We start from the raw sequence: 144,179 nt of genomic DNA, 5'->3' as shown, positions 1-144,179 counted from the left end.
AGATTGCCTACCCATGATTTAAAAGGTCCAGGAAAAAGTGGAAGGCTACTTTCACTAGTCTGTACTGGCCTTTCTAGCCGTCTTTCGTTAGCTGCTTTAATTAAGTTGCAGTTACATGCCACCCCAGTCCCCCCGAGTGGTGTGGATTCCAGGGGTTGCTGGCATACTTAACAGGGTCTGTGTTCCCTTTTGGGACAATGACATGTGGCTTATTGACACATATATGCGACCAGCATCTGGATGAAGAGAGCACAAAGCATTCACATCCCAAGAGGGTCCTGTTCCTCCTGCTGCTGCAGCCTCCGATTTCAGGAGACCCCAAACACGTATGAGCTTCCCGCTCCCAATTCTGGGATTGTCTTTTGCTAATTACCCAGAGCTCAGGGCAGGGTCCCTCCCCCATATTTCTGAAAGAGTCTTCTGCCTTGTTGATGTCTTTCTTGAAGGGTTAATGACTTTGCCTTTGTTTCATAAATGGCCCATCTCCTGGCGATTCCCTGGTCAGGAGAACAAGTCCAGCCTGTATTTTGCTATAAAGGTAAAGGTAAAGGGACCCTTGACCATTAGGTCCAGTTTTGGACGACTCTAGGGTTGCAGCGCTCATCTTGCATTATTGGCCGAGGGAGCCGGCATACAGCTTCCGGGTCATGTGGCCAGCATGACTAAGCCGCTTCTGGCGAACCAGAGCAGCGCACGGAAACACTGTTTACCTTCCTGCCAGAGCGGCACCTATTTATCTACTTGCACTTTGACGTGCTTTCGAACTGCTAGGTTGGCAGGAGCTGGGACCGAGCAACGGGAGCTCACCCCGTCGTGGAGATTCGAACCGCCGACCTTTTGATCGGCAAGCCCTAGGCTCTGTGGTTTAACCCACAGCGCCACCCATGTCCTATGTATAGCCATTGATTAAATGCCACATTTACTAGAGCCAGGAATTATGGGTTTTGCCTAAATTCCAACCCCTTTACGGAACCCAAACATTGCAGGGGAGTCTCTCAACTTAAAACATTGCAAAAAGAGAGAGGCAGAATTGGCCCCTTCATTATTATTTATTAAATTTCTATACTGCCCTTCATCCGAGGATCACAGGGCAGTTTGCGATATAAAGAGGAAGGCAAGAGCCAGAAAACAACTCAATAAAAATAAGTCTTGCCTCTTTCCCATCCTTCCTGGGCACAGCTTGCAGTGGATTAATGCATCCCAGCTCCATTGCCTGTAATCACCAACGTTTATTGCTGGCTTGATTTACGCAAAACAGGAGCCGTGTTTATAAGAGCTACCAGCAGCTGGCAATTGCGAGACCTCTGAGTGACAGTTTTAGGGGCCAGGCAGTGGAGTTTTCGCCACCATTAATTGCATGTCCTGATGACTCTGGCAGTGCACAATTTTGCAGGCATTAATGGGTGCTCTTAGGAAGAACTTGTCTCCTTGCCAGCTCCAACAGAGCAGCTGGGCCCGTCTCCTCACTGAAAGGACGCCGCCGCTCGGTTTCAACTCTGTAGAGTTATGCTCGAAACTGGCAAGAGGGTCCCTGCGCCTTGAAAGATCCTTGTAATACCGTATTGGCCTGAATATAAGCCCCCCCCCCAATTCCGACCGTGAAAAGTTAAAGTGCGGCTTAAATTCGCGACCTTACCAAAAAATGGCTTTTACGATATCGCTGCTGAAACAGACATACGGTAAAACGGAACGGGTGCAAGTGCCTGCAGAATTTTAAGGAAGCGGTTTATATTCAGACATTGTCTTTTCCCCCTTCCTGCCCCCTTTGAATTTCAAAGGTGCGGCTTATATTTGTGGGAATGTTTTGGGATGCAGGAGAGCATATATTGTTTAAGATATCCTATTCTAACTTGTGTTTACAAGTCCCAGAAATTAGCAGAGTTCTCATTCCCCCTTTTAAACACACACACAGCGGAAAGCTTGCTCAGGTTTGTTAAAACCTCTGTAATAAATGCCCTGGTATTTTCCCCATTAATCCATCTCAAAATAAGACACCACACAGTCTTCTATAAAAGCATAAAACGTTTACTCACAAGAAATCATCTGTTCACAATTGGATCCCAGACGGCAGACTTAAACTTAGTAAAAGTAACATTTACTCAGGAGACAGAACAGTTCCTTTGGATCCCAGATGGCAGACTTAAACTTAGTAAAAGGAACATTTACTCAGGAGACAGAACAGTTCCTTTGGATCCCAGATGGCAGACTTAAACTTAGTAAAAGTAACATTTACTCAGGAGACGGAACAGTTCCTTTGCATCCCAGACAGCAGACTTAAACTTAGTAAAAGTAACATTTACTCAGGAGATGGAACAGTTCCTTTGTGGTCTCTTGGCTGGAAGCCAAGAGAGCATCTCAGTGGTGCTCCTTCCTTGAGAGCGTGGTCCAAAAGAGAAAGATGGAGTCTCGCCCCTGTGGTTTTGTGTTAACCTGCCCAGGTGAGACCACACCCATCTCCAGTTACACAGAGGAAGTCCATGCCTGCCCAGGGGAAACAGCGAGTTCCGACTGGCTGGCCTAGAGTTCCCTTTCTATGTCCACTCCAGCAATGTTGTGTTTGACTGCTCCTGCGTTTTACATCCCACAATATTCAGGTGTGGCTTATATTCAGTCCAATACGGTGGTTGTTATGGAGAGTTTACAGGAAGGCAGTTAGCACTGGGCAAGCCCCAAGATGCTCACCCTGAAAACCTTGACAGGAGCTACCTCCTTGCCTGCAAATGATGTTCAGAGCATCGTTTCTTGATGCTTGTTTCTGCGAAGAGACCAACGGAAGCCAGCAAAGAGCGGTGAAAAGAGAAGAAAGCAATCACACACACAATTAAGCAGAAGCCATTGAGTTCAGTGAGACTTGCTCCCAGGTAAGGGAGCACAGGGTCTTGGTCTTCTAGTGTCTATGACATTGAAATAGCTCTTATTAACTGCCTTCTCCCAGGGCGGCACAGGTTGTTTGACATGACTCTTGCTGCTTCCCGGAGCTTCAGAGGAGGCTGAGCGAAGGGGATTGTGTTCTGACGATGATCAGACAAGGAAAGCAGGAGAGAAGGAAGGAAAGCTTCCTTTCCTGTCGCTTTGAATTGTGTTGGGCTGTGATGCCTGGAATCCCAAGGTGAGCGGAGGGCTGAAGGGAGGCTGGTGGTGTGTGCAGAATAGCTTCTGGTGAATTATTCCGACACAGCAAAAACTAAAAGGAAATAAGACCCCAATATTCTGCTTCAGAAATGCGAGCTCCCTTTCGTTGTGAGCTCTCTGCTTCCTGCTTCCAAGAATTGCAAAAGCATCACCAAAGCTACTGTAGAGAGCCAGTGTGGTGTAGTGGTTAAGAGCGGTGGACTCGTAATCTGGTGAACCGGGTTCGCTTCCCCGCTCCTCCACATGCAGCTGCTGGGTGACCTTGGGCTAGTCACACTTCTCTGAAGTCACTCAGCCCCACTCACCTCACAGAGTGTTTGTTGTGGGGGAGGAAGGGAAAGGAGAATGTGAGCCGCTTTGAGACTCCTTCGGGTAGTGAAAAGCGGGATATCAAATCCAAACTCTTCTTCTTCTTCTTAGCAGGACCGCAGCATGCCGATGATGATGGCAAAAACAACTATTACCTGTTCTGTGGGTTTCAGGGCTTAAGCCTGCCAGCTGCTGCTTTGGCAAAGGTGGGTGATGATTAGGTGAATGATGATTGTTGTTGTTAAGCCATTTAGTCGTGTCTGACTGTTCGTGACCCCATGGACCAGAGCACGCCAGATACTCCTGTCTTCCACTGCCTCCCACAGTTTGGTCAGACTCATGTTGGTAGCTTCGAGAACACTGTCCAACCATCTCGTCCTCTGTCGTCCCCTTCTCCTTGCGCCCTCCATCTTTCCCAACATCAGGGTCTTTTCCAGGGAGTCTTCTCTTCTCACGAGGTGGCCAAAGTCTTGGAGCCTCAGCTTCAGAATCTGTCCTTTCAGTGAGCACTCAGGGCTGATTTCCTTCAGAATGGAGAGGTTTGATCTTCTTGCAGTCCATGGGACTCTCAAGAGTCTCCTCCAGCATCATAATTCAAAATCATCAATTCTTCGGATGATGATTAGGAATGAGATTTGAACCAGGGGATCTCAGGGTCTCACCTGCAGTGCCACACTTGCAGTCATTAGCTGTGCTGCACACAGGGATTCTGTTACGACCTGCTGGGAAGGGTTGGGATGCCCATTTTGCATACATCAAGCTGCTGTTGTACAGCCACTTTGCTCAGCAATGGGAAGATGAGTGGAGTGACATGGTAGAAATTTACAGAATTAGGCATGGGATGTAAAATAAGTGGACAGAGAAAAGGCTTTTCTCCCACTCACATAACACTAGAAATCATGGGCATCTAATGAAGTGGCATGTTGGAAGATTCAGGACAGATAAAAGGAAACAGTTCTTCACACTTGTGAAGACGGGCTCCGGCGGTCCGAACAGACGAGACCAACAATGGGTCCAATGGTCAAGAAGGCAGTTTCTCCAGGTGCTGTAGGGGGAAGTGAGGGGCAGATGGGGCTCATACACCTGGGAAGGTAGCCCATCTAGGAGAAGGAAAATTCTCATCCTAAACCTTGCAGGATGTAGGGATCAGACTCAAGAGGACGAGATGGAAGAGGAGGATTGGTGGGGGACATTGCAGGAGAGGAGGGAGACAGGCTCGATTTACAGAAGGGCTTTGAGGAGTTTGAGGAAGGTGACAGCGCAGAGATAGACGAACAAGGGAGTTGAGACGTGTAAGAAGAAAGTGGGGGGCAATTGCGAGGGGGCAGCCATCTGACACCTTGTCACTGGAGAGTATTTCTGATCCCCCTTCTCCCAGAACTTGGTGTTCTTTAAGGGTGCAGGAACAACGGAATCAGAGACTTTTGGCTACAAGCCGCCGCTGTAAGGGGGGCTGCTGTTGCTAGGGGATGTGGGAGGAGGAGCCCAGTTTGGAGCAATGCCATGTTAAGGCTTGTTGCGTACTTTTGTCTCTCGCTATTAGGATGGAATAAAACTAATTCAAGAGGACTCTCCTTGTTTTCTATGCTTTTGCTGCAACCGGGCAGGAATAGCTTTCCTGAAGCCTTGGCAGAGCCTTGACACGGGGCATCTTTGGGAGAATAAAAGGCTAGGGAATAAACTCCAGAGTGGAGTCCCTAAGACGGTTTGGTGGCACCTTGTACGCCTCCTTCCAGCAACTCCTGCAGCCAAGTGTTGGCATCCAGAGGGAGTCGGGAGGGCAGCTGGCTAGCCCCAGCTGGGTCAGGCTGACATGCTGGCCGATTCCCCCAATCTCTGATGCAACGTAGATAGCAGCTCAGACTTCAGGAGCCCGAGCTCACTGTTTCAGCAGATCGCACTGTGCAACAAAAGTGGCACTGAGAGATTTGTGTAAGCATATTTACAAGCAGCCCCTTCATGGATCACTGCCTTGTCGTGGCGAAGTGGCTTGAATTACTCAGGGAAGCTATGGACGGGTCAAGATGGACAGGTCATAGTGGAGAGTTTGGACCAAACGTGATCCACCTGGAGGAGGAACTGGCAACCCACTCCAGTATCCCTGCCAAGAAAACTCCATGGACAAAGACAACAGGCATATAAAAGTCATGACGCTGGAAGATGAGCCCCTCAGGTCGGAAGGCGTCCAACATGCTACTGGGCAAGAGCGGAGGACAAGGACAAGTAGATTCAGAGCTGATGAAGCGGCTGGGCCAAAGCCGAAAGGACGCAACAACAACAACAACAACAACAAGACAAAGAAAACATGTCTCCTCTCCTTCGTCTCTTCAGAGAGAGAGAATCAAAAGCAAAAGCTATACACAACGGAAGTTCCCAGCAATCTCTGTGCTGGCATGTAAACAGACATGTGACATTCAAAAGCTCCATGTCTGCAACTTAAGGTGGAATGGAATGTCAACACCAAGCTGGTGCCAGACGTCTTGCTTTCCTTTCCTTTGGACCCCATCAATGAGGCTGAGAGGGTGGGCAGCCCTGGACTTCCAGACACACTGCCCAGGCTTGTGCCCCGGGGAAGTTACCTTGGTTCTGCTAAAGTAGTGGTTGGACTTTGCCCGTGGTAGCCCACTCCATTATCTCTCAAGACAGATGGCTGCCAATAACACCTGAAGTGTGAATATTAGGAGAAATGCACTGGTGAATTTTCATGACAGCTTTTTTTTTAATGTAGAGAATTGAACTTAAGACTGAAAAAAATGAGAAACAGGGAGAAATTGAAATTGACAGATGTGGCCATCCCTAATGAGAAATATTTACATTTGTCAACCCAGTGGGCAACTCGTGACTGCATTCATTTCTCTAGGAAAGGAACAGGAGGAGAAGAAACCATATTCTCTCTCTCTCTCTCTCTCTCTCTCTCTCTCTCTCTCTCTCTCTCTCTCTCTCACACACACACACACACACACACACACACCATTTCTGCATCAAAAGGCGATAAATACGGCAGCCGAAAGCGTCAGAGTGGCCATGATCGGTTACCTTAATAGGCTCTGGCTGCATCTCAAGCTTGCGGCTGCCTCGGAGTAAATCATCCATTTTGAGGTGATGCCTGGCTCTTAACGGTTATTGTTGATTTAATATCACTGGATTTCCATCGAGGAGGTCATGGAACACAACCAGAATACCAAGTGTGAGGATGGTGTTTGCAAATCTGATTCTCAGAGGGGAGTTTATTGAGGTTTTTTAATGCTGATTGTGAGCAGAATATTCATGCTAATATAACAAAATGAAATATTGCCACCTCTGACACCAACGGTGTACAGTCTCGTAGGAGGTCGAGATGTAGTCTTTATTTATAAAGACTGCCTGTGCACCCCAGGCTGTGATTTATTTGCCTGTTTCCTTTGGATTTATAACAATATTTGGAATGTCAAAGATCTTTTGTCAAAGATTAGTTGGTTTATTTAAAAAAAAAGGCCTTCCTCAACAAGATGCTATAAGTTTTTCAGGGGACCTTTGAAGGGTGTTTTATGTCAAGGGATGTTGTCACACAGAGACAACATAATATTTTCCTTTCTTCTTCCTCCCCTTTGTTTTAGCTAAGATAAACCTGCTGAAAAAGAAAGAAAATTGGTCCACCTGCCAAGAAGAAAGATGCTTTTGACTGGATATTTCTTTCCTTAAACCAAAAAAAAAAAAAAAGCACCGCTTTGAACGGAACAAGATTTTATGGGAGGTGCGTGGCTGCTACAGAAAGCAGCATGGGCACATACAGGTATAAACAGGTCTGCCTCCCCCCCCCTTAGGCAAAGTGAGCAAGAAACATAGTTGAAGGCTGCAGCCCCTAAGCCCCCGCCCCCACATTCCCCTCTGTTGGAGGGCTGAGCTGACCCACCTCTAACCAAATGACTACCTCAGGCACAGCGGAGAACGTTAACCCATCATCAGTGCAGAGAAAAGTTAGATTCCTTCCAACTCTATAATTCTGTGATTCTATAATTCTATGATTCTATATGTGGAGGCAAATAGCTCGCAGTCCTCCAGAGAAGTGGGTCTGAGACCTACCCCCCCAGATTAAATCGAGAGAGAGAGAGAGAGAGAGAGAGAGAGAGAGAGAGACCTGCCATTCCAAAAACACCTTTACCCAATTTACAACTCTCATCCTTAGTTCTAAACTCCCTTCCTTCTCTCTGCCTTCCTTCCTTCCTTCTCTCTCTCTCTCTCTCTGTCTCTCTCTCTCTCCTTCCTTCCTTCCTTCCTTGATTCTCTATCTCACTCCCCCTCTCCTTCCTTCCTTCCTTCCTTCCTTCCTTCCTTCCTTCCTTCCTTCCTTCCTTCCTTGATTCTCTATCTCACCCCCCCTCTCCTTCCTTCCTTCCTTCCTTCCTTCCTTCCTTCCTTCCTTCCTTCCTTCCTTGATTCTCTATCTCACTCCCACTCTCCTTCCTTCCTTCCTTCCTTCCTTCCTTCCTTCCTTCCTTCCTTCCTTGATTCTCTATCTCACTCCCCCTCTCCTTCCTTCCTTCCTTCCTTCCTTCCTTCCTTCCTTCCTTCCTTCCTTGATTCTCTATCTCACCCCCCCTCTCCTTCCTTCCTTCCTTCCTTCCTTCCTTCCTTCCTTCCTTCCTTCCTTCCTTCCTTCCTTCCTTGATTCTCTATCTCACTCCCCCTCTCCTTCCTTCCTTCCTTCCTTCCTTCCTTCCTTCCTTCCTTCCTTCCTTCCTTCCTTCCTTCCTTCCTTGATTCTCTATCTCACTCCCCCTCTCCTTCCTTCCTTCCTTCCTTCCTTCCTTCCTTCCTTCCTTCCTTCCTTCCTTGATTCTCTATCTCACTCCCACTCTCCTTCCTTCCTTCCTTCCTTCCTTCCTTCCTTCCTTCCTTCCTTCCTTCCTTCCTTCCTTGATTCTCTATCTCACTCCCCCTCTCTGCCCATCTCTCTCCTTCCTTCCTTCCTTCCTTCCTTCCTTCCTTCCTTCCTTCCTTCCTTCCTTCCTTCCTTCCTTCCCTCCCCCTCCCTCCCCCCTTTCTCTCCCTCTCACCTCCCAGCCTCTTTCATTCTTTTTCACCCCCCCTCACTTTCAAACATTCACATCCCAGCCACCTCCCCCTTGCCTGCAGTTATACAACCCTTTGGCTCTTCCATTGACATGGCTGCAGGCAGAAGCACCCAGGTTATATTTCTGCTGCTGATTCACTGGGCCTATGACCCACTTAAGGGCACGTATTCCAAAAACCTCTCTCTATGCTTGTAAGTGGGAGATGCCCAGGGCTTTGAGCTGACTGCATCTCCCTCTATTAGCTGATTCCTGATGAAGAGGTTTCTACGGGTGAAGGGAGCTTGTCGTGCCGCCCGTGTTTATCTCACCTTGCCGCCGCCAAATCAGTTTGGCCTGCAATTAAATGCAGACTTTCCACCCCTCGCTTTAATTTGAGGAAGAAACCCTGGCAAGCTTGTCATAGCAAATGACAGCAACGTCTTCTAATTAAACTCCCCTGTCAGTTGTGGATTGATGAATGCAACATCACTGCACTGCGACGGAGAAAAGAAGCAAGGATAAAATATAGCCTTTAGCATTTATTTGGCCCATTAGTGGATCAAACCCATCACTTTAGGAATCCTTCAAAGACAGGATAGTGCTAGAATTGACCCTATGTTGCAGATGGTGGTGTAATGACATGCCAAATGCTCAGGCTCCCCGGTGTGGTCTATGAAGATATATTTTTTTTTTAAACAAATTTTATTAGCATTTTCGTAATATAACACAAACCCAACCCCACACCTACAAATACAAAAACAAATACAAATACACATAATGTCAGGATTCTTCTTCTTATTTGTATATCTTACAAAAAAAAATTTCTACTTCTGAATCTTGACGTTTGACTTCCCCCGCCTTTTCACCTTCGGTTTTAAATCAATATACTATTTCCTTAACAACTTTTCTCTATAAAATTTTTTTTTTAACTTTACTTAAAAATAACACAATTATCTTGACCTTTTTATTATAACCTAAATCTTAACCATATATTCTTAAACCTAAACTTATTTCTTCTATCCTTTATCATGCTGCTTTTGACTTAAGATTCAATATCTCCTTACTTATTTAAAATAAACTTATAATTAACAGACTTCACACTCCGATTTCGGATACCATGACAGACCATTTGGATTATACATTTAATACTTCAACCCACTCCCCCTCTGTCCATTGTCTTTCTCTGTCTTTCACCAGAACCGGATCTCCAATTCTCTTCTTCTAAATGTCCACAGATCCAGGCAGCATTCACAACAAACCTAGCATCGAGCTTCAGGGTGTTCATCACTTCCTTTCTGGGCTCCTCCGTACCTTTGTACCATACTTCTTCTTCTTGTAGAAATCTTAATTCCATGTCCCTTGCCCCCAAGCTGCCACCTTGGAGTCTGGATATTATAAATTTTCCCGTTCCAGGGCTGCCACCCCCAGAAATCGGTTCCTTTTCCCGGAGTTGCCCAGCCATTTCGAACCATCCTTCAAGCACCACTCCCAGCTCTTTGCCAAGGTTTGATTCCATTGTATAAAACTTTTGAAAAGCCTCCTCTGTGGAAAGTGAGTCCTTTTTATTTATAATTCCACTCAAAACTTGCAGTTTCCGATTAAGCAGTTCCAGCTTCAAGACAGTGAGCATTTCCTCATCCTTTAAACCAGAGTTCGATACCAGTGCGAACACAAATTCCAGCATTTTAGAAGGGAGGGTGAGTGTCAGATTTCAGTTCCTGTTTCTTCCTTCCTTTGTTTCAATTTTTTCCCACGACAGTCCAAGTCGTCGCCATTTCTCCGAAGCCGGAGTATAAAGACCAAAACTTCAAATGGAGATATTTTTTCCCCAGTTAACCCCCGAAGGGAAATCTCAGCAGTCTCAGTTTTCAAATTCCAAATACTTTCTATCGATTGTTGTAGCAGCAGTCACTTAAACGGTTAATTTCTTTCACCTCCCGAAGGGAGAGAGGCGGGCTGCCTTTCTTCTTTCCCCCAGATCGTTCCAAGAATACAAAGAGTCAATCAAATACTCACAGCCACTGGGTTCTTATCAGCTCGTTAAAGACAGGTAGAACTTAGACGCTCATCACAGGCTTTGTCGCCGCATTTACATCCTGGTTGGGGTATGTCCCCTATAGCCCGGCTCCGTCGTCCCTTCACCCCCACTCCCCCTTTACAGGGGGAGCGGGGGAAGGGTTCGGAGCCACAACGGGCACAGCCGGGGAGCCCAGGGTGCGGGACGCTCTTCCCGCACCCCAACCGGAGCCCCGCTTTGCGGTAGCAGGGCTCCTAACCCCCGGGATGGACTGGGTGCTTCGCAGCCGAAGCAGCCCATGACCACCCGCAATGGCGTCGCCGCCGGAAGTCGTGGTCTATGAAGATATTTGAACCACCTGCATCCTGGCTCAGTCGCCTGCTCTGCAATGCAGACTGCTCTGTTGAAATCAGAGTGGTGTCGTCTGAACCACTGCCTGCAATCCTATAAATACTCAGGAGATGGGGCCTTCCTGGTGGTGGCTCCCTGTTTGTGGAATCGCCCTCTTTCATTGCTAACTTTCAGGAGGAATTTAAGAACCTTCCTGTTCACCCAGGGCTCTGATGCCTGAAAGATAATGTCCAGCCTTGAAATGATTAGCTGGCTATGTGTACGTGCAACTATTTTGAAATGTTTTTAGGAATTCTTAAGGTGTACATTGGAAAGGAGGTGGAAAGCGGGCAGGGTTTTGGGAAAACTGATTTTGGCAATCGAATCCAATATGTTGGACTGCTTCTCCCCATATGAACCTACCAGGACCATGAGATCATCTTCTGAGTCCCTTCTTCGTGTGCCTCCTCCTCGAGAGGTCCGGAGGGTGGTGTACCATAAAAAATATATATCATTAAAAAAATCTACCGAAGTGGTTTACAGCAATAAAAACATGAAACCATACAGCAAAACTACAAAAAGGCTTGTAAAAAGGCATCAATGGCCTGTGGGGTGGCAACACAAGAACAGGTCTTTTCTGTGGTGGCTCCCCATTTGTGGAATGCTCTCCCCAGGGAGGTTTGCCTGATGTCTTCATTATACTCCTTTTGGCACCAGGCAAAATTGTTCCTCTTTAACCAGGCCTTTGGCAGATTGATATCCGATGCCCTTTTAAAATGTGTTGGGGAGGGGGCAGATTATTATGTTGTTCTTGTTTTTGTTTTCATTATGTATTTTGTGTTTTTATATTGTGATTTTCTGCTGTGAGCTGCCCTGAGACCTGCAGGTATAGGGCAGTATACAAATGTTAATAATAGTAATAATAATAATAATAATAATAATAATAATAATAATAATAATATGCCTGGAACATAACCTCTGCATAAGTTGTAGGCTTACTGAACAGTGGTACCTCAGGTTACATACACTTCAGGTTAGATACGTTTCGGCTTACATACTCTGCTAACCCAGAAATAACGCTTCAGGTTAAGAACTTTGCTTCAGGATAAGAACAGAAATCGTGCTCTGGCAGCGAAGCGGCAGCGGGAGGCCCCATTAGCTAAAGTGGTGCTTCAGTGGTGTAAAGAAAATGTTGGAACTTTCTACCACATGTGGTGGGAATGTAAAAAAGTTAAAAATTATTGGAATGAAATATACAACGAAATGAAAAGGATATTGGGATACAATTTTGTTAAAAAACCAGAATCTTTATTATTAGGCATTACAGGTACAGGAATTAAAAAAGATGATATAAAACTTTTTCAATACATGGTAACAGCAGCCAGAATCCTAATGGCACAAAAATGGAAACAGGAAATATTGCCAACAAAAGATGAATGGATTTTGAAAATGTTAGAATATGCGGAGTTAGATAAAATGACAGGGAGAGTTAGAGAACAGTGAGATCAGAAATTTATTGAAGATTGGAAATTTTTTGTAAATTATTTGAAGAAATATACACAATTGAATACGTTAGTAGGATTACAGGAAGCTTTGTAGTAAAAAATAAATATTATTGTATGATGAAATAAGCAATGATTATGTTAGTTATGAATATTAAAGCAATAATATATGGAATAAGTATAAAAACAAAGAAAAAATATTGTGGAAACCATATGGAAGGCTTGAGGGAAGTCTGGGCCTAGAGAGGCCAAAATACAGAATGTTCAACATGTAATGAATTGTAAATATATTATATGTTTGTAAAACTGAATAAAAAAGATTATGAAAAAATAAAATAAAGTGGTGCTTCAGGTTAAGAACAGTTTCAGGTTAAGAATGGACCTCCGGAACGAATTAAGTATGTAACCAGAGGTACCACTGTACTGTGTTTACGGTATTTCAAACTCACAAGAGAAAGATGTTTATAGATACACACAGCATCCCTCCATCCAAGGAACCGAGAAGCATAATCACAGCTCAATATACATTCCAACCAGCCAAGGGTGCGGAACGGGGACACAGGGAAGGTGTGTGTCTTGAGGAGAATCCAGAAGACAAGAGCGAGAGAGACACAGAGGTGGGCATCCAGGTTCCCACAATCCTATTCTGTTGAATCCGGCAGCTTCTCATAATGGCTTTTCATTTTAAAAAAAGTTGGGAGACTATTGCAAACAGCTACCACATAACCTGGGACGAGGGTGGCACTGTGGGTTAAACCACAGAGCCTAGGGCTTGCCGATCAGAAAGTGAGTGGTTCAAATCCCCATGACAGGGTGAGCTCCCATTGCTCAGTCCCAGCTCCTGCCCACCTAGCAGTTCGAAAGCACATCAAAGTGCAAGTAGATAAATAGGTACCATTGCAGCGGGAAGGTAAACGGCGTTTCCGTGCGCTGCTCTGGTTCGCCAGAAGCGGCTTAGCCATGCTGGCCACATGACCCGGAAGCTGTACACCGGCTCCCTCCGCCAGTAACGCGAGATGAGCGCCGCAACCCCAGAGTCATCCGCGACTAGACCTAATGGTCAGGGGTCCCTTCACCTTTACCACATAACCTACCACATCCAGCTTGGTTTGCATGCCGGAAACGAAGCAGGTTTTGTTGTTTTCGTTTTGGATTTTGGCTCAGAGAGAGGAACTGTGAGTTTGCATTGGGTTGGACTGAAAACAGAATGTAGCACAGCAGGGCTGCTGATATGGCTCTCGGGAAGGGCTGAGAGCGGATTATCAGTTTTGCTCTTTGCTTTTAGGAGCCTGGCTGCTTCCAATAAGCTCAAGCAGTCCGTCCTGCCTGTCCTTTCTCAGCCGGAAATCTCCTGAACCCTGCATTACCTGCACCTGGCAGAGTCATGCTGGGTGAGGTAATGCAGCTTTGCCTTGAGGTATAAAACAAGAAACAAATGTTCTTAATGTGCACTGTTTTTAAAAATTAATTTTCAGCATGTCTGTCCTGATCCATTAGAAATCTTTGCCAGCAAGCAATGGCTCAGTGAGAGAGAGGTCTTAGTACCACTATATTCTGCTCTGGTCAGACCTCACCTGGAATACTGTGTCCAGTTCTGGGCACCACAGTTCAAGAAGGATACCGACAAGCTGGAACGTGTCCAGAGGAGGGCAACCAAAATGGTCAAAGGCCTGGAAACGATGCCTCATGAGGAACAGCTTATGCCTTATGAGGAACGGGTATGTTTAGCCTGGAGAAGAGAAGGTTAAGGGGTGATATGATAGCCATGTTCAAATATATAAAAGGATGTCATCTAGAGGAGGGTGAAAGGTTGTTTTCTGCTGCTCCAGAGAAGCGGACACGGAGCAATGGATTCAAACTACAAGAAAGAAGATTCCACGTAAACATTAGGAAGAACTTCCTGACAGTGAGAGCTGTTCGGCAGTGGAATTTGCTACCAAGGAGTGTGGTGGAGTCTCCTTCTTTGGAGGTCTTTAAGCGGAGGCTTGACAGCCATCTGTCAGGAATGCTTTGATGGTGTTTCCTGCTTGGCAGGGGGTTGGACTGGATGGCCCTTGTGGTCTCTTCCAACTCTATGATTCTATGATTCTGGACTACAGTGGCACCTCGGGTTACATACGCTTCAGGTTACATACTCCGCTAACCCAGGAATAATGCTTCAGGTTAAGAACTTTGCTTCAGGATAAGAACAGAAATCGTGCTCTGGCTGCGCAGCGGCAGTGGGAGGCCCCATTAGTTAAAGTGCTGCTTCAGGTTAAGAACAGTTTCAGGTTAAGAACGGACCTCCGGAACGAATTAAGTACGTAACCAGAGATACCACTGTGTTGTTGTTCAGTCGTTCAGTCGTGTCCGACTCTTCGTGACCCCATGGACCAGAGCACGCCAGGCACGCCTATCCTTCACTGCCTCTCGCAGTTTGGCCAAACTCATGTTAGTAGCTTCGAGAACACTGTTCAACCATCTCATCCTCTGTCGTCCCCTTCTCCTTGTGCCCTCCATCTTTCCCAACATCAGGGTCTTTTCTAGGGAGTCTTCTCTTCTCATGAGGTGGCCAAAGTACTGGAGCCTCAACTTCAGGATCTGTCCTTCTAGTGAGCACTCAGGGCTGATTTCTTTGAGAATGGATAGGTTTGATCTTCTTGCAGTCCATGGGACTCTCAAGAGTCTCCTCCAGCACCATAATTCAAAAGCATCAATTCTTCGGCGATCAGCCTTCTTTATGGTCCAGCTCTCACTTCCGTACATTACTACTGGGAAGACCATAGCTTTAACTATACGGACCTTTGTCGGCAAGGTGATGTCTTTGCTTTTTAAGATGCTGTCTAGGTTTGTCGTTACCCGTAAACGCTGGGGTGAGTTCAGGACCCTGGACAGGGACAATGGTGCCCTGTCAGCATATAGGAGGTTCAGGACCATGGTCAGCAAACATGCAACTGAGAGCAAGTGGAAGAAGATGCTTCAGCACTGGTTTGTTGCCCTTCCCAGAGCCCTATAGTCTAGCCTAGAGGCTCAAGGTCGAAGCCTCGCCTTCTGAGTGCTGTAATATGCCACTAAAAGAGTAAGTGTTGGATGCAGCTGTTGGGAAGTCATGTGCTGTCAATGTACAGTGTCGATGTGACCTTATTTCCCTCAAAATTATGGGAACCATGGTTTACCCCTCACTGGGCTGCAGGTCACAGCACCCTGAACAAACTACAGTTCCCATGATTCTTTGGGGAAGGTCATGTGCTTTAAATATGACTTAACTGTGCTTTAAGCACAGGGTGTGGACGCTACAGGCTAGATCTCTGCAGTGATTTGCGGGTTAACAGGCTCTTCATTCGCCCTGCTCTCATTTTTCTTTCATATTTCCCCCTCCCCAAATGCTTTTGCCAAGCACTCTCTTCTTGTTAGATTATTTCCCTCAAGAGCCTCCTTGCTCCCCCCCCCGCACCAGCCCTTTCCCTTTTATCTTTTCAAAAGATGCAAGGAATGAATTGTTCAAAGCCTCTAAATGCCAAACCAAAGGCAAGTTCTGCAGTGCGAAAGACCACTTTCTCCCCCTCAGCGTGGAGGACTTTAAGAGCCCTGAGGGGAGAAAAGGGAACTACCAAAGAATGGTTATTATGTCTAATAAATAATGGCCTATATTCCGCAGTCCTTGCTGGAGCCCACAGATTTTAGCAGAGATGAGAAACTCAGGCAACATATTAACCAGCCTTGTGCCTTGAATGCAAGATTTCAGCTGCTAAACAAGACTTTGGTACAACCTCGATTCAAGAAAATGGAAGAGTGGAAATTATGATAAAAAGACTTCCTCAAAGCATTTGCAGAGTGCCTTCTTCCTAACCCTTGAGCAGATAGCCCCCATAAATGTGGGATTGTCCCTGGCCAATCGCTGAGATCTTCAGGGCAGTCTGTGGTAGTGATCCCCTATGGCTCAAATGCAGGGTATGCCTTCAGTGTCATAGAATTGTAGAGTTGGAAGGGACCTCTGAGGGTCATCTAATCCAACCCCCTGCAGTGCAGGAATCAGAGCTACAGAAACCCTGACAGATGGCCACCCAACCTCTGTTTAAAAACCTCCAGTGAAGGAGAGCCCACCTTCCGAGATAGTCCATTCCAATGTCGAACAGGTCTTCCTGACAGAAAGTTCTTCCCAATGTTAAGTTGGGCTTTCCTTTCTTGTAATTTGAATCCATTGGTTTGGGTCCTTCCCTCTACAGGAGCAGAAAACAAGCTTGCTCCATCTTCCCTGTGACAGCCCTTTAGATATTAGGAGTCGGCTATCATATCACCTCTCAGTAGCCTAGCTCATTCTTTTGAGATGCTGATGAGAACACTTGAAGTGGCCGGCTAAGGTTGTCATCTTACAAAAGAAACTTCTCTAACCAGTCCAGAAACCTCCTCCAGTAGATTCCAACCCTCACTGGGAGCAGGAACTGGAAGCGACTCATGGCATTGTCCAGATTGACCCCCACCCCAACCCCACAGTATGTATCTATCGCAAATAAACAGCCCTCCATAAAACTGGTCACAGAGGACATGGGAACATGTTACCAGTTCATGGGACCCCACATCCAGGTCTTAAGTGCCTCTTCCTTAAGAATAAAATGAAAGAAAGAAAGAAAGAAAGAAAGAAAGAAAGAAAGGAAGGAAGGAAGGAAGGAAGGAAGGAAGGAAGGAAGGAAGGAAGAAAGGAAGGAAAAACTTCGTGCTTACCCCAATATGCCACCCCAGGGAGACCCCACCCACCTCCAGCTCTCTGACTTTGATTGACAATGCCTTCTCTCAGCCTCCCGCTTCCTGCCCGTCAAAGTAACAGGCATTACGCTAGCAATTAGCAATCAGGGCAGCTGGCTCTTGGATCAAAGAAATTGGCTTCTGGACAAACTCGAGTGCTTTTGTCTTTTCAAAGACTGTTTTTTTTTTTTTAAAAAAAGAATAAAATAAAAAAATTGGTGCAAAGCAGTCTTTGAGAGTAAAACGACGGGTGTTGTTACTGACTTCAGAGAGAATCGATCACAGGAACGATCAGTCACTGAAGAATTGTACTTAAAGGGGACCCACGAAAGAAGCAGCGGTTTGAACTTGAAATCTGCTTTCTTGCAGGATGGTTGGCATGCATTGCTTTATTCCAAAGTTGTCTGCTTTTCTTAAAATCTGTACTTATTTATTATTATTATTATTACCCTTGCAAATCCAAGTCTTGGCATTCATGGGCACTTTTGCTATTAGAGTTGGAATTTGTCCATGCTATTAAGATAAAGAAAAGTCTGGATAGTGATGCTACAGCTTTGCAACTTAGCTACAGTGGCCCAGTTGGTAGAGCACGAGACTCCAATTCTCGGGGCCGTGGGTTTGAGCCCCCAAGTTGGGCAAAAGATTCCTGCATTGCAGGGGGCTGTTTTAGATATTAATCTTTTGCATCTTTATTTTGTATCTTATGGTTTATATGGAAATTATTTAATTTGGCTGTGTACCTTTTGATGTTTTCTTTATTGCTCATGAGTACTTTTGTTATGTTGTAGTTATGTATTTTCTCTCTCCAGGTTATAGGCCACCTTGAGCATGATTTGAACTATGGAAAGGCAGCATATGAATAAAATGATGTATGTATGGCGCTGTGGTCTAAACCACAGAGCCTAGGGCTTGCCATTCAGAAGGTCGGCAGTTCGAATCCCTGCGATGGGGTGAGCTTCCGTTGTTCGGTCCCAGCTCCTGCCAACCTAGCAGTTCGAAAGCACGTCAAAGTGCAAGTAGATAAATAGGTACCACTCCAACGGGGAGGTAAATGGTGTTTACATGCACTGCTGTGGTTCGCCAGAAGCGGCTTAGTCATGCTGGCCACATGGCCTGGAAGCAGTACGCCGGCTCCCTCAGCCAGTAAAGCGAGATGAGCGCCACAACCTCAGAGTCGTCCGCGACTGGACCTAACGGTCAGGGGTACCTTTACCTTTATGTTTGTGTATGTATGTATGTATGTATGTATGTATGTATGTGGAAGGACTTTTAGTGCATCAGCTTCACATGTAAAAGGTCTCAGGTTCAATCCCTGTACCTCCACATAGGGATAACCCTGCCAAAAACATTGGAGGATCTGCTGCCGGTGTATACAGTGTAAGAAAGTGTCAGGGGATGGTCTGAATCAGAGGAGTGGGAAGATCAGCTCCTCTCTGAAGAGGAGCAGGAGGGGGAAGATTCGTTTGTCCCCCCCCCCCAGATCCAGTGGTTTCAGGAGCAGAGAGAGACACAGACACTGAACAGCTCAGAAAGGAGTGACCTAGTTACGAGATAATGGAAAGAAAAACAGGAGGGAGGGAACAGCCAGCAGAGACATCATTAGAGAGTTTAGGGACCCTCCCTCCCCAAGAACTAGGAGGTCCATCCGTCCGTATTAGAGAACAAAGAATGCAGAAGAGAGGAGAAGGAACTTCCCGTTGGTGCTCAGGATGTTGCTGGAGATGGAATGGGGAGGAGATGTGGATTTTTGCTTGCTACCAGATGACTGAATAAAAAGGACCATAAAATATAAAACTGCTCGTTAATTCTTGTCTGTGAAGTTACCAAAGGGAGGGGAGGACTCTCCATAACCTGACAGAAAGCTTCATTTGTTGGTTTGTTTGTTTGTTTTATTATTTATTAAATTTGCATGCCACCCGCCATCCAAAGATCTCAGGGCAGTTCACAGCACAAAGATACAAGATAAAAACACAAAGAATTTAATAAAAACAAGAACAAAACAAATCAATAACATTTAAAAGGATATAGGATGTCATTTGGCCAAAGACCTGGTTAAAGAGGAATGTATTTGCCTGGCACCTAAAATTATAAAATGAAGGCACCAGGTGAGCTTCCCTGGGGAGAATATTCCACCAACGGGGAGCGAATGCAGAAAAGGCCGGTTCTTGCGTTGCCACCCCCTCGTGGAGGAGGCATATGGAAAAGGTCCTCCGATGGGTCAGTTCCTAAGTTCCTATTCTGCAACTCCTGCAGCTGATGATGAGATGTGATTCTACAATGGTGAGAACCCACAGCTCTCAGAGATCTAGAATGAACAGCACAAGGTCAACATGCCTGCCTTCTGGCCTCCGGTTTCTGTCTGCCTTCCGCTTGACATTTTAAAAGCTAAAACTTTTCAGGTTTGGAAAACATTAACAAAGCTCTTGGTTCTTTGGCCTCGGTGGGAGGAGGCCACATCCAGTCTTTTTCTAGTATATTTTTCAAAGGTTACTGGACATCTTTAGAAACAGTGGAGAATTCCAAACCCCACCCCGGCTGATTCACGAGTCGTCGTGAGCATTCTTTAAAGGTTTTTATGGCGAAAAGCCTGTAAATGGTCTCCCTAAAATGCCAAATCTGGACCCCGCAAAGCATGGCATTTGCCAGCTTTCCTCAGCAACCAGGTCCCAAATGGCCGAGAGATGTTGCCGTCAGCATGAAATTGACCCAGCAAAGGTGAATCTTCATGCCAATGCGTTTGAGACTCCTCAGTTCTTGGTGGGAAGGGAGAAGCGAAGAAAACCAGCTAGGCAAGGAAAGGTTGGGGTCAGGAGTTCACACAATCTGTGCAGCCTCTTTGAGTGACTCAGCCAGACGACGCGGAAAGGAAAATAAAAATAAATAAATAAAGGAGTGTCAGAAAATCCAAGGGCCATTTCTCTTGTGAATCATGAGGGAGTTCCAGCAGCAAAAGACGCCATCTTATCAACTTGTGATAGAAATGGATCAAAACTTAGGTTCCTTTAGTTAGGGTTATCTTTACAATGGGGAAGGAAAATCCCGCCCCCTCCCCACTGCTGAGGGCCACATTCCCTCAGGGAATTTTTACTCGGGGGCCACGTACCGGCCATGGGTGGAGCTGGAGCCCAAGGTGGATGGAGCCAACCCCCTTTCTCTCCTTCTGCCAGCCCCTGTCCAAATTTTTCCTTTCTTCCCCACATGAACATTAGACTGAGGGGTGCATGAAATTAGGTTGAGGATTACAGGTTGTCCACCCTTGTTCACCTGGGAAGTTACCCTTTTATTAAAAACAAGAAAAACACGCCTGAAGAATGAATTTAGATGAGCAGTGTGCAAATGAAGAAAACAGAACTCCTTCCCTCCCCACATTCAGAGACCACAATATAAATTTAAAGCACTATGATACCACATTAAATTCCCTCCAAAGGATTCTGGGAACTGTAGTTTGTTATGGTTGGTGAGAGTTTTTAGAAGGACCCTATTCCCCTCACAGACCTACAGTTTCCAGGGTGGATAAACAATCCATCCATCTTCACAGGGAACTTTCAACTATCCTTCAAATTGGAGAAACTTGTCACACTTGGCCTCTGCTTGTTTTTGAAATTAATTTTCTATGTGCAATTGTTGTATTTATTGCTTTTGTTGTATTTATTGTTTTTAAACTGTTTATATATATATGCCATTATTTTAACAGTTTTTATAGATGTGATTGTTTTATATATGCTGTTATTCTATTGTGATTTGCTTTAAAATTTCTCACAGGAAGTGATTCATAAATGATAATAATAGTAGCAGTAGTAGTAGTAATAATAATAATAATAATAATAATAATAATAATAATAATAATAATAATGTTCACTGCCTCTTGCCTTTAAACTACAGAAAAAAATTCCCTTTCTGTTGTTCTGCCCTTTGCATGAAGCTCGACTTGCAAAACTCCCAGCGGGTGCCAATTGGGTGTTTAAAATGCCCAATGATTGAACCTGGCTTCTAAGCTTGTCTCTAAAGCAACTTTGCAGATTTAAAGTGGCAAGGGGCAGCGAGACAGCTGGGCAGGAGACCCGTAGGAGCCAATGATTTTGGCAATCTCCTTCTATTAGAGGGTCACTCAGTGGTCAGAGACGGAGGCTTGGAGGAATACAAATTGACACAGCAGGCAAGCACTCAAGGTCGCGCATTCGCTACTGACCAACAGGTAAGAGACATTGCCATCAGCCAAGCTGGTGTTCTCGGGGCTCCTGTTTTGAGAGCTTCAGCACCCCAGGAGACCACTTAATTGTCACCCTTTGAAGCATGATTGAAATGGCACTCTGCGGGAATCTGGGATGCAGATGCTGGGAGCCAATGTAATGGCACTTCTCATTAGTGAGAAGCGTGTTTCCCTTAATCATATTTGCTCACGGGGAACTGTTTCTTTGATGGAGTTACCCAGTGCAGAGGAAGCTGGAATTGCCTTAACCTTCCATGCTGCCGACTAGGAAGCTGCCTTCTATGCAGTGTCTAATTCAACTATGGAACTCCACGAGGCAGTGAGGGCCACCAACCCAGATGGGCTTAAAAAGAAGAGCAGACTAATTTGTGGAGCTATAGGCTCTCAGTTTCCGTGCACTGCTCTGGTTTCGCCAAAAGCGGCTTAGTCATGCTGGCCACATGACCCAGAAAAACTGTCTGTGGAAGCGGACAAACGCTGGCTCCCTCAGCCTGTAAAGCGAGATAGAATCATAGAATCCTAGAGTTGGAAGAGACCCCAAGGGCCATCCAGTCCAACCCCCTGCCAAGCAAGAAACACCATCAAAGCATTCCTGACAGATGGCTGTCAAGCCTCTGCTTAAAGACCTCCAAAGAAGGAGACTCCACCACACGCCTTGGCAGCAAATTCAGTGGCTGAACAGCTCTTACTGTCAGGAAGTTCTTCCTAATGTTTAGGTGGAATCTTCTTTCTTGTAGTTTGAATCCATTGCCCCATGTCCGCTTCTCTGGAGCAGCAGAAAACAACCTTTCTCCCTCCTCTATATGACACCCTTTTATATATTTGAACATGGCTATCATATCACCCCTTAACCTTCTCTTCTCCAGGCTAAACATACTCAGCTCCCTAAGCCGTTCCTCATAAGGCATCGTTTCCAGGCCTTTGACCATTTTGGTTGCCCACCTCTGGACACGTTCCAGCTTGTCAGTATCCTTCTTGAACTGTGGTTCCCAGAACTGGACACAGTATTCCAGGTGAGGTCTGACCAGAGTGGAATACAGTGGTACTATTACTTCCTGACAGTAAGAGCTGTTGGACAGTGGAATTTGCTGCCAAGGAGTGTGGTGGAGTCTCCTTCTTTGGAGGTCTTTAAGCAGAGGCTTGACAGCCATCTGTCAGGTATGCTTTGATGGTGTTTCCTGCTTGGCAGGGGGTTGGACTGGATGGCCCTTGTGGTCTCTTCCAACTCTATGATTCTATGACCTGCTCTGCCTGTCAGTTCCGTGACACAGGATCAGAGTTTGCGGACCTATTCCCAGTTGGGCATCTGTTCACTCAGGGTACAAGGCAAGAGTCAGAGATGGGCATGGCCCGAGCTTGAGGTCTGCTGCTCCTGATTTAGGGTACCAGTGGCCCAAACCGGCACCTTGCTGCAAGGTTGTCATGAAAAAGCGACCCTCCTCCCCCGAGTTCTCCTCAAAAGTTTCAGCGAGGGAGCGGCCCAACTTTTGCCTCTTCCTTTAGCTCACGCGCAAGAGTGGAAGTCCGAATTGCTTTTCAGTGCAGCCTGCTGGAGACGTGCGACATTTCCTACTGCCAATAGTGATTTGCTTTGAAGCGCCTCGTTTCATGCTAAATAGGTCAGCCGACACACTGAGACGGGTAGCGCATTGGAAGCAGCGAGAAACCCTTCTAAATCACCAGGAGTCAATTTGAGCCGCTGGCATTGCATGTTGCGGATTTGAGGAATTTAAAACAGAAAGCAAATGGAGAAGCACATTCCGAACCCATTAAAGATGAGTAACCTTGAGGAATTTAGCAAATGCAAGCCAATTTTCAGCTGGCTGTTTTAACGCATTCTGGTTTAATTCCGGGATGGCTATAGTGGGAGGCATCGAGCAGGCTGTTTGCAGGACACCAGAGAGCACTCCCCCTAGGTTTACCTGTCAGAACCAGCCCCACTGCCAGCAGAGCCCCCTCTTGCTGCTGAGAGGAAGGTGGTCCAGGGCATGGCTTTGACCCTCAGCTTCCTTACCCCTGGGCAGAGAAGCCAAGCAGCAACACTTTGCAGAGAGCCCCAGGTCTTGCCGATTTCAGCGAGAGCCGGGGTGTTCCAGCTGTGGAAGTGGCAATGTGTGGGGTTGGGGTGCAGGGAGGGGAGGGAGGAGACAGCCATTCCCATTTTGCCTCAGGTGGCAAAACTAGACGAGCCCCCGCCGTTCCATACGGCAGGGATGGGAGATGAATTAGTTCACTTTGCATTTAAGGTGAACCTACCTAACATGCATGTGGGACGCAGGTGGCGCTGTGGTCTAAACCACTGAGCCTAGGGCTTGCTGATCAGAAGGTTGGCGGTTCAAATCCCCACGACGGTGTGAGCTCCTGTTGCTCGGTCCCTGCTCCTGCCAACCTAGCAGTTCGAAAGCACGTCAAAGTGCAAGTAGATAAATAGGTACCGCTCTGGCAGGAAGGTAAATGGCGTTTCTGTGTGCCGCTCTGGCTTGCCAGAAGTGGCTTAGTCATGCTGGCCACATGACCCGGAAGCTGTCTGCGGACAAATGCCAGCTCCCTTGGCCAGTAAAGCGAGATGAGCGCCGCAACCCCAGAGTCATTCGCGACTGGACCTAACAGTCAGGGGTCCCTTTACCTTTACCTAACATGCATGAATGAACTCTGAAAAATGGGCAGGAAAACTCAGGCGAATTTCCATGTGGAATTTTAAAATAAAGAATCACAAAGTGATGTGGGAGTTGGGTGAATTGAGCAGAAGGTTGGAACGACAGTAGCTGGTCTTTGGAACTCCCTGCCCATTGATTTTAGGCAGGCGCCTTCACTGAGCTGTTTTCGGCAGCTGCTAAATCTGTTTGCTTGTTTGGGCAAGCCTCCCCAGATACGTAAAGCTGACATATATTTGGGAGATGCAATTTCATTTTACGACGTCTATTTTTAACTGCTGAATGGATGGAGGTGGCAATGCCTCTGAGTACCAGTTGCTGGAAAACCCGATGGGAGGATGCTGCTCCTGGGCTCAAATCCTGCTCTCTTGCTTCCCACAGGCATCTGGTTGGCCCCTGTGAGAACAGGATGCTGGACTAGATGGGCCATTGACCTCATCCAGCAGGCTCTTCTTATTTGTGTGGGTTCTGTAGGAGAGGCCGTGCCCATCGCCCTCTGTTGTGATTTAGCCAAGGCCCTATGGGATCCAAAGAAAAGAGTTTTGCCACAGCCTTGCAGTAGACTATTTTCACAGCCAGCGATGAACTTTCCAGCTCCATTGGTTAGTAGCAAAAGGAGATTAACTAAAGCAGGCAGAGGCAGCTGCCACCTGTTCATCTGCAGAAGATGATCCTTGTTTCTTTTCTTGGATTTTATTGACTTTAGTGCCTTGGAAACTGGGCCTCTTGGTATAAATTCTTAATCAGGCAAAGGGTTATAGATGGGTTATTATTAATTTTTCTTTTGAAAACAACACAGCCCGGCCGCAGCCTCTCTAGGGACTGCGCCATTGAAATGGGATTTATTTCCGAGTCCCCTATAAACATCTCTCTTTCTTTTCTTAAATGATGAGTTGATTCCGCCCCCCCCCACAAGCAACTAGGGATGAGCCAGGGCTGGGGTGGGGAACCTCAGGGCTGGCGAGGGGCATAACGTGGCCCTCCAGTTCTCCTTATCAGGCCCATGGGACTCTTTCCAGTCCACATCCCCTATCCCCAGTCCATACCTCAAACTGGTCCAGTTCTTCCACCTCCCCCTGTGCTTTTGGCATGCCTGAATGTGTCCATTGACAGTGATAATCCTATCACTTGCTTGCCTGGATGGAGTAGGGGACAGAGTGATGAGTCTAGGTGTACATTGAAGCTCCTGCCTTTTACTGTACAAAGCTAGGAATCATGCCAGTTGTTCTATCTACTACTGCCTCTGGCCCCGCCCACCCTAGAAGGAAGCCCATGAAAAAAGATTGCCCCCCCCCCCGGCTGAAAAAAATTCATAGAATCATAGAGTTGGAAGAGACCACAAGGGCCATCCAGTCCAACCCCCTGCCAAGCAGGAAACACCATCAAAGCATTCCTGACAGATGGCTGTCAAGCCTCTGCTTAAAGACCTCCAAAGAAGGAGACTCCACCACATTCCTTGGCAGCAGATTCCACTGTCGAACAGCTCTTACTGTCAGGAAGTTCTTCCTAATGTTTAGGTGGAATCTTCTTTCTTGTAGTTTGAATCCATTGCCCCGTGTCCGCTTCTCTGGAGCAGCAGAAAACAACCTTTCTATATGACATCCTTTGATATATTTGAACATGGCTATCATATCACCCTTTAACCTTCTCTTCTCCAGGCTAAACATACCCAGCTCCCTAAGCCGTTCCTCATAAGGCATCGTTTCCAGGCCTTTGACCATTTTGGTTGCCCTCCTCTGGACACGTTCCAGCTTGTCAGTATCCTTCTTGAACTGTGGTGCCCAGAACTGGACACAGTATTCCAGGTGAGGTCTGACCAGAGCGGAATACAGTGGTACTATTACTTCCCTTGATCTAGATGCTATACTCCTATTGATTCCCCATTCCTGCTCTTGGTCTATTAACAGAAGGCTCTCCTCTCATTTCCCATAGATGGGGGAGTGAGTTGGGCGCCATTTTGAATCAAGATGGTGGAGCGAAACTTTCAAAGTCATATCGATTTTTTAGTTTCTTGGAATTCCGTCAGCAAGGCTGGGTATGAGGCTGTTAGGAGTACATAAATGCTTTTCAGTAGCCATACTGGGAAGAGTCTGGTTACCACTTTCCTATAAGTAGAGTTTAAGCACAGCATTTCCGCCCCCCTTACTGGTTTATTATTTCCTCAATGCAATGGCAACCACAAATGAAGAGAATCCTCCTCCCTCCCCAACCCCACCATTTTGAAATGGAAAAAAGAGACACCTTCAAGATGAACCATTGAAAGGCTAAGGATCCAAACTATTTACAGTTCCAAGTCTGGCAGAATAAATAACATGCGGTCAAATTTCGATAGGAACAAGGCAGGCTCCGTGTCTGCACTGGCCAAGAGGAGATGGTGTTTGGTGTTCACACTGAGAAATGGTCGTTGGTGAAAAGAGGGAGGGCTTCTGCGCGCACACAGTATGGCCCAGAAAGTTCCGGAATATTTACAAGAGGGCGGAATTAAGAACCTCAAGGGGAAGCAGCCAAGGGCAGGATGAACATCGAACAAGTTGGTCCTCTCCCTGCTCTCCACCTGAACCATGCGCATAACAGGCTCCCGAAATGAGAGCCCATGAGTTATCCAGAGCGCACAAGTCTCATCCCCCCTTGCACGCTTTCTGTCCTTTTCAGAATCCGTATCCTTACAGGGTTTGCAATATCGACAATGGAGGTAACATGAAAACAGAGGTCCTTCCACCAGCTTGTAGCATCTGGGTATGTGTCAACAGACCCTGGCAGTGGAGTCTCCCTGTCCAAGCTGCTCAGAAGACCCCATGGGGATGTCACAACCCAGTCTGGAAAGGGCAAGCCTAGTTAGGAAGGGCATATTATTGGCCCATTCCACATGCAGGTCAAAGAACCTGGTGAATCGTGTTTTCTCCAACCAGAATATGCTCCCAACACCAAGAAATGGAAGATCTCTCCTCTTTTTTTTTTTGATGGGAGGGATTGCTTGCTGATTGAAAGTGGGGAGAGAGTGCATGAGATGTAGCTGATTCAAAAGCAGCGTGCAAACTTCACTTCAGGAGGGGCGACGGCTTACTGGGAGCACATGTGCTCTGCATGCAGAAAATCAATCCCTGCTATCTCCAGTTAAAAATTGCCCCCCAAGCAGCAGAGCCCAGAGAGCCTCTTGCTGAGACCCTGAAGAGTTTCTGCCCATCCAAGTTGGCAATTATTGCACTTCCTGGACCAATGGTTTTCTCCCCCAAACAAAATAGAACTTTTTCCAGGAGTGCCTTTTGGGACCCAGTTAAAGCTTCACATATATAACCAACAGAGCGTTCAGGATGATCCCATGCTTTCTCTGGAGTTGAGATGGCCTTCTGACTTCTGAAGTTTATCCGGAGTGAGGGGGGGGGGGAGTAGCTTAGTCGGCTGCACCATGCCCAGGGAGCACCTCTCTGATCAAACGATTCCTTCTCTCCCACGAAAGATCTTGGCGGATGAGGTCACAACATCTGCTCCTTTCCCCCATTGGCTCATTTTGCATCCGCAAAGGCGGGCTCTCTCTTATCCACCGTGCACTGAGATTCCGCTGCATTCACAAGTGCTCCAACAACAGCCGTAACTAAAGACTTGAGAAGAAACAACCGGAGAATCCACCACCCAAACAGGCCTCTTCTCATCCTTCCGCTATTCCAGTGTTTTGTCCTGCTTTGGTTGACAGAAGAGTGTTCTGTCTTAAAAAAATATATATATGCACACACACAACTTCACACTTGTTGTCCTTAATCCAAAGTCCTGGCTGGTGCCGCCTTTCCTCTCCCATTGCTTTGCGTCCCACCCATTTGGTCCCTCGGTCATTCGCATCCGGGTCTCAAACCAGAGACAAGTCGGCTTGGAAGCTGGAGCAGCGCCTGCTCTTGGGACTGCACTTGGTGAGCATGGAGATCTGGGTGCTGAAGTTGGTCCCGTTGCTGCCCATGGAGGGGTGGTGGTATTTCATGTCGGAGCCCAGGAACCTCTCCATGTGCCACCTTCGCCACTTCCGCTTCAGCTCGGCTTGGACCTGAAGAAGGGAGAAAGGAAAGGGAGAGGGCAGATGAACTGGAGAAGGGAGAAAGAAGAGGGTCTTCTGGATTTGTGGATGTGCTTCGTGGAGCTCTTCTAGGCTGAGAGCCAGGGTGGTGTGGCGGGTCGAGGGCTGGACAAGGACTTGGAAGGCCGGGGTTCGAGTCCCCAATCACCCATGAAGCTCACTGGGGGACCTTGGGGGGGGGTCAGTCGCTGCCTCTCAGCTTAACCTACTTAACAAGGTTGTTGCTCCTTGAGCTCCTTGGAGAAAAAGGTGGGGTATAAATGCAATTGATAAAACACATGCAGTCGTACCTTGGTTTTTGAACAGCTTAGTTCTTGAACGTTTTGGTTCCCGAATGCCACAAACCCGGAAGTGACCGTTCCGGTTTGCGAACTATTTTTGGAAGCCGAACGTCCGACGGGGCTTCCAAATGACTGCAGGAGCTTCCTGCAGCCAATCAGAAGCTGCGCTTTGGTTTCAGAATGTTTCGGAAGTCGAACGGACTTCCGGAACGGATTCTGTTTGACTTCCAAGGTACGACTGTAATTGCATTCATCATGGGGGTGATGTGAATCCATGCTGAATTTTGCATTCATCATGGGGGGTGATGTGAATCCATGCTGAATTTTGCATTCATCATGGGGGTGATGTGAATCCATGCTGAATTTTGCAGCCATGCGAATCTTGCTTACCACAAATTGCATTTCACCACCCGAAATATCTGTCTTTCTCTAAATCTCCAGCCCTTCCTTCCTTCCTTCCTCTCTCCCCTCTCATTCCCTCTTTTTCCTTTATTACTTTTTCATTCTCCCCCACCCACTCTTTTCTTCTTTCTTTTTCTACATTACTTACTTTCCTTCTTTCCTCCTTTCTAAATATATCCTGCCCTTCGTCTGAAGGCTCCAGGGCAAGTCACAGCAATAGGAAAATAAAACCATCAATAATAAAAGAGAGATTTAAAACCAGCAAAATAATAGTGGGTTTTTTTTTGTTTTTTTTTTAAATACCTATTAGTTTTCTCCAGGCTTTTAAATGTAGACTGCAGAAAACTGATAGGTATTCTTTTAAAAATATATATATTATTTTGCTGGTTTTAAATCTCTCTTTTATTATTGATGGTTTTATTTACCTATTGCTGTAACGTGCCCTGGAGCCTTCAGGCAAAGGGCAGGATATAAGTAGAGGCCTCCTGAGCCACGAAGTAAAGGCAGGGTAACTTGCTCAATGATGGAGAGTATTCATTAAGAGAGAGGGTTTAAAACACCCAGAGGATTGTTTCAAGCAGAAGGGAAAATGGCACAGCAGTGCCCAACCTAACAGTCCAGTTGAGGGAGCAGCTGCCACTTGGCTCATCCCCTCTTCTGAACAGTTTCCATTCAAGATGTTAACTTTAAGCACAATAAACCCTATTGGGGTATTCACTCAAATAGTTAAGAATTGAAGTACTGTTTTGGGGGGACAGCCACCGATAGCCTTCTCCTGCATGCATTTTAAAAAGGCCAAGTTACTGGTCATCACTACATCAGCAAGTGCCGTGGATTAACTATGTGTTGTGTGAACAAATGCTTTCTTTGTTTGCTTGAGGTTGAATCCTGACAAAACAGAAGTACTGTTTTGGGGGGGCAGGGGGCAGGTGGGTATGGAGGACTCCCTGGTCCTGAATGGGGTAACTGTGCCCCTGAAGGACCAGGTGCGCAGCCTGGGAGTCATTTTGGACTCACAGCTGTCCATGGAGGTGCAGGTCAATTCTGTGTCCAGGGCAGCTGTCTACCAGCTCCATCTGGTATGCAGGCTGAGACCCTACCTGCCCGCAGATTGTCTCACCAGAGTGGTGCATGCTCTGGTTATCTCCCGCTTGGACTACTGCAATGCGCTCTACGTGGGGCTACCTTTGAAGGTGACTCAAAAACTGCAATTAATCCAGAATGCGGCAGCTAGACAGGTGACTGGGGGTGGCCGCCGAGACCATATAACACCGGTCCTGAAAGACCTAAATTGGCTCCCTGTATGTTTCTGAGTACAATTCAAAGTGTTGGTGCTGACCTTTAAAGCCCTAAACGGCCTCAGCCCAGTATATCTGAAGGAGCGTTTCAACCCCATTGCTCAGCCCGGACACTGAGGTCCAGTGCCAAGGGACTTCTGGCGGTTCCCTCACTGCGAGAAGTGAGGATACAGGGAACCAGGCAGAGGGCCTTCTTGGTAGTGGTGCCCACCCTGTGGAATGCCCTTCCATCAGATGCTAAGGAAATAAACAACTATCTGACTTTTAGAAGACATCTGAAGACAGCCCTGTTTAGGGAATTTTTTAATGACTGATGTTTTATCGTGTTTTTAATATTCTGTTGGGAGACGCTGAGAGTGGCTGGGGAAACCCTGCCAGATGGGCGGGGTAATAATAATAATAATAATAATAATAATAATAATAATAATAATAATAATTGCACAGGGGGTAAGCTGGGGCAGCATCTGACAGCCCTGCCCCACTGAACATCTCCATATCCATGCATTGGGAGGAACACCAGTCGAGGGGAAGCTGCTGCATGCAGGTAAGTCTCCTCTAAGGTATAGAACCCTGAATGAACAGCTGGCCTGAGTTCCAGTTCACATGGGGAGCTTCTGTGTGTGTTTAGCAGAAATATCTCTCCATTGAAGGCCTCCCCAATGTTTGGAGAGTGGAGGCCAGCAGGTGCAGCTCCTCCTCCTCCTCTTCCTCCATCATCATGCAATTCTTAATCTTGGGAGGGAACATGCAATAGGGCTCATGTGACTTTTAAGAATTGCTGCCTGGGCTTGCATATTTTCTTCTTCCCTCCTCCTCCCTTTTTCCTTCTGTGCTGTGCCTTTTGGATCATAAATCTACAGGCATGGGCTTGTTTTGTTTTTAAATCTGCTTCCAGTGCCCAGTAAATTCGAAACGACGGCAATGTTGCTCTCATTTGGTCTACGTTCCTTGTTCTGTGAATACTTATTTTTTCCTTGCTAAACGATGCGTCATAATTTGTTAAGCTCTGCATTATGCATTGCGTTGTAAGAATAAGGAGCAAATTCAATTAAATTTGATCGATGAATTAGTTGGCGGAGCAGCAAAAAGGCAGGTCATTAATGAACTAAACGTTATTTAATCACTTGGCAGCTCCACTAATGCTTGCTCCCTTTGCAAATATCATGGCTGGTCTTACCTCTCCATTGAGGAAGCAGTACAAGACAGCCACCACAAAGCCCTAGAAAAGGGGAAAGGGGGGATAGAAAAGAAGAGACAACATAGATTTTTATTTCATTGTCTTTGTTTTAAGGACATATTTAAATGTGTAGCCTCACCCCCACATCCCAAAGACTAGGGAAGAATTTGTAGCAACCCCAATGGAACATTCCGTTCAAACTCTTCCCAGACAAGAGAGAAAGAGCAAAAAAAGGCCAAAGTTTTATGTCAAGAACAGAGCAGACTCTCTTGCTTAATATAAGCACAACAGGAGTTTTCTAAGTGGATCTCTACTGGATCACCCCAACAATACCCACAAAGACATCTGATCTTGGGCTTTGTGGGAGATACAAAATGGCGGCCAGGAGGACAACTGTTGATGCTGCTGCATTAAAATAAAATGAAATCTTAGAATAAAGAAGAAGCCATTTTGTTGTTAATGGTGAGATCTCTTCCACAAGGGACATGGTGAAAAATTCCCCTCCATGAGACTAATGCAATAAATTCTCCCCTTCACACATCACCAATCCTGCTAACCATCTTCTTCCCCAATGCACAGTTGCAAGAGACTGGTCTAGGGGGCACCACCGGAAGTGGGGCGACAATAAGCCACTGTCCCACATGTCATGCTTATGGGTTTCCCATAATGGGCATTTGGTTGACCACTATGGTAAGCGAGACGCTAGACCAGACAGGTCTTTCTTAGACTGTGCCATGGAATCCCCGGCAATACATCATGGTTCTGCGGCAGACAGTAAGCTGAAAAGGACATTGGAAAGCCACTTTCCCACACTGAGGCCACACTGAGCAAGAGGCGGAGCAGGAAACAGCCAAAGGAGCTCTAGGAGCTCACTGATGTCCAGGTGGGGACAGATGTGGAGTATGAATGAAATTGTGATGGTTCTTGTGAGTTCCAGCCTTGGAGCAGGGGGAGGTGGCTTACCTGAAAGGACCCCAGCACAAGTTCGAAGACCAGCTTCATCTCCAGCAGCTTTGATTTGTCGGGGAAGAGGGCAAAGATGGTGTAGTGGATGCCGAAGAGTGGGATCAGCAGTAAGGTGGATTTCGCAAGTCTCCTGGCAGGAGGGAGAAAAACAGAAAGGGATGGGTGCACGGGGGTGGGGGGTGGGGGGAGGAAGACCTGAAGATCCAGAGCTGATCTGCATGCCCAGCGATAAAAAATCATGATGCACAGTCCAAGCATGTGGACTGCACATCAAACTGTACGTAAGATGACAGCATAAAGGTAAAGGTAAAGGACTCCTGACAGTTAAGTCCAGTCGTGGACGACTCTAGGGTTGCAGCACTCATCTCGCTTTACTGAAGAGCCAGTGTGGTGTAGTGGTTAAGAGCGGTAGTCCCGTAATCTGGTGAACCGGGTTCGCGTCCCCGCTCCTCCACATGCAGCTGCTGGGTGACCTTGGGCTAGTCACACTTCTCTGAAGTCTCTCAGCCCCACTCACCTCACAGAGTGTTTGTTGTGGGGGAAGAAGGGAAAAGGAGAACGTGAGCCGCTTTGAGACTCCTTCTTCTTCTACTGGCCGAGGGAGCCAGCGTTTGTCCGCAGACAGTTTTTCCGGGTCATATGGCCAGCATGACTAAGCCGCTTCTGGCGAACCAGAGCAGCGCACGGAAATGCCGTTTACCTTCCCGCAGGAGTGGTACCTATTTATCTACTTGCACTTTGACATGCTTTCGAACTGCTAGGTTGGCAGGAGCTCGGACCAAACAACAGGAGCTCACCCCATTGCAGGGATTCGAACCACTGACCTTCTGATCGGCAAGCCCAAGGCTCAGTGGTTTACACCACAGTGCCACCCACTTCCGTAAGATGGCAGCATATCTGAATGCAAAAAATTGTTCTAGCAAGTGAGCATGTCAAAGGGTGACTTTACTCTTGCTACTGACAGGAACCTGGGATCAGATTGAGGGATGTGACCTCACTGTAGCAGTCAAGTACAACATTTCCTGTTTGCCCAGAGTGGACACACAGGGGGATGTTACTCCAGTCAGGAAGACTTCCTGTCACACCTGGTCTGGAGCATCCTCCCCCTGCGTATGACCAGGTAGATGGGTGTGACCCTGGCAGACCCCATAAAATGGCTGGTCACACAGCCATCTTCTCTTCTCTTGATGCTGCTCTCTTGATGTTCTTTGGCTGTCTGCTGGCTCTCAGCCAGCAGCACATGGGCTCAATCCCCATATGGGATGAACCCACACTCTTTTCTGTAACTACAAGCTAAAGCCTGTGTGGCAGTTTGCTCAACCTCCACAGGTCCCCCAGACGTTTAACGGTCCGTTGATACCTGCGCTCACCACTTTGTTAATTAACCGCTGCCACCAACCAGTCTGTCTGGTATTTACTTCACTCAGTCCAGTCAAGGAGAATATTGGAACAAAACTATTGTATTTGAAGTTTAGTACATAAACATGTGGTTTTTGAATAAACAGTTCTTTCTTGGTTGTGTTCTTGTTAACAACAGTGCCCAACACTTTCTCCCGCCCTTGTTCCGGCTCCTTCCCTTGCCACCCTTCTACCAACCTCTCAATACCCACAACAAGCCCCCAGACAAAGACAAAGACCAAGACCCTGACCAAAAGACCAGCCCAAAAGCCCCCCTTCCTTCCCCGGGAGGGGTTTATATAGCCCACATAACTCTGCCCCTAAAGGTTCTTACTGGTTATTCCTTTTAACTCCTTCTATGCCATTCCTAAGTTTGGGTGATCGCCACAGCCTGCCTTCAGGATCATACTGTGAACGGAATGTAAGTAAACTTCTTATTATTTTTTAAAAGAAGACTATTGTGTCTTTATTCTTTTTAAGTGGGAACAAGGGGGATTTACCAGGAGCAAATCCAGTCTGGACAAGCCAGACTGGATTACTTAACTCAAGAGATTCTAATGAATCTACCAACTAGCGTGAGTGAGGAAGGATATTATTTAATTAATATATCCTCTCTTACTATCCACAACATTCCCACGCAGATTCCCCTCTGCAGGGGATGCGGCCAAAGAGTCCAGAGTGGAAGAGAGAGACCTGCCTTCAGGTCTGGCCCCAGAACACCTCACCAACTGGAAGCAATCCTAGACTGAACCTTAAGCACAACTGCAATTCCACCAGGGGGGTTGGCACCATCCTCAGTGAGAAGCCACACCCAAGAATCATAGAGATGGAAGGGGACCCTGTGAGTTATCTAGACCAACCCCCTGCAATGCAGTAATCTCAGCTAAAGTATCCATGACAGCCTCTGCTTCAAAACCTCCAAGGAAGGAGAGTCCACCACCTTCTGAAGGAGTCCGTTCTACTGCCAAACAGAACTTACTGTCAGAAAGCTCTTTTTGATGTTTAGTCAGCTAAAGGGGCAGAGCTTGCCTCAACAGCCACTGATTTGGATGAAGCTTCTGGGCTGGAGTCTTCTAAGTCAATGTGATCTGCTCAGGCCAGAGATAAATCTAGGAGAACGTGCTCCACTTTGCACTGGGGTCCCTTGAGCAGTGGGGACATCCGGGGCTGGCTCTGAAAGCAATACCTCCTCTCAGCCCATGGTCTCAGTCCCCCAAAGATTGAGAGCTAGATCATGAGGTCATGACAATCAGAAAACATTTGATGGGCAATGGTGCCAACTGTAAGCTCTTGGGGGCAGGGAGCTGATATATATAGTTTCAATGCTCTTATTAAACCCAGAGGTGCAATATCTATCAAAGGGTGCTGTAAAAACAACAGACTAACTGCAAGTTAATGCTAGATGTGGCTGGGTGTCAGAAAAATGGCAGCTACATATTCCGCTCCTCATCCATGAATGCACTTTGCGTTGTGACTTCACAATATTTTGTGTTTAGCTCAGTCGGTAGAGCCTAGGACGCCTTAATCTCAGGGTCATGGGTTCGAGCCCCACACTGGACAAAAGATTCCTGCATTGCAGGGGGTTGGACTGGATGTCCCTCGTGGTCCCATCCAGCTCTTCAATTCTATGATTGTATTCTTCCGCCATCTCTTGCTACTTGCAGTCAACAGACTCCAGCCCTCCTTCACAAAACACCTCTCTTCTTCTGGCAGATCCGGAGCTGAGAATGCGCCTCTGTTCTGTTTCCGGCTGAATTATTTGTAGTTCTGAAGATTAACTGAGGACAACTTTCCTTCCACCAGCACCACTTAATTTGTAAAGGTGCTTGGCTGATGAATATCTAATACTGGTCTAGTTAGACTTGCAGAGTTCCTGATGAGCTCTGCCAAGAGAGTGGCATTCGAATCCATTATGACGCTGCCCTGATTGGGGACATCTTTCCATATGCTGATTTAATCAGAGCTCCTTGGAGCGGGGACATCTTGAATTGGAAATGAGAGGGAGCCGCAAATGTTCAGCAGGGCGTAAGAGAAGACAGAGGGGCCAGAATAGTGCAGCACTGAGGCTGTCAGAAAAGGTTCCTGGGGATTAGGGCTCAGATGCAACCGTGATGTTCAAACCATGGCCAAGGGGCCAGATCCAGCCCTCTAGGTCTCTCTGTATGGCTCCTGGGAGTCTGCCCAGGCCAAGCCTCGTTGGACCTGCGCCATGCCTTCTTCAAAGACTCATGCCTGGCTGAAATGTGCCCTTGAATTGTGACAATTCGTTTTTGCTTGCCTGGATGGAGGAACATGTGGGTACAGTGGTACCTCTGGATGCGAACGGGATCCGTTCCGGAGCCCCATTCGCATCATGAGCAGTACGCACCCCGAGCGCCATGTCTGCGCATGTGCGCGATGCGATTCGGCACTTCTGTGCATGCGTGAACTGCTGAACCCGGATGTAACCCGTTCCAGTACTTCACGGGTTCATAACCCGTGTCAAACGCAACCTGCAGCGTTCGTAACACAAGGTATGACTGTACAAATCTCTGATGTCTGAATGCCTGGTATGGACCGCTGCTATACAAAAGAAGAGTCGCATACTTTGCCCCACCCACTTTTGCCACTGGCTCCGCCCACCAGTAGCATGTGACTCCCAGGAGGTTGCCCCCCAGAGGGGATCCGGCCCTCTGTCTGAAAAAAGGGCCCTACCTCTGCAGTGGAGGAAAGAGGAATGATAACTGAACGGCAGTCATGATGTACCTTGACGTTTTGTCTACGGCTTGCTTTTTGTGGTCCTTACTTAATTTTACTTGCGTACATTGCTTTGAGATATTCACTGCTGCCTGGTTAGGTTACTTAAAATGTGGAATTATTATTGGTGCTGTTGTTCAGTTTCGAATGCGGAATTTGCATTTGACAGCAGGGACAGCTCAGTCGGTAAAGCAAGAGACTCTTAATCTCAGGGTTGTGGGTTCGAGCCCCACGGCCGGCAAAAGGTCCCTGCATTGCAGGGGGTTGAAATAAATGACCCTCGTGTTCCCGTTCAACTCTATGCTTCCATCAGTTCTTTTTCTGTTGGGATATGTCAACTGCTTAGCAGCTAGCGTTGAAATAGGAAGTGATACAGAAGTTAACTAAGTAACTAAAGTAGAAATCCTAAGTAAAGGATGTCAGGGAAATTCAGGCCAGCTTACGTTCTGCCAGCTGAGATAGCCTAGCTCAACCAGGTTGAGGGGCTGACTCTGGCATATCCCTGGCTGAGCCAAGATTTATTGACTTTGTTTAGAGCAAGCAGCTTAAAGGTAAAGGTAAAGGGACCCCTGACCATTAGGAAGGAAATTGATTAGCTAAAATGATATAATCAGATTACACCCATGTGAATGAGTAGCTGCCATATTGTTTATCTGGCTTTGATATGCCCCCCCCCCCATAACGCTATTCTAGGCTGCATCAACAGGAGTATAGCAGGAAATAACAATACTGCTCTCTTCTGCTAGTATTTGGAGTACTGTGTCCAGTTCTGGCCACCACAGTTCAAGAAGGGATATTGACAAGCTGGAACGGTGTGCAGAGGAGGGCAACCAAGGTCTCGAAACCAAGCCTTATGTGGAATGGTTGAAGGAGTTGGGAAAGCTTAACCTGGAAAAGAGAAGACTGAGAGGGAGATAGGGTAAAGGTAAAGGGACCCCTGACCATTAGGTCCAGTCGTGGACGACTCTGGGGTTGTGGCGCTCATCTCGCGTTACTGGCCGAGGGAGCCAGCGTACAGCTTCCGGGTCATGTGGCCAGCATGACTAGGCCACTTCTGGTGAACCAGAGCAGCATACGGAAACACCGTTTATCTTGCTGCCGGAGTGGTAGCTATTTATCTACTTGCACTGTAATGTGCTTTCGAACTGCTAGGTTGGCAGGAGCAGGGAACAAGCAACAGCAGCTCACTCTGTCGCACGGATTCGAACCGCCGACCTTCTGATCAGCAAGCCCTAGGCTCTGTGTTTTAACCCTCAGCGCCACCCGCGTCCCTCCAGAGCAGCCTACGTACAATCAAAACAAGATAGTCCCTATTCATAGGCTTACAATCTAAAAAACATTACAGCACACAAGGAAAAAGGGACAGGAAAGGAAGGGGGGGAACCCCAGCCACCAGCTGTTCCTATAATGATCAGCTGGTGAAGTTTAGGAGCAGGAGGTCCCTCCTGGTGTAGCTGGGCCTCCAGCAAACCTGATGAAACGAACCCCCTGCTTCCTATCTCTCCCACTGATGGAATGGCTGCCCTCAGCTGACAGGTAAGGCGGAAGGAGACCCGATGAGGTTGGCCTGTCACAGCAGAGGTGATGGAGTGAGGGAATTATACCACTGCAGCCCTGGCTCAGCCAGGACAGACCAAGACCTGCCTGTTCCACAGTTGCTACTCCTGGCAGATCTAGGATTTGGGTTGCATTGTGACTGAATAAATAATTGTTGTGCTCTGCTATAGTAGTGTCAGTGGGATGGATAACAATGAAAGGCAGCTGGAGCCATCAAAGGGGAAATTCAAACCTATTCGCCATCATTTCCCCCCCACCCTGGCAGCTCATTAATTATCTCCTATATCTCTTGTGAATTCTAAGAAGGTGACGAAGGCAATTATTAAATGTCTACAAGTTACGTCTCCAGGGGTGTTGAGGAAGGGGTGTTTACCATAGCTGTCAAGTTTCAGATTTGAAAATAAAGGATCAGCAGTCTCACTTATCCCGGGGACAGTCACATGTCAGTGGTGGGCGGAGCCAGAAGCAAAAGTGGGCGGAGCAGCAATGTAAACTCCAAGCGGGCTCGGAGCGGAGCAAAGAGGAGGGCAGCCATGTGCTCCGTGCAATGGAGCCCCATCGCCTTCTTGTCTGATCCCATCAAAACAGGACAGGAAGCAGCAGCTGCTCAAAGGCAGCCAGGCTCCGCCCACCAGCTAACCCTATTGGCCGGCTGAGGGGCTCGGCGGCAACAGATAGGGGCTGATGCAGGGGGAGGAATACACCCCCCTGTAAGCACGGGAAACGGCTCCCACTTGCTTTGAGGGCTGAGGCTTTTCTCTCCAAGTAGGCAAGGTCTTCCCACCCAGTCCCTGGCCAGCAGGGGAGGAGCTGCTTCCATTAAAAACGGGAAATTTAAGGGAAATAAAAAATAAGGGAGAGCAGCGGGAAACTACTTGAAATAAGGGAGAATCCCGGGGGAAACGGGATACTTGACAGCACTGGTGTTTACAAGGATAAATAAATTCAGTCACACCTCGGGTTACGGCTGCTTCAGGTTGCATGATTTCGGGTTGCACACCGAGCCGGACCTGGAAGTACCGGAACGGGTTACTTCCGGGTTTTGGCACTCGCGCATGTGCAGAAGCACTAAATCGCGCTTTGCGCATGAGCAGAAGCGCCGAATCGCAACCTGAGCATGTCCAGACATGGCCCTGCGGGTTGCGAACGTGCCTCCCGCATGGATCACGTTCTCAACCCGAGCGTCCACTGTATATGAACTTTGCGGGAAATTGAGGTTTTGTTTTGTTTTGTTTTGTTTTTGAGGGGGTGGAATTTGGAGCAACAAAATAGCATACATCGAAGGGTGAAGCCCTCCGCTCTTCTTAGCTGCTTCTCTACCACAAATTCCCTCCTCCAATACAGTACATACCTCTTCTTTTTAATTGTTTAATAGAAATAAACATTTGTTCGAAAGTTACAAAACAGCTTTGTATTGGGGATGCTGTTCATGATGTAATAAAGTATTGAGCCTCTTAACTCGTCTCCGCGATAACTGGCAAAATGAAGCCTCTCTCTCTCTTTGCAATAGGAGCTGCCTTCAGATAGCCCACCTGCTAAGACTCTGGAGCAGAACAACACAAATGGCAGCCTGGCAAGGAAACACTCAATGAGCGCGGCAGTTCCCCAAAGCCCTCGTTTCAGGAACTGCCAATGGATTCCAGGAGATGCTTACTCTAATATCTGCAGGTGCGATGGCTTCAGATCAGACTCCGGCGCTTCCAACAAAGTGGCAGGACTCAGTTTCTGAACAGAAACGCCTTGGCTTCCGCTTCCTGGGAACTTGTTATCAAGTGAAGGTGTGAATTTAAGAAGATCCTTGGTGGACCAGGCCCAACGCCCATCTGGTGCAGCATCCTGTTCTCACAGGGGCCACCAAATGCCTGGGCAAAACCGGAAAGCAGGTTTCCAGCAACTAGCATACAGAAGCATTGTTGCCTTCAAACAGGGAGGCTGAGCTAGTAGCCACTCAGGGCCCCATTTAGGTTTGATGCGGCCCTAAGCTGCTGAAGGTGATGGGGCCCTTTATATGTCCAGGTGTCAACAACAAATTCTCACTGTTTTTTTGCATTGAATATATGCTATATGGTAATTTATAGACCTCATAGGTCTCTAAAGCCATTTGCCCATGTTGCCATGCAACCAGTCCATGCAGAATGTGTTGTTGTTGTTCAGTTGTTCAGTCGTGTCCGACTCTTCGTGAGCCCATGGACCAGAGCATGCCAGGCACGCCTGTCCTTCACTGCCTCTCGCAATTTGGCCAAACTCACGTTAGTAGCTTCGAGAACACTGTCCAACCATCTCACCCTCTGTCGTCCCCTTCTCCTTGTGCCCTCCATCTTTCCCAACATCAGGGTCTTTTCTAGGCAGTCTTCTCTTCTCATGAGGTGCCCAAAGTACTTGAGCCTCAACTTCAGGATCTGTCCTTCCAGTGAGCACTCAGGGATGATTTCTTTAAGAATGGATAGGTTTGATCTTCTTGCAGTCCATGGGACTCTCAAGAGTCTCCTCCAGCACCATAATTCAAAAGCATCAATTCTTCGGCGATCAGCCTTCTTTATGGTCCAGCTCTCACTTCCGTACATTACTACTGGGAAAACCATAGCTTGAACTATATGGACCTTTGTCGGCAAGGTGATGTCTTTGCTTTTTAAGATGCTGTCTAGGTTTGTCATTGCTTTTCTCCCAAGAAGCAGGCGTCTTCTAATTTTGTGACTGCTGTCACCATCTGCAGTGGTCATGGAACCCAAGAAAGTGAAATCTCTCACTGCCTCCATTTCTTCCCCTTCTATTTGCCAGGGGGTGATGGGAGGTGATGCAGAATGTAGGCACCCTATATATAGAAATGAGCAAACCAGTGATATTCTAGGGAGCAGGCTAGCAGGAGGGGCCCATGACTTACATCATAGGAGCCTACACAACACAAAACACTGTTGCTGTATGTAGGTTTTGATTTATTTGGTTTTTTTCTATCTTATATTTTGGAAATGTACATACAGTTGGGTTTCCTTTAATTTTTTTGGGGGGCCCCCATGAGAGTGGGGCCCTAAGCTATATCTTGTTTAGCTTATACATAAATCCGGCACTGTAGCCACTGGTATGTTGATGTGTGAGAAATGGAAAGCTTGGGTTTCCATTGCTTTCTGCAGCAGAATTCCTTTTACAGAAAAGCTTTCCTGAAAGTTTACTTCTTTACAGCACCGGCAGACGCAGCTATCTCTTAGTGAAATCCCCACTACAGGAACAAACACCATTTGGTTCCGTTTCTCAGAGTCTTTTTATTATTTACAAAACTTTACCCTGGCCCCAAATAAATAAATAAATAAACAAACAAACAAACAAACAAACAAACAAACAAACAAATAAAGCAACATAATATTTTCCTCTTTCAGCCCTCTGGCCAGAGAGGCCTAATGCTGACTCATTCACATGCTCATTTACACTGACCCAGACTTAGTTGATCACATGCCCTAATAAGGACACCTGTCGCTGGGGAAATTTTCCATCGCCTGGCAACTTGTTCAAGACTATTTTCAAGTTTCTTCTAGAATATTCCAACATGGCAGCCAGCCCTCTCCTCCATGGATTGGTCTAATTCTCTTTCGATAGCCATCGCTGCCTCCTGCAGCAGTGAGTTCCATAGTTTTGACTACGTGCCGTGAGGAGAAGTGCCCTCTTTTATCTGTCCTGACTCTTCCAACCTTCAGCTTCCTTGAATGCCCATGAGTTCTTGTATCTGAAGGTATCTGAAGAAGTGTGCGTGCACACGAAAGCTCATACCAAGAACAAACTTAGTTGGTCTCTAAGGTGCTACTGGAAGGATTTTTTTTTTTACTATGGCAGACCAACACAGCTGCCTACCTGTAACATGAGTTCTTGTGTTGTGTTATGTGTTGCATGTTGTGTGTGTGTGAGAGAGAGAGAGAGAGAGAGAAGCTTTCCCCCCTATCCACTTCCTCCGCAACATGCATGCTTTTGTAAACACCTATCGTATCTTCCGAAGTCTCACTGTCTCAAGGTCATGGGTTTGAGCCCCACATTGGGCAAAAGATTCCTGTATTGCAGGGGGTTGGATTAGATGACCCTCATGGTCCCTTCCAACTCTACAATTCTGTGATCTACCCCTTACTCGCCTTTTCCCTCTAACCAAAAGAAGCCCCAAACACTGCAACCTGTGTTGTTCCATCTCCTTGATCTTTTGGGTTAGTAGCTGTTACAGCCATGTTGCTCCTCCAAACCCAGAAGCAGAAATGCTTCCAAACACCACTTGCTGAAAACCACAGGACGGAAGAGTGCTGTTGAGCTCCTGCTTGTGAGCTTCCCAGAGGCACCTGGTTGGCCAATGTGAGAACAAGATCCTAGGTTAAATGGCCCTGATCCAGTAGGTTCCTCTCATGTTCTTATCACAGTGTCAGCCTACCTTACTTCAAAGGGTTGTCTTTGTGGGATATTTACAATGCGTTCAAACCAACAATGCATGTTTGCTAGATAGGCGCATGATAGACACGTGAAGTTCACAGAGTTTCTTCCTGTAATATTCCTAGAAAGGACTCTGAGAGACACTCCGACTGTGCCCTGTTAGGGGGAGGGTGTACGCGCTCCCTCTTCCTTTTTTGCTCTTTCACTTCCTTCCAGCAATGTGAGGACAATCTGCATTTCTGAGTGCCATTGCTCCATAGGTCAGACTCCATCTTAAACTGGACTAAAGTATGTCTTTGTAACGGGATTACCATTTTAAGCCTGCCTGAACAAAGTTGCTGCATCTGTTACATTTCAACAAGTATTCTGAGTGAATAAATATTAATTCTACTTTTTGCAAGTTTGTCTGTGTGATTATTGTTTTAAAGGGGAGAAAAGGGGGAAACGTCAGGAGAATCTGGTGTGCCTTAAAGCAACCTGGATTACTTAAACGAAAAGGCTACCAAAGCTTCCCTTTTTAAGCTGCAAAGGGATGCCCTCTGCTGAACTCACAAACCTGATGAAAGAAGGATAATATCTACTAAATATATCCTCTCTTCGCATCTATACACGTCCCTACAGTTGTGAGGATAAACAGGGAGGGAGGAGAACCATGAATGCCACATTGAGGCTCCTAGGAGGAGATGCAGGGTATAAATATTAACGATCAATCTATCTATCTGACCTCAGGAAATGCAAAAAATAAAATAAAAAATCCTTTCGTGAGCTGTAAAGTAAATTCAGACTTACGAATACTGGCTTGTATCATTTCGTCCGACGTCTGGAGAGTGAAGTTTCTGAACCAGGATCCGGATGATGCAAATAAAGAGGACGAAATTTATCTGTGGGGGAGAGAAATCGAGAAACAAAATTAGAAAAAGGGGACAGGTTAAGTTGACCAAACAGGGTCAACAAACATGACTAAACCGCCACAAGGTCATATGGGGTTAGCTTTTGTCCTCTTCGATACCTTGCCAAGTGGTGCGCAAGATTTTGCCGCACATTCGGTCCAGATGTGTGAGGAAATGTGTGGTAAAACGGTCGTGTGTACGAGCTTATCAAACGGCCCTGCTTCAGAAATATTATTTAGCCCACCACAACTTCATTTTTTTGGTATGCTCAGCATAATAGGAAGACAACAAAAGTCAGACACCGCTCAGAGAGGGACAAGGTAAAGCAAGACAGGACGGCAGCCATCTTGGGCCTGACATCAGCCTGCTTGGGACTTTTGTGTTATGACATCCCAAGTATGATGATGTCAAGCCCACAGAGCACAGCTATGCACATGTCGATGCCATGACAGGTCAAGAGCCTTTTCGGTTAGTCGGGAAGTCGGAGGAGACGGAGAGGTACCAGTGGGAGAGCCAGTGTGGTGTGGTGTAGTGGTTAAGAGCGGTAGACTCATAATCAGGTGAACCGGGTTCGTGTTTCCGCTCCTCCACATGCAGCTGCTGGGTGACCTTGGGCCAGTCACACTTCTCTGAAGTCTCTCAGCCCCACTCACCTCACAGAGTGTTTGTTGTGGGGGAGGAAGGGAAAGGAGAATCTTAGCCGCTTTGAGACTCCTTCGGGTAGTGATAAAGTGGGATATCAAATCCAAACTCTTCTTCTTCTGCCGTTCTACCGTTTACCACAACACACCTAAGGTTAGTGCCCTGGACCCAGAAATCTGCTTGACTGTGTGTTGCTTAATGGACCCTCAACAGGGACTAGCAGTACATGTCTTAAAATCTGAGCCTAGAACATGTACCTATGTGGCCTAGAACCCCCTCCCTCCCCTGGCTGAGACAACTGCCTGGAGCAGAGCATCAGCATGAACTGGACTTGTGAATCAGAAATGATATATTTGGGTTCTGTTCCTGCTAAGCAAAGCACATTCCTAGCAAAACTACTCTCTAGATTCCAGTAGCAAAACACCGGAGGCGATTTCTGCCTCCCCAGAAGCAACAGTGATGCATGAGAAGGCCAGCGAAGGAATGATTTTACAAGAGATGGGGAAATATATATATATATATCCATGGATACATTACCAATATGGAAACCAAAATGGGAGCCTTGATGATCCACCAAAAGGGAGATTCGATTAAGTCCCAACAACTGTAAAGGAATACGAATAGATCAAGAGCTACTTCTTGGGTACAGAGGAAGGCGGTTGAGGAAGTAAATGATATCCTTCAGTTCCAGACAATGTAGGAGGAGCATGCATGTATCTTGCACACGAAAGCTCATACCAAGAACAAACTCAGTTGGTCTCTAAGGTGCTACTGGAAAGAATTTTCTATTTTGTTTCGACTATGGCAGACCAACACAGCTACCCACCTGTAACTGTATCTTAAAGAGGCACATGTGCAGTTCATAGGATGGGACCACAGCTCAGGGATGGAAGCACATGCTGGTAACTCTGCAAAAGCATGTTAGGCCTTCAGCTGAGACCACAGGAAGCTGCTGTCAATTGGAATGGACTATTGTGGGTTAGATGGACCCAGTGGTTTGACTCTGCATGATCTGCTCATGTGCAGCACTGACGAGGCCCGTGGGGCCCCACAGGAACTGAACATGGGCCCCAGAACAAACCTAACACTTCACAATTGCTGCACAATGCAGGGAAGGAAAGAGAGGGATACCGGAAGCTGCCATGGGACCGTCTTGTTCAGTAATGTCTATATTGGGGCCAAGGTTGGGGAACCTCAGGCCCAGGAGCCAAATGTAGCTCTCCGGGTCTCTTCAAGTGGCCCTCAGACCTCTCTAGGCCACATCTCGTCCTTAGACATGCCCTCTCGCTTGAACGTGACAGTGCCTCTTGTTGGCCTGGATGTAGAGCTGTGGTGTGTATACTCAGTAAACTCAGGCTTCCACAGGGTTGGAATCTACCTACAGTCGTACCTTGGAAGTCGGATGGAATCCGTTCCGGAAGTCCATTCGACTTCCAAAACGTTCGGAAACAAAAGCACGGCTTCTGATTAGCCGCAGGAAGCTCCTGCAGCTAATCGGAAACCGCGGAAGCCGCGCTGGATGTTCGGCTTCTGAAAATTGTCCAGAAAACGGAACATCATTTCCGGTTTTTGATTGTTCGGGAGCCGAAACGTACGAGTTCCAGGAATAACACTTGACCCTAGTATATGCATTTTTGTACTTATTAGTTGGCTGGCTAGAGAACGTCATTTGAAAATTCGGAAGAGTGTGGATTTCAAAGGATGGCTGCGCCTCAGTTTGGGTATTGTTTCAGAAAGTGAAAATTAGGCAAGTTTTCTTTTAAATGCAAACTGAACTGGATGTATCTATCTTCCTGTGTGACATACTCAGCGCTGTTGTCTAAATACCACTGCCTGAGGTGGCTGCCTCACTCTGCATAATGCCAATTCTGGGCCCGAGAGGGGCCAAGGAAGGAGCGAGACTCGGAAATCAACAGATACTGAAGTTGCCAGCTCTTCTTGGAAAACAGGAACAGAGCATCTCTTCAACACAAACAAAAAGCTGGCAAATGAATGGAGGGAGTCAGTACTTCTGCAGCCCCTGCCTAGGCGTTAAAGCCCAATTTTACCATCTACAGAGCCCAGGTGCGTAGCAAGGGGGTGGGCCGCCCCGGGTTCCATAATGGAGGGGGTGACAAATAATCAAGAAACAAATTTTTTTTGGAAAAAAATGGAATTTTTTTTAAATTATTTTTTGGGGAAAATGCCTGCTCCAAAGGTCTTATCTTACTATACTAGGGATTATATAGCTATATATGAAATTTCATGCATATCGGTTAATATCTTGACCCTCCTCCACCAAAATAGCTGTTCACTTGGCTGTTTTCCTATGTCGTGAAGGCTGAAATTCCAGTTCAGTGGAGCACTTACTGTTCCCAACCCTAACCCTGTGGAAAGCCATCTAATTAGACTTTAATTTGATTTTGAGATGTTTCTAGGAGGTAATTTAATTATTGTTTGATTTTACACCAATGTTATGTATCTGATGTTAGCCACCCTGAGCCCGACTTCGGCCGGGGAGGGTGGGCTATAAATAAAAGTTTTATTATTATTACTTGTTATTATTCCTTTGTAAGAAAATATGAAATAACTTAAAACCATTTTTGCGGGGGGGGGGGGGAAATCAATGGGGGGGTTGACAAGAAATTTTCTGCACCGGGTATCACCTGACCTTCCTATGCCTCTGGGGGGGTGTGATAATTTTTTTTTGCCCCTGGGCACCAATTTACCTTGCTACGCCCCTGACGGAGCCCTCCTCATCAAACCAACATTTTCTCTGGACACCAGGAAGTGTTGTGGGTGAATTTTGCCGCTTACCTAACATCCTCAAAGTGGATCCGAGTGATAGTCCAGGCAGAGATAAACAAGCTGGGTGCACCTGCCAAGGGAAGATCAGATTCTGATTAGATTTCAAAAGTGTGCCTTGCAAAATATTGTGTGCTCAGTGTCTAGAAAGAAAACAACAACTTGACTGAGATTCGCAGCACAATTCCGTCAAGACACCATCAATGGGGGTTGCAACACTTCTTCATAAAGTTCTGCTTTCAATCTGAAATTTGCATTTGTATTTCATTATTCCCTTTCCTTCCTTCCTTCCTTCCTTCCTTCCTTCCTTCCTTCCTTCCTTCCTTCTCTTCACCCTAAACTCCCAGGGTGGTTTACAACATTTAAAACAACATTAAAAACAATTTAAAACCACTTGGAATATTACAATTTCAATTTCTTTCATTCCCCTCCCCCAAACTGTTGTTTGTTTTCAGCTCTGGATATTCTTTTGTTTCTTTTTGTTCCGGTGTGTTCTTAAATGGGATGATGGGAGTTGTACTACGACAACATTGCCGGGGGGGGGGGGGGGAGAGAGACCGGTACCACACGTCCCTCACCCTCTGCTACGGACTATTTCTGTTCTTGCAAAAACACAGCAACATTTTTCTATATCATAAAAAAGCCATGACGACCGAAGAGGTGGCATACCCCAGCCGATCAGGATGTACCACCAGAAATATTTTTTCTCTGAGAAGAAGGAGATGACCAGAAGCGTGTGAAGGTACAAGCCTTCAACTAGGAGCCAGAAGAAGTTGGCCATGATGCAGTACTGGAAGAAGACCATCGCAGCCTTGCAGCCAACCTGAAATGGAAAGATGAGAACGAGAAATTTAACGGGTTGACCATTTCTGCTTTGTAAGGACGTTGAAGCACATAATGAGTCTCTTTCAACATGGCCTAACATGCATGGGCTTTTTTCTGTAGCCCCCTGACATCATGTACCATGCACAAACCCCATTGTATTTCTGTTTCCCTTCACAGAATCAAAGAATTGTAGAGTTGGAAGGGACCCCAAGGGTCATCTAGTCCAACCCCCTGCAATGCAGGATTCTCAACTCTAGCATCCATGACAGATGACCATCCAACCTTTGCTTCAAAACCTCCAAGGAAGGAGAGTCCACCAGCTCCCGAGGGGGTCCGTTCCACTGTCAAACAGCTCTTACTGTCAGAAAAATCTTCCTGATGTTTAGTCGGAATCTCCTTTCTTGTAAAAGAATCAGACTCTTGGCCCATGTAGCTCAGTATTGTCTACCCTGACCGGCAGCAGCTCTGCAGGAGTTTAGGAAGGAGCCTTCCCCTGCTCTACCTGGAGACACCAGGGCATTTGCTTTATTACTGAGCTGTGATCCTTCCCCAAGGAAGGACGTAATAGGCTTCGGAGAAAGCTGGATCCTGAATCCTGGGCTGGATCTCTACTGACCTGTAAAAACACTATCAAAGGCTATTAAAAAGTTATGTAGCTCTCAATGCAATTTCCCATTGCCGACAGATCGCTGCTGGCGTCACATTTTCATAACGGATTTTTAACATTATATGCGACCAGTGTAGATTCTCCTACTGGATTTTCTTCGCTGCGGTGCCGAACAAGCAGAGCAGGTCTATATGGCAACACAGCAGCAGCCTTTGCACAAATTACCTGGGGGAAACCAGGGTGCAGTTTTTCTCGAGGGGGGTGGGAAACAATCTTGTGTCCAATCTGTTTTATTTTCCACCTGCTGATGTGAACCGGGCATGACGATACCATCTTCTGCCCAGCACTAGGGAAGTCAAGAGCATGAGATGTTGCTGAGCACATGGATGCTGCGGGCCAATGCTTACCAGCAAGGGATGCCTTTTCCTTGCCTGACCCTTCACCCCCCCTGCTATTCTTGACTTTCCTTCCCTTCCCTCCCATTTCTGTCTCTCTTCCCTGCTGTTAACATTTAGACCGCAAGCTTCTAAAAGCAGAGAGCTCTTTTTTTCCTATCTTTTCCTTGCCTGCTTTACCCTCTAAAGATCCATTGATGGTGCTGCATTCAGTGACGGCATCAGCAATAAATAACTCGGAGGTTACAAAAGTGCAGCCCCTTTGGGTGGCCCGGCGAAATCGAAAAGGCCAAAAAAAAGTATAGCTACATCTCCTCCTGCAGATAACGGTTTCTTGCAGGAGATTATAGCATAGCAAGTAAACTCAGAGAACACTGTCCGGGGCACAGAAGGGGGAGATATAGAATTTCATAGAATCCTAGAGTTGGAAGAGACCACAAGGGCCATCCAGTCCAACCCCCTGCCAAACACGAAACACCATCAAAGCATTCCTGACAGATGGCTGTCAAGCCTCCGCTTAAAGACCTCCAAAGAAGGAGACTCCACCACACTCCTTGGTAGCAAATTCCCCTGCCGAACAGCTCTCACTGTCAGGAAGTTCTTCCTAATGTTTAGGTGGAATCTTCTTTCTTGTAGTTTGAATCCATTGCCCCGTGTCCGCTTCTCTGGAGCAGCAGAAAACAACCTTTCTCCCTCCTCTATATGACATCTTTTGATATATTTGAACATGGCTATCATATCACCCCTTAACCTTCTCTTCTCCAGGCTAAACATACCCAGCTCCCTAAGCCGTTCCTCATAAGGCATCGTTGCATTGACTGCAAAACGGCCGGGTTTGCCTGAAATCAAACCGAGAAGCTCTCAGTCTGCGTTTGGCTCGAAGCTCTCGTTTGCCAAGTCAACCGGGTTTCCCGATGGCACCGAAGGCAAGATGTTGTGAGGACCTTTGAGGACAGTCATTGGCCATGAGGAAAAGGCTTCTGGGTTAGTGAGCTGGAGCTCGTGACATTAGCATCTCATCAGAACAGAGCAGGGCTGACGTAACCCCTTCTTTCCCAAGTCCTCCTGCCATCACTGTCGCCGCACGTTCTTGCATTGTTGGTTATAGAGCCGGCCAAAGTTTTAACTACAGAATTGCATCCAGAGGTACACATTCACTGGACATGGATGTTCCACTGAGGTATCATGTCTGTGCCAACACCTGCTGAAAGCTTTTCTATTCTGCCAAGATTATGCAGGCAATAAAAAAACACATCATTCCACAATGGTTAATTGTTTATGGTTCCAGTTACAGGTGGGTAGCTGTGTTGGTCTGCCATAGTCAAAACAAAATCAAAAATTCTTTCCAGTAGCACCTTAGAGACCAACTGAGTTTGTTCCTGGTATGAGCTTTCGTGTGCATGCACACGAAAGCTCATACCAGGAACAAACTCAGTTGGTCTCTAAGGTGCTACTGGAAAGAATTTTTGATTTTGTTTGAATTGTTTATGGTTTTTATAGTCTGGTTTAATGCTTTTATTTTTGCCGTGAACTGTTTTGATATATTCTTTATGACACAGCAGCACACAGATTTTTTAAATAAATAAATAGATAGATAAATAAATAAATAAAAACTAACAATTATTCACATATGTATCCTGCACAACATTTTTTTCTATTCCACTGTTAAAACCATTTGAGCTTTCAATATTGGCAGCGAAATCGGGCACTGGAAAATTTGGAATTTCGAACTCGGGACATCTTTTTCATCAAGAAAGTGTTCCTTATTTGTGACATCTTCAAGCCACTTCTAGCTGCCAAAAATTCACAGTGGCAGCTTACAAGCGTTAACTTAAGCCAATAAATAAATACGTGACTAACTTTTGTGTCTGTAGAGGGAAGCCTGAAAAGGCCCAGCTACCGGGAAGCAAAAAGAAACCGTGCATTGGATGGGTTTGTTGTACAGGACAGCAGGGTTATTTATTATATATAGAAAAAACCAGGAACAAATAACCAGTGACCAGCCAAACAGGACCCAGAACGAATTTAAGGTGGATTGGGTTGCCTGTGTGTGTGTGTGTGTGTGTGTGTGTGTTTTGCTTATATGGCAGACTCCTAATCCTATTCAGGGGTCTGGAAGGTTAGCTTTTTGTTTAAGGGATTCATCTTGGGTGTAATTGGAAGATTTATGTAGCCAATAGTTTCTCCACCCCCCCCCCCACTGCCTGCCCCCAAAGGGTTTCCAGCCCCATTCACCCACTCTTAGCCATTCGCTCATATCTGATTTCAATAATTTCTTCTGACGGTAAGGAAATGTCAAGACATTTAAAAATCCATCTCTCCGAACAGGCAGGCTACGTGAACCGCAGACGTGTGCCCGCCCCCAATATGTCAGTCTTTCAACAGCACTCGCCCCAAATCTGTGGAGGATGCTGAATGGATGTCACATGAAAAACAGCCACCTCCCCCCAAATATTCATTTTTCTTCAAAGAGTTTTATCTATTTTTGGGTTATTTATTCCCTCCCTCCCCCATTTGTTCTCTAAATATTTTGTTTCCAACACAAACATTTCAGGCACACCGCACGTTTAAAGCACGTTTAAGGCACGTGACTTCCCCCCCCAAAAGAAATCTTGTAGTTTGTTAAGAGCCCTGGAAATTGTAGCTCCAGGAGGGGGAAACTACAGTTCCCAGGATACTTTGGGGGAAGTCATGTGCTTTAGCTGAATGGCATGCACCTGCCATTTATTTCGTGAGCTACTCCCAGTGTGTGCCTCTTTTCAAAAACCAAAACCTCAGCCAAACTGTCTCAGCAAGATATTACCATAAATGTGTGGAACTCAGAAAGCCCCTATCTGGGTAAAAACAAACTATGACAAACTGGAGATACAAGCGCAAATATGTGGCTGGTTAAAGAAAAGCAAATTATGAAATTTAACCCAAATTGCCTTTCTGTGGCCCTTGCCATGATGCACTGCACCCAATCCCTCGTGTCAGTGCAGATGTTTTAAAAACGGGGGTCACATGTTTTCTTTTTCTTTTCTTTTTTGCATACTGGCCATCTGGTCGCCACATTCTGCACCAGCTGCAGCTTCCAAACCTTCTTCTTCTTTGGCGATCACTCGTAGCCGAGTAAGATTGTCTTCCATAAACACGGTTTTCACAATGAGTCCATAAGTGAGTGTGGAGGCCAATTCTGGATCCACACGTCCTTCCACAGTGTGGATATTGGTTTCCGGGTGGGAATTGATCATGGTGTGGATTTGACAAGTATGCCTTCCTCTTAGCATGTTTCTCCCTTGCGTCCTGAGATGGACTCCTGGATGGTTAATTCCAGTCAAAGACGACTATGAGGTTGCGGCACTCATCTCGCTTTCAGGCCAAGGGAGCCGACGTTTGTCCACAGACAGCTTGACGGGTCATGTGGCCAGCAACACTAAGCCGCTTCTGGCGCAACAGAACACTGTGATGGAAACCAGAGTGCACGGAAACGCCGTTTACCTTCCTGCCGCAGCGGTACCCAATTATCTGCTTGCACTGGTGTGCTTTCGAACTGCTAGGTTGGCAGAAGCTGGGACAGAGCGACGGGAGCTCACTCCATCATGGGGATTCGAACTGCCAACCTTCTGATCAGCAAGCCCAAGAGGCTCAGTGGTTTAGACCACAGTGCCACCCGCGTGGGAGAGGTGACCAGATGGGGTGGCACACTTGGTCGAAATTCCAAATCTGCCCATGGGCCTAAAAAGATCGGTGATCCCTGATCTACCGCAACGTCCTGTTTGCAAGACCTCTAGGGGTCTCTTTCAAAACCATCTGAACCAGTGATCCTCACCATTTGCTATGGGCAGTGATTTCCATAAGTGAATTAGATGCTTAAGAACAGAAAGCAGAACTGAGCAAATGACAAACACCCCCTTAGTCTTACGTCTTCTTCTGGTGGTTCTTTTAAAAATTAATTTCACATATTACCCCACCCTGTCTAAGGAGCTTAGAGGAGTTGACACAGGTTCCTCCCCAGGAAGTCTTCAATCAAAACTTCCTGCATGTTCTTTCTACTCGGCTCCTGCCCAGGTACTTATAATTCTGCCTTTGTAGCTCAATACACATTTTCTTAGACTGCAAAACAACACCGGTAGACACACAACTCCGCCTTTGATGTTGGTGATTTGGCCTAGTTCCACTTGGCAAACAGATAGCAGCCCCAGAAAAGGGCTAAAAACAACTGTGAGTGATTTGCAGGAATAACACCGTGAACAGGACAATAGCTTCCATTCAGGGCAGCTGATGGAAGGGGATTAATTCTATTTTTATCTGGTTTTCGAAACCTGATTTGACATGTGAGCCCAGCAGGTCAACCTTCGCTGGCATCAACAAACCAAGTTCACAGAGGGTAGAAAAAGCATGGGCCCAGCAAGTGTGATGAAGGGTGGAAAGGAGGGGTTGAACCGGGGCACAGGAGTGGGTCTTAAAATATGAACAATATAAGAACTCACTCTGAAATTAACCTACAAGTGGTATCTAACACCAAGAAAATTAGCGCTAATATGCCCAGGAACTTCACCAAAATGCTGGAGAGGGTGCACCTCCACAGGCACATACCTCCACATGTGGTGGGAGTGCGCCAAAATCCAACTATTCCGGACAACAACCATACGAGAAACAGGTAACATAACCAAGCAAGTGCTAGAAATCACCCCAGAATTGGTCTTACTAAACATCTTCCAAGACAATAATGCCCACTTACACCACAAAGAACTCATAATCCACCTACTCTCAGCAGCCAGAAACATCATAACCAGACACTGGAAAGACCTGTCAGGAGTAAGCATGGACCAATGGTACCAAGTAGTATGGGGTTCAACTCACATTTCTGAAAAATCTTAAGGAAAGGGAGCAGTTTCTACTGTTTGCAGACAGATAATCTAATCAGCCAGTCACATGTCCTGGGGAAACAAACAACCTCCCTCTGCAGCACATTCAACAAAGGAGGGCGGGGCTGAAAGGGAGCCGGGACTCTTATCTCTCTCCCGATCTCTTGCTGCTCAGCTGCTCAGCAGGGTCCTTTCAACACCCCCTTTTCTCTTTGTAAAATAAAAGGCACAATCTGCTTTTGGCCCCTGGGCAATTTAGCTCCAGGGACCACCATTCGCTCCATAAGACGCACAGATATTTCCCCTTACTTTTTAGGAGGAAAAAAGTGTGTCTTATGGAGCGAAAAATATGGTATGTTTCCAGCTTATTGCTGATTTTCATCATTTTTTGAAGGTTTTAAATAGCTGTGTTTTATACCAGTTCCCCCGGGTAACTTCATTGCCTTATCCTTTCTGTACAGCATTTTCTAAAAAAGATTAAAGTTGCATATAAATTTTAGGGGGGAAAAAAACAGGGCCAGGAAAAGTGTGGCAATGGAAAATGGATTTGTTTCACCTGGTACTGTTCCAAAAGTTAGGTGTGAGAGTGTATCCAGGTCTTACAATGATACTCAGGTGGTTTGGCCCTCAGCAAATAACACTTCCAAGGGTTTTCTGGGGGGAGGGGGCAGTGATAGCTGGTGCTCAGTGGGAATTGTGGACTGGAAAACTGGGAGGAGCCAACAGTAGGTGGCGCTAGAGCCAAGGACAAGGCAGAGCCAACTCCTACTTTCGTCTCCATCCTCTTCCCTGCTGAATTCTGCACTAAGGAAAAGGAAGCTGCCCCAAACCCTAGACTGGTTGCAAGTAGGAAAGTGGGCAGGTGAGGGCTGGCTGAGGGCAGACTGAGATTTGTGGGGCCTTCCACCTTCCATTGCTTGAGGGATCAACGGCTGTTTCCCCGTGAATGAAATCTTGTAGTACAGCGGTGCCTCGCCAGACGAAATTAATTCGTTCCGCGAGTGCTGTCGTATGGCGGAAATTTCGTCTTGCGAAGAACGGTCGGAGGAAGGGCGGTTTGACGGGGGGGGGGGAATCGCAAAACGTTTTCGTTTTGTGAGTCATGGCCATAGGAAACTTTGTCTTGCGAGTCACCCTTTCGTTAGCGAATGCCTTCCGTCTTGCGAGGTACCACTGCACTAAATCAGGCTTCCTCAACCTCGGCCCTCCAGATGTTTTTGGCCTACAACTCCCACGATCCCTAGCTAGCAGGACCAGTGGTCAGGGATGATGGGAATTGTAGTCTCAAAACATCTGGAGGGCCGAGGTTGAGGAAGCCTGCGCTAAATAGAGTTAATGATGGTCTACACTGCAGGGGTGGCCAACTCCCAAGAGACTTCAGTCTACTCACAGAGTTAAAAGCTGGGGTTCAGGTCAAAGTTGTTGAGTTTTTCCAGGGAGGAGGTAAAATGTTGAGCTTTTTTAAAGGGGAGCCAAGGACCCAGGTGGCGCTGTGGGTTAAACCACAGAGTCTAGGGCTTGCTGAATCAGAAGGTCGGCGGTTCGAATCCCTGCCACGGGGTGAGCTCTTGTTGCTCGGTCCCTGCTCCTGCCCACCTAGCAGTTCGAAGGCACATCAAAGTGCAAGTAGATAAATAGGTATCGCTCCGGCGGGAAGGTGAATGGCGTTTCTGTGCGCTGCTCTGGTTCGCCAGAAGTGGCTTTGTCATGCTGGCCACATGACCCGGAAGCTGTCTGTGGACAAACGCCGGCTCCCTTGGTCTATAGAGCGAGATGAGTGCCGCAAACCCAGAGTCGGACACGACTGGACCTGATGGTCAGGGGTCCCTTTACCTTTAATGATCTACCAGTGATCTACTGCAGACATCCAGTGATCTACTGGTAGATCACAATCTACCTGTTGGACATGCCTGGTCTAGAGGCAGTGTAGGTAGTGAGGAAGATACAGGGATTTATTTTTTTTGGGGGGGCTTCTTCTTCTAACTGTGTGTGTGTGTGTCTGTGTGTGTGAGAGAGACACCCCCCTCCTTACTTGCCGTCTTCTGTATATGATTTCTTCCAGCTCGCTGCCGTTGTGAAAGCAGAGGGGGCAGCAGGAGGAGGATGAGAAGCCCATAATATGAATCAGCACGGACTTTATTAATATAATCGGTCTTTTTCATAGCATTTATACGGATGACTTTTACAAGACCGCTTTCAAAACAGCCGCATTCTCCTAGGAGACCGTCAAGGCGGGGAAACAGTCCTCAGGAGTGCTACGTGACGCCGCAGCAAAACATGTTATTGGGGCGAAAGGGTTCCTTAGGGTGCCCAAACGCTTGCCCAGTCTTCGGTGCCGTGCTCTGCAACTCTACATTAGTCTGTGCTTTTGAAAAGTCACCAGCATTTTAAGAACGTAAGGATAGCCTTCAGGATCAAGCCAGCATCCTATTCTCACATTGGCTAACCAGATCCCCCAGAACAGAAACCTGCAAGCGGGGTCCCAGCACAAGAGCCCTCCCCCCCCGCAGTTTCCAGCAGCGTTACAGCCTTCCAACCGTGGATTGCAATGTGAATTTCTCCTCATATGCAACTTTGCCTTGTGCACACCTTTCCCCCTAATATAACAAATTTTGTACGTTCTTTTCAGTGACATATAGGTTTTCAAAATATGGCCCCAATTAAAACTGTCAACCAGCCAGAGGAATCCTTGCACCAGTTGTGCATTGCAGCGGATGAAAAGGAGCATTAATTTACAAGCAGGAAACCCAAGCATCATAGAAGCATAGAGTAGGAAGGGGACCCTGAGGATCATTTAGCCAGGGGTATAGCAAGGGGGGCGTAGGGGGCGGGCCACCCCATTTTCCATAATGGAAAGGGTGACAATTATCAAGGAACAATTACTGCTAGGGTGGTTCATAAAAAAACTTTTTTTAAAAAAATGCCTGCTCCAAAGGTCTTATCTTACTATACTAGGGATTATATAGCTATATATGAAATTTCATGCATATCGGTCCCTGTGTGGGAGAACCAGTCATGCTGCCTTAAATCTGCCTCTGCAGCCCTTTTCAGGCAAGCACACAGATAATAATAATAATAATAATAATAATAATAATAATAATAATAATAATTTGTTTATACCCCACCCATCTGGCTGGGTTTCCCCAGTCACTCTGGGCGGCTCCCAACAAAAGATTAACAACATGATAAACATCAAACCTTAAAAACTTCCCTAAACAGGGCTGCCTTCAGATGTCTTCTAAAAGTCAGAGAGTTGTTTATTTCCCTGACATCTGGTGGGAGGGCGTTCCACAGGGCGGGCATCACCACCGAGAAGGCCCTGTAACCTCACTTCTCGCAATGAGGGAACTGCCAGAAGGCCCTCGAAGCTGGACCTCAGTGTCTGGGCTGAAGGATGCGGGTGGAGACACTCCTTCAGGTATACTAGGATGAGGCCATTTAGGGCTTTAAAGGTCAGTACCAACACTTTGAATTGTGCTCGGAAACGTACTGGGAGCCAACTGGTAGGTCTTTCAGGACCAGTGTTATATGGTCTCGGTGGCCATTCCCAGTCAAGTTACGAGAGAGGAAAAATGGAGCATGCAAGACTAGCAGAGAGGGCACCCCCACCCATCCCTGAATGCTCCCGGCAGAAGGCACGACTGACCGAGCCAATGAAGCAGTGGTCGGACTCTCCGCTCTCAAAGAGGATGACGTCCTTGATGAAGACGGCGATAGCTCTCATGATGAAGGACATGAAGAGATGCATGTGGATGTAATTCCGAGTGCAGTGGAGTTTCCTGGATGAGAGAGAGAAAGAGAGAAATGAGTCTTTCGAAAGGGGCCCACCACGCAGAGAGAGACTGATTGAAACTGGTTTAAGAGCCAAGGGCAGGGGCCAGCAAACTTACCAGGCCTCGGGCTGGTTTCTCCAGCGCTGATTGTGTGGCGGGCCGGGGGGGGGAGCGTGCACCCATATGCATTTGCACATGCTATTTCCGGCGCACTTCTGGCTCGGCGGAGCACCAGAAATAGCTTGCGCGCATGCGCAAGGGCCTCCTCAGACCTGGAAGTGCGCCGGAAAAAGCGTGTGCGCATGAAGTGGGCAGCTGCGCTGCGCCGGTAAGAGTGGCTGGTGGCAGCAGGCGGTGGCGGCAGAAGGCAGCGGCCGCAGGGCGTATAATTGAGTCCCTCGGGCCGTATCCGGCCAGCGGGCCTTAGTTTGGGGACGTCTGGCCAAGGGGCACGTCGGCTCTCTTCCCCTCCCTCAAGTTTCCCGTGTGTGTCTCTTACCTGAAGAAACACAGAACCACCATGGCCGCCGTGAGAGCAACGAGGGACAAACTGTGCCCAATGGTGTACCCAGTCTTCACAGTGCCGTAGAATGTGTTCTGTCAACACAGAAAAGGGAAGCGAATAAGAGCGTGTTTGCCTATTCGTTCGTTCATTTTGTATCCCGCTTGTCTGCCAACAGGCCCTCAAAGACGCTTACAATGTTTTCGATCGCAGGGCTGCAGCTCAGGGGTAGAACACCTGCTTTTCACGCAGAACATTCCAGGTCTGAGCCCCAGGGTTGGGCCAATACATTTTGGCACTTGAGGCAAACTACCAGGGAAGAAGGAGTGAGCGAAGAGCTACGCCAGGAACAAGGGAGGAATAAACATTGGGATCTGTTGCTTCTGTGGATCCTGCCACCTGAGGCGGTCACTTCACCTGACAATCTCCACCATCTCCAGGTATGGTTGGAAACATCCCTGTAGGAAACCCAGGAGAACTGACGCTGGTCAGTGTAGACAACACTGAGGTAGATGGAGGCAGTTTTTGATGTTCAGTTAAAATTTCAACTGCTTCTTTCATCTTCCCTTATCTCCCAGCTTACTTCACCTTCTCCCCATCCCAGTACCTCAGCCTTCACTTCAGGACGTCAACTGCTGTTACCTATCGCTCGACAGATTGTACACCTATATCTCCCTCAGTATTTTGGGAGTCAGTTAAAGAAACTCCATGCTACTAGTCTCTAAGTCAGGGTGGATAACCTATTTCAGCCTGAGGGCCACAGTCCTTAGTGGAGAATATTCTGGGGGCTTCTTGTAGAAAGTACAAAAGCAGATGAGGCCGAGGTATCTGTGGGAAGAGCAAAGGATGTGACTGTTTTCTTTGTACAGTGGGTTGAGTTCCAGCCGCACAAAAGCCAGTGGTTTCTACACAAACACGGCCCTTTCTTCTGTCCTCCTTCAAGGCAATAAAGAAGCATAGTCACAGTTCTAGGACACATGCCAACAAGGCAAACACATCTGACAGAGGTGTGGAACTGAAGCCATTTCCCAACCCAGGCCACCGGCGTTGTCACTCTCACAGCGTCAAATGCGGTGTTGTGCCAAAAGCTTCCGGAAACTGAATGTTTGGCTTCTCTCGGCAACCCTACCGAACCTGACCTTGCTTCGAGTTTACTGACCTGTTCCACCACGTTTGTGGCGTTGGGATCATACCCACAGGCTGCGATGTATGGAGGGTACATTTCAGACCAGCCTTCGCTGGTACAGTTCCTGCTCACATTACCTAGAGGGGAAGAAAGAAAGAGGGTTGCAAGGCTTGATGGCTACAGAGTTGGGTAAGAATCTCTGGGAATTACATATGTCACTTGATCGTTTGCCTTTTTTGAAGGGTGTACATAAAATAAACCCCACAGAGTCTGAAAAAATAAAAAGTCGTCGTAAAAACAGAAAAGTATCTATCTATCTATCTATCTATCTATCTATCTATCTATCATCTATCTATCATTTCTATCCATGCTGGAACGAGACTGTTTCTGCCATGTGCCCCAAGTTCACAAAGTGGGTACCTATTTCGGGAGGGATTTCCAAAAGTTGGACCGTCAACACCAAATGCACGGCTTCTAGTAGTTATGAGCTGGATGTCTGAGCTAGAAATTACTTCACAGAGCTGCAATTCCCAGAGTTCCCTGTGCTGAGGAAAAGATTGCTCAGCCTCTTTGCAAATTGTAGCCTTGTGAGGGGAACAGGGGTCTTTTCACAACTCTTAGCACCATTAACAAGCGACAGTTCCCAGAATCCTTTGGGGGAAGCCATGATGGTTTAAAGTGGTATCAAAGTGCTTTAAGTGCAAGGTGTGAATGTGGCCTGAGTGTGCAACTTGGGGAGGGGGGAGGGGGAGAGAGAGCCTACCGCAGTGCCAGAGTTTTGTGAGGGGCGGGGGGAAGCAACAAGTTACCACTTCCCAGCTTCTCAGAGGCATTTCTCCATCTTTTAAAAAGGTATTTTATTGATTTGTTAACCAAAAAAAGTGCAAACATAACAAAAAGAAATAATAAAAAACGCAAACCACAGCCTGGAAGGACTAAAGTACAAAGACGCAGCACAGCTCCAAATAAAGTATTGACTTGTACAAAAAACCTCTACAAATAATAAAGATATACAAAAAAAAGCATTGTTTACTTGTGAGTTCCATCATTACTGAGAATAAAGGTTCTGTATAGTCTTAAATGTGCCAGGCATTTGCATTTACTGGTGGCAACGAACGACTATGTACCTCAGTGTTCTTATAAGAAATAAAATCACGCCATCCATCTCTCTATCTCTGTCAGAGTTTCCCAAACTTGGATCTCCAGCTGTTTTTGGACTACAACTCCCATCAGCCCTAGCTAGCAGGACCAGTGTTCAGGGAGGATGGGAACTGTAGTTCAAGAACAACTGGAGACCCAAGTCTGGGAAACCCCGGTCTATATGGTCATTCGAGCTCTGCCCTTTTGATATTTTTAGTTTATGAGATACCTTTTCAAGAAGGGCAATTTGCCAAAGCTTATTGCTCTATATCTCACTCATTATGGGATGCAGCAGGGGACACCAACCTCTCTGGGCCAGTTGCCCCTTTTGGGATGTGGAGAAAAGTCTGTGGGTGCCAGTCACAAAATAGCTACTGTATCCAAAGGAACTACGCAAAAGCATTTGACTGTGTCGACCACAGCAAACTATGGCAAGTTCTTAAAGAAATGGGAGTGCTGGATCACCTCATTTGTCTCCTGAGAAATCTCTATGTGGGACAAGAAGCTACAGTTAGAACTGAATATGGAACAACTGATTGGTTCAGAATTGGGAGAGGAGTATGACAAGGCTGTATATTGTCTCCCTGCTTATTTAACTTATATGCAGAATTCATCATGCGAAAGGCTGGACTGGATGAATCCCAAGCCGGAATTAAGATTGCCGGAAGAAATATCAACAACCTCAGATATGCTGATGACACAACCTTGATGGCAGAAAGTGAGGAGGAATTAAAGAACCTTTTAATGAGGGTGAAAGAGGAGAACGCAAAATATGGTCTGAAGCTCAACATCAAAAAAACTAAGATCATGGCCACTGGTCCCATCACTTCCTGGCAAATAGAAGGGGAAGAAATGAAGGCAGTGAGAGGTTTTACTTTCTTGGGATCCATGATCACTGCAGATGGTGACAGCAATCACGAAATTAGAAGACGCCTGCTTCTTGGGAGGAAAGAAATGACAAACCTAGACAGCATCTTAAAAAGCAGAGACATCACCTTGCCAACAAAGGTTTGTATAGTTAAAGGTATGGTTTTCCCAGTAGTGATGTATGGAAGTGAGAGCTGGACCATAAAGAAGACTGATCGCCGAAGAATTGATGCTTTTGAATTATGGTGCTGGAGGAGACTCTAGAGAGTCCCATGGACTGCAAGAATATCAAACCTATCCATTATGAAGGAAATCAGCTCTGAGTGCTCACTGGAAGGACAGATCCTGAAGCTGAGGCTCCAGTACTTTGGCCACCTCACGAGAAGAGAAGACTCCCTGGAAAAGACCCTGATGTTGGGAAAGATGGGGGGCACAAGGAGAAGGGGACGACAGAGGATGAGATGGTTGGACAGTGTTCTCGAAGCTACCAACATAAGTCTGACCAAACTGCGGGAGGCAGTGGAAGACAGGAGTGCCTCTTTGTGACCCCATGGACCAGAGCACGCCAGGTACTCCTGTCTTCCACTGCCTCTCGCAGTTTGGTCAGACTTATGTTGGTAGCTTCAAGAACACTGTCCAACCATCTCAGCGTTTTCTGCAACCCTGCAAATGTTGGCATCCATTTGTCTTGGGAGACAATGAAGGAGTGCACTTTGGAGGTGAAGTCAAACTGCTGGAAGGTTGCAGCGCCTGCGCTGGCTGCGGAGAGCGATACAGGAGAGACATGTTTTGTTGCAGCTAGGGCAGAGGAAGGCGTCTGGTTGTGCTGCTGCAAATGCACTATGGCATTTCTTCTCTCTTCCGCTCACTGTTGCAGATGCACAACCTGACTTTCTGCCTCCATGCACCGTGGCAGTCATTTGTATTATTTGTATAACTGTATTATCTGCAAAGCCATTTGTATTATTTATCTGTCCTTTTACGACCTAAATTTGCAACCTGCCTTTCTGTCCAAAGATGCCCCCAAATGCCAAAGTTTGCAAATGCGGCCAAACTTTCTGTGCAGCCCAGGCGCATTTCTTAATTCTTAATAACACCGAATCCCCAGAAACTCCTGCTGGGTTATATGAACTGCCCACATTTTGACAGCACCGTAACAAGTACTCAGCCGTGCTGTGCTTTGTTTCTCTAAGTGCTTGGCGTATTAGCTCTGCTGTGTGGGTTTGGCTATCAATAGGCAACTCGCCTAAATGCAATTTCTGCCTCTTCTTAAAGCTCATCCTCTCCGTGACGCCTTTGTTCTCCTGTTCCTTACACTTGACTGAAGTGCCCTCCCATTGACAAAAAGTTTCGCGCCCCTTCCGCTCACATTGATCGGAGATTTGAAACAGATTCTGCTCCCTTTCTGGATTCGTCTGCCTTTCTTATCTAGCGCTTTCTTTGAACCCCAGAATATTTCCGTGCCCCAAACTCTGGAACGCCATGGGAATGGTTGGAACATGCGCAGAGTAGAAATGGCTCGGCTGGTGGGGCAGAGCTGCAATGCTAGCTTCCCACCAGCAGGGGCAGTGGTGCTTATTGGGAGGAAGAGGGGAAAGGTGGCAGGGAGGTCAGCATCCTGTATCCAGCTGTGGAGGCAGAGCTTCTCTTCTCTCCCTGGCAATCACTCGTAGCCGAGTAAGATCATCTTCCATGAATATGGTCTTAACAGTGAGTCCTTAAGTGACTGTGGAGGCCAATTATGGATCCACACGTCCTTCCACAGTGGGGGCATAGGTTTCCGGGCGGGAGTTGATAACGGTGAGGGTTTGCCAAACATGCCTTTCTCTTAGCTCTTTTCTCCCTTTTGTCCTGAGTTCGCGCTTCCATGATGCCTTTGGTAGAGGCTTTTCTCCAACTGGAGCACTCACAGGCCAGTGCTCCCCAATTATCGACGCATATACTGCATTTTTAAAGATTTGCCCTGAGAGCATCTTTAAGTCTCTTTTGTTGACCACCGGTATTTTGCTTTCCATTCATAAGTTAGAAATAGAGTAGTTACTTTGGAAGACGATAACCAGGCATCCAAACAACACAACCAGTCCAACGAAGTTGATGTTGCAGAATCATTGCTTCGGCACTGGTGATCTTTGCTTCTTCCAGTACACTGGCATCAGTTTGCCTTTCTTCATATTAGGTAAAGGTAAAGGGACCCCTGACCGTTCGGTCCAGTTGCAGACGACTCTGGGGTTGCGGCGGCGCGGCGCTCATCTCGCTTTACTGGCCAAGGGAGCCGGCGTACAGCTTCTGGGTCATGTGGCCAGCATGACTAAGCCGCTTCTGGCGAACCAGAGCAGTGCACGGAGATGCCGTTTACCTTCCTGCCGGAGTGGTACCTATTTATCTACTTGCACTTTGATGTGCTTTCAAACTGCTAGGTTGGCAGAAGCAGGGACTGAGGAACAGGAGCTCACCCCGTTGCGGGGATTCAAACCACCAACCTTCTGATCAGCACGCCCTAGGCTCAGTGGTTTACACCACAGTGCCACCCACATCCCTATTTCTTCATATTAAGCTGGTGCTTAATAGATTTTTATATCTGTGTATAGTTTTACCTCTATCACTTGTTTCATTTAATAATAATAATAATAATAATAATAATAATAATAATAGTTCCCCCCTCCCCATGTTTTTAGTGGTTCTTATTTTTATCTGTAAGCTGCCTGGAGCCTCATCAGGGGAAAAGGCAGGTTATAAATCATAGAATCTTAGAGTTGGAAGGGACCCCAAGAGTCATCTAGTCCAACCCCCTGCAATGCAGGAATCTCAGCTAAAGCATCCATGACAGATGGCCATCAAACTTCTGTTTCAAAACCTTCAAGAAAGGTGAGTTCACCCCTCTTATGGGTGTCTGTTCCACTGCTGAACACCTCTGACTGTCAGAAAGATTTTCCAAATGTTAAGTCGGCATCTCCATTCTTGTAACTTGAAGCCATTGCCTTGAGTCCTACCCTCAAGAGCAGGAGAAAACAAGCATGTTCCATGTGTCAGCCCTTAAGATATTTGAAGATGGCTATCATATCTCCTCCCAGTCTCCTCTTTTCAGGCTAAACCTAACCAGCTCCTTAAAGGCTTAGTTTCCAGATCCTCGGTTGCCTTCCTCTGCACACATTCCAGCTTGTCAACATCCTTCTGGGCACCACAGTTCAAGAAGGATACTGACAAACTGGAACGTGTCCAGAGGAGGGCAACCAAAATGGTCAAAGGCCTGGAAACGATGCCTTATGAGGAACGGCTTAGGGAGCTGGGTATGTTTAGCCTGGAGAAGAGAAGGTTAAGGGGTGATATGATAGCCATGTTCAAATATATAAAAGGATGTCATATAGAGGAGGGTGAAAGGTTGTTTTCTGCTGCTCCAGAGAAGCGGACACGGGGCAATGGATTCAAATCACAAGAAAGAAGATTCCACCTAAACATTAAGAAGAACTTCCTGACAGTGAGAGCTGTTCGGCAGTGGAATTTGCTGCCAAGGAGTGTGGTGGAGTCTCCTTCTTTGGAGGTCTTGAAGCGGAGGCTTGACAGCCATCTGTCAGGAATGCTTTGATGGTGTTTCCTGCTTGGCAGGGGGTTGGACTGGATGGCCCTTGTGGTCTCTTCCAACTCTAGGATTCTATGATTCTTAAATTGTGGTGCCGAGAATTGGACACACTATTCCAAGTGTGGTCTGACTAAGGCAGAATAGAGTGGGACTATGACATCTGTTGATTCAGCCTAGAATAGCATTAGCTTTTTTTCCTGCTGCATCACACTGTGGACTCATGTTCAGCTTGTGGTCCACCAAGACCCTTAGATCCTTTTCACAGGTAATGTTCTTAAGCCAGGTGTCCCCCATCCTATATTTGTGCATCTGGTTCTTCCTGCCTAAGCGCAGAACCTTACAATTGCCCCCATTGAAATCCATTTTGTTAGCTTGTGCCCAGTTCTCCAATCCGTTAAGGTCATTTTGAATTCTGATTCTGTCATCTGCAGCATTAGCTACCCTTCCCAGTTTGGTGTCATCTGCAAATCTGACGACTAAGAGCCATTAATAGCTGCCTCCTTCACGAGCTTGTCCAATTCTCTTTTTGGTGGCTATCACTGTCTCTTGTGGCAGGGAGTTCCATAGTCTAACTATGGGTTGCATGCTTTCTTTTATCGGTCATGAATATTCCAACATATCCTCAACCTGGAAATTCAAGAAGCATTATCAGAGATCAAGGAGATATTCCAACACTTAAGGAAGCTATGAAGTTGGGCTGGTGAGGGGAGTGGCCTAGGGGGGAGAAGGGTGTGGCTCAGGAAGGTATGTGGCCTGGAGATATTCCCAAGGGCCAAATACAAGTGGCCTGGAGGGCCACATTTGACCACCAGAATTGAGCTTCACTAACCCTGTTGTGAAGGAATGACTCTGTACAGTTCATTTTGCCTGACACCGCAGCTGAATGGGATGAAAATGACTTTCATATCCCAACTGCTCTATTCTCCACGGAATTGTTGGCTTGCTTCACTTGGCGACACTCCGAGTTCCGTGTTTACCCAGCATTCCCCTGAAAAATGTAAGCAAGAGTCCAAAACGTATCACTTTTTCTCCACGGGAACGGCTTGACGATGATGGAGACGGCGGCGAAATTGTAAGGGACTGTTTATGTTTGCTGCCTCGTTTCTGGGAGGCGGCGTGATTGATTCTGCCGGGGCAAAAAGCAGAAAAGAGAACAAAATGATCCGGGATAGAGAAGGGGAAAAAAAAAACCCCTCCTGTACGTGGTCCAACATAGAAATGGAGCTAAAGAGACAGCAATCAATTTTGTAATAAGTGTTCCTGGCCAAGAAACGAGACCAAAACCCTGATTTGGTCGGAAAAATAAAAATAAGAAGTCCCTTCTTGGCATGTCACATTTTTTTTTTCCATGGAAAAGAATTAACGCTGGAGAGTGTTTTGGTAATACGAAGACAGGAATCCGTCTTATGCTGAGCCAAATGGTCAGATCACTGGTCCATCGGGATCAGGGATGTCCAAAGTCCGTCTCGGGGGCCTAATCTGTTTATCTCCTGGGGTAAAATCCTAAAAAAAAAAAGCTCAAAAACTTCAATCCTTAATCACTTAATCAAACCTGGCCCTCTTTGAAAAACGTTTGGGCACCCCTGATCTAGATTAGTCGTATCTGCTCTGGCTCTCCGGGGCCACACCAGATGTTTTCCACCACTTGTAATCTGATCCCATTTTAACTGGAGATGTCAGGGACTGAATCAGAGACCCTCTGCAAGTAGTCCTCTCTAACACTGAGCTCAGGGGTAGTTCTTGCGCTGCCCTCTGGACTCCCAACTCCCATCATCCCCAGCTGGAATGGCCAATGATCAGGGGAGATGGGACCCTCCAAATTAGACTACTGCAATGCATTGCACGTGGGGCTACCTTTGAAGACTGTTTGGAAACTACAGCTTGTGCGGAACATGACAGCTAGGAAAGGAAAGCATGAACAGATAATCTGGACCATATAAACTGACCTGAATGCATTGCCTGCCTAGCAGTTTCTGCACCCAATTCAAAATGCTGGCTTTGACCTTTAAAGCCAAATACTGCTCGGGACCTTAAAGGACTGCCTCTCTGCACAGAAAGATGCCATGACCCAGAGTTCATTGTCTGAGACCCACCTTCTCTGTGTTCTACCTCTAAGGGAAGTCCAGAGGATGGTGATGAGAGGACATGCCTTTTCCGTGGTGGCCCCATTTAGGGAATGCTCTTCTCAGGTGGCTCACCTGGTGCCAAGCTTGTCATCCGCAAAGACATTCCCCCTTTTTCTGGGCAACACCAATGACATGGCATCGTACAGTTAAAATTGTTTATAATTAGGCTTCTGTGATCATTTTGTTGTATTTTGGCTTGGTTGCAAACCACTTCCAAACTTTCTGAGTGGGAAGCGGTGCACAATTTTAATAAAGACCCGATGGAGAAGAGTTGCTCATTAGGCATGACACTCCTGTGTAGATTCTGCTTGGTGTGATTTACCCCTGGTGGCTACTGTCAATTGCATACTTTCCTCTAATTCCAAAATTCAGGCTATGCATGCCCTTACAGTCGTACCTCGGAGGTCAAACGCCTTGCGAGTCAAATGTATTGGCTGCCGAACGCTGCACACCCAGAAGTGAGTGATCTGGTTTGCGAACGTTCTTTTGGTACCCGAACGTCCGGCTAGAGTTCCATGGGTTACGATTGGCTGCAGGAGCTTCCTGCAGCCAACCAGAAGCCGCACCTTCGTTTCTGAATGTTTTGGAAGTCGAATAGACTTCCAGAACGGATTCCGTTAGACTTCCGAGGTACGAGTGTACTTACATAGTTAAAATGACACACACACACACACAGCCCAGAAGCAAGGCAGGACTGTGGGAATCCCAAGGTTTGCAGAAATAGAAAAATAATCTGTGGGAATAAAGCCTAAAAAGGGTGGGTGTTAGGGGAACCCCAAAATGTTTCAGTGAAGACTAGGTGTGGAAGAAGAAGGAGGAGGAGGAGGAGGAGGAGGAGGAGAGTTTGGATTTGATATCCGGCTTTATCACTACCCGAAGGAGTCTCAAAGCGACTAACAGTCTCCTTTCCCTTCCTCCCCCACAACAAACACTCTGTGAGGTGAGTGGGGATGAAAGACTTCAGAGAAGTGTGACTAGCCCAAGGTCACCCAGCAGCTGCATGTGGAGGAGCGGGGACGCGAACCCAGTTCACCAGATTATGAGTCTACCGCTCTTAACCACTACACCACACTGGCCCTCTGGAATGATAAGTGTTGGGAAGAAACAGTGGTATCCTGACTATAAGCATTTTGTTGTGGCTTTTGTTTCTGTAATTATTTGTAAGGGTCTCACCCCCATCACCTTATAAAAAGATTCGTGTTTTACAGAGACATAATACCACAAGCCTCTAGCTTGCCACAAGAGGAAGACCATGCCACAAGAGGAAGCTCAATAGAAGAACTTGATCTACAGAGGAAGCTGTGGGAGTAAACTTGCTGGTTCCTGTTAGCGCTACTTAGAGAGGGCTTCCAGGGTGAAAAGGCATCTCGTTCAATTTCTAGGTGTAGAAATATAGTCTGGAGATAATGCATGTTTTTTGGGAGGGGGGGCTGGAATGATGCCATCTGAAGCCAGCAGACTGCACAGTCTGCAGAAAGAGCATATAGCAAGTGCAAAATGATTTACTGGAATTTCATTTGGCAGCCAGCAATGGGGAAGATGGTAGGAATCCTGGTGCCTTGGAGAATGGAAAACAGAAAGGGGGAAAAAAAGCCTGGAAACTGAGCTGGTGATGTGGACAAGATGTCAGCTGCAGTGAGGGGGAAGACAAACAGCTCAGCACTTAAATGATTCAGCTAAGGCTGATCTTTCTCAATTCTGCCCTGGCCCCTGCATTTATCCTGGCTAGCTAAGGAGCATCACATGCTTGCAGTCAGGCTGTTTAAAGGTAAAGGTACCCCTGGCCGTTAGGTCCAGTCGCGGATGACTCTGGGGTTGCGGCGCTCATCTCGCTCTATAGGCCGAGGGAGCCGGTGTTTGTCCACCATGTGGCCAGCATGATTAAGTCTCTTCTGGAGAACCAGAGCAGCACACGGAAACGTCATTTACCTTCCTGCTGGAGTGGTACTTATTTATCTACTTGCACTTTGACGTGCTTTCGAACTGCTAGGTTGGCAGGAGCAGGGACCGAGCAACGGGAGCTCACCGCATCACAGGGATTTGAACCGCCGACCTTCCGATCAACAAGCCCTCGGCTCTGTAGTTTAGACCACAGCGCTACCCACGTCCCTACTTGTCTCCCTAATGGTAAAGGTACTCCTGGCCGTTAGGTCCAGTCGCGGATGACTCTGGGGTTGCGGCGCTCATCTCGCTCTATAGGCCGAGGGAGTCGGCGTTTGTCCACCATGTGGCCAGCATGACTAAGCCTCTTCTGGCGAACCCGAGCAGTGCACGGAAACGCCGCTTACCTTCCCGCCAGAGCCGTACCTATTTATCTACTTGCACTTTGACGTGCTTTCGAACTGCTAGGTGGGCAGGAGTTGGGACTGAGCAACAGGAGCTTACCCCGTTGCGGGGATTCAAACCACCGACCTTCTGATCGGCAAGTCCTAGGCTCAGTGGTTTAGACCACAGCGCCACCCACGTCCAGTCAGGCTGTTAGAGGGCACCAAACTCCTTCAAGCAAGGCTTTGGGAGAGTTTTCATCTAGTGCCATTGAATGCCATGCACAGTTTGGCCTAGAATGTTAAGCTTGCACCAGTTCCTTCTTTGGGCACAAAACGGAACGGGGTTGTGCAGTGTCTGTCTGTGTGATTGACAGGATGTTTGAAGCCTCTGGATTGGCCAGGCATGCTATAAATTCCGGGAGCTGCCCTTGTGTGGTCCATCAAAAAGCACCTGATTTCCTGTGTGCAGCACTTCAGTGACTCCAAATCCAGCAATACAGAGCCAGAGACATTGGCCTGAAAAACACCCTTTTAGCACCTACATTTGGAGATAGCTGCCCACACCCCAAGGCTTGCCCTGACAGCAACAACCGACTGGCAATGCAGGTGCCAGCAATAGCTCAGTTGGTTAGAGCATGGTGTTGATAATGCCAAGATGGCAGGTTTGATCCCCTTTTTGGGACAGCTGCATATTCCTGCATTGCAGGGGGTTGCACTAAATGATCCTTGAGGTCCCTTCCAACTCTATAATCCTAGAGTATACCTGAAGGAGCATCTCCACCCCATCGTTCAGCTCAAACACTGAGTTCTAGCTCTGAGGGCCTTCTGGCGGTTCCTTCCCTACGAGAAGTGAAGTTACAGGGAACCAGGCAGAGGGCCTTCTCGGTAGTGGCACCTGCCGTGTGGAATGCCCTCCCATCAGATGTCAAGGAGATAAACAGCTACCTGACTTTTGTTGTTGTTGTTGTTGAGTCGTTCAGTCGTGTCCGACTCTTCGTGACCCCATGGACCAGAGCACGCCAGGCATGCCTATCCTTCACTGCCTCTCGCAGTTTGGCCAAACTCATGTTAGTAGCTTCGAGAACACTGTCCAACCATCTCATCCTCTGTCGTCCCCTTCTCCTTGTGCCCTCCATCTTTCCCAACATCAGCGTCTTTTCCAGGGAGTCTTCCCTTCTCATGAGGTGGCCAAAGTACTGGAGCCTCAACTTCAGGATCTGTCCTTCTAGTGAGCACTCAGGGCTGATTTCTTTGAGAATGGATAGGTTTGATCTTCTTGCAGTCCATGGGACTCTCAAGAGTCTCCTCCAGCACCAGAATTCAATAGCATCAATTCTTCGGCAATCAGCCTTCTTTATGGTCCAGCTCTAAAGGCCTGACTTTTAGAAGACATCTGAAGGCAGCCTTGTTTAGGGAAGTTTTTAATGTCTGGTGTTTTATTGTGTTTTTAATATACTGTTGGAAGCCACCCAGAGTAATAAATGATGATGATGATGATGATGATGATACCATGATCTGACCACTGCCAACCCTACCAAATATCAGCAGAGGTAGAGTTAAAAAATGCCCACCGTTTTATGATGACATTTCAAAAGGCTGCAGAAGACAGATGTAATGACTGCAGCGAGTAAACTCTTGGGGAAAGTTGAACCGTTTAGTGAATCAGCTGTTCAGCGCGAGTGTTTCGCAATCAGCGGATCTATCTCTTCTGCCCTTGCCTCACTGCATTCACAGCGACTGCCAAAGAACAAGGGGCTGTCATGAAGTCTGAGATTTAGAAACGGACGGGCTCTTTACAACCAGCCCTGACAAAAGTTTGAGTGGACGCAACGGGGAACAGGGGATGAGCTTTCTGGAGCTCAGCCCATCTCCAGTGAAAGTGTTTTGACAGATCTGATCCTGCCTATCAAATTAGCTGTGCTTGCCAAAAAAGCTCTTAAGTCAGGGGACCCAAGAACAGAAATAAAAATTTCCAAAAAAATAAAAATCACCGTTTCATTTACATGGTTCCTGGCATGATGGAGGCACGACTGGGAGAGATGTGTTCAAAATAACTCTTGGCATGGTGTCAAGAAAATAAAAATAAAAGGGAAAGATAATGTCGAAGCTCTCCTGAGGAACATCTTGATTGGCCGGGCAGCACGAGCCAATCAATGAAGAAGAATCATAGAATCCTAGAGTTGGAAGAGACCACAAGGGCCATCCAGTCCAACCCCCTGTCAAGCAGGAAACACCATCAAAGCATTCCTGACAGATGGCTGTCAAGCCTCCGCTTAAAGACCTCCAAAGAAGGAGACTCCACCACACTCCTTGGTAGCAAATTCCACTGCCGAACAGAAGCAAACCCCACTGCAATCAGTAAGTACTAAATACCTCGGTTCTCGAACGTCTCTGTTGATGAATGTTTTGGAACCCGAATGCCAAAAACCCGAAAGTAAATGCTTCCGTTTTCTAACGCGCCACGGAAGTCAAACAGCTTCCTCTGCGTGTTTTTCAGTTTTCTCAATTGAATTTGCAGACACCCCTTTGCGCCTCGGTTTTTGAATGCTTCGGAACTCAAACGGTCTTCCGGAACGGGTTACATTCGAGAACCAAGGTACCTGGTGCATTTAAGATGGCAGACTCAAACATAACGCTAGAGTTTGGGGCCATTCAATGAAGCTGAGTGTTGGGAATGTAATGAAAAAGAAGGAACCTTTTACCACATGTGGTGGACTTGCCCCAAAGTAAAAGACTTCTGGGAAAAGATCTATAATGAACTGAAAAAGGTGTTTAAAAGCACATTTGTCAAAAAAAAGAAAGAAAAAAAAACAGAAGCCTTTCTACTTGAAATAGTAGGGGGAGAAATCCCTAAAAAGGTCACAACATTCTTTTTGTATGCCACAACAGCTGTCAGAATACTTCTTGCCAAGAACTGGAAGACACAAGAGATACCGACGATCAATGAATGGCAAATGAAGATGATGGACTTCATGCAATTTGCTGAATTGACGGGGAGACTGTGCGACCAGAAAGAAGATACGGTGGAAGAAGATTGGGAGAAATTTAAAGTTTATTTGAAAAAGTATTGCAATGTTTAGAATTATGGACTCTTAGAGGAGAGATAGGCTTCTAGCATTAAGTTAGATTTTAGTTTAAAATTTAGAGTCTAGATTTATAATATAGGTAAAATATCAGTTTAAATGGTAACTATTGTTAAAATGTTAGGTACTATAATAAACAAAACTGCTAAGGATGATTTAAAGTGAAACTCAGAAGGAAAGGATTGAGGGAAGTCAATTAACAATGTTAAAAAAAAAAAAAGATAGAGGCGTAACAAGAATTTTCCTTTGTTTATGGATTCTCAACAGGGCATCTTCTGAGCCTGGGAATGGAAAGGGCGAAAAACCTAATCAAGGAAAGAATTTTTGATATTGAACGCCAAAATGACCTCCCTCGACTCTCAACTATTCATAGGCACTTATATGACCATCGAAAGACACACCCAGCAAACTACCTAAAATCATTAGACAATCCCGAACATCGCTGGGCATTCTCTAGGGCCCGATTTAACGCCCTTCCCTCGGCGTTACTATCCGGCAGATACAATCAGACGCCGATAGATCAGAGGTTATGCCCTTGTGATAACAACGAGATTGAATCTATTGGGCATGTCCTCCTGCATTGCACATTGTACCGCGACACGAGGAAGGAGTTGATTGAACCGCTCCTAATGAAACTACCTGGTCGACCAACTGAAGCATATACCAGATACCTTTTGGCTGACTCAGATTCAAAGACTACTAGGATCGTAGCTAAATTTGGCTACATCGCGTCAAGAATAAGACGCCACGATGTCAACAAACTCCAATGATAAAGAGCCTTGATAATCCCTGTTGGGACACCACCAGAGCGGCGATATATCGCTGAGTCGTATCACAAAAAGTTTTATAAAATTTTAAAATGCTGCAATATTTATTTGTAATTTTAGTATACAGACATTATCTATGAATTGAATTGTTAACTGTCTTGCTGGTCTTTGGCCGTATTAAAGATTTATTACTACTTACTTGTTATGTTTTTGTTTTTAGCATTTTTGTTGTATTTTGTATGTTTGTTTGATTGTTTGGATGTATTTTTGTTTACTTGAAAAGAATAAATAATACTAATAATAAAAAATAAGCTGAGTGTTGGGAGATCGAGGATGGTGAAAGGCATAGTTTAACTAAGCACTGTCCACATAGTGCCTAACAAAATAGGAAATTCTTTCCAGTAGCACCTTAGAGACCAACTGAGTTTGTTCTTGGTATGAGCTTTCGTGTGCATGCACACTTCTTCAGGTATCTGAAGAAGTGTGCATGCACATGAAAGCTCATACCAAGAACAAACTCAGTTGGTCTCTAAGGTGCTACTGGAAAGAATTTCCTATTTTGTTTCGACTATGGCAGACCAACACGGCTACCCACCTGTAACTGACACATAGTGCCTAGTTAACTATGGAACTCAGTGAACAGTGGTGTGTGGTCTGTAAACTAGAGGGACTAGGGTAGTCCCCTAAAGGGTCCAAGAGCCCTTCTGCCACCTTCCCAAAGCCTGTTCGGCTTTGGGAAGGAGGCAGCAGGGCTCCAGCATCCTGTCAGAGGCCTGGTGCCTCCACCCCAAAGCTCGGGAAGCTTGTGGCCAGCTTAGGGAGGGAGGCACTATGCTCATGGGAACTTTGGGACATCGCAGTGTCATGTGCGCAATGTCAGCCCCACCCACCACAGTTGACCTCACCTCGCAAGCTGGCAGCTCTGGCCCTAACTGTTCAGCCTACACTGTCACTGAACATATTGTCATAGATCTAAGGTAGCAGAGTCTGTTCGTGAATGGTAGAAAGCAATAAACGGTAGTATTTAGCTAATGTCTGGGATATGAAGGGAAAATACAAGCTGCAGAATTGGGCCAGACAGGAAATTCATTGGTTTAGTGTATGCAAACCAACCTGGCTGTACTAGCTAAGTGCAGAGCCATTAAGAAACAATGGGGAACCAGGTTCTGGATCATTGAGGGCCACTGGCAATGCAAAAAGTTATCCTTCCCCTCTTCTTTGAGGAGTGGACAGAGACAGGAGATCTGGGAGGTTGACATGGTGATGGGGTGTGTGTGAAGTCACAGGAAAAGGTATCCTTTCTGAAATCTGAAGGTGTTCTGGGAACAAGTAGGAAGAAGTAGGAAGACTGCACCAAGAGACTGGGAGCCCTGACTGACTGCTGCTTTGGACCCAACCTTGCTGAAGCTATGAGAGGGGTGTCAGGAATGTGCTACACACAAGTAGGACCTTGGCAGAGACACATGCCCAACTGGTATGTTCCCTTCCTCCTGGGCGATGGTTCGGGAGCTTCAAAAGCATTCCTCGGCCTGAACATCACAGCAACTGATGCCAGAAGACATCAGCACACTTAGGGATCTGCAGAGGTTTGCGCAGTTGCGTAACAGAACTCAGCAACTCAGCATTTAGGGCAATCTACTTTATTTACATATAAACACACACAGAGCACTTCATCATGGCTCCATCTCTCTCTAACATCAGACAGCAAAGAGAATGAGCAAAGGACAATAGTCCCACTTCAGGGAACACAGTAAGACAAACATCCTGTTTTTGTCACATCCCATTCCTGTGGAATCAAAACACACACTGTCATGTGAAAGACAACAATCCCATGACTGCACATGGGGAATGAATCTCCAACAAGGGACAAGGAGAGATGCTCTCGGGATATAATGTTTTGCACCCCCTCCTTTGAAGACTTTAGGTGTAATCCCCAAGGACGTGCTCTATGGGGAGCTGGCTTCAGGCACCAGGCCCATTGGCGGGCCAACTCTGCGTTGCAAAAATGCCTGCAAACACAACACAAAGGCTGGCAACATCAACCTCTCTGTGCGGGAATCCCTTGCCATCCAGGCCGATGGCTGTCCTGTAGGAGGCAGTTCCATAGTTAACAATGCACTGTGTGAAGAATTATTTCCTTTTATTATAATAATTTATTATTTATACCCCACCCACCTGGCTGGGTTTCCCCAGCCACTCTGTCCTGAATCTTCCAACATTCTGTTCTACTGGATGTCCATGAGATCTGGTGCTAGGTGAGACGGAGTAAAACCTTTCTCTACTCGCTTTCTCCATAATGGGGGAAAAGAAATTGTGCGGGCACCTCGGGGTGACAAGATGCCTGCCATCAGACTTGGCGCCCGTTTATAAAGTGGTTAATCAAAGCTGTTCACCTTCAGTCAGAAGGACTCGCAGATATAAACCCACAGACAAAGCCATCTTCCCGTATACTCTGAATTGGGAGAGCCACTTACCTGCAGTCCTTGAAAAGAGGGTGAAATAGACGGGGCAGGGCAGGACTTTGACTTCGCCCAGACTTCCTGCAGGCCAGCAAGTAAGGTTGTCCCACATACTCCCGCAGCCTAAGAAGAAAAAGAAATGGAAACTTCAATGGAAGCAGCAAAACCGAGATAAGCTTTGCACGCTTCATGTGGGGCAGCACTGTATGGCAGGCCACATACATCTAGAGCAGGGGTCAGCAAACTTTTTCAGCAGGGGGCCGGTTCACTGTCCCTCAGTCCTTGTCGGGGGCTGGATTATATTTTTTTTGGGGGGGGGAAGAAAAAAACACACGAATTCCTATGCCCCACAAATAACCCAGAGATGCATTTTAAATAAAAGCACACATTCTACTCATGTGAAAACACCAGGCAGGCCCCACAAATAACCCAGAAATGCATTTTAAAGAAAAGGACGCATTCTACTCATGTAAAAACACGCTGATTCCTGGACCGTCCGTGTGCCGGATTTAGAAGGTGATTGGGTTGGATCCAGCCCCCGGGCCATAGTTTGCCTACCCATGATTTAGAGCAGGCATAGGCAACCTCGGCCCTCCAGATGTTTTGGGACTACAACTCCCATCATCCCTAGCTAACAGGACCAGTGGTCAGGGATGATGGGAGTTGTAGTCCCAGAACATCTGGAGGGCCAAGGTTGCCTATGCCTGATCTAGAGTCTTCAGTTGCCTGTTCCACATGGTGAAACAGTGGGGTGAGATTTGCACAGGTGGGGCAGCACATGGAAGGAGCAACGGGTGTCAAAATCAGTCCTCTCCCCTTTCCCAACAAGCTTTTTTTCTGGTCTGCAAAATATGCAGCCCTAGGTGTGATGCATCAGGCTAGAACAATGCATTATGGAGGTTGCAAACTGATGGGGAATTCCTGTTCCCTGCAAGCAATAAGAGCCTACCCTGCCTCGCAAGGTTGCTTCAGGGTTTAAATGTGAAGAACCTACAGTATTTCATTTCATGATTTCATTTATTTTAGTTATATCCCACCTTTTCTCCAGGGAGCTCAAGGTGGCGTAAATAGTTCCACCCCTCCACATTTCCCCCTCACAACCACCCTGTGAGGTAGATCAGGCAGAGAGTGAGTGACCAGCCCAAGATCACCTGGAGAACTTCATGGCAGAGTGGGGATTCGAACCCAGGTCCGAGTCTGACACTCTAACCACCGCGCCAGACTGGCTGCAGTGTATACCACCACCTTGAGCTCATTGGAGGAAAAAGGTGAGATAGCAATGCAAATGTTCCTTGCCCTCGACATTACATCAGCCATGAATGCAGACAATTCCAGGAAGCCATTTTCACTCCGCTCTATGAAAAAAAAACGATGCCTTGGTAGAATGGTATGACTTTACAACAATCCCACACAACATCTGAGCTAAAGAAATGTGAGCTTTTTGTTTGCCTTTTTTATTTATTGCTGATCTCCTCTCATTTTGCTCTCTAGAGGTGACATTAGAAAGTGTACTGATGCTATGAGAAAAGGGATGTGTCATATTTTCACCAGGCAAAGCTGCTTTAGGGAGGGACAAGTCCAGTTGGGCATTCCTTAAAAAACCCCAAGGGATGGAGTGAGTCAGGCTACCGAAAGGCAAAAGACAGAGAAGGGAATAACCGATTCTGATTGAGAGTTCAAACTTCATTTGTGCAGCAGGGTGTTCTGCTCATTTAACTGATGCAATGATACTAAGCAATCGCAAGCCTTTGGGAACATTTGGATTTTTGAGTGAAGAAGAAGAGGAGTTTGGATTTGATATCCCGCTTTATCACTACCCGAAGGAGTCTCAAAGCGGCTAACATTCTCCTTTCCCTTCCTCCCCCACAACAAACACTCTGTGAGGTGAGTGGGGCTGAGAGACTTCAGAGAAGTGTGACTAGCCCAAGGTCACCCAGCAGCTGCATGTGGAGGAGGGGAGACACGAACCCGGTTCCCCAGATTATGAGTCTGCCGCTCTTAACCACTACACCAAACTGGCTGTAGTAGTGAGTGTTGTAAGGCTCCGCACACCCTTTTTATCCCCCTCCCTGGATCACCACCGCCCACCCCAAAGCGGAAAGAGGGAGAACACACTTTTCCAAGGGATCTGGGTGAGTGATGGATCCAGAGGAATTGACAGGAACCTCGAAAAGCACATAGAGCTGAAAGAGGAAGTGGGAAAGAGGACCACACCCCCAACTTCCTCATTTGGCACCTTCCTCAAGGGAGGAAAAAGGCACCCATCCGTACCACCTCACAACCAAAGAGGGTAACAAGTGGAGGGCCTCTGAGGCTTTGCGTGTGCCAGAAGACCTCAAGCACAACTGTCGCATCCATGGGCGCCATGCTGCCGACTACAGAGACTAGAGGGACCAGCAAGGGGGGGGGCATGGAAGGGGCAAACTGTGTTGGGTATGCTAAGTTGATGACAGTCTATTCCAGGGATCGGCAAACCTTTTCAGCAGGGGGCGGGCCCACTGTCCCCCAGAACTTGTGGGGGGGCCGGACTATATTTTGAAAAAAATATATGAACAAATTCCTATGCCCCCCAAATAACCCAGAGATGGATTTTAAATAAAAGCACACATTTTACTCATGTAAAAACACCAGGCGGGCCCAACAAACGACCCAGAGATGCATTTTAAAGAAAAGGACACATTCTACTCATGTAAAAACACCCTGATTCCCAGACCGTCCGCATGCCGGATTTAGAAGGCAATTGGGCCACACCCGGCCCCCGGGCATTAGTTTGGGGACCCCTGGTCTATTCCTTGGTTAGGCTGAGCGCTGAATAGTAACTCAGGGTAACCAGTTGATGTTTTGCCAATAAGAGTCAATGATAGGAGAGAGAGTCTCCTGGTGACTTCGGATCTCTTCTGGTGAGTTTGGAATGAGATACCCCACAAGAGCTTGGGGAATTTGTTGCCCCTCTAACATAGGGTATCTGTAGCCATCCAGCTATTGATGAACTGCAACTCCTAGCGTGGCCAGGAGTTTGGGGTGATGGGAGTTGCAGTTTCCCTGCCACTCCCATACAAGCTAGGAGGCACCCACTGCCCGAGGATTTTTTAAGCATTCCTCTTCAACCAGGCATCAAGATGGCCAGTTCAAACCACCAAAGAACAAGCGTCCCAGCAAATCCTCAAAATTTATCGGCATCTGAAAGGCCACACTCCATTTTCTGTCTTTTCACAGAGCTGCACCGCAGAATGAAAATCACACCCAATTGCACCAAGGAACTCAAGAGTCCTTGGATCTCAAGCACAACTTATACATATGCAAGAGTTGAAGTAGCATGAATACTTGAGGGTTATCTTTGCTCCTCGGGCGAGAAAAGTAAACACAGAGTTGATGATGTGAGTCATTTTCAAAGGAGTATTGGGGTGGGTGGGAGAGGAAGAGACCCGCTTTCCCCACTGTGGGAGTATTTTAACTTGGTTCATCTGATAAGTGCAGAGGCGTCTTAAATTTCTCCCTGTGTTTCATCTGCCAACAGAAAAAAATAAACGAAGAGCTTACAATGCAACTGGAAAGCTGCAAGTCTCCGCAGAGAAACCCAGTGGCTTGGAACAGCCCCTGGAGATCAAAAGTGGTCATTAAGAGAATTTTGGGAGAGAAAGGTCAAAGAAGGAAGTGGCGTCCACAGCACTCAGCCGTCCATCAATATGGTTGGTGACCCTGCCACAATCCTTTGCATGACACATGGAGGAGAACCAGCACCCTATCTTCAAGGGTGCCCCATTCGAATGATTTTCCATGAATGGACGTATCCCTTCATGGACACCCATCAGGATCGAAAGCCAAGCTGATGCCCAGAAGTGCAATTCTAATTTAGTACAAGAGGAAATATGGAAACGGTCATATTTTCAGTTCCACCAACTCTCGTGTAAGGGCACTGTAGCAACCACTAAGCAGAACTCTCTCAGCTACTTAAGGTTTTTCTCTGCACAGTGGAATAATAGCTGGATGTATAAACTCTGCTGAGAAGACTAGAAATCCCTGCTTTCAAATGCCTGCTATTAACTAGAGAACTTGCGAAGTCTGCCCACAAATGCAATATAGCCAGTTTCTTGCTGAGAACACTCAGCCTTTAGTCTAGATTTTATCAGCATCTTAATCCCTCAACAGGGATGGATGGAGTGCAAAAAGAAAGGGTGCTGCAGAACTTTAATGGAAGTAGCCCTCTTTTAAAATAGGTAATGTTAGAAATGTGCCCCTTGATGATAGAGAACGATCCTCTTCATGGGACATTTAGGAGTGCCTTACACAGGGATGTGGGTGGCACTGTGGGTTAAACCACAGAGCCTAGGGCTTGCTGATCAGAAGGTCGGCGGTTCGAATCCCCGCGACAGGGTGAGCTCCCGTTGCTCGGTCCCAGCTCCTGCCCACCTAGCAGTTCGAAAGCACGTCAAAGTGCAAGTAGATAAATAGGTACCGCACCAGCGGGAAGGTAAACGGCATTTCTCTGCGCTGCTCTGGTTCGCCAGAAGCGGCTTTGTCATGCTGGCCACATGACCCGGAAGCTGTACGCCGGCTCCCTCAGCCAGTAACGTGAGATGAGCGCCACAACCCCAGAGTCGGACACGACTGGACTTAATGGTCAGGGGTCCCTTTACCTTTTATACGGGATATACCAAGAACAAACTTAGTTGGTCTCTAAGGTGCTACTGGAAAGAATTTTTTATTTTGTTTTGACTATGGCAGACCAACACGGCTACCCACCTGTAACTTTTATATAGGGTTAAACCATTGGTCCAGCTTGCTCAGGGTTGACCGATGGTACCTGATCAGGATTTCAGGCAGGGAACATTCCAAGTCCAACCTGGAGATACCAGGGACTGAACATTGAGAACATCAGAAGAGCTTGCTGGATCAGGGCAATGGCCCACCTAGACCAACATCCTGTTTTCACAGCAGCCAACCAGATCCCTGGGGGAAATCTGCAAGCAAGACCTCAGCACAAATGCAATCTTCCTTCCTGTGTTTTACAGCAACTGGTACCCAGAAGCATTACTGCCTCAACTGTGGAGGTAGCCCCTCCTGGCTAGTAGCCATTGATAGTCTTCTCCTGCTTGGATTTTCCCAATCCTCTTTAAACCCATTCAGGTCCATGACCACCATTGCCTCCTGGGGGAGTCAGCTCCATAATTTATGTGTTGTGTGAAGAAGTAGTTTTTTTATCTCTCCTGGATCTTCCAACATTCAGCTTCACGGGTTCTCATGTCATGATGGGAAGAAAAAGCATTCTCTACTGCCTCCATACCATGTATGTGTTGTTGTTTTTAAAACTTCTATCATGTAATCTCTTACAGTCAGCACAGGCATTTTGCTTCCTGGTCTTTCCAGGCTGACTCCTGTTACAGGTAGCTAGCCGTGTTGGTCTGCCATAGTCAAAACAATATAAAATATAAATTATAAAAAAATTCCTTCCAGTAGCACCTTAGAGACCAACTAAGTTTGTTCTTGGTATGAGCTTTCGTGTGCATGCACACTTCTTCAGATACACTGTGCACACGAAAGCTCATTCCAAGAACAAACTTAGTTGGTCTCTAAGGTGCTACTGGAAGGAATTTTTTAATATTTAATATTTTATTTTGTTCAGGCTGACTCCCGTTGCTCTGAAACTTATGGCAGTTCAGAAAAGTGAGAAGCGAAAGCAGTGTGAGTTCAAGCAAGAGAGCAACCCTGTGAAATCACAGAAGGCAGCATGGAACATGTTGCTTCCAGTAAACAGGCTAGGAGGAGAGCTGCTTTTCAAAAAGAACTGAGCGTGGAAGCAATCCAGCAATGGGAGAAAAAGCAAACTGGAACAGAACAAGCTTGATAAATGCAGTCTTTGCTGCTGACTGCAGACCAGTGTCTGGCTACAGCACGTTGAACCAATGGAAAGTTATGGACTCTCTTCAAGGGCAGCCTAGAGAGATGGATGGAGCCACCCACCTCTGCTCCGTATCAGTTTTGCATATATATTCAATCATGCACTTTTACGAGCCAGTTTGTTTTTCTTCCAATTGTGCTGTTGCTTGATCTCTTGTTTTTTTAACTGGACCATATAGAAGGCTGATCGCCAAAGAATTGATGCTTTTGAATTATGGTGCTGGAGGAGACTCTTGAGAGTCCCATGGACTGCAAGAAGATCAAACCTATCCATTCTGAAGGAAATCAGCCCTGAGTGCTCACTAGAAGGACAGATCCTGAAGTTGAGGCTCCAGTACTTTGGCCACCTCATGAGAAGAGAAGACTCCCTGGAAAAGACCCTGATGTTGGGAAAGATGGGGGGCACAAGGAGAAGGGGACGGCAGAGGATGAGATGGTTGGACAGTGTTCTCGAAGCTACTAACATGAGTTTGGCCAAACTGCGGGAGGCAGTGGAGGATAGGCGTGTCTGGCGTGCTCTGGTCCATGGGGTCACGAAGAGTCGGACACGACTGAACGACTGAACAACAAAAGTAGTAGTAGTAGTAGTAGTAGTAGTAGTAGTAATAATAATAATATATTATTTATGCCCCGCCCATCTGGCTGGGTTTCCCCAGCCACTCTGGGCGACTTCCAACAGAATATTAAAATAAAATGGTCTACTAAACATTAAAAGCTTCCCTAAACAGTAGCCACCACCAAAGCAATAGGGGGGAATCATGTGCTTCTTATGTATGTTGCTTAAATGCACATACTTCCCAAATATGTGTTTTTGCTACTCTCTCCAGCAGAGGCATACCTAGGCCCTCTTGTACCCTTAGCAAGGAGATGCATCAGCCCCACACCATCCTTGTGCTCCAAGCCAGAGTGGAGAGACATGATCTTTGCACATCCCTGGGTCTGCACCTGAAATATACTCAGAGTCCTGCAGTGATTTCACACTCTTTATTGCAGCTTGTAAAACAGTGACTGAATTTCCCCCCAAACCTCAGGCTTTTATATGCATTATTTACACAATGAGTCCCATCTGATTGGCTGATTCTGCTTTCCTCCTGGAGCCTGATTGGTCTTCTCCTGCAGGCCAATCAGCTGTTGTGTTCTACGATCCTACGAGCCTAATAGGCTGATTAACTGCCTCCTGGAGCCTGATTGGTCTTCTCCTGCAAGCCAATCAGTTGTTGCATTCTACGATCCTACCTGCCTATTGTTCTAGGATCCAAGCTTAGTACATAACAGCACTCTTGGTGGGGGCCAACCTGTCCAACCCCTAGGTCGTCATCATCGTCGTCCTCCTCTTCCTCCTCCTCTTCTTCTTCTTCAATCACTTGTAGCCGAGTAAGATTGTCTTCCATGAACACGGTCTTAATGGTGTGTCCGTGAGTGACTGTGGAGGCCAATTCTGGATCCACACGTCCTTCCACAGTGGGGACATAGGTTTCCGGGTGGGAGTTGATCACGGTGTGGATTTGCCAAGCGTGCCTTCCTCTTAGCGTGTTTCTCCCTTTCCTCCTGAGTTCGAGCATCTTCCAAGTCCATGACACCTTTGGTAAAGGCTGTTCTCCAATTGGAGCGCTCGCAGGCCGGCGTTTCCCAGTTGTCGGCATTTCTACTACATTTTTAAAGATTTGCTTTGAGAGAGTATTTAAACCTCTTTTGTCGACCACCAGCATTACGCTTTACATTTTTAAGTTCGGAATACAGTAGTTATACCCCTAAGGTATACCCCTGTTTTCCAGTCACACCATTCAAAGCTCCTTTGGTATCTAGCTAGCTCTGCCAGGAAACTCTCTCTCAATCTCTCTTTCCTGTTCAAGATCTGGTGGTTTGCCTTCTGACATCGAATTGCATTGTGCGCCCGGATGCATGCAAGATAAGGCACAAGCTCGAGAGCACTTTTTAACTCAATTTTTTATTAAGTTTTCCAAAAATGCAACACATACATTTCAATACACAGTAAAGCATTTCCCCCCCCCTTGTTATTTTTGGAAACTTCCCATCCCCTTTTCCATGATGTTTTGATTTTCCCTCCCTCTGCAGCACTCTGCCTTCTATTTCATATCTTAGCAACACTACCTTTAAGTTCTTCTGTTGCTCATAGTTCAAATCCTGCTCGCATATTCATTCTCTAATGACGTTTCTTTAAATGCAAGCTCGAGAGCTCTTGTTCGGTTTCGAAACCCTTTTCTTTCGGTGTTGTCAATCACGCTTATTTTTAAATGCCTGACTTCTTCCTATTTGCTAGTGGGAGTGGGGTTAGTGCTATATTCTTAAAATAACTCTGCTTGTGCACATTGCTGTGGCCGAACCTGTTTCGCACTCGCCCAAGTTCCTGTGCAAACAACAGGCTGTGCAGAGGGCTCAGTAAAGTAAAGTGATCTGTGCTTGCCTGGTCTTGATGGTTTCTGGGCAGAGGACTTGCTACCAGAGGCGTAGGAAGGTCAGGTGGTACCCGGTGCGGAAAATTTCTTGTACCCCCCCCCCATTGATTCTCCCCCTGCAAAAATGGTTTTACGTTATTTCCTATTTTCTTACAAAGGAATAATAACAAGTAATAATAATAATAAACTTTTATTTATATCCCGCCCTCCCCGGCCGAAGTCGGGCTCAGGGTGGCTAACATCAGATACATAACCTTGGTATAAAACCAAACAATAATTAAATTACCTCCTAAAAACATCTCAAAATCAAATTAAAGTCTAATGAGATGGCTTTCCACAGGGTTAGGGTTGGGAACAGTAAGTGCTCCACTGAACTGAAATTTCAGCCTTCACGACATAGGAAAACAGCCAAGTGAACAGGTATTTTGGTGGAGGAGGGTCAAGATATTAACCGATATGCATGGAATTTCATATATAGCTATATAATCCCTAGTATGGTAAGATAAGACCTTTGGAGCAGGCATTTTTTTTAAAAAAAGTTTATTATGAACCACCCTAGAAGAGCAGTAATTGTTCCTTGATAATTTGCCACCCCCTCCATTATGGAACATGGGGAGGCCCGCCCCCTACGCCCCCCCTTGCTACCACAAACCTCTCTTATAAGATGTCCTGGCAGAAGGGAACAGCTCATGCACTGGGCTTTCAATGCATCTGCCAGCTCAGCTGATCTCTCCCAGTTGGCCACTGTGAGAACAATGGGCCATTGTCCTGATCCAGCAGGACTCTTCTAATGCTTTTAAGGGTGGATGGCGAATAATGGATTGAAGATGAATCCTGACAAGTATTGTTTTGGGGGGACAGGATGCGAGTGGGTGTGGAGGACTCCCTGGTCCTGAATGGGGTAACTGTGCCCCTGAAGGACCAGGTGCACAGCCTGAGAGTCATTTTGGACTCACAGCTGTCCATGGAGGCGCAGGTCAATTCTGTGTCCAGGGCAGCTGTCTACCAGCTCCATCTGGTACGCAGGATGAGACCCTCCCTGCCTGCGGACTGTCTCGCCAGAGTGGTGCATGCTCTGGTTATCTCCCACTTGGACTACTGCAATGCGCTCTACGTGGGGCTACCTTTGAAGGTGACTTGGAAACTACAACTAATCCAGAATGTAGCAGCTAGACTGGTGACTGGGATTTTTTTTTAAAATCAAAATGTAAGTCCCAGTACCTAATTCTCTTTTACAAAAACAAAAACAGAAAGCACTGGCGAGTGGCCATTGACAGCCTCACACTCCATAAATTTATCCAATCCTTTAAAACCACCCAAGTTGGTGGCCATCTCTACATCTTGTGGCAATGAGTCCCGTAGTTTAAAGAAGTGCTGTGTAGGGGAGTCCTTTGTTTTGCCTGTTAAGCTTCACTGGATGACGTCACCAGTCTCCTGATCCACTTTCTTTGTCCATATGCTTGTACACGTCTATTGAACCCTCCTTTGCCCCACTTTTCTTTCGCCCAAACCACAACACCCCAAACATTGCCAACCTTTCCTCATAGCGAAGTTGTTCTGCCCCTCTGGTCATTTTCTGCATGCAAAGTGACAGCGGTCTCTGTTATTGATTGACTGGCAACATTTATATTGCGCCTTTTCCTCCAACGATCAATCAATTTATTTATTGCATTAGCCATATGGCCGGAGAGATTTCACTTTCTTGGGATCCATGATCACTGCAGATGGTGACAGCAGTCACGAAATTAGAAGACGCCTGCTTCTTGGGAGAAAAGCAATGACAAACCTAGACAGCATCTTAAAAAGCAAAGACATCACCTTGCCGACAAAGGTCCGTATAGTTAAAGCTATGGTTTTCCCCGTAGTAATGTACGGAAGTGAGAGCTGGACCATCAAGAAGGCTGATCGCCGAAGAATTGATGCTTTTGAATTATGGTGCTGGAGGAGACTCTTGAGAGTCCCATGGACTGCAAGAAGATCAAACCTATCCATTCTCAAAGAAATCAGCCCTGAGTGCTCACTAGAAGGACAGATCCTGAAGTTGAGGCTCCAGTACTTTGGCCACCTCATGAGAAGAGAAGACTCCCTAGAAAAGACCCTGATGTTGGGAAAGATGGAGGGCACAAGGAGAAGGGGACGACAGAGGATGAGATGGTTGGACAGTGTTCTCAAAGCTACTAACATGAGTTTGGCCAAACTGCGAGAGGCAGTGAAGGATAGGCGTGCCTGGCGTGCTCTGGTCCATGGGGTCACGAAGAGTCGGACACGACTGAACGACTGAACAACAACAACAACAACAACAACAGATACAGTTAAAACATTGGAGGTAAAATCGTGCTGGAAAATACAAGGTAATTCTCCTGGTATGGGCTCTTGCTACGATGGATGGCCCAATTCCATTCTCAGTTGGGCCGCCATTGTCCCATTAGGGAGGCCCAAGATCTTTCTTGCCAAAAGGTTTTCCAAGGACTTCCTCCAAGGAGCTCAAGATGCTACACTGTTCCCCCCCTCATTTTAATCCCCACATCAACCCTGCGAAGTAGGTCAGGCTGTGAGGCAGTGACTGGCTGAAGGTCACCCAGTGAGTTGAATGCCCCAAGTGGGCATTCAAACCTTGCGTCTCCCAGGTCCTAGTCCGACGCTCTAACCACTACACCACCGCTGCCTCCCATTACTAACTTGGCTATTCAGAACCAACAAGGCAGGAAAACATTGCTACCAACCTGAAGGCTTTGAGACAGCACAAATCTAGGCAACAGTTTCGCAAACCCTCACCCAAGTTTCCAATCAATATTTGAGCATGCAGTGATCCATCACAGGACACCAGTAATAACCCGACACATACAGGTTTGTTCCTTGTAATACATAATAAATAGCTCTCTTGCTTGGGACCAGCTCACCCGGCTATCGATTGCTTCCGAGATCAAGGAGGCGGCGGCTGGATGTGCTCATAGCTGGGGAAGTTTTGGCAAGCAGAACAGGAACAAGACTGTGGTCCAGATGATGCTCAGAAACTCAACTGCTTGCCGCTGTTCAAGCAAAGCGTGTGTGTGTGTGTAAGGCAACATCTCCAAGCCAAAATCGCAAGCTTTTGTTTCTCAAAAGTCAAATATTTTCGTTGGGCCGAGGACCAGCACATCCATCAGGTTGCATAACAAGGACGCAGGAATGTTTCCGTGAAGTGGCTGTTGCAACAACTGCTTCCCCTTCTGAAGAGACAAGTGTCAGGTTTGGATCCAAGGGGGAAAATGCAAAATGATGAAATACAAAACAGAGCAGGCTTTGCCAACTGGTGCCCTCCAAATATTGAGTGCCGCACTTCCCCTGCTGGCTCAGGCATTGGTCAAGGATGGTGGATGTTGGAGTCCAGTAACATCACCAGGTTGTTGAAGGAAGAAGAAGAAGAAGAAGAAGAAGAAGAGTTTGGATTTGATATCCCGCTTTTCACTACCCGAAGGAGTCTCAAAGCGGCTAACATTCTCCTTTCCCTTCCTCCCCCACAACAAACACTCTGTGAGGTGAGTAGGGCTGAGAGACTTCAGAGAAGTGTGACTAGCCCAAGGTCACCCAGCAGCTGCATGTGGAGGAGAGGAGATGCGAACCCGGTTCCCTAGATTACAAGTCTACCGCTCTTAACCACTACACCACACTGGATTATTATTATTATTATGAGATTCCTGCATCGCAGGGGGTTCGACTAAATGACCCTTGGGTCCCTTCCAACTCTAAGATTCTATGATGATGATGATGGGTTCATTAAATTTGTATACTTCCCTGTACTTGCAGATCTCAGAGCGGTTACAACATAAAAACACAATATAAAAACACAAAATACATAATAAAAAGAAGAACAAGAAAAGCCCAATAATCCTGCCCCAACACCTTTTCTAAGGGCATTGCATGTCAATCAGCCAGATGTCTGGGTAAAGAGGAATGTTTTTGCCAGGCGCCCAAGGGTTTATAATGAAGTCACCAGCCAAACCTACTTAGGGAGAGCATTCCACAAATGGGGAGCCACTGCAGAGAAGGCCTGCTCTCGTGTTGCCAGCCCCCAGACCACCGATGCCTTTTTAAATGCCTTTTTGTGGTTTTGCTGTATGGTTTCATGTTTTTATTGCTGTAAACCACTTTGGTAGATTTTTATTCCAAATGATATATATTTTTTATCAGAGACCTCACCTTGCCAACAACCAGTAGTGATGTATGGAAGTGAGAGCTGGACCATAAAAAAGGCTGATAGGCGAAGAATGGTTGCTTTTGAATTATGGTGCTGGAGGAGACTCTTGAGAGTCCCATGGACTGCAAGAAGATCAAACCTATCCATTCTGAAGGAAATCAGCCCTGAGTGCTCATTGGAAGGACAGATCCTGAAGCTGAGGCTCCAATACTTTGGCCAGCTCATGAGAAGAGGAGACTCCCTGGAAAAGACCCTGATGTTGGGAAAGATGGAGGGCACAAGGAGAAGGGGGCGACAGAGGATGAGATGGTTGGACAGTGTTCTCGAAGCTACCAACATGAGTCTGACCAAACTGCGGGAGGCAGTGGAAGACAGGAGTGCCTGGCGTGCTCTGGTCCATGGGGTCACGAAGAGTTGGACACGACCAAACGACTAAACAACAACAAATATTTTTTTATTGCATGCAAATATTTTTACAAATAAATAATAAATCTCCCCGGTTGCAGACAGGACATCTCTGCCAGGCCCACCGAGAGATGTGAGGGATTGAACCTGTGACCTTCTGCATCCAAGGCAGAAGCTCTTTCATCAAGCTGTGGGCCTCTATATGCCATTGTGCATGTTGCTAGCCGAACCCAAGTATTTATTACTAACACTCCAGCCAGCCTGCATTAAAGTCGCTGCTTCGTTGTAGCAACCAGGTTTCCCCAAGTGACAAATGAGGTGTGCACCTCCAAATATGGCCCCCAAGGCCTTCCTATCTGGCCCCCAGGACTCTAATAGAGCAACATCCCCTTATCCCTAAGCCATGTCCATCACTGGCCCTGATGTCCTTGCTTGCCTGGATGGAAGATGGAGACAGGTGTGTGTTTGCATCTATACAGCTCTAACCTTTGCCCATGAGGAAATATGGACCTCGTTCTGAAGAAAGTTTCCTCTATCTGAGCCAGGGTAAACACCCTACAAAAGAAATAAGACAAAGAGTGTGAGAAGGGGCCCAGGGATAGCAAGTGAAATGACTCCAACTCATCGCTGTTAATCACAGCAACAATTGCATCCTTGTGTTTATTGTGACAGTTGTTAGGAGAGCTAATCCTGAGCATATTTGCATACTATTTTCTAAAGATGTGGTGGGAGAGAGGAGAGGAAGCTGTTCCAAATAATTTAAAATGTCTCTTCCTTCACAGCACAAGGTGATTTGCTGCTAAAAGGCTGCTTAATCCCAGAAGATAGAGGACAGCTGTTTTCCTCTCCAGCTACAAGTCAAACAAACTCTTTGGCTTGCATGCCTCTGCCTTTGCGGCTGAGAGACAAAAAGTGTTCCCGCTGCAAACAAAATGTCATGTGTTTCTGGAACTAGGTTGCAAACCCGAAGCTAAACAAAGCAACTAGGTGGAAAACAGGGAAGGAAGTGAGATCTGTTTTGCTAAGTTTGCTCGTCAGGGAGAACTGGTAACAGCCAAACAAAATCACAGTCGGGGCCTGTCATGTATAGATCAGTGCTTAAAATCGTGTCAGACATTTTGCTATATATTATGCTCTCTGCTGATATTGTGGGAAATTTTGCATTCAAACCTAACAATGCACGTCTATGCTAAGTTAATAAAAGAAGGGGTTAAGGACCAGGCAGCTGTAAATTGCTGTGACTTGTTAGAGAAGGCTTGGTTAGGTCATGCACCCCTAACCTTTTGTGAGGAAGTAAGTAAGGGTTGTTTCCTGTCCCCCCATCTTCTCTTTGAACCATGTAACGGAGCAGACATCTCAGATTGTATGTTTGAGACCAACGTCCGTATTTTGTAACCAATAATAACTTGCCTGTGTTGTTTCTGCTGCACTGTTGAATAATACATGAGTGAGACCTCTGATTCCTGTAAGTAAAGCATTTAAATTTACTTAAGGTTATGGTCTATTTACTCCGAGAGGGGTAGAGCCGGGGAAGCACAATTGCGAGTACTTAATACCAGGACAGGAAAAGGTCTGACAACTTGTGTTTTACCGTGCTTTGCAAACACTGCACGTACTTCTGTATAAAACTCTTTTGGGGGCTCTTTTGGCTAGGGAGTGACCCAAACCCCATGTACTTTCTGAATTCAGGCAGTCTGCCGTTCTTTTCTTTTGCAGTTTCCCCACTCCAGGACTCAGGATTAACTGGTATCCCCCAGTTAATTTCCAACAGGTGTAACTACAGGTAACTCACATCTTTTGCTTATTATCCTTACGTGATCGCAGCTATGCACGTGTGTATGTGATGGGGGAGGGACGCGGGTGGCACTGTGGGTTAAACCACAGAGCCTAGGGCTTGCTGATCAGAAGGTCGCCGGTTCGAATCCCCGCAACGGGGTGAGCTCCCGTTGCTCGGTCCCAGCTCTTGCCCACCTAGCAGTTCGAAAGCACGTCAAAGTTCAAGTAGATAAATAGGTACTGCTCTGGCGGGAAGGTAAACGGCGTTTCCGTGCGCTGCTCTGGTTTGCCAGAAGCGGCTTAGTCCTGCTGGCCACATGACCTGGAAGCTGTACACCGGCTCCCTCGGCCTATAGAGCAAGATGAGCGCTGCAACCCCAGAGTCGGACACGACTGGACCTAATGGCCAGGGGTCCCTTTACCTTTACCTTTTATGTGATGGGGGATAAATAAATAAATGTGGAGCAGAGGGAACCCACCATTCACCACTTCCCATTTCTTTATCCCCTCCCCTGCACAGAGCTGTGATCACAGGCTTACTTGGCTCTGGGAAGGCTGTGTGAGGGCTTAGTGCAGGCATCCCCAAACTTGGCCCTCCAGATGTTTTGGGACTACATTTCCCATCACCCCTGACCACTGGTCCTGTTAGCTAGGGATGATGGGAGTTGTAGTCCCAAAACATCTGGAGAACCGAGTATGGGGATGCCTGGCTTAGTGCCTCACTTACTGGACTTTGTGAAGGTGGAAGAAGGGCTCTGGGATGCTGCCTTCCCAAAGCCAGGCAAGCAGACCTCCACCTTGTGTTGGGGAGTGATGGGGGGCGTTTCCTGCCCTCATGAATCAATCAATCAATCAATCAATTTATTGCATTAGCCATATGGCCATAGCACATAGTAAAAGACCAGGCAGTGGCCTGGCATGATTATACAAAGAATATAACAGAAAAAGTTAAAACATTGGAGATAAAATCGTACAGGATAATACAAATAAAATAAAGAGCAATAGCAGGGCATGACGACAGTGTCAGGAAGATACATAAGACTAAGGCTAAGGGAAGTTAGCCAAAAAGATGAGTTTCAGGGCCTGTAATATGTAGATGGCCACTCCACGTGAAATCAAGGGGTTGGCATCCGCCAGTAAGTATTTCATGCGGTCAACGTCCCTGGCAATAGTCGGCGGGATTAGAGGGAGAAGCCTAGGTCTTATTGAGGCATATAGTGGGCAGTAGAGGAAGAAGTGGATAAAGTCCTCTATCTTTCCTTTGTTGCCTGGGCAGAGTCGAAGATCCAGAGGAGTATTGGAAAATACACCCTGTAAGAATGCTGTGGGGATGGCATGAAATCGAGCCAGTGTAAAGGCCCTTCTTAGCGCGGGATTTATCAGATCACTCAAATAGTGGGCCAGAGATCTAACTGCCCTCACACGAGGGAACCACATGGAGAGTCTGGCCGCATTCGATAGTTCTTGATCGAGGGCAGCATCCCTAGCAAGAATCCAGTCGCGAATTTATGAATTTTTGCATTTTTGTGTGAACCCTGGAATCAAACCCTCCTATAAGATGAAAGTTACCTGCATAGTGAAGGCTCTGTATCCTCAACATCTGACTCCAAATACAGTGGTACCTCGGGTTACGGATGCTTCAGGTTACAGACTCCACTAACCCAGAAGTAGTACCTCGGGTTAAGAAGTTTGCTTCAGAATGAGAACAGAAATCGTGCGGTGGCAGCAGCAGGAGGCCCCATTAGCTAAAGTGGTACCTCAGGTTAAGAACAGTTTCAGGTTAAGAACAGACCTCCAGAACGAATTAAGTTCTTAACCCCCAAGGTACCACTGTATAGAAACTTTTATTTAATAGCTTCCTTCCTTCCTTCCTTTAAAAGTTCTAGGTCCTGGAAATGGCATTTCTGAACTTCAAATGCAACTTCCACAAAAGTTTCAAAGATTAATCTTTTGGTTCCCCAGCAGGCGGTTTTGTCGTCATCCAGACTGAAAGGGCGAGTATTTACCCTCTCAGAGGAAGCGAAAGGATGCATTAATTAATTTCTTATCTCGCTGCACTACAAGCTGAAGAATAGAACAGATGCCACATTTGAAAACTCATTAACCTTTCTTGACAGATTTTATTATTATTATTATTTTAACATTTTTCTGTGCTTCGCTAAATCTCCCCTCCTGAAAGGCACCACGTGGTGCGTTTTCAACAAAGACTGACAGAAAGGAAATCACAACAAAGCAATCTTTGCTGGGATCTCCAAGACAAGACTCTTTCAAGAATACATTTCTGCAAATCATTGTCTGAAGTAAATGATCAAATGTTTTGGATTTATACACATCCGTTGTGTGTTACAGCTTGGGGAGACAGAGCCTCTCTCATGAGCTACAGTGAATAAAGTTTGATGAAGATGTCATGCCAGAGTGTGACAGCTATAAACCTTGAAAGAGTTTTTTGAAATTTAATAACAAAAAAGATACAGATAGTAGAATAATATGGGACACCAGTAAAAATAAAATATTGGAAGAATTAAAAAGAAAAGAAAAGAAATTGAATAAGAATCCAAAAAACATTAATTTGAGAAAAGAAATTAATTTATTAAAATCGGAATATAAAATAAAAATTGAACAGGGAATTGATTGGAATTTGAGAATTTGGAAACAGAATAACTTTGAGTTTGCTAACAAACCTGGTAAATACCTGGCATGGCAGCTAAAGTAAAGAAAAAAAGAAAAATTGATAAATAGATTAAGAATAGGAGAAAGAATGGTAGATAATCCCAAGATAATAATGCAGAAATTTGTAAAATATTATGAAGAATTATATAAGAATAAAGAAGAAAACAAAGATGAAATAGAACAATTTTTTTAAAAAACACCAATTGGTAAGTAACACAATAGGAAAGATAAAAGAATTAGATATGCCAATAACATTATAAGAAATTAGAAATGCAATGGAAAAAACCAAACCAGGAAAAACACCTGGCCCTGATGGACTGCCAGTAGAAAATTATAAAAAAATTGGAAGAAGTACTGGCAATCCCATTGTAAGAAATAATGAATCAAATCCTCGAAAAAGGGAAAATCCTGGATTCTTGGATGGAAGCTTACGTCATGTTAATACCTAAAGCAGATGGAGATCTTGAGCTAATGCCTAACTATAGACCAATATCCTTATTAAATAGTGACTATAAACTGTTTGCTGGAATAATTGCAAACAGATTAAAAGAGGTGATTAAAGAAATAATACATCCCAACCAAGCAGGTTTTTTTTTTAACCAGAGAGACAAATATCGAGTAATACAAGGAATATTGTGGATATTTTGGAATATTTAGAATTTAAGACTGATAAAAAGGCAGCACTCCTGCTGCTGGATGCAGAAAAGGCATTCGATAATGTCTCCTGGCACTTTTTGAAAAAAAGAAAGAAATTGAAATAATGGGAATAAGAGGAAGAATGGGAAAAGCTATAGAAGCAATTTACCACCATCAAAAAGCAAGGTTAATAACAAACGGAAATTTGATGGAAAGTTTTCCAATTACAAAGGGGACATGGCAGGGTTGACCCTTATCACCCTTGCTATTTATATTACTTCTGGAAATCCTTTTGCAAAACCTCAGAAAGGAAGATATAAAAAGGAATTGTAACTGGAAAAAAATCTTATAAAGTTAGAGCATTTGCGGATGATTTAATAATAACAACACAAGACCCAAAAGAAAGCCTTCCAGTGGCATTAGAACTAATTAAGATATATGGAAAAGTGGCGGGCCTAAAGGTAAACTACCAAAAAACTAAGCTATTAACTAAAAATTTAAATACAGAGGAGAATAATGAACTCCACCAGCTGACGGGTTTAGAGATTAAGAACAAGGGATCTGGGTATCAACAAAGGGTATTAACTTTGTTGTTGTTGTTCAGTCGTTCAGTCGTGTCCGACTCTTCGTGACCCCATGGACCAGAGCACGCCAGGCACGCCTATCCTCCACTGCCTCCCGCAGTTTGGCCAAACTCATGCCAGTCGCTTCGAGAACACTGTCCAACCATCTCATCCTCTGTCGTCCCCTTCTCCTTGTGCCCTCCATCTTTCCCAACATCAGGGTCTTTTCCAGGGAGTCTTCTCTTCTCATGAGGTGGCCAAAGTACTGGAGCCTCAACTTCAGGATCTGTCCTTCTAGTGAGCATTCAGGGCTGATTTCTTTGAGAATGGATAGGTTTGATCTTCTTGCAGTCCATGGGACTCTCAAGAGTCTCCTCCAGCACCATAATTCAAAAGCATCAATTCTTCGGCGAACAGCCTTCTTTATGGTCCAGCTCTCTTGATGGTATTAACTTATATGAACACAATTATGTCAAAGCATGGAAGGAGGTTAAGGAAAATATGGAAACTTGGACTAAGCTACACCTCTCTCTATGGGGCAGAATCTCGGTGGTTAAGATGAACATACTCCCCAAAATGATTTTCCTATTTCAAACTATACTGATATTGGGGGGAGTGGGAATATGAAATGTTTCCAAGAGTGGAAGAAAGATATGGAGAAATTCATATGGAATGGAAAAAGACCGAGACTAAAACACCAACTGTTAATAGATTAAAAAGAGAGAGGAGGCTTTGCACTCCCCGACCTTGAGTTATATCATGCAGCTGCAGGAAGAAGAAGAAGAAGAGGAAGAAGAAGAAGAAGAGGAAGAAGAAGAAGAGGAAGAAGAGTTTGGATTTGATATTCCACTTTATACCCAAAGGAGTCTCAAAGCGGCTAACATTCTCCTTTCCCTTCCTCCCCCACAACAAACACCCTGTGAGGTGAGTGGGGCTGAGAGACTTCAGAGAAGTGTGACTAGCCCAAGGTCACCCAGCAGCTGCATGTGGAGGAGGGGAGACGCGAACGCGGTTCACCAGATTACGAGTCTACCACTCTTAACCACTACACCACACTGGCTCTAGGCAAGGGATTGAAAATGGAACTGTAATGTTATTCAGTCTTTCTGGTCTAAGGTTTCCATTGAAAAGGGTTCAATCTACAATGTGATGGCTAGCATTTCTCCTGCACTTGCATTATTGGTGATTTGGGATTATCCTAACCAAAAGATGACTGATAAAGATCTTTTAGCCTTCTTGCACTGTTAGAGATAGTCAGATGCCAGAAATCAGCAGAAGGTTTGAATACTGAATCATGGCATGCTCAAGGCTGGAGAGTAGCATTAGTTGGAAAGCTAACATGTCAGCTCAGAGCAGCCCAAGGAAAATCTAATCCTTTCTCTTTTTATAATAATTGGCAACTGTTTATCGAATACACGAGGTAACAAGACCAAGGAAGAAAACCACCGAGTACGCATCTTGGAATAAAGCAATGGCCATTTATTGATATTTGCAGGAGGATGGCTCAGTCATAGCTGTCAAGTTTCGGATTTGAAAATAAGGGATCAGCAGTCTCACCTATCCCGGGGACAGTCACATGTCAGTGGTGGGCGGAGCCAGAAGCAAAAGTGGGCGGAGCAGCAATGTAAACTCCAAGCGGGCTCGGGCTCGGAGCGGAGCAAAGAGGAGGGCAGCCATGTGCTCTGCACGATAGAGCCCCATCATCTTCTTGTCTGATCCCATCAAAACAGGACAGGAAGCAGCAGCTGCTCAAAGGCAGCCAGGCTCCGCCCGCCAACTAACCCTATTGGCCGTCTGAGGGGCTTGGCGGCAGCGGATAGGGGCTGATGCAGAGGGAGGAATACACCCCCCTGTAAGCACGGGAAACGGCTCCCACTTGCTTTGAGGGCTGAGGCTTTTCTCTCCAAGTAGGCAAGGTTTTCCCACCCAGTCCCTGGCCAGCAGGGGAGGAGCTGCTTCCATTAAAAACAGGAAATTTAAGGAAAATAAAAAATAAGGGAGAGCAGTGGGAAACTGCTTGAAATAAGGGAGAACCCCGGGGGAAACGGGATACTTGACAGGGGCCTGGGTTCAAGGTCCACATTGGGAAAAAGATCCCTGCATTGCAGGGGGTTGGACTAGAGGACCCTTGGGGATCCTTTCCAGCTCTACAGTTCTATGATTCTATGATTCAGTGGTGAGTGGGAATCTGTTGGATCCTTCCTGACGGCTCGTGCCCTTGAACACTGGCAATGTCCCTGCTTGACAACTCTATTCCGCAACACTGTCATAAAACATCCTTGGCAGCTCTCCATCCCCTTAATGTTTTAATGACAAAATCCCAAGCCTTCAGAACCAGCCATTTCTACCGCCTCACTACTGTAGGAGCAGTGCTGAGAAGCTACGGCAGTGGACCCCATTAGGAAAACGAAACTGTGCTCCCTTTGCGACTCACCCCACCTCACGCCCCCAATTCCTTTCACTTCTCCTGAGCTGCACTGATCGCCTTGATTGGTCTAATATTCACCCCTAGAGGTTTTTCTTCATCCAATTTGTTAAAGCAATCAGGGCCACTGAGGCTTTCAAAGAACCGGACCAGGTTGCCCGAGACCCCAGTCGCTATCTGATCCGCTCTCTCCTCCACTTTGCTTCTCTGTGCCATGCTGGGTGGTTTTGTGCTTGTGGAAAGATGCAGAGCTGGGGAACGCTTTGCCTGAGCAGCCAGCAGCCCAGCAAATGAGCCAGAACAGATTGAAAAAGCATGTTTCGATGTGTGTGTGTATTAACAGAATGAGTGATTAGGAAGGAAATTGATTAGCTAAAATGAGATAATCAGATTACACCCATGTGGATGAGTAGCTGCCATATTGTTTATCTGGCTATGATATGCGCCCCCCCCCAATAACGCTATTCTAGGCTGCATCAACAGGAGTATAGCAGGAAGTAACAATACTGCTCTCTTCTGCCAGTATTTGGAGTACTGTGTCCAGTTCTGGTCACCACAGTTCAAGAAGGGGTATTGACAAGCTGGAACGGTGTGCAGAGGAGGGCAACCAAGGTCTCGAAACCAAGCCTTTTGTGGAATGGTTGAAGGAGTTGGGAATGCTTAACCTGGAAAAGAGAAGACTGAGAGGGAGATAGGGTAAAGGTAAAGGTAAAGGGACCCCTGACCATCAGGTCCAGTCATGTCCGACTCTGGGGTTGCGGTGCTCATCTCGCTTTATTGGCCGAGGGCATCGGCGTACAGCTTCCGAGTCATGTGGCCAGCATGAATAAGCCGCTTCTGGTGAACCAGAGCAGCGCACGGAAACGCCGTTTACCTTTCCACCGGAGCGGTACCTATTTATCTACTTGCACTTTGACGTGCTTTCAAACTGCTAGGTGGGCAGGAGCTGGGACCGAGCAACAGGAGCTCACCCCGCCGTGGGGATTCGAACCGCTGACCTTCTGATCAGCAAGCCCTAGGCTCTGTGGTTTAACCCACAGTGCCACCCATAGCTGTCTTCAAATATCCGAAGGGCAGTCACATGGAAGATGGAGCAAGCTTGTTTTCTGCTGCCCCTGGCCTCCCAGTTCACAGTCCAACACTCTAACCATTACACTATTTACCACTGGACTACAACTCCCAACATGCATGACCTGCTAAATAGGGCTGATGGGAACCGTAGTTCTTATAATGCTTTGAAAATACCATGTTGGCCTTCTCCGCTGCAGTCAGTATCTGAGGACAGAGGATGCCCACACATGCCAACACTACCATATTCTTTCAGAAATGCTTTTTTTTTAAAAAAAAACAAACCGTTTTCTCTAATACAGCAAATTTTAAAACGGCAGCTGAAAAAGCGTGTTCTCCTTCATGGAGAGCACGTGTTGCGGTGGGGGCTAGCAAGTCACCCCTCTGCTGCTGGTCGGGTTTGTATGGATGGCCACTACTGTGATTGGGCTCTGGCTGTCGTTGGGGAGATTCCTATGTTGCAACTTGTTGATGGACAGTCCAGAGCCTATAAATGACCCTGCACTCAGCGTCGGAGCCCTCCTGGCTTCGTGCATCGGATCGCCCGCCCTCCCGCCCTGTTATTAGGCCTCTGCGTTGACCTTGCTATGCCTGTCATGGGGTCGTCTGCGTTGGAGCAGGGGCCTGGTAGGAATTTTTTCCATTTGGCTGATTGGCTGGTGCCATTTGGTTTTCGCCTACTGCGTAGCAATTAGTCACAACTTGTAAGGTTGGCGGTTAGGCATTGGTTATAAATTGGTTTAGGAGGGGCAGAGTTGGCTGTGGTTGCCCCTCTTATGCTGCGAATGGGCAGGTTGGCTGTGGTTGCCCCTTCAAGGCTGCTGCTGCAAGGGGAATTCCGTTAAAGGAATCCAGGGGCTCACCATGCTTGTCCGTTTCCCCCGGTCGGGGGACAGGGCCCACACAAGAGCCCCTGGGAGCATTTGGGGAGAACGGACGCACATTCTCTCCCCAAAGCGTTTTCCCCTATACTGACTCCACAGGCGGGTGGATGTCAGTTCTGTCCCCAGAGGGACAGATAGTCTGAACCAATGCCTAAGCAACCACTCACTTATTTTGTATTCAATAAAGTTGTGGCCAAATTAATGCCAAAAACCTTAAACTTATATCTGGTGTGAAGTGTGTTTTACTTGAGGGGTGGTTTGGGGACCTCGACACGCAACCCCAGGAGCCGGCTTCCTTTTCAGCATGGGGAGCAGACTCTGCAGCTTTCCACGTCCTGATGAACTACATTTCCAGATTTTTGGCTGTGCTGACGGGTCAATGAGAGTTGGAATCCGAGAACATTTGAAGGAGCACAGATTCTGCAACTAGCACTCACTGTGAGGCACAGGCAACGAGTTTTCTTGGAGGGCAGTGACAACACCACCAAACTGCCGTGCCTAAACATTTTCGTCTGTCTTCGCCCTTAGCAATAAACTGGTTTCTGCAAGCCATCCATCGCAGCCAACTCTTCCTGCTTCATAGAAGGAAACAGCTTGTATATTTAGCGTCCAGAGGTAAAGGAATGATGGATGAGGCATTGGGGAGGTCTGGCCTTGAGCAATGACTAGTCAGCCGCCTAATCAAACATGTCCAAACAGATTAATCACCTTTAATCAATGCAAGTGATAAAATGGCTTCCAAATCCAATGTTCTTTTCAGTTTGTACTGATTATGTTTGACTCTTTCCTTCTTCTTCTTCTTCTTTTTTTTTTTTTTTTTAAAAAAAGACACCCTTCATTTCATTAGCCAAAGGCAACGAATTGCTTTTTAAACAATAACCGATATTCCCACCTGACAACAGGATGCAAGCGGCTGCAGCAGTTAATACACATATCTGCCTATAAAGCTGTTCTATTAGATTTGGGACTGCAAGGATTTTGTGTGCTCGCTGCCAAGGGGCATTGTACCTGCAAAGGACAGGCATGTTGGAGCTGACCGGAGATGGCCTGGATAGCAGGCCACATGGGGCTCTGCAGAAGGCTGAGGGAGGGCAGGACTCAAGGCAACGGATTCGAGTTACAAGGAAGGAGATTCCGACTCAACATTGGGAAGATCTTTCTGACAGTCAGAGCTGTTCGGCGGTGGATGGGACTCCCTAGGGTGGTGGTGGACTCTCCTTCCTCGGACGCTTTTAGCAGAGATTGGCTGGGCATCTTGTCAGGGATTCTTTATCTGAGAATCCAGCATCACAGGGGGTTGGACTAGATCCCTACCAACTCTACGCTTCTATGACTCTGTGAGGGGACGGCAGAAGTACAAGAGGGTTGTGTGCAGGGCCGTCTCGTCATAGGGGCTGGGTGGCGCGGTGCACCAGGGTGCCAGGCCCCCTAGGGGCACCCCCGCGAGCCCGCCGGCATACCAGGCGCCCCCTCCCCAACCCGCCCCCGCCCCCATGGGCGGGCGGGCGGGCGGGCGCTCGCGCCGGTGGGTGAGCTGCAAGCTGGCTGCCCTCCGCAGCCCCAGCTGGAGCACTGGGAAGGGCGCGCAAAGCCCCGCACCACTCCAGCGCCACACCCTCATCCCCCACTCGCCCACCTCCCTCCCGCGCTGGCCACCCTTCGGGGGATGAGGGGCGTGGCGCTGGAGCGGTGCGGGGCTTTGCGCGCCCTTCCCAGCGCTCCAGCTGGGGCTCCGGAGGGCGGCCGGCTTGCAGCGCCACGCCCCTCATCTCCTGCTCGACCACCCCCCCTCCCGAGGGGCGGCCAGCGCAGGAGGGAGGTGGGTGGAGAGGCGGCCCACCGGGGGCGCCGAGGAATCGTCGCGCCATGGTGGCCGATCCCTTTAAGACGGCCCTGGTTGTGTGCGTGGTACATGATGTGTTCTGATGCTCTACCACTGACCTGTAGCTGCTCTTCTAAAAACAGCATAATATTCCAGCCCTCATGACTTCCAAGCAAAGGGGCTGTTTTAAATAGGAACAAAGGAAACTTCCTTATACGAAGTCAGACTGTTGTTCTACTAGGTAGGTACTGTCTACACAGAGCGGATTTTTAAAGACAACTGACCCAATTTGCGGTTCCAATTTGACTGACATATGCAGAAAAGATTGCACACACACCTCTCGTTTTTGCAATTATATATATATATAGAGAGAGAGAGAGAGAGAGAAATGCACATTTTCTTGGGGAACTGTGTAAGATGTATTTGTGCCTTTGTGTGTGTGTATGTGTGTTTAATCTGCAGAAATCACAGCAGCTGACATGAGATGGAAACAGACTAGTCCACCCACCCCCAAAGTTGAGCATTTGCTTTGAACGCTGAATGACCTCGTTTGGATCCCTTCGCATGAGATCTTGATGAACCACTATAAGTCAGAGGAGATAACACTAGGCCGCAACAGCGTTCCTCAACCCTTGGGTCTCCAGGTGTTGGACTACAACTCCCATCATCCTGGACCACTGGGCTAAGATGGCTGTGGGTGATGGGAGATGTAGTCCAACACCTGGGGATCCAAGGTTGGAGACGTCTGGGCTAGGTGGACCAACAGCCAGCTTCAAGGAGATTCCTGGGTATGAACTTTTTTATAGTTGGAGGGAGAATTGCTCGTTCCCAATTCCCCCTTCCCAACTCTCTCCAGACACGACACAAGGGAAGACCAGATCTGGAGAGTGTTTTGGAAAGATATATTCCTAAGGCTGGCCTTTCAGGCTGCTAAATCCAGAAAGGTTATCTGCTTTCCCCCTGCAAGTGAAAAGAATCTCTGCACTAAAAGAAAGGGCGAACGCTTCCTGTCTGCTGATGCCAACCCACAGAGATGTTTGTTTACGCCGTTCAAACCTGCCCCATTCCTTAAGCCTCCTTTAAACAGAAAGAACTCGTTCGGCGACTCGGAAGGGAAGCATGGGGGAAGGCAAGTTAAACACACCTGCCTCAACAATTGGACCTGAAAAGTCCCCTCTGTCTGCGGAGCTCACACCTGGGCCCACCCTCTCCTGAACCTCCATCCTGGATTTCAAAACCGACTGAATCCCATGACACTGGTGCTGGGGCCGCGGCAGCCATTTTTAGCCAGAGGGACATTAAAGCCCCTCAAGGGGCTAGTTCTCAGTGAGGTGGCAAAGCTGTATCTGGGATGGGCAGCTTCAGACTGCAGTGGTGGGTGGCTCACATGACCAAATGCCTTCATAAAAAAAAAATCCCCTGTATGCAGAGTAGACAAGCCTGGCAGAGAGAATACAATAATTTCTTTCTGACATGCTTGTTTTCTATATTGTGGAGGATTTGTGTGTGACATCAACTGACCACCTCAGTTGGAACTAGGTGTTTTTGCAGTTTTCCTGTTCTTGGTCTGGCTTTTTAGCCTAATACAGTGGTACCTCGGGCTACATACGCTTCAGGTTACATACGCTTCAGGTTACAGACTCCGCTAACCCAGAAATAACACTTCAGGTTAATAACTTTGCTTCAGGATAAAAACAGAAATTGTGCTCTGGCGGCGCAGTGGGAGACCCCATTAGCTAAAGTGGTGCTTCAGGTTAAGAACAGTTTCAGGTTAAGAACGGACCTCCGGAACGAATTAAGTACTTAACCTGAGGTACCACTGTAATGCTATTGCAGGTTTGGGCAGGAGAGAGTTAATAGACCAGAAGAATTGCTTAAAATTGGTCAAACTACTGCCTAGCCTTTGGTCAGATGCATCCTTTTGTTAGTGAAGCTATAGGTGATGAGTTTCCATGGAAACTAACTGCTAGACCTCCTCTTTAAGTCTTCTGAAAGCAGACAACAGATTGCTGTTTGAGTGAGACTAAGATGCTGTGGTCTAAACCACTGAGCCTAGGGCTTGTGGACCTTTCAGAAGGTCCGTGGTTGGAATCCCCACGACCGGGTGAGCTCCCATTGTTCGTTCCCAGCTCCTGCCCACCTAGCAGTTCAAAAGCACATCAAAGTGCAAGTAGATAAATAGGTACCGCTCCGGCGGGAAGGTAAACGGCGTTTCTGGGTGCTGCTCTGGTTCGCCAGAAGCGGCTTAGTCATGCTGGCCACATGACCCGGAAGCTGTCTGCGGACAAACACTGGCTCCCTCGGCCTATAGAGCGAGATGAGCGCCACAACTCCAGAGTCATCTGTGACTGGACCTAATGGTCAGGGGTACCTTTACCTTTAAGACTCAGAAAACCTGAGTTTTCGACTAGCAATTTTTCAGAGTTCTGCCTCTCTCTCTAAAGGTCTGACATGGGCTTTGGGTGTCTGCTTAAGCTGCGCTTCTGCCGGCGTATTTGCAAATAAACCCAAATGGTTACAAAACACCACACTAAGCCTCCAGCGACCTCCTTCCAAAAGGAACCACACAGGGCTGTCGGAGGGGAAAAAATGAGGAAGGTGGGTGGTGGTGGTGGTGGGGGAGATCTGTTTATGCCACTTACAAACTCCTTGGAGAAAAAGTTGGGATAAAAATGTAACATTAAATCAATAAATAAACAAACCAGATTAAATCAATAAATAAACAAACCAGACTGAGCCGGAGAGGAGGCACAGAAAGCAGAAGGGTTGTTTAAAATTCTAAAACCCCAATTCTTACCTAAAGTTTGGTTATCAAAGTCTGAGCGCTCAAAACATTTGTCCCGCTCGGATTCAATGAGCAGCATGATGGAACATTCGGAAGACATGCTGGACACCTGCAGGGAGGCCAAAGAGAAAAAGAGATTTTTTTTTTAACCCCAATCCACGGATTGAGTCTGTTTGTTTAAAATGAGCTGTCCTTCCATTAAAAAATTCTCAGGGCAGCTACCGTCAGAAAAATAAAACTGTCACAATAAAAGTCCTGTGTTAAAACAGAAGGATCATATAAAAAGGACACACCGTACTGGAGCTGACCTTAACTGACCCAGCAACTTGGCCTAGACACAGGAACTGCTATGTTCACATGTTCACACATCCAGTTAACTTTTGCCCCACTCTTTCCAGGCACAGGCCTGCACTTAAAAGCTCTGTGTCTTGGGGTTCCCCACACCATAGCTTTCCCCGCAACCCCCCACTTTTTAAGCACTCAATCGGAGCAAATGTGAATTTGGGTTTTCAGCGGACGTTTGCTCCGAATGAGCTTTAAAGAGCATGTTATGATATACAATGAACTCAAAAAGATCTTTAAATTCTCCTTCCAAAAAAACAACCCTGAAGCCTTTTTGTTGGGCATTTTTTTTTTTGCAAATATATTTTTATTTTCAACTAATAAACAAAGCTTAACACACATTTGTCAGATATAATCTTTACATTAATGTCTAAACTCCGCTGAGTTTTCCGACTTCCCTCCTTCTCTACTTTGGTTTTCTTAAATTCCATCATTCATCCGCTTTCCCTTAAATCCCACATTCTCTTTACCACATCACAATACCATTATCTATGATCATTCTTTCTAATAAGTTGCAAGTACTTCTTTACACCTGTTAGTGATTTACAGAATTACAGACTTCTAAATATCTCAAAAATTTACTCCAGTCAGCTTGAACCTGTTGGTCTCTCTGGTTTCTTATCCTAGCAGTCAACCTCGCTAATTCCGAATATTCCAATAATTTCATTCTCCAATCTTCTACTGTTGGTAAATCTTTCAATTTCCAATTCTGTGCCAACAGGATTCTAGCCGCAGTGGTGGCACATAAGAAAAATCTTTGATCTTTCCCTTTAATTTCCTCACCCACCTTTTTGTTAGGCATTATCTCCACTGAAATAATAAAAAAAAACCCTTTAGAACCATCTTTATGTATGCAAATACGGTGGCTAGAATTTTAGTAGCAAAAAACTGGAAATGTGGCTCAATTCCTACAAAGCTTGACTGGCAGGTGAAGATGATAGAATACTTGGAACTAGCAAAAATGACTGGGGGAATAAGAGGAAACTCAAACCAGAAAGTGTGTAAAGAATGGATAACATTTAAAGAAGATCTAAAACAATATTGTGAAAATGCAAATCTCCTGACAGGTCTCGATTGAATCTTGAATATTAAGGAAAACTATAAATGTAGAAAATTTTCTGGATATGTAACAGGTATAACAGGAGATGCGTAAAGGTTAAGAATATGTATTTCCTGTTCTATCTGTTACATATTCTAAACCACTGAGCCTAGGGCTTGCTGATCAGAGGGTCGGCGGTTCGAATCCCCACAACGGGGTGAGCTACCGTTATTTGGTCCCAGCTCCTGCCAACCTAGCAGTTTGAAAGCACGTCAAAGTGCAAGTAGATAAATAGGTACCGCTCCGGCGGGAAGGTAAACAGCATTTCCATGCGCTGCTCTGGTTTGCCAGAAGCGGCTTAGTCATGCTGGCCACATGACCCGGAAGCTGTACGCCAGCTCCTTCGGCCAATAAAACGAGATGAGCGTCGCAACTCTAGAGTCATTCGTGAGTGGACCTAATGGTCAGGGGTCACTTTACCTTTACCTAAGAATATGTAGAAAGCACAATGAGGTGAATCGGAAGTCCAAAGTGTGTGTGATGTTAGATGATGTGTTGTTAAGGTTTAGTTGTCATTGTGACAACTAAATGACAATGGGCACCACAGTTCAAGAAGGATACTGACAAGCTGGAACGTGTCCAGAGGAGGGCAACCAAAATGGTCAAAGGCCTGGAAATGATGCCTTATGAGGAACGGCTTAGGGAGCTGGGTATGTTTAGCCTGGAGAAGAGAAGGTTAAGGGGTGATATGATAGCCATGTTCAAATATATCAAAGGATGTCATATAGAGGAGGGAGAAAGGTTGTTTTCTGCTGCTCCAGAGAAGCGGACACAGAGCAATGGATTCAAACTACAAGAAAGAAGATTCCACCTAAACATTAGGAAGAACTTCCTGACAGTAAGAGCTGTTCGACAGTGGGATTTGCTGCCAAGGAGTGTGGTGGAGTCTCCTTCTTTGGAGGTCTTTAAGCGGAGGCTTGACAGCCATCTGTCAGGAATGCTTTGATGGTGTTTCCTGCTTGGCAGGGGGTTGGACTGGATGGCCCTTGTGGTCTCTTCCAACTCTAGGATTCTATGATATTGTCTTTGTTTGTCTGTGGTGTTATATGTACTGTAAATTGTTTTGCAATAAAGTTTTTTAAAGAAAGGAATTGAACCTGGCGGGGGGGGGGAGAGCATGTTATCGCGAGGAAAGCTCTGAAGCAAAGAAAGAAAGGGTGTTCAGACATGGAGCCGAAAAGTACAGACCTAGAATCACAGAATCATAGAGTTGGAAGGGAACCCAAGGGTCATCCAATCCAACCCTCTATAGGGCAGGAATCCTTTCCCTGGAAAGATCAGAGGAAACTTAAATGTGGATAAGCCCCATAAGCAGTGGTGTAGCATGCCGGGGGGGGCGCACGGGGGTGGTTGCCTAGGAGCAAAATTATTAGGGGTGCAAAATTTCTTCTAGATAAAGAGGGTCTATACTCACCCTACAGTTCTTACAGTAAGTGCCACACTTTTAACCAGTGCTTTTCTTAAAGAAAAAATAATGAGGTGTCCATGCTCTGTGTACGTTTAATAACCCCAGAAAGAAAGCACTGATGTTATTCTACAAAACACTATGTGCATCACTGATGCTGTAGCGTGTTTCAGGTCATATTATCCCCCCATCTCCTTTCACTTTCCTTCAGCTTTGATCTTATCATTTTAAGTATATCACTCTTCAAACTGCCTTGAGAGCTCAAAAGGCAGTAAATACATTTTAATGAATGAAAGATCGAGAAGCTCCCTCATATGGAAGGTTAGGACTTCCCACATCAAACAGAATCTCAAAGATTTTAACAGACTGGCACTGCTATTTTTTTACATCATGTCTTCAGGGAAGAAGTGTTTAAGCCGATGCAGGCATTTGATTTGCTTTCGGAATGATTTACATAAATGAAATACCTGTGCAATGCTCAATCACAATGGAAAAACCAAACCGGATTTGCTGAAATGATTGAGAAGCAAGCGTCGCTGAGCGTTATTCCTGTGCTCAAGTGACATTTCTTGGAGGAGACTGCTAGCAATATTCTTGGTGCTAGGAGAAAAGGGAAAAATAGACTCTTGATCTGATACAAGAGACCTGTTGCTCCAAACCAGATAAGGAGATCCACGCGGGTCAGCAAGGTTTTTGTGAGTGTCCGCACTGGCGAGATCAGGAATTCCAGACACAGATTGGTTTTTGCACCTTGGAAAATGCATCTAACTCTGAATGCCGTTGAAAACAATGCAGGGCACATTGAAACACACATTGCTACCTACATTCTGGCACAACTTAAAATAAAAAAAATACTTTTGGAAATGTGTCTAGAGCTGGATTGGGGTATATAAAGGAGACACACTATCACATACAAAGGTTGGGTTTGCCCTGCTCCCCCTGGCCTTCTGCTGTGAAGGTCATTGCAAGCCTGTGTGCCTACCGCTCACAGTGGCTGTTTAGACCTCTTCTTAATCAGTGGACATGCATGTAGAAGAAGAAGAGTATGGATTTGATATCCCGCTTTATCACTACCCGAAGGAGTCTCAAAGCGGCTAACATTCTCCTTTCCCTTCCTCCCCCACAACAAAAACTCTGTGAGGTGAGTGAGGCTGAGAGACTTCAGAGAAGTGTGACTAGCGCCCAAGGTCACCCAGCAGCTGCATGTGGAGGAGCGGAGACGCGAACACGGTCCCCCAGATTATGAGTCTACCGCTCTTAACCACTACACCACACTGGCCCTCTGGAATGATAAGTGTTGGGAAGAAACAGTGGTATCCTGACTATAAGCATTTTGCTGTGGCTTTTGTTTCTGTAATTATTTGTAAGGGTCTCACCCCCATCACCTTATAAAAAGATTCGTGTTTTACAGAGACATAATATCACAAGACTCTAGCTTGCCAGAAGAGGAAGACCATGCCACAAGAGGAAGCTCAATAGGAGATCTTGATCTGCAGAGGAAGCTGTGGGAGTAAACTTGCTGGTTCCTGTTAGCGCTACTTAGAGAGGGCTTCCAGGGTGACAAGGCATCTCGTTCAATTTCTAGGTGTAGAAATATAGTCTGGAGAAAATGAGTGTTTTTGGGGGGAGGGCGGGGGCTGGAATGATGCCATCTGAAGCCAGCGGACTACCGCTCTTAACCACTATACCACACTGGCTCTCACACCACACTGGCTCTCATGTTGAATGATAAGAAAAACACTGCAGTCAGAAGAACCAGAATGCCAATCTGTTGGAGGCTTGGGTGCAACTCAGCTTGCAAAAGAGGGGCTATCATGGAGTTGAGATTGAGGAACCACCTGATTCCCAGACTATCTACATACCTTTATCTCTATGCTGACTTCTCTCTCTCTCTCTCTCTCTCTCTCTCTCTCTCTCTCTCTCTGTGTGTGTGTTGTTTAGACCAGGCTTCCTCAACCTTGGCCCTCCAGATGTTTTTGGCCTACAACTCCCATGATCCCTAGCTAGCAGGACCAGTGGTCAGGGATGATGGGAATTGTAGTCTCAAAACATCTGGAGTTTGAGGAAGCCTGGTTTAGACCAATACACCTTAGGTTGCTATAGGGATATAACTACCTATGTAAATCATACAGAAATTTACTTATGTATGCAACTACAGCGGCAAGGATGTTACATGCCCCAAAATGGAAAGAAGCACAAGTCCCAGCAGAGGAAGAATGGATACAAAAACCGATGGAATATGCAGAAATGGCGAAATTTACCGGAAGAATAAGAAATTGAGATAACAGACTTTTTACAAAAGAATGGAAATGGTTTATTGAATATTTACTGATGAATTGTAAGGAGATAAGAACACTGGCAGGATTATTGTAATAACCTGCAGCTATATAGGAGTGTGTGTGTGTGTGTATGTGCATGTGTGTGTGTGTGTGTGCGCATATGTGTTTGTGTGTGTGTGTATGAGATAAATAAATAAGTTAATTTGGATATGTAGAAGATATTAAAAAATAAATGTAAGGAACTGCAGAAAGCGGAGGAAGGAAGTCAAGCTTTAAAATGTCAAAACCGGTGAAATGTATATATCTGAAAAGTATAAATAATGGTTTGCATCTCATTTACAACTTCTTCTTCTTCCTCCTCCTCCTCACACTTCTTTCTCGGACTTTTAACTCTCTAAGACAGTGTTTTTCAACCTTTTTTGGGTAAGGGCACACTTGTTTTATGAAAAAAATCACGAGGCACACCACCATTAGAAAATGTTAAAAAATTTAACTCTGTGCCTATATTGACTATATATAAAGTAATTCTCTTGAATAGGAATCAAATAAACACAATTTTTCCCACGGCACACCAGGCAACATCTCGCGGCACACTAGTGTGCCGCGGAACAGTGGTTGAAAAACACTGCTCTAAGAGAACAAAGGAGCAAGCACAGCTGCCTTGTCCTTCTCCAGACTAGTTAGAATAGATCTGGAAACCTCTTCTATCCAAAACAAAAAAATAAAATAAAAAAATTCCTTCCAGTAGCACCTTAGAAACCAACTAGGTTTGTTATTGGTATGAGCTTTCGTGTGCATGCACACTTCTACATGCACACTTCTTAAGAACCTTAAAGCAAAGAAATTGTATCTTCAATGATATTTAACACTAGTAGACGCATCAATACTTCCGAGACTAGACTACTGAAGAAGCCCAGAAAATAGGGAGTGTGCTATCTGCCTACCCCAACGAATCGGCCCCACCGGGGTGAAACAGCAGCCTTTTAACTACATGGACTGCTAGGGCAAAACCGGCACCCTGTCTTCTTTACAACTTTATACATTGATTTATCAGCACCCTACGGCTACCGGGAACAATGCTGAACTTACTTTCTTCTTGAACTTATTTTTTAAAAAACCAAAGAAAATGAAAAACTGAGTCAATAATTTGCAAGAACCTAGTTAAATCACACATTGTAAGTTCACTTTATTTTGGGTAGTTCGAAAGTTTTTGTGGCACTTTGCAAGTAATTGTCTCTTTCTCACAAATTTGATAAATGATGTAAAACTATTTCTCGTGAATATTTGTTGCCAAAGTGTTGTATATGAGTTGCACTGCCTCTGGATCAGGCCAATGGTCCATTTAGTCCAGCACTCTCTTCTCAAGGTGGCCAATCACAAACCCTCCAACATTCCTCAGATGAAAATAGGGACATTTCTCTCTCACACACCCCACAGCTGTTACCTCCCCCCACCCCCATTTTTTTGCAATTCCCAGCCACTAGTATTCAGGTGCAAACTTCAAAGATGCCATTGCCCTCTAGTCTAGGCTATTTCCTCCTATTTTCCAGATACCCACTCCGCCACCCCCTTGCTATCCTGAGTTTGTGAAATATACCCAGAGTCGAGTGTGAATTTCATGCTCTTCATTCAGCTTGTAGTAGCAAAAGAAGAATAAGAAGAAGAATGTCTGTTTCCCCAAAACATCTGCTATATATACACATTATTTACACAATGGGCCCCACGTGATTGGCTAATTCCGGGCTACTCTTGTAGGCCAATCAGGTTGCGGATTCACTTCCTCCAGGAGTCTGATTGGCTGCTCTTGCAGGCCAATCAGGTAGCTGATTCACTTCCACCTGAAGCTGGATTGGGTGGCTCCTGCGGACCAATCAGACTGCTGCATTCTGGATCCTATTGTTCAAGGATACAGCTCAGTACATAACACCCCTCCTCTCTAAGTTCCAGTCCTGCCCGGGAGGTTGCATTCATAGTCCTCAAGGTATGCCAGCTGCCTACGCATGCGTTGTGGACTGGGGTGTTCCTTGGTCAGGGGTTCTGGTTCTGGTTCGTGTTCCGAGGCTGCTGGCTGTGAGGGGGCTGTTTGAGGAGGAGAGGAGGAGTTTGGATTTGATAACCCGCTTTATCACTACCCGAAGGAGTCTCAAAGCGGCTAACATTCTCCTTTCCCTTCCTCCCCCACAACAAACACTCTGTGAGGTGAGTGGGGCTGAGAGACTTCAAAGACGTGTGACTACCCCAAGGTCACCCAGTAGCTGCATGTGGAGGAGTGGAGACACGAACCCGGTTCCCCAGATTACGAGTCTACCGCTCTTAACCACTACACCACACTGGCTCTCCAGTGTGGTCTGGCGCCCCCGGCCCACTCGGTCATGACTCTGGTTCCGGTGTCCTTTCAGCCTTGGGGGGGGGGGTCCCCCTCTGTACTTACTGATTCTGCCTCCCCTGCCCACCCTCCAGCTCTACGGGCCTCACTGCCCCGCTATCCCCTTGGGATCCCTCTGTCCCGCTCTCCTCCTAGTTATCTCCTGGGAATCGTTGCCGCAGCTGGTCGCAGTGGTGGTGCCAGCATTGCCCCCCCCCCCCCGTTAGCAGATCGTACGACACGGGACCGGTCACTCTGATCCTATTGTTCAAGGATTCAGCTCAGTACATTACAGTTTGTATGCATCTTAGCACATAAATCAGCCTGCCGGTCCGGAGGCAAAGTGCACATTAACTCTGCAAACTCATGCTGCTGGCATAAACTGAAAGCTGAAGGAAGTATAGTATGGGAGACCATCGTGTCTGAAATGGAACATAACAAATCAGGGCTTACCAGCTTGTAACAGTACCTATAAAGTTAGAGCTCGCTTGCACTGGGTCTGTACATAAACTCTACTGTAAAACACACACATACTTTGCTGTCTCTCGGGTAACCAGAGTCTAGTTTATTGCCGCCGCTTGGAATTTGGACTTTATCCTCTGCGGTTTTTCCCAGATTTGTGCCTTTACAACTCAATTAATCTTGTGCAAGCAGGGCTGCGGATTGGTGGTAGAGAAACATCTTTGCATGCAGAAGGGGCCAGGATCAGTCCCCGGCACCTCCATACTAAGCTGGGAGAGAGACTCCTTGTCTGCAATGTTCGGAATCCGTCAGGTGCGTTTTGCACCTGGCTATCAGCCACTTGCAACCAAGTGAAGATACCTGAGTGCCAGGATGGCTCCTGACATCCCCACCATCGGGAGGCGCATGCCTGGCAATCCTTGGATCTGGACTGTTTTCACACACTAATACCACATCCTGTAGAATTCTTATCAGTTATACTTTCTCTACGCAACTGGAATGAATTTCAGGAACCAAAATGCTTTCTCTGTGCAGCCTGAGCAGGAGCCGTGAACAACTTTATAATTAATTGTTGTTGTTTGTCTTCACTTACACCCCCCTACTGCCTCGCTCACAGTTGTGAAGACTATTCCTGCGTTATGAATGGTACAAGTCACCATTAAGAAATGGCTAGTAGCCGTCATGGCAGGCTTGATCTACTGAGAGTACCCAGTTGACTAGGTTCCCAATAACCTTGGTAAATAATGTTATAGCCTAGAGCAGGCACGTCCAACAGGTAGATCGTGATTTGCCGGTAGATCACTGGACACCTGTGGTAGATCACTGTCTCCCCCAAGGAAGCTCAACAACTTTGGCTCCCCTAAAAAAGCTCATTTTTTTTGCCCTGCAAACCCCCCCCCCCCAAACAGGGCTTTCCTTCTCTCTAAAAAAAGCTCAACAACTTTGACCTGAATCCCCCAAAAGGGGGTAGATCACTGCCAGTTTTTAATTCTGTAAGTAGATCACAGTCTCTTGGGAGTTGGCCACCCCGGCCTAGAGTAAAGGGGGGGTTACCCCTCCCCAAGTGTTAAAAGGAGGCTGGAATCCAACCTCATCTGGGGGGGAAACCCAACAAAACTCCTTCCTTTTAGACTAAGCAGATCTCAATAATAGGTTCATTTCCAAATTGCCTTTTAAAGATAAAGGTAAACATAAAGGTAAAGGGACCCCTGGCTGTTAGGTCCAGTTGTGGATGACTCTGGGGTTGCAGTGCTCATCTTGCTTTACTGGCCAAGGGAGCCGGCATACAGCTTCCGGGTCATGTGGCCAGTATGACTAAGCTGCTTCTGGCAAACCAAAGCAGCACACAGAAACACCATTTACCTTCCCGCCGGAGCGGTACCTATTTATCTACTTACACTTTGATGTGCTTTCGAACTGCTAGGTTGGCAGGAGGAGGGACTGAGCAATGGGAGCTCACCCCGTCACAGGGATTCGAACCGCCGACCTTCTGATCGGCAAGCCCTAGGCTCTGTGGGTTAGACTAAAAGGTAAAGGTAAAGGGACCCCTGACCGTTAGGTCCAGTCGTGGACGACTCTGGGGTTGCGGCGCTCATCTGGCTGTATTGGCCAAGGGAGCCGGCGTACAGCTTCTGGGTCATGTGGCCAGCATGACTAAGCCGCGTCTGGTGAACCAAAGCAGCGCACAGAAACACCGTTTACCTTCCTGCTGGAGCGGTACCTATTTATCTACTTGCACTTGATGTGCTTTGGAACTGCTAGGTGTGCAGGAGCTGGGACCGAACAACGGGAGCTCATCCCGTTGCGGGGATTCGAACCGCTGACCTCCTGATCGGCAAGCCCTAGGCTCTGTGGTTTAGACCACAGTGCCACCCACGTCCCTTCAGAGGGGAATAGGGTTAGACTACAGGAGAGTAATTGAGCAAAATTGCAGTTGTTCAGCTTTGGGCTTTATTCAGTGAGGGGTAACTGAGTAAAAGAGCAATGGGTCAGCTCTCATATTCATTGCATGAGCCAGCTAATCTAGACCCTGAACAATCTAGGTTCAAGGCAAAGGTTCTGCTACGCTGGGCTTTTTTGGGAGGAAACGTAGGATAGAAATTTATGAATAAGATGAACAATAGAGGGTTGGGCTAGATGGCTTTCTATGACTGAATAAAATGAAAAGGACTGGATCCACATCAGTGGCTGCTGTCGGCAATCTACATCTTTAGAGGAGATTGATCATTCTCCCGGACTTTTCCAGTGACTTTTCATCAAATTCTTCTGGGTCACCTGAGACAGTTGGAATTTAGGGGACACTGTTCCACTCCTACCAAATTGATTCCAGAAGGTAGTGCTGGGCCACGGCTGCTCTACCCCTCTAGGCAGGGATGGGGAACCCGTGGCTTTCCAGATGTTGGTGGACTCCAACTCCGATCAGCCCCAGTCACCATGGCAAAAGGTCAGGGATGATGGGAGTTGTAGTCCAACAGATGAAGCTACCAGGAGGGCCCCCTCTGCTGCTCCCTCCCCATTTACTTTTCCTTCTGTTTTCTGATCTGCTTAAGAAAAGCACACTCCTTCGGGTGAGCTTGACGAAAACCGGCAGCATTGTCAGATGACATCCTCCCATCCTTATCTCCCCACAGGCACTGCCACAAGTGGGTCAGACGCTTAACTAGGGCAGTATCAAGACACCCCTCTCTTTCCAGGCAGCAAGCAGTCTTGGAAAAGAGAACCGCCATACAGGCGCAAACTACATAGATATAAGTTTATTGTTCCAGCCAAAAGCTGAGACAAACCTGCAGCAACAGTACCAAGGAGGCAATGCAGATCGTATGTCCATAATATGAGCCAACATCCATGATATAAGAGAGAGGTTGGCAGACACACCAACAAACTTGATTTCAAATTAAACCTCTGACACTCCCCAACAATTTATAGTGATTTTATCTAACTCCCTGTTCCTGGTTTTTATTTTTCATTTGCAGCCAACGCAGCAAGGCCCTCCTCTGCGTTACGAAGCTGTTATTGTCACTCAAAAGAAACCGGACCATTTCTGCCTGGGTGTGCCTGCTTTTGCTGGTGTGAGCAAAGGTTTCAGAAAGCGATCTCTTAGGTCTCTATGTAAGAGGCAGGCTAACAGATATCGAGTGATGTCTTCCGCCTGAGATTGACCACAAATGCAAAGTTTGTCCACATATGGGACCTTGCTGCAGCGGCCATTCAAGACTGCAGTGGGCATCTCTTGGAAACACAGCTCAGTTAGAGGCATTTCTTAAGGAAACTGGTGAGAGTTTGGTCAGAGAACTAGCTCCAAAATGCTGTGTTCCCAAGAGAGGATACCAAGGTGGAGATCTGGCGTTTCTTATTAGTTCTTCTGGATTCCAATCCCTTAAAAGGTAAAGGGACCCCTGACCATTAGGTCCAATCGTGGACGACTCTGGGGTTGCGGCGCTCATCTCACTTTACTGGCCGTGGGAGCCAGTGTACAGGTTCCAGGTCATGTGGCCAGCATGACTAAGCCGCTTCTGGCGAACCAGAGCAGCGCACGGAAATACCGTTTACCTTCCCACCGGAGCAGTACCTATTTATCCACTTGCTTTGATGTGCTTTCGAATGGCTAGGTTGGCAGGAGCAGGGGCTGAGCAACGGGAGCTCACCCCGTTGCGGGGATTTGAACCGCTGACCTTCTGATCGGCAAGCCCTAGGCTCTGTGGTTTAACCCACAGCGCCACTCGCGCCCAATCCCTTAGTTGACACTTATTCAAGGTCAAAGCAGAGCTCACGTGCAAAAGAGTAATACAGGCAGCGACTGTTTTAGGTGCGTCCGATATTTGTGCGACTGCACACGCACCACACCTGGAAGTGACTCGAAAATGTCACAACAGCATCACAAAGGGGCGGGGCGGGGGGCTGGAACACACATGGAATGGGGTCTTTGCAGGCTTTTTCAATGGTGTTTCAAATATATGCAATTTGGGAATCTCCTGTAGTCTAAAAAATCTTCACAAACTACTTTCCAGAGTTGGTTATCACCCAGTTCCATAGAGCACAGTCCTCAATTGCTACAACTGTTTTTAATCTCGGATTTTTAGGTTGTTGTAGCCTACCTGGAGCTTCTAACATGTGAAGTCACCCTTTGCCTCGCTCAAAGGAACCATCAAGTTATCTCCAGCCCACTTATTTGCTTTCTTTCTTGCTTAGAGCTGTCTAACAAGGTTGACACATCCTCCTCTGCCTTGCCTTCCCTTGATGATTGTTCCTTCGGCTGCCATAATCCCAGTCTAAATGTTTGGAAACACAAACGTGTCTATAAACCCTCTAGACCCCGATCAGATTTCTGCAGAGAGCAGCCAATCGCACAGCTCCAGGCGTTTTTTGGCCCCTTAGCCTGAGCCAGACTGCTGCCGATTCAACGCCCAGATCTCATAAGCTTGAGGAAATGATGTCAGAGGTGACGCATAGAAAATATTTACTCTAGCCACAATACCGACAATGGTCAAACAAAGAGTGATTTGTCGTTAACAGATGATAGCGGTGAGGGAAGTGGAGCAGAGAAGTCCCGGATTTAAAGAGCCAAGGAGCCACACACAAGCAAGGCCACCCCAATTGATTCTTGTGTCCAGCGGGCCGAAATTCTGCAGGTGCAGCTTTCATCTTGGCTACATTTGCACCTGTTGGATTTTGGCCTGCACAATTATAGTCCTTTAAAGAGCTTAAGGAGCCACACGCATGCAAGGCCATCCCAATTGATTCTTGTGTCCAGCGGGCCGAAATTCTGAAGGTGCAGCTTTCATGTCGGCTGCATTTGCACCTGTTGGATTTTGGCCTGCACAATTATAGTCCTTTAAAGAGCTTAAGGAGCCACACGCATGCAAGGCCACCCCAATTGATTCTTGTGTCCAGCGGGCCGAAATTCTGAAGGTGCAGCTTTCATGTCGGCTGCATTTGCACCTGTTGGATTTTGGCCTGCACAATTACAGTCATCCCCTCTCTCTCACTGTGGGCATCACCCCATCTCCTTTTCTCCCCAGTCTCCCTCACCACCCCGGCCAAGACGCAGAAGGTGACAGGGACATTGATGAAGTTTTATTTCAAGGACGGGGGACAATTGATTGATCCCATATTTAATTTTTTGGGGTAGTGAAGTGATCCCCCCGAATGGAGCTGAAATTTGGGGAGATGACGAATGCTATCAAAGGGTTAGAAACGATTCAGAATCCGTTTCTTTGGAGATTATTCTCTTCACCCAATGGAACATCAGTGGCTCTTTGATGAATGGAAGCTGGTTGGACAACAGTCAAGTTGAGAGTCGACTATGCATGAGATAATTACCTGAAACGAAAGACACCCTTACCCAATGGACGCTTCCCATCCAATTGCTATATGGAACTGGGGAGCACAAATTGGGGAAAATTAAGCATTTAATATAGCCTTTATCGTTTGTTTGCAGGAGCTGAATGCGGTCCTGAAGATTGACGAGGACTAACTAAGGAACTAACTGAGGACTAACTGAGTGCTCACTAGAAGGACAGATCCTGAAGTTGAGGCTCCAGTACTTTGGCCACCTCATGAGAAGAGAAGACTCCCTGGAAAAGACCCTGATGTTGGGAAAGATGGGAAAGATGGAGGGCACAAGGAGAAGGGGACGACAGAGGATGAGATGGTTGGACAGTGTTCTCGAAGCTACTAACATGAGTTTGGCCAAACTGCGGGAGGCAGTGAAGGATAGGCGTGCCTGGCATGCTCTGGTCCATGGGGTCACGAAGAGTCGGACACGACTGAACGACTCAACAACAACAACTAAGGAATCGACTCTACTGGACAGAATTCAGGAGGCACCCACAAGCGATTAAATCATCTTAATGTTCCCCGTGCTTCCCTCTAGTGAAATCGGAGCATTTTAGAGCTAGTTACTTGTCTAAACTTCTGCCTGTACCATTAAGATCTGCCTTCATTGAGTTGGGATTTCAAGCAATGCTGGACAAGATTTCATACACAGATAAGACTATGCATAGGCGGGCAATCGCAGGTAGAAGGTATTATTCGTGATTTGTTACATTGCCCCTTGTACACTGCTGACTCAAGGGGTCGCTTTCTAGAAGCCTCGTTTGTTCAAGGAAGCAGTCATTCACTGGATGTGAAGATTAGGAAGAAGGACTTGGACCGTGAACTGCAAGGAAGATTCGGAGGTCTAAATCTGAAAGACACTTGGTGTAGGCGTGGAGGCTCCCTAGCTATAGTCTCGCTAGAAATTGATGGTTCTGTTTGTTTTAGTAGACGCCTTGATTTATATTTTGTGTTTGAAATTGCTTGTGCTTTAATAAGAATAATAATAATAATAAGAAGAAGAATAATAAGAATAATAATAATTTATTATTTGTACCCCGCCCATCTGGCTGGGTCTCCCTGGCAACTCTGGGCGGCGTCCAACAAATATTTGGCAAGCACCATAAACTTACCAGTGCATCTCCTCCCCTCTCCCGTTCTCCCTCTCCTTCCCTTCTCTCACCCCCCTCTCCCCACCTCTTCTCTCTGTCTCTCTCTACCCTCCTCCCTCTTTTTCTCCCCACCCCCTTCTCCATCTCCCTTCTCCTTCTTCTTCCTCTTTCTCTTTCTCTCACCACCCCCTTCTCAGTGTCCTCGCAGTGGGCTGCCAATGGAGGAAGAAAGCAATCTCGGCCATTGGCAGCTCACACAGCCACAGACCTCCTACTTTTTTGGGGAAAAAACCAACAACCTGATATATCTATATGGTTACGTGGAGCCCCTGGGGTCTGCGGACGACCAGTTGGGAACCACTCCTCTCAGCTAAGCAAGCATTGCCCAAAGACTTCAGGTTCTGCGATTAAGGCCATTGGGCAGCAGTTTTTTTACTCTTCGCAGTCAAGGTAGGATTTGAACTCGACTCTCCGCAGCTGACAGCTCATATTACCAATCATATACACAAAGTATCAAATGTGGTGACAGTAATGATAGTACAACAAAACAAAACAACACCACCACAAACTGGCTAGTAAGTATAAAACCAAATTTACTGGAATGGTAGCTGGGCTAGAAACCATTCAAACAACAAGCAAGCAGCCCATACAGAGAATGATCTGAGTTTCTTTATTCTGTGGACTTTAAAAAAAACAGCCGTTTAGAACTGTAGATACACGAATATCTTTGTTACAAAAGGAGTATAGTATGGATTAATATTTCAATTGGGAACCTTATATGCAAAGGGTCTGAATACTGAATTTGATCTGGGTTGCTATGTATGAGTTTAACATGTATACTGTTTTTCAGTGGGAACAGAAAAACGATGCTGCACCTTTAACTATGTAACCATGTGATGATTGATTCCATACACCTGTATTGTATTTAACTGCTTGCAGATGGCGCTGTGGGTTAAACCACTGAGCCTAGGGCTTGCTGATCAGAAGGTCGGCGGTTCGAATCCCCGCAATGGGGTGAGCTCCCGTTGCTCGGTCCCTGCTCCTGCCCACCTAGCAGTTCGAAAGCACGTCAAAGTGCAAGTAGATAAATAGGTACCACTCTGGCAGGAAGGTAAACAGCGTTTCCGTGCGCTGCTCTGGTTCTCCAGAAGCGGCTTAGTCCTGCTGGCCACATGACCCGGAAGCTGTACACCGGCTCCCTCGGCCAGTAAAGCGAGATGAGCACTGCAACCCCACAGTCGTCCGCGTAGCTTCAGGTTGTAGATATGTGTAAATAAACCACATAAAGACACCACAGTCATCTCTGTGCTTCATTTCCAAAAGAAGAGCCTTGAACCCCTGGAATCTTGCACCGCTCAGAGATTGGGGTGGCATGAAACAATATTATCCAGCCTCTACTGCAGGGTTTCCCAAACTTGGGTCTCTAGCTGTTTTTGGACTACAACTCCCATCATCCCTAGCTATCAGGATAGTAGTCAGGGATGATGGGAATTGTAGTCCCAAAGCAGCTGGAGACACAAGTTTGGGAAACCCTGCTCTACTGCCTCTGTAAAGGGAGCCATGGTGGAGAGATCTCCTGTCTTCTAATAAAGTGGCCAGCCACTTATTCAGCACTACCAGGATGTCAAAATAGATTTAGAGACTTCTCAGGCACAGCCAGCTCTTTTATGAAATCTCCAAAAGCAGAGATGTGCTCCAGGGCTAGTTTCTCAGCAAAGGAGCCAAGGTTCATACATTGTCCGTGAGAATTCTAACATTTATTCTCGGCGAAAAACAAAACAACCCCCCCCCCCCACAAATTACTCAGTGCGGTACGGGGAGGGAGGGAAGGAGAAGAGTTACATAACAATAGTCTCTTGTTTTTGCCTGGAAGCAAAGTGAGGTTGCATAGAAATGGTTGGAGGCATTTTGCTGTCCAGGAATTTTATTTTTAAATTTTTTTTAAGAGGGGGAAATCAAGGGCTGAATTCTCTGTCCTGCCACAGAATGAAAGGACAGCAGCCTCTGGAGGACTGTTGCTTTTTCAGGCCAAGGGGAAAAAAATTAAATCACTTCTATAACCATCCTTGGTGCAGAAAATAAGATTTGTGCTTGCCATTTGGAATGGCAAGCTAGGGCGTCTACAGGTGAGTAAATCTACTTGCAAGCAGGTGCAGCAGGCTGACTCTACAGCTGCATGTACAGCTAGCGCAGAAGCCTGTTATTATTATTAATATTTATTATTATTATTATTATTTATTTAATTTCTATACCGCCCTATACCCGAAGGTCTCAGGGTGGTTCACATAAAATATCAAATACATAAAATCAAAATCAAAACAACAAACCCAATAAAAAAACCAAAAGAGCCAGCATTTTAAAAAGGGTATAGGATGTAGATCAAGTCAGGCAGTGGCCTGGTTAAAAAAGGAATATATATATATATATATATATATATATATATATATATATATATATATATATATATATATGTGTGTGTGTGTGTGTGTGTGTGTATATATAAATATATATATATATAATCATTTACACGGTATTTTACAGAAATGTACGGTAAATATTCCAAATACAAATAAAAATAAAAACTTGTCTGATGTCTGATCCCATCAAAACAGGACAGGAAGCAGCAGCTGCTCAAAGGCGGCCAGGCTCCGCCCGCCAGCTAACCCTATTGGCCGGCTGAGGGGCTCAGCGGCAATGGATAGGGGCTGATGCAGAGGGAGGAATACACCCCCCTGTAAGCGCGGGAAACGGCTCCCACTTGCTTTGAGGGCTGAGGCTTTTCTCTCCAAGTAGGCAAGGTCTTCCCACCCAGTCCCTGGCCAGCAGGGGAGGAGCTGCTTCCATTAAAAACGGGAAATTTAAGGGAAATAAAAAATAAGGGAGAGCAGCGGGAAACTGCTTGAAATAAGGGAGAATCCCGGGGAAAACGGGATACTTGACAGCACTGCCCTAAGGTAAAGGTAAGGGACCCCTGACAGTTAAGTCCAGTCGCAGAGGACTCTGAGGTTGCAGCGCTCATCTCGCTTTACTGGCCGAGGGAGACAGTTTTTCTGGGTCACGTGGCCAGCACGACTAAGCTGTGAAACTAGAGCAGCGCATGGAAACGCCATTTACCTTCCCGCCGGAGCGGTACCTATTTATCTACTTGCACTTTGACGTGCTTTCTAATTGCTAGGTTGGCAGGAGCAGGGACCGAACAACGGGAGCTCATCCCGTTGTGGGGATTCGAACCGCTGACCTTCTGATCAGCAAGTCCTAGGCTCAGTGGTCTAGACCACAGCGCTACCCACATCCCCTCTTGTCTCCCTAATGGTAAAGGTAAAGGGACCCCTGACCATTAGGTCCAGTCGTGTCCGACTCTGGGGTTGCAGCGCTCATCTCACTTTACTGGCTGAGGAAGCCCGCGTGCAGCTTCCGGGTCATGTGGCCAACATGACTAAGCCGCTTCTGGCGAACCAGAGCAGCGCACGGAAACACTGTTTACCTCCCCTCCAGAGCGGTACCTATTTATCTACTTGCACTTTGACGTGTTTTCGAACTGCTAGGTGGGCAGGAGCAGGGACCGACTCCCTACCCAGCCACAAATCCTGCACCCGGGTGAATTCCTTTGCACCAGAGAAATGAGCACCCCAAAGTGGCTCGAGCAAAAATGGAAAAAATTATCACAGCCAGAGGACAGGAACACTGAGGAAAGGGAGGAGGTTTGTGCTGCCTAGACTGTCAAGACATTTAACTGGGAGTGAGGAGTGTATAAACCCCAGAATGAAATTAAAATTAATCAAAAGTGAGATGTTTCCATAACAAGAGTTAAGAAGAACTGGCATCTCCTACTTGCTAAATCAAGATTACACTGTTATTTTTTCAGTTCCTACTTCCTGAGCTGAGGTCCAAACTAGACATGACATTTGTCATATAGTTTTGGCATTGCCTGGCCGATTATTATGATTTTCTTTTTTTAAAAAAACAACACCTGAAACAGCGCAGTATGGCTTTGGTGGTAAGATGGATCTGGTCTTTGGCATCATACAGATGATTGTTTTTTTGCCTTTTCTCAGAAGGGTAGTAATAGGGAAAAAAACCCACCCCACCTTCCCACTATATTATAAGGGTTTGGTGACTTCTGTTTCAGTGTATCTGAAGAAGTGTGCATGCTCACAAAAGTTTATACTTAGCTGGTCTCTAAGGTGCTACTGGACAATTTTTTTTAATTTATTTTGACTGTGTCAGACCAACAGGGCTACCTACCTGCCCTAGAAGTATCTGGCGTTTAAGCCAGACAGATCCCGTGTCCTGAAGCTCGAAACATAGGAGCTGTCCTAGCTGCCGTATACTGAGTCAATCTAGCTCAGTATTGCCTACACTGACTGGCAGTTGCTCTCTGGGATTTCAAGCAAGGGAGTCTCTTTCCAGGATTGAACTTGCAAGGCAAACGCTCCACCCCTGAGCTACGGTCCTTTCCCTTTGAACATGACCCAATGGTCTCCTAAACAGATGCACCCTGGTTCGTTAGGCCTGGGAAGAAGAGTCTGCAACAATTTCGTGAATGAAGACTCAGGAGCCAGATGCAAGAACATGAAAAGTGCCCTGCTGTGTGAGAGCAGAAAGTCCATCTCCTTCGACATCCTGCTTCCCACACTGGTTAGCCAAACATAGGGTCCCCATACGTCCAGAATTTCCCGGACATATCCGGAATACCGCAGGTCGGCAGCAGCGTCTGGGCGGAAATCGGGGAAATGTCCGCACTTATGGCAGTCCACATTGGCAGTGTCATTTTTGCCGATTTCCCATAAAAACAGCTCAAAATGGAATTTTGGCAAAGAAGCTCAGCAAAAACCATAAGCAAACCAAAGCAAAAGCTCAGCGACTTTGCCACCAGAGCCGTCTCATCCATTGGGGCTGGTGGCGCGGCGCGCCAGGGCGCAATGGCCTGGAGGGCGCCTCCGTCCTCCAGCCCCGCTGGCAGCGCCTGCCGGCAGCGTCCTCTGACTCCTGGCAAGGGAGCTGGCCGGCCACGCCACGCCCTCTGGCTGCCCAGCAGAGCACAGGAGCACAGCTCTGCGCGCCCTTCCAGCGCTTCCGGGACAGGAGGCAAGGACGGCCGGCTCGCGCTCCCGCGCGCAGCCGGCCGCCCACCCGATGGAGCACAAGCTGCCCAGCCGCGCCGCCCGGCTGCGCCGCGCCATCCGGATGCGCGCGGGAGCGCGAGCCGGCCGCCCTCGCCTCCCATCCCGGAAGCGCTGGAAGGGCGCGCAGAGCCCCGCGCCGCTCCAGCGCCACGCCCCTCATCCCCCGCTCGCCCACCCCCCTCCCAAGGGGCGGCAAGCGCGGGAGGGAGGCGGCGGGGAGGCGGCATGGCGGGGGCGCCGGAGGGATAGCCGCGCCAGGGCGGCAGATCCCCTTAAGACGGCTCTGTTTGCCACCCCCCCCCCCAAAAAAAGCTCAACAACTTTTCCGTCCGGATTTTCACTGTTTGAAATATGGCAGCCACAAGCAGTGCTTCACACAGAGATATATTACCTAGGAACTTGGAGGCTGCATTTAAGGAAGTTTTTAAATGTTTGAAGTTTTATTCTGTTTTTAGTGTTCTGTTGGGAGCCACCCAGAGTGCCTGGGGAAACCCAGCCAGATGGGTGTGGTAATAATAATAATAATAATAATAATAATAATAATAATAATAATTTCACTATTGTTTTCTCCATTTCCCAAGTTCAGGTGCGAGTGCCAAACCTTATGTAGCCAAAGGTCTGGAGAAGTTCAAACATATTTTTAGGGAAAGAGATCCCTATAGGTGGGTAAAGGTAAAGGGACCCCTGACCATTAGGTCCAGTCACGGACGACTCTGGGGTTGCGGCGCTCATCTCGCTTTACTGGCCGAGGGAGCCGGCGTACAGTTTTCGGGTTATGTGGCCAGCATGACTAAGCCGCTTCTGGCGAACCAGAGCAGCGCACGGAAACGCCATTTACCTTCCTGCCGGAGTGGTACCTATTTATCTACTTGCACTTTGACATGCTTCCGAACTGCTAGGTTGGCAGGAGCAGGGACTGAGCAACGGGAGCTCACCCCGTCGCAAGGATTTGAACCGCCGACCTTCTGATCAGCAAGCCCTAGGCTCCGTGGTTTAACCCACAGGGCCACCAGCGTCCCGAAAGGTGAGTAGGACCCCCCCCCCCAGATAGGCTAATGAGAACTGAGCATGCTCTGTGGACGTGGAATATTGACTGATTAGTGAGCAGGAGCAGGAGATGGAAATCCAAGGGAGGAAGAATGGAAAGGAGTATTGCAGGGCAGGGCTGGGCAGGGGGCCTTCTGCGTGCAAACCGGGGGCCTTCTGTGTGCAAAGCAAATGCTCTACCCATAGCTGTCAAGTATCCCGTATTGGCTGGGATTCCCCCATTTTTACACGTGTTTCCCGCTCCTCTACCAGATGCCTCGAAAACCCGTATATTCCCGGGTTGTGTGGAGGTGGAGGAGGGCCGGGAATGCCTGGGGGGAGGAGAGACAAGCCGTCGGCGCTTCCCTCGGCTGCAAGCGGAGCAGGAGAGCCAGGAGAGCGAGCGAGAAGCCGCTAGGGGGAGCGCTCCTTCGGCAGCCTGGCCAAGCGCTCTCTCTCTCTCTCTCCTCCCGGGCTGGCTGCTGCGCCGGAACCGCCAGCGCTTCCAGGGGCCGGGTGCGCCTCTCGCCTAGCGGGCGGGCGGGCGGGCCTGCTTCGCCCTCCTCTGCTCGCCGGAGGGACTGCTTGCTTGCTTGCCTGCCTGCCCGCGGCGGCTGCCACAAGCCCAGCCCAGTGCAGGGCGCAACGGGGCGGGCGGGCGGCGCTTGGAGCATTCCGCTGAGCCAGCCGGGCGAGGGAGCGGCGAGTAGACGGGACGGGCGCAGCGCCGACGCTGGAGCGCCAGCCCACCACACAAAAGCGACGGCCGAGGCACGTTCTAGCTGCTCTGCCCACTTTTGCTTCTGGCTCTGCCCACCACTGCCATGTGACTGTCCCTGGGATAGGTGAGACTGCTGATCCCTTATTTTCAGATCCGAAAGTTGACAGCTATGGCTCTACCCATTGAGGCAAACCTTTCCCTAAGTAACGCCAGGTGGCAGAATGAAGAAAGCTGGAAAGCAGAGCTCAAAGTTGGGGGGGGGGGGAAGCAAGAGAGAAACAAGAGAACATGAGCAGTTGTCATGTACCAGCGAGACAGCTGAGCTTGCCAACTGTACACTTTGGCTATGCAAAAGACAATGTGGTTGTAATTCCGTTGGCAAAGGCAGAGCGATATTTTCACAGCGGACAATGCACTCAAACTGAGGCCCGATGGAAACGTGGCACTCAGTCAAGTCCCGTCCCCCCTCTTTTTAACCTCTCAACGGACATTTTTCTCACACTATGAAGGTTTTATTTTTCGTGGTGGTGGAAGAAGGATTTTTTTTTTTTTGCATCGGGGTTCCGGATAGAGGAGGTGGGGGGAGGGTGCGATTTGCACCCACCACAATTCCTGGTTACAAACCTCTTAATTTTCTTGGCCTTAAGGAACAACACTTGGCTCGGTCATGCGATGCCAATTCTGGATTGGGGCTTTACAAAGCAACGCACGAAGCAGAGCTCTGCTTAACTCCGAAGCTCGCATCCTTCATTATCTAATCGCCCACCCATCTCAATCACATTGAGGCATTGCTACTCTGTGACATGAACATGACTAAGTGCATTTTCACACAGTTAGTTCAGCTTATCAAACTCCTTCCCCCGTTTTAATCCCCATACTCTTCACCCTGAGCACTGAATTACACATGCATCCATCTACTGTATATGGTACAGCTTCCCTAGGACTTTACTATTTCAAACTGCTGGTACTAGTGCTGTTATTTATATCTAGCCCACCCTATCTCCCAAGCAAATTCAAGGCCACAAGTAAAGCAACAAAAACTAGACAATTAAAGATCAAACCATCTGAAAAATATTAAGATATCTGAAAACCCTTTCAAGCAATCATGGGTCCTCGCAGCTAATCATTTCAAGGCTCCCGAGAATAGTCTCTTCTAGCCATTGACAGGGAGGGCATTCCACCAGCAGGGGACCACCACCAAGAAGGCCCCGTTGTAAGTCAGCACCAACCAGGAGGCACCCAGCAACATGGAGCCTCCATGTGCAGAGACAGTCTACCTTCAAACACCAGCTGCTGGGAGGAACACCAAAGGAGGGCTATCACCTTCAGCCTCTGCTTGAGAGTTTCCCAGAAGTATCCAGCCAGCTATTTCTCTACTGCGTGAAGCAGGATGCTGTGCTAAGATGGACAATTTGGTCTGATTGAGCAGGGCTCTTGCTATGTACTTAAGTCAAAGTCGATGTCATCCGCTGCCTTTTTTCCTTTACAAATATATTCACTAGCCCTCGGGGGGGGGGGGGTTCATGCCATGCATTTCCACTGAGTCTTTCAGTCAGCTTTAGCTGAGATTCCTGCACTGCAGGGGGTTGGACTAGATGACCCCTGGGGGTCCCTTACAACTCTACCATTCTAGGAATTGTAGGAATGATTGAATCAGTTTCTCATTTTTCCAATCTTAAATACAGCTCTACACATTTCCATGTCAGTTTGTGGTTGGTTTTTTTTTTTTAAGTTCTCAAAAAATTAACCAGTATTTCAGTGCTAATCTCTAAACATGTAATGATTTTTGTTCATAATTTTGTCTTCAGCATACAATGATTTAGCAAAGCAACCTAAAATATCAATAGCAATGAGTGAATCGGTTTCTCATTTTTCCAATCTTAAATCCAGCTCTACACATTTCCATGTCAGTTTGTGGTTGTTTTTGTTTTTTTAAGTCCTCAAAAAATTAACCAGCATTTCAGTGCTAATCTCCAAACATGTAATGGTTTTTGTTCATAATTTTGTCTTCAGCATACACAGCTTTAGCAAAGCAATACCACCTAAAATAACACATTTTTGTACGCTATTTTCACTAATGTAATGCACATGGCATATGCAAACTGAATACATACACACACACATATATATATCTATCCAGCAAGCATTTTAATCAAATCTGATTTTAAAGTTTTGACTCCTGTTGTTGTTTTTTGTATCGTATCCTCACAAACCGTTTAAGTGTTTAACCAGCACGTAGCTAGCTTAATTAAATAAGCAAACAAATTTTGTACACATTACTAGGCTCGAGAACTGAATTGGCAAAAGGCGAATAATTTCAAAGGACGGCTCTGTTTCAGTTTGCAGATTGCGAATTTGGTAGGTTTGCCTTTCGGTACAACCTGAGCCGAATTCCTTCTCGCCACCTCTAAGCATCAGAGCCAAAATTCACAGCAAGCATCAGTACACCTGAATTTTCTTTCTTTTTAACTGCAGGTTTGTGGCATCAGCTCAATGCTGCTCAAGCCAGGAAAACTATTTTACAATAACTTTTCAGATGCCGTCCTTATAAATCTCGAGCGAGGGCCGGCAGCTCTAAGAAACCCCAGACCCAGCCTTCTGTCATTGGCCCATTTGTCTTTCAGGCCAGGTGCTCGGAAATATTTGGCTCTTTGGCCCCCAAACATATTCATCCCATGTCTCCTGGAATTTTAGCTCCGGGTCTCCGACCGAAACAGCTGCTTTAGAAAGGCTGGCCTCTTTCGCCTGCCACACAAAGAACTCACAGCGACCCAAAAGCCAAGCGTCAAGCTTTGCTGAAATGAATCTGGCAGGGAAAATATATATATATATATATATCACAAGATTTCGCACAGAGCTGTGAGACCTTTGTCATCCATTCACCATGGTGATACCAGAAAAATGTTCTGCCACTCTGAACATCCTGCGGCCTGGACATTTGCTCTCTGCCTTCAGTGGGCACATCAACAGGTAGAAATTCAACGGTGTAGCTCGGTGGCAGAACACCTGTTTTGCATGCAGATGGTCCCCAATGGTACCTCCACTGCCCTGGAGAGCTGCTGCCGGTCTGTGTGGACAATACTGAGTTAGCAGGACCAATTGGGCTTGACTTTGTAGAAAGCAGCTTCCTAAGCTGCTTTGCGGTGAGGCAGTGCGGGGCAATGGTTAGAGCATTGGGCTAGGACCTGGGAGACCAGGGTTCAAATCCCGACTTGGCCATGACACCCACTGGGTGACCTTGGCCCAATCACTGACCTTTAGCCTAACCTAACTCACAAGATTGTTGTGGGGATTCAATGAAGAGGAGAAAAACCATTTCTGCCCCCTTGAGTTCCTTGGAGAAAAAGGCAAGATATAAACGGTGTAATAAATAAATAAACCACAGCTGAAGCATCGCCCTTCATGGCAGGGCTCAGATGGATAAAGCTTCTCCTGTTGAATACCAGCCTGTTTCGCTGCTATTCCCAGCACAGAACCTCTCCCAGGGAAAAAAAAATGTGGTAGAGAAAAGAAAGCCAGGGGAGGAGAGTCTGAAGAAAGAAATTCTCCTCCTCACCCACGTCTGATAAATCTGGAGGAGAGTCTTTTCCCCTCAACAGTATGCAAGCAGTTTAGTTTTCTGGCATGAATCATTTTGAGAGCTCTCCTTTTTAAAAAACAAAAAAATCACTGGGCTGAAAAAATGATGGTTTTATGGAAATTCTCTTTGTATTACAGTATAGACATACGGTTTGGCAATGGACAATGGATAATGTGGTTAAATGAATGGTGTATAGGAGGGGAAAGGGGGGGGGGAAAGAGTTAAAGCAAAATTAATTTTAAATCAGTTGTTGAAATGGATTTGGGATTAGACAATGGAGGTTAGAAATACAGTGAATGCGGAGGATAGTTTAAAATGATAGAGTAGATTTGTAAGCTGGAAAAGTATTTAGAAGAAGATATATGGAAAATGTAAGAAGGTGAAAAAGTAATATGGGGATTAAATTGGCAATAACTGTGAATTAGGGTTAATAAGGGATTCAATGGGGGGGGGGGAATCGGGGAAGTCCGAGAAAGTAAAAATGATGTGTGCAATGTAAGTGGTTAAATTGGGAAAGCATTATTGATCACCCCAGTGAGAGGGGGGTTTGATTAGTATGCTCCTCTTGGTGAGAGAAAGGGGGGTTAGAAAAATTTAATCATGTATTGTAATTTGGATTTAATTGGAAAACCTTTAATAAATATATTTTTTTTAAAAAAAATCACAGCCTCTGCTTGTGGGAGTTTTCAAGAGAAGCATGGGTGTCTATCCCAGCAGAGATGATTTCACTATCGTAGCAAGTAAGGCTCACAACGCTCATGCTCACAGTGGCAGCATGCAAGCGGTGGGTGGGGCGAGAGGCAAAGTGGGCGGGGCTGCATAGCAGGGGGTCAGACTAGATGGCCATTGGGGGTCCCTCCCAACTCTACGAGGCTATGATTCCATGCAAATTTGGCCTTTGTACAGTAGTTTCCAGACAAGCTCCTCTCTGTCTTCCATCCAGGCAAGCGAGGGGCGTTATCAGAGTTCAGGGACACCTTCTGGCTTTCCGGTTCCAGAGAGCGGCGGGACTCGATTCCAAGCCCCACCACTCCGCTAACCGACACTCTGCAACAAATGGTGCGAACGGCAGGCGCGAAGGGAGGGCAAAAAGCACCGCTCTCTGAGTGTTTGCAAGAGAAGAAAACAAACATACAATGTGCTGGAATTAATAAACATCTCGCCTTCTTACATAATTTAGCTTGTCACAGCTTTCCGGAGAGGAAGAACAGAACAGTCTCTCCACCCCCCCTCCCCAACCCGGGACACTCCATGACATGAGGAATAAAAGCAACAATGAGAATCCCTCTGAGCATATGCAGAGTGCTTTCTGTTTCCCAATGAGCGACCGCAACCAAACCTTGCCTAGTCCGGGGAAATGAAAAAGAACCTCTAAAAACAGTGACGTGACCTTATAAATGTGTCAGCTGCAGGGTTTCTTGGGGGGGGGGGCTGAGAAGGCTGATCATTAAGAGGATCAGAGCAGGCATGAGGGGAGAATCTAACCCAGGGGTCAGCAACCTTTTTCAGCCGTGGGCCGGTCCACCGTCCCTCAGACCTTGTGGGGGGCTGGACTATATATACTCATGTCAAAACACCAGGCCGGCCCCACAAATAACCCAGAGATGCATTTTAAATAAAAGGACACATTCTACTCATGTCAAAACACCAGGCAGGCCCCACAAATAACCCAGAGATGCATTTTAAATAAAAGCACACATTCTACTCATGTTGAAACACCAGGCGGGCCCCACAAATAACCCAGAGATGCATTTTAAATAAAAGCACACATTCTACTCATGTTGAAACACCAGGCGGGCCCCACAAATAACCCAGAGATGCATTTTAAATAAAAGGACACATTCTACTCATGTCAAAACACCAGGCAGGCCCCACAAATAACCCAGAGATGCATTTTAAATAAAAGGACACATTCTACTCATGTTGAAACACCAGGCGGGCCCCACAAATAACCCAGAGATGCATTTTAAATAAGGTAAAAGCACACATTCCACTCATGTAAAAACACCAGGCAGGCCCCACAAATAACCCAGAGATGCATTTTAAATAAAAGGACACATTCTACTCAGGTAAAAACACGCCGATACCCAAACCGTCCACGGGCCGGATTGAGAAGGCAATTGGGGCCACATCCGGCCCCCGGGCCTTAGGTTGCCTACCCCTGATCTAACCCACTCCTCCCCAGATTAAAACCCCTGCTTTGAAGTTGGTATCACTGAGAGGAACAGTTGTTCTCCCTCCCAGTGGCACCATAAAAGTTTCAACCTATGGGTTTATCCTCAGCAAAGAAGGAAAGGGTTAAACCTCCACCTCCCTCCCTGCCTGCCACCACCCCAAAAGTTATTACTTTCCCATTCAAACTGATTTTCATAAAAGAAAAGTCAGGGCTACTTTGGCCCTAAGACTGCGGGGGGGGGGGGGAAGGGTTCAAGGCTATGAAGCGTTTGTCGCACAAATGTTATGAAAATTGGACCGTGAACCTCGAAGGAAGATAGCCCTTCCCATTCAATGGGTCAGTTGCACCACTGTGGTCCTTTAATGGCCTGGGCCTGGGCGTACCCAAGGGGGGCAGGAGGGGGCACCTGCCCCCCCAGAAGCAAAAAATAATAATAATTAAATAGTTATTGGCAGCCTAAAAGGAAAAAAAAGCTCTCCTAAAAAGCACCAGTTGCACCACTGTGGTCCTTTAATGGCCTGGGCCTGGGCGTACCCAAGGGGGGGCAGGAGGGGGCACCTGCCCTCCCCCGAAGCAAAAAATAATAATAATTAAATAGTTATTGGCAGCCTAAAAGGAAAAAAAAGCTCTCCTAAAAAGCTCAACTACCGGTCTTTCTCCCCCTCCCAAAATCTAAATAACAATTGAGCCGGCCACTGCGTGTGTGTGTGTGTGTGTGTGTGTTGCGCCGGCTGATCGTTGCAAAGGAGCTTTGGAAGCAGTTCCCTTGCATGGTGAGTTGCGATGGCTGAGGATCCTAGGAAACTGAGTTTTTCAGCCATTTGGGGGCTTTCTGTTTTTTTTGGGGGGGGAGTTTTTCTGTTTTTTGAAGCTGTTTTTGTTTGCTGTTTACATAATATGGTCAGTAATCTAAAAACGAACTGAACCCCTAAAAAATGGGGCATTCCTCATCCCCAAAAAAGGTCAACAACTTTGAGCTGAACCCCAAAAAAACGGGGGTAGATCACTACTGAAAGTAGATCACAGTCTCTTGGGAGTTGGCCACCCCTGGTATAAGACATGTAACTAGAATAAAAATTAAAAAAAATTCAAGCAAATAATTTTAATAACTACCGTAATAAAGCACTGCTATAATTATTTATAATTTTCCTAAAATTTTGGTTTCATTCGCCTTTCCGTGCTGAAATGTCACAACCTGAACGACCATGGCTTGCCCCCCCCCACTAGTTTTGATCCTGGGTACGCCCCTGGGCCTGGGTCAGCCTTCCAAAAGCCGGTGTTGTGCAGTGGTTGTCAGGCTAGGACCTGGGAGGCCTGAGTTCGAATCCTCACTCATCTGTGAAGCTCACTGGGGAACCCTGGGCCAGTTCACTGGGTTGTTGTTGTGGGGATTCAGTGACGAGGAGGAGAAGAAGAACCAGTTAAACCACCTTAAACCCCATGGAGAAAAAAGCTGGACTATAAATGCAATATATAAATGAAGAAACCACTCGTTTTCTGGATGCTGATGGAGCCTGCCTTGCATAAAGAAGGGGAAAGATTCAGCCAAGGCAGGGTCCTCCCAGCAACGGAAGAATGTGCGCAGAGATGTCAAAGGCGAGGAAGCCCTGTGATTCACGAGGTGTGTTTTCCCCAAGCTATGTATCCTAACATTTTACCCAGCCTGGGTTTACATTCCTACAGAGAAGCATCACGTTCTCTCGGGAGACTGTTTCTTCAATGTGAGTTCTTGCCCTGCCAGGCACTTCTCCTGGCCCTAAAAATATATCGCCCTCCTCTCAGATCTCTGCTGAATGCAATAGCCTGTGACTTCATCTGTTGCCACAACAAGAGCTGTGCTCTGCAGGAACCTCACCCCACGGCTCTCTGACCAGCATTGCCAAGGGTCAGCTGTAACCAACCAGCTAGTAGCGCAAAAGTTAGAAGCCCATTTTCAGTATCTAAGGTAAATGCCTGTCATTATAACAGGAGAAAGGAAGGCAAAGAGGGTCTATCAAGGACATATTGCAGGGGTTGCAGTGTTGGACCAAGACCTCAGCGACCAGGTCCCTACTCAGCCATAAAGCTCATGGGATGACCTTGGGCCAGTCGCTCTCTCTCTTTCAGCCTAACCTACCCCACAAGGTTGTTGTGGGGAATTAAAAGGCAATGGGGCAAGGATTTTTCCCAATGCAACAACACCTCCTAGTATGCTACTTTCCTTCCCACCATTCACTTATATGGGAGAAACTAGAAGGGTGTGTGAAGGGACGCGGGCGGTGCTGTGGGTTAAACCACAGAGCCTAGGGCTTGTTGATCAGAAGGTCGGCGGTTCGAATCCCCACAACGGAGTGAGCTCCCGTTGCTCGGTCCCTGCTCCTGCCAACCTAGCAGTTCGAAAGCACGTCAAAGTGCAAGTAGATAAATAGGTACCACTCCAGCAGGAAGGTAAATGGCATTTCTGTGCGCTGCTCTGGTTCACCAGAAGCGGCTTAGTCATGCTGGCCACATGACCCGGAAGCTGTACGCTGGCTCTCTTGGCCAATAAAGCAAGATGAGTGCCGCAACCCCAGAGTCATCCGCGATTGGACCTAATGGTCAGGGGTCCCTTTGCATTTAGAAGGGTGTGTGCTCATTGAGTTGGGGATCAAGCACCCCCCCTTTCCTCCCACTGGCCCTCAGGCAAAGGGGCAGGCTGCCCGCTCCATTCCACGAATCCCAGATTAAATCCTGCTCACTGTGTTCCTCATCCCATGGAACTTAATGGGAACCGCCGAGAAAACCGGGCCACTTTCAGTTTTCACAACCCTGGCTTGTGTTCAGATTCCTCGGTCACATTAGTGTGTGACCAAGAAGCTGTTGCTTCTTGTTTTGTTTTTTTTAAACTACCAGTGAAAGCAGTATGAAAGTGGCAGGTAGATGATGGAAAGACCTTGAAAGGGAGGCAAGAAAGTGAAGATCTCCCAGGATGAGAGAATGGGAGAGGAAAGGAAAGCTGCAAAGTAAGAGCTGGGAGGGTCTGCCATTTTCTTTTTAAAAGGCACCTTTGGGTGGAGGAGAAGATTCTGCATTTTTGCACTGTTCTTTGTATTTTAGACACCCTGCTGCTGATCTCCTCCCCCCTTGTTTTTTTTATATGTCGCTGCTGTTAAGAGAACTTGTATTTTATTTGCATTTCTTATCAGAATTGAATTCATATAACTGATTTGGGTTTTGCGCTGTATAGACACCTGTGTTCTATGTTGCAAACCAGCCTGCGTTGCAACCAGTTTCACAGCATTGTAACGAAGGAGCAAAAGGAAGCAACCCCCCCCGCCCCCCCCCCCAGACGACCAAAGGGAAGAAAAGTAAGGGATGTGATGCATGTGGGAATTATTGGGAATATATCAATGGTTACTCAAGTGCTTCCAGCTAAGAAATTAGAAGCCGGCCTGCGAAGCTGGCGTTTCAAGAATGGCTGGGCGAATGAGGCTAAATTCACACACCATTTGAAATCTCAAGCAGTATGCCTGTTAATCTGCACTAAATGATTGCAGTTGGATTCCACTGAAAAGCACTGATTTTAAAGCAAAACCATCCTGAGAAGAAGAAGAAGAGTGTGGATTTGATATCCCGCTTTATCACTACCCGAAGGAGTCTCAAAGCGGCTCACATTCTCCTTTCCCTTCCTCCCCCACAACAAACACTCTGTGAGGTGAGTGGGGCTGAGAGACTTCAAAGACGTGTGACTAGCCCAAGGTCACCCAGCAGCTGCATGTGGAGGAGCGGAGACGCGAACCCGGTTCACCAGATTATGAGTCTACCGCTCTTAACCACACTGGCTCTGATCCTGAGGGCATAGAATCATAGAATCCTAGAGTTGGAAGAGACCACAAGGGCCATCCAGTCCAACCCCCTGCCAAGCAGGAAACACCATCAAAGCATTCCTGACAGATGGCTGTCAAACCTCTGCTTAAAGACCTCCAAAGAAGGAGACTCCACCACACTCCTTGGCAGCAAATCCCACTGTCGAACAGCTCTTACTGTCAGGAAGTTCTTCCTAATGTTTAGGTGGAATCTTCTTTCTTGTAGTTTGAATCCATTGCCCCGTGTCCGCTTCTCTGGAGCAGCAGAAAACAACCTTTCACCCTCCTCTATATGACATCATTTTATATATTTGAACATGGCTATCATATCACCCCTTAACCTTCTCTTCTCCAGGCTAAACATACCCAGCTCCCTAAGCCGTTCCTCATAAGGCATCGTTTCCAGGCCTTTGACCATTTTGGTTGCCCTCCTCTGGACACGTTCCAGCTTGTCAGTATCCTTCTTGAACTGTGGTGCCCAGTATTCCAGGTGAGGTCTGACCAGAGCAGAATATAGTGGTACTATTACCTCCCTTGTTCTAGACGCTATACTCCTATTGATGCAGCCCAGAATTGCATTGGCTTTTTTAGCTGCTACATCACACTGTTGACTCATGTCAAGATTGTGGTCTACCAAGACTCCTAGATCCTTTTCACATGTACTGCTCTCAAGCCAGGTGCTCTCATCAGCAGGATGGAGGAGGCCTGGCATAGCAGGAGATGCCTTTTTAAAACATCGGTAGGACTGAATCTTTCGAGGACCACTGGGCTTAGAAAAAGATCCCTCAATTTCAGGAAGGATAATTTTCTTGGTTCCTATCGGCTGTAAGAGTTAAATGGAAACCCCATGTTCAGAGGCAGTATACCACTGCCTAATAGACACCCAGGAAAAACCACAAGGAGGGGCTCAACCCTTTCATGCGCTGCCTGTGAGTATCCAGAAAGAATCTGATTTGCCTCTGCACACTGAATTAGATGGTCTCTTGGTCGGATCCAGCAGTCTGGGCTCTGTTTATGGCCCATTCATACTGGCAAGTCAACGCTGATGTTACAGTTTTTAGGTGATGGGATGTGTACATGGGAACAGTCCCGGCAAATGACACTGAGGAAATATGACTTGCAGAGAGAAGCTTTTTCTCATTTCTCAAAATTCTCAGTTTCAAGGAAGGCAAGGTGCCCAAATGTGTATTTGGCTCCTGAGAATAGCCATTAAAGGACTGTCTTTCTTTACAGCCAAGGTGACAGTAAAAGACTTACGCAGATCTCAAACGACAATTAGAAACAAGTCCTACTGAACTCAAGTGGGGCTTAACTTTGGGGCCAACGTGTGTAGGAAGTGGCTGGAGGTGTGACAACATCAACCCCCTTTTTCGTTCGCCTTCCGCATGAACCCATTTCACAAATGGGAGGACCGAGGCCAAGTGACGTATTGGTTACCCTCCCACAGAGGTGGGGTTCAAATTCACCATCTCCCAGGTATGCCATACTCCCAGGCAGTATTGCAAAGAGGACATGTGGGCCACAGAAGAAACACAATTTCCTGCAAGATGGCTTTGGCAACATAGATTCAGCTTGTCACCCCTCTCCGCCCCCGATCTCCTTAATCCTGATGTGCCATTATTCTCGGTTTTCACACCATGACTTGATCCGCTCTTCAGGGATAGACTGATGCTGTGGACTACAAATCCCATCATTGCTCTCAGATGGACATTGCAGTCCTTAACTGCAAACCTGGAGGCCATCACCTTGGTTGCCCCTGCCCTTACGTGAACTAAATCTATGTCTGCGTTAACTGAAGTGATGTCTATTCCTCCCTCAATTACCTGCAGTTTAGAAGTTTAAGCTCCTCTCCTTCCATTCTCTGCACAGCTCCATACACAGGGGTGACGGTATTATGAGAATAACATGCAATCTGTGACAGCCTGTATGTTCTGCAGCGCAAATGTATTTTGCAGCTGAACACAGCGAGTGAAGAGGCATTAACTGTGGGAAATGGAAGTGATTAATGGGAAGAGAGAGGGGTGGAAATACAACTTGTGGCACAACCAGGCGATTACAATCCAACAGGGTCTTTTTTTAAAATGAACTCTGGAATAATATAGTAAAGATCTGTGATTTTTATAATAAAAAACTGGGGGGGGGGACATAACAGAACTAGGGGGACAAGCAAATGATTATAGGCAGAAACCATTTGGAAGTCCTGCTGCACAAACTCAGTGAATGGAAGTCCACCCTCTTTGTTCAAATCGATCAAAGCCCTCCTATTGACTTCCAAAGAGAGAGAAAGAAGAATTAAACACTCTCTTAACTTCCTTGCTGAAATCACCAAGGCTCATAATTGCTTAGCTATGGAGGGTCTGTGGCCTCTGTTGGGGCTATTGATTCAACTTTGGATGAGAAGCATGCTGGATTTTTACCCACTGCAAGGCTTGTTGTGGAGGAGGCTCTTGAGAGTCCCATGGACTGCAAGAAGATCAAACCTATCCATTCTTAAAGAAATCAGCCCTGAGTGCTCACTAGAAGGACAGATCCTGAAGTTGAGGCTCCAGTACTTTGGCCACCTCATGAGAAGAGAAGACTCCCTAGAAAAGACCCTGATGTTGGGAAAGATGGAGGGCACAAGGAGAAGGGGGCGACAGAGGATGAGATGGTTGGACAGTGTTCTCGAAGCTACTAACATGAGTTTGGCCAAACTGCGGGAGGCAGTGGAGAATAGGGGTGCCTGGCATGCTCTGGTCCATGGGGTCACGAAGACTGAACGACTGAACAACAACAACAACAAGGCTTGTTGTGGGGATGAAAGGGCAGCTATTCAGATTAATAATATGGTGTGTGTGGAGGTGGAAGTTTGAATACCCCCCAGGACCACTGAGAAACAGCCTCCCAGCAGCTGCTTTGAGCTGGGGAGGGGAGTGTCAAGAGGTCCCATCACAAATCTCCTGATTTCATGTGTGGGTCTTGACCCTCGGCTAAAGCGCTTTGCCCCCACCCAATGAATCGATGAACAGGGGAAATGGAAAGCTTTTGCTTTGCCCTGTGCTGAGGAAAAAACTGAAATTCTCCCCCCATAAACCAAAAATAAGAAGAATTAATGAAGTCCCTTGACATAATCTGACTTTAAGCTCACCAAGGCTGATCCATTGGTCTCAATACCAGAACAAGACCATGCAGGAACAAATGAAAATGCCCTGAGCATGTGCAGAAAGCACCTTCCTCATCGCCTGTTTGTCTAGAAATTAAGCACTGATAAAGTTGGAAGATCAATACTGTCAAATGCTATTGATTAATTTAAGACCGTTTCTATGCTACTCGATATTTTTTTTTTAAAACCTCTCAGGGGTGTAGAATAAAACCAAAGCATAAATATTACAAAATAAAAACACAAGCACGTTTGACATCTGTCTATACACACAGACATGCATTTGTGCATATATGAGAGACAGAGACCGGCGGCCACGATAATAAATACAGGGTTTTAGTGGTTAGCAGCATCCTTCCAACATTCAGAGTAAACTTGTCCAGATCACTGCTGGATGCTTTTTAAAAAAATCAAGTTTGATATATGTGCGAGTGTGTGCGTATTTTTTGCACGCATGTATAAACACAAAGTGGAGTTTTTAAAGCATTAGACAACCCTTTGGACAGACCTAGAAAGCAGCCCATTTAAAATGTCACTCCCTGGAAGAAGTCCCAGTATGTTTACTGCGACTAGGTGCCTTGTGCCAGGCGCTGTAGAATGTTTTGACCCAACACAGCACCCATCCTCGTGGGCTTTTATCCTGACACCCCAGTTTCCCCACTAAGCTACTCCAAATAGGGCAAGCCTGAAAAGACGCAGCTCATTGGTAGCTTTGATTCATTCCCTGCTGTGGGATGGGAACGCCCCCTGTCTGAAACCTTCTAGAGAGCTGCTGCCAGCCAGTGTGGACAATACAGGCTTAGATGGACCAAACCTCTGACCCATGGCAAGGCAAATTCCTATGTCCCTAATAGGGGAAAGGGGTGTAGCTCAGTAGCAGAGGAACTGTCTTGCGTGCAGAAAGTCCCATCTTCCATCTCTAGCTAGGGCTAGGATCATACCCCATCTGAAACCACCCACAGAGCTGCTGCCAGTCAGGGTAGACTGAATCGAAAACGCTAATGCTCTTCCAGGCTGCGTCAACAGAAGTACAGTGTCCTGATCAAGGGAAGTCACAGTACCGCTCTATTCTGACTTGTTCAGACCACACCTGGAATACTGTGTCCCGTTCTGGGCGCCACAATTTAAGAAGGATGTCGACAAGCAGGAACGTGTGCAGAGGAGGGCAGGTGGCCAAGATGATCAAGGGTCTGGAATTAACCAAGTCTGATGAGGAAAGATTGAGGGAGCTGGGTATGTTTATCCTAGAAAAGTGGAAGAGGAGATATGATAGCCATCTTCAGGTATCTAAAGGGCTTCCCCATGGATGATGGAGGACAGATGTTTTCTTCTGCTCCGGAGGGTAGGACTCAAACCAATGGTTTCAAGCTACCAGAAAGGAGATTCCAACTAAAGATCAGGAAGAACTCTCTGACAGTAGAACCTGTTTGACAAAGGAACAGAGTCCCAGGAGAGGTGGTAGATTCTCCTTCCTTGGAGATTTTGAAGCAGATGTTGGATGGCCAGCTGTCTTGGATGCTAGAGTTGAGATTGGGCTAGAGTTGAGATTGGGCTAGATGTACCCTCTGGGACCCCTCCGATTCTACGATTTTATGAAATGGACCAATGGTCTGGCTCAGTATAAAGCAGCTCCCTATCTTCCTAAGGCATGAAGGTGTTTAGAAACCAGAGACGTTCCCTTCTCCTGTTTTAAGAATTTCCTATCTTGCCCTTCCCCCTTACCGTCTTTGCAGAGAAAAAGGGGGTATTCCAAACCTTTGCTCACTCACCTTGGAAATTATGCCGCTGAAGACGGTCACCCAAAACCACAGATGCGGTCTTGCTTTATACTCCATAGCGTGACGGTGCGGGGCAAGGTAGACCCAACAATTGCAAAAATGCTTCTTTCCTGCCGGATTTCCTCTTGGACAATTAAAATAATAATAACTACATTATTCTGCCCGCCCCGTGCGTTGCTTTGCTTTTTTTTAACCCCTCTTCATGCAAGAGAAAGTGATCTCTGCGTTCTGCAGAAGTTGAATTTTAAATGAGAAAAACCAATTTTTAAAAATAAAAATCCACTATTGTCCTCCTTTGATTTTTTTTGTTTTTGTTTTGTTTCGTTTTGCAGACTCTCGCAGGGACGAGACTCCCTTTAGCAGAAGAGACGCAGACCCGGAGCGAGAGGCACCAGCGAGCAGCAACGCTCAAGTCAATGTGCGGCTCTCTCGGAGGCGCCGCGTGGAAGGGACTCCCCCTTGGCTCCGCCCCGAGGGCGGGGCTTGCGGGAGGGAGGGGGCGGGGCTGGCGGGGGAAGCCAATGGGAAGAGGCTCGGCTTGGCTGGGTCCAGGTAGGGACCCGTGTTTGGATAGCTTAGCAGGCAGGAGAAGGAGGGATGGAGGAGGAAGGTAAGGAAGGAAAGAAAGACTGACGCGGAAGGAAGGAAGGAGGGAAGAGAGGGAGGGAGGGTTTTCTCCTGCAGTTCTCAGGGTGGTTTCCCCGTCCATCGCTCTTCCCAGGAGCTCTGGGAACTGTAGCACTTGGCACCCTTTAACGAACTATAGCTCTCAGGATGCTCGGGGGGGGGAAACCACGACTGTCACCAAGTGTGGTGCTTCAAATGCATAGAGCAGATGAGGCCATGGGCGTGTCCAAGTTGGGGGGGCAGGAGGCAGCTGCCCCCTCCCAAATCAATAAAAATCAACACAAATATGAGGTTCTGCCCCTCCCTACAAAAGCCTGCCCCCCCAAAAAATCCTGGCTACTCCCATGGATGGGGCGAAAGAAGTGTTGGCCAGAGAGTCAGTTAAGAGTTTCTAGCAACTGAGCGATCTCTGTCCCAAGGAGCTTGCAAAGCCTAGAAAAAATATAACTAGTTTGCAAAGGGATGATGGTGATGGCCGTTGTTAGGAGAGCAAGGATTTCACCCATGCTAATGCAGGAATTTTGCCAATTGTGAATGGCAGCTGGGAAGCAATGGAGGGAGCAGGAAATAATTCGGGGAGGGCACATGCCACTATCCCTTACCTCTTGACCCCCCCCCCATCATGGTGGCTATGCTCTGAATAGAAATTGCTGGAAATCACCCAAGGGGAGAATGCTCTTGTGCTCAGTTTCTTCTTTTTGGGGTTTTCCACAGGCATCTGGTTGGCCACTGTGAGAACAGGATGTTGGACTAGATGGGCCATTGGCCTCATCCAGCAGGCTCTTGTTAGGTTTTTATGCAGAGGTTTCTCTAGTCACCTACCTGGCACTGAGGAGCAGTGCTTGAAAGCTCAATGGGTTGCCGACCTGTCCTCAGGAACGATGGGATTGGAGGAAGGTATCAGCAGGCAAGACAGCATGCCCATGTCTAGAGCAGCCTTCCCCAACCCTGTGCCCACCCAAATGTTTCGGGCCACAGCTCCCATCTGCCGCAGCCAGCACTGTCAAAAGCTGACAGTGTTAGATGCGGCCTCGCATCCTCTGCGGCTAGGGATTAATAAAGCTCTTTCAGCAGCCTGAGACGACAGGCGACTTGACAAGTGCATTAACAAGGCAGGTCCCCTCTAACCACAAAGCACAGAAGGAAATTCTGCTCTTAGCCAAACAGAGGCAGAACTCGGTGATGACAAACTGAGAGAATGTAGTGACAACATGATGGAACAATATACACCACTGAATTGTCTTCTTGATGCTGTTGATCAAAGCCTAGGAGGCAGCCAAACAAACATCCCTGGTCTCTCTCTCTCTCTCTCTCTCTCTCTCTCTCTCCCTCCCTCCCTCCCCCTCCCTCACTCTCCCTCTCTCTTTCCTTCTTTCCAGCAATTTTTTCCCTCAGCCAGAACTCACTGGAACTCAGTTGTGGGCACCATTGCCATTCTAAGAGAACGAGGGAGGCATTCATGGTGAGTTAGGTAAAGGTAAAGGTAAAGGGACCCCTGACCATTAGGTCCAGTTGTGTCCGACTCTGGGGTTGCGGCGCTCATCTCGTGTTACTGGCCGTGGGAGCCGGCGTACAGCTTCCGGGTCATGTGGCCAGCATGACAAAGCCGCTTCTGTGAACCAGAGCAGCGCATGGAAACGCTGTTTACCTTCCTGCCGGAACGGTACCTATTTATCTACTTGCACTTTGACGTGCTTTCAAACTGCTAGGTGGGCAGGAGCAGGGACTGAGCAATGGGAGCTCAACCTGTCGTGGGGATTCGAACCACCGACCTTCTGATCAGCAAGCCCTAGGCTCTGTGGTTTAACTCACAGCGCCACCCGCATCCTTGGTGAGTCACGGCACCGCTTTTTCTAGAAAAAATAGCACTCTTCTTTTCTTTCTTTCTGAAAGCTGCCTTAGGCCATAACCCAGTATTGCCTGCACTGATTGGCAGCAGCTCTCTCCAGGGTTTCAGGCAGAATAAATTTCCGGCCCTATCTGCAGATGCTAAGAAATGAACCTGGGCCTTCTACATGGAAAGCAGGTGCTCCAGCACTGACCTCTTTTCCATTAAATATAAAGTAAGATCCTAGTCCTCATGGTTTTAAAGCAAGAACTGTTTGAATAGGTATGAAGGAAGCAGCCTTATACTGAAACGGAGCACTGGTCCATCAAACTCAGTATTTTGTACACTTCTGTGTGCAAGGCAGATGCTCCCTCTCTCTTTTCCTTTGAGGTGAACATTCCAGAGAATATGGCTGGTGTATATGTTAATTCAAGTGTCCAGGCTCCTCCTGCTGCTCATTTATTAAACAATATGAACATTTCTGACAGTGATCCAGGAGCTGTCTCAAAAGTTTACAGCAATGCTGATTGATGGTGCAAGGGAGGATGAGCAAAAACACTGGATCTCAAATAGACACACACACACACACACACACACACACACAAGTCATGAACAACGCACATGCACCAATGTAAAAGGAGACTTTCCTCGGGAAGGAAAGAAGAAGAAAACGATGTTTCTCTGTAACTGCAGTTTCTGAATTAGGAGGTAAGCAGAGAAGCGGCTGAAACGTTTGCATTTTCTGCAGAAGTGGCAACAGATAGTGCAAAGCCAAATTCATGCATACAGGACGGACAGAGGGCAACCAAAATGGTCAAAGGCCTGGAAACAATGCCTTATGAGGAACGGCTTAGGGAGCTGGGTATGTTTAGCCTGGAGAAGAGAAGGTTAAGGGGTGATATGATAGCCATGTTCAAATATATAAAAGGATGTCATATGGAGGAGGGTGAATTAACCACAGAACCAAGGAAACTATTTCTTAGACCAGCACCCAGATTTAGGGACCCAGAGTTGCAATAGGGCAGGACTCACTCAACTCAACGTGCCAGTTGAGAAGGCCTGCCCTGAGGCACTTTAGAAAAAAAGCTTATATAGTAGTTTGAACATAGCAGACAAAGAGCCATAAAACATCTTCACATATGTCAGGAAAGGTTACAGGTCATGGCTCCATCTTGACCCCTGCATCACCTCGGAGTGGCCCCAATGTGCCCAGGCCATTTGACCATTTTAGGTCTTGGATGTCCGACGTTACCCTGGCAAGTTAGCCTTCAGTGAGGGAGGAGCATCATAAAATTCCTGGGTCTCAGAGAGCTTCAAGGACAGCTGATTTACCCTCTGCTAAAGCATCCTGCCATTTGTACCACTTTCAGGGGTAGATAAGGAGACACGGAATGCAGCGTAGGAGCGGGGAGACTCACAAAAGCAGAACACTCAAAAATCGGATACAGCTATTGATGATAAATTAACATGTGCTATTAAGGTAAGACGGGGGATGCGCAGGAGAAATGACTTTGAGGAGATAGGGAAGGTAGTTGTAGAATTTGTACGGTTAAAATGGAAAGGGGTCAAACCATTGCAAGAGGTGTTGAAATTTTGGGCGGTTGGATAGTTACAATGGAATGGTCTTGGGGGGTGGGGTGCACACTTTTATTCTTATTTATTTATTCTTATTACTTTGTCAAAAGAAAAAAATAAAATTATTAAAAAGGAAAAAACAACAACACACAATAATCAAGCCTAATACATTCTAAAAGGTTAAGTGCAATTAAAGTGAAACATTGAAACATTATTAAAAATAATAAAAAAATATACACCTGGGGTTTCTAATTCTTATATCACTAACAGGCATAAAGGGTTAAGGCAGCATGGAGGTTGGTGGAGTGCAACCCCTCCACTGCCTCATCCCCCTCCTTCCCGGCACTTTCCGCCTGCCATTTTTAGAACGAGCTTGCATTAAAAATCATTTAAGTTTAAATGACTACCCAATGAATCAGGGGCACCTTTTGAGCTGATCCAAAGTCTCTTCTAATCAGCTAATCAAAGCAATTGACTTAACGGTTGCAGCCCTTTTAAATGAAAAGTAACAGTTGCCATCAAAAACCAATTCTCATTAAAATCTTCCCTTTTCTTTCTTACCAGTCCTTAATTGGATATATTCCATATTTCCTCTTTTAGACAGCTAAGTTGATGTGATGTGCACTGCATACCAGGGATGATTAATTCAGAGCTTTCCCTCTAGAAATCTTAAGTTTCCTTTTTCTTCATGATGACATTGTGGTTTTCATACTAATTCTAAGCCCAGGTAAGATACTCCTATTGTTTGTGCCGCTTCTTCTTTAACCACAGTGTTGATGGTTTCTATTTTCACTAAAGAGAAAAAAACAACAACCCACAATTTGTCAGGTGTTAAAAGATACGCCTTGCACCTCCGGGTGCAGAATCTTGCAGCTTCATCTATTCTCTTGACTATTGCTTGCGGCTACAGTTTGAGTACAGCAAAATAATGTACGCATACTTCTTAACTTCATAAATGTGCTGCACAGCATTAATTCCTCGGCTTGCTGTTAACATTTCAGAGGATGCAGGACAGACAAAAGGAAGCACATATCCACCCATCACATAGTTAAAACTATAGCATTCATGCTCACAGGAGGCAGGGATGACCATCAACTTGGGTGCCTCTAAAATTCATGGAGGGCAATTTTCAGCATGCAATAGCCTGAGAGAAAATGTTATGAAAATGATGTATAGGTGGTATTTAACTCCAGTTAAGTTGGCAAAAATGTACCATGGACAATGTAACAAATGCTGGAAATGTAAGCAAGTAGAAGGGAATTTTTTCATATGTGGTGGACGTGCCCGAAAGTGGAATTGGCTGCACCTGAGTCTCTCAGAAGTAGGAGGCGGAGCAAGGGATTACAGCAAAGGAAGACCAGCTAAGCCTAACAGATGGGGAGCCCCTGCAGAGAAGGCCCTGTTCTCGTGTTGCCACCCTCCTGACCTCTCGAGGAGGAGGCACACGAAGGAGGGCCTCAGAAGATGATCTCAGGGTCCGGGCAGCTATATATATAAAATCTTTATATTTAATTTTCAAGAAAAAAGAGAAAGAAAAAGAAAAGAAAGAAAGGAAAATAAGCTTACGTCAAAAAACAGTAGAAAATCCAAATATTGAGATTACTCCGAATTTGCTGACTTCCCCCCCATCCCTTCCATGGGTCCTTTTGATTCTATTTTCAACTGCATATCAATACTTCTCCAATTTTTCATATTCCTAAGTTATCTATACATTGTTACATTAGAAGTGTATTTAAAACCCTGCTAATGTTTTGATCTGTTTACAATGATTTTGTATATACATTATAAACATTTCCCATTCTTTTAAAAATTTCTTGTCTTCTTGATTCCTGAGCTTCCCAGTTAGTTTTGCCACATCGGAATAGTCCATCACCTTGATTTGCCATTCTTTTCTGGTCGGGGGTGTCTCTTCCTTCCATCTGTGGGCTGGTAACATCTGGGCGGCTGTTGTAGCATACATGAACAGTTTCCTCTGGTCTTTTGAAATTTCGGTACCTATAATTCCTAATAA

The 144,179-nt window shown here is 46.7% G+C and overlaps 1 protein-coding gene across 1 annotated transcript; it reads right to left on the bottom strand.

The window, feature by feature from the left end:
- Nucleotides 1–27,694: 27,694 nt before the first annotated feature.
- Nucleotides 27,695–138,224, bottom strand: VIPR1 (vasoactive intestinal peptide receptor 1). The gene is made up of 13 exons (XM_033165998.1): nucleotides 138,130–138,224; nucleotides 102,404–102,500; nucleotides 74,881–74,988; nucleotides 58,613–58,716; nucleotides 57,451–57,548; nucleotides 56,825–56,957; nucleotides 47,171–47,324; nucleotides 46,514–46,574; nucleotides 44,255–44,321; nucleotides 42,975–43,066; nucleotides 32,094–32,226; nucleotides 31,131–31,172; nucleotides 27,695–27,942 (listed from the first exon to the last, which is right to left on the bottom strand). Exons 1-13 carry the CDS (start codon nucleotides 138,193–138,195, stop codon nucleotides 27,751–27,753), a joined length of 1,347 nt encoding a protein of 448 aa, XP_033021889.1. The 5' UTR covers nucleotides 138,196–138,224; the 3' UTR covers nucleotides 27,695–27,750.
- Between the last annotated feature and the right edge of the window lie 5,955 nt (nucleotides 138,225–144,179).

This window comes from Lacerta agilis, chromosome 12, assembly GCF_009819535.1.
Source record: "Lacerta agilis isolate rLacAgi1 chromosome 12, rLacAgi1.pri, whole genome shotgun sequence".
Lineage (NCBI taxonomy): Eukaryota > Metazoa > Chordata > Lepidosauria > Squamata > Lacertidae > Lacerta > Lacerta agilis.
The sequence above is the reverse complement of the archived record's forward strand: the minus strand, read 5'-3'. Positions and strand labels throughout refer to the sequence as shown.

Coding starts and splice junctions, on each gene's coding strand:
- VIPR1 (XM_033165998.1), bottom strand. CDS start 138,195: ATGGAGTATAAAGCAAGACCGCATCTGTGGTTTTGGGTGACCGTCTTC. Junction 47,325..56,824: donor ACCACTGCTTCATTGGCTCG/GTCAGTCGTGCC, acceptor TTTCCATTTCAG/GTTGGCTGCAAGGCTGCGAT. Junction 44,322..46,513: donor ATCCACTTTGAGGATGTTAG/GTAAGCGGCAAA, acceptor ATTCCTTTACAG/TTGTTGGGACTTAATCGAAT.